This window comes from Lepeophtheirus salmonis, chromosome 6 (genome assembly GCF_016086655.4).
Source record: "Lepeophtheirus salmonis chromosome 6, UVic_Lsal_1.4, whole genome shotgun sequence".
NCBI classification, from domain to species: Eukaryota; Metazoa; Arthropoda; class Copepoda; order Siphonostomatoida; family Caligidae; genus Lepeophtheirus; species Lepeophtheirus salmonis.
Window position 1 is genome coordinate 26,020,181 of NC_052136.2, and position 144,179 is coordinate 26,164,359.

Below are 144,179 nucleotides of genomic sequence, written 5' to 3' on the forward strand. Positions count from 1 at the left end.
GATTTTATAGCATTATCTTCGAGTTAATTAGAATTAGTTACTCATTTATGAGCTTCAAGTAAACCCAGTTGAAAAATAAAATAAAAACTGAATGGATGACGCTTCTCTTTACTCCTGCTTCTTGTATTTAAATTTCATTTATATGGTATTTTGATTAGTTATGCAATCGATCAGGGCCAATCCAAATCAATCAAAATATTAGCCAATAATATGTATCTTCAATATTACACTGTTACACAAAGCAGAATATATTAATTGGCTTAGACATTTATTATATTCTGAGAAAATATAAATACCTCTAATAATACAATAAATAATAAAAGACATGCCTTGAGGCTCATTTTTATGTATTACAAAACAAAAAGGTCCAAATATATTAATTAGTATTTTTATAGGTTGGACTTTTCATACTAGATAAATATTAAATGAATAAATAAAAATTCAAAAATGAAAAATTGAACCGAAAAATGAAGGGGGAACGGAAAGTTTTTACAAAATAAACGATTCAACTGCAAACAGAATGTTTTTACATAATGAACAGAAAAAGGATGAACAGGTACAAGCCTGCTTACTAGAGTGAGGCTTGAAGAATTCAAGATGTATCATTGTCCATATTTTCAGTACAGCACGAATTCAAACTTATAAATGGAATTGATATTTGTGATAGAGACTACTTTGTAGTGATTCATGCGTTATAGGCATTAAGGACACTGAAGGCCTCTTATTAAAAAAAAAGAGCTAACTGAAAGTAGGAGTTGACTTTAGGAGAATTGAACACAAGTGTTTCATTGAAAGATTTTTGGATGTAGAATGATAAATTTATTTGTTCCTCACAGTATTTTCCATTAATTTTTCTTTGTGTAACTCTTCAGTGTAATAACATAAGTGTAGGATGATTTGATACAATATACAATATATATTCATATACAATAGTAGAATAGAATATGATTTGCAGACAGAACTGTCAAAAAAAGAGAGGCACATTATCTTTAAGAGTCTAGAATCATCTTCCACTCGTTTTCTAATCACAAAAAGAGACTCATAAGTATAAAAGAAATCATTAATCAGGGAGAGGCTTAAAGTGTCGAGGCTATGTAATTATACATATAGAACCATACCTTATACTCCACCTTATAAATTGAATGGATATCAATGTGATGGAGATGAGTTATTTCTGCTTTATATACATCAAGAACACTTACCAATGAAATAATTTTCTTACTGTAGTGGGAGACGAAGCAAAGTTCACTTAAGGGAGAAAAGACTCAAGAACTTCAATGAAGGAGCGGTGAATGAGGACTCTCTCTGTTCCTCACTCGATCTTTCAATCGATTATTCTGTCGTTTTATGGAACCTGATAGTTCATAAATGTAGAAGTATACGGTGATACATTTAAAGATCTGGAGGAATGTATACATTCTTGAAAGTAGAAACAATTATTCACGAGGTCAGAAACAAGATATATTATTTATGAATAAAAAAATATTATATTGCTTAAACGGACTGGAACACAAAATTGAGTGGTGTTCCATGAACGGAACATAATTTTTTTTTTGAAGGAAGAACGCTAAAATTGAGATTTTAGTGTTCCATTCCAATAGGTCATAGTAATGAATACCATAGACACTTTAGACAAAAAAAGCTTTGCCGTCCCAGACATACATGGAAGCATTCTCGTATTTCTACATTCGATCTAATTTAGCAATCTCGTTTGGAGTATTCCAAGGTTATTAGAAAGCACATAAAGTTAGACCATAATATAATCGGGATTTCTAGAATTTTCAATTTGATGCATCGTGCCGACTGCAGGGCAAAATAGGTAGATTTTGACAAAACACGCAATCACTCATAGTCTATGACGTCAGTATTGCTATAATTTTCAATTTATGTAACGTACCGACTTCTGGGGAAGGAAAACAGATTTTGGGAAAAGAAGCAACCACTAATAATACACATAATTATAGTCTATAACGTCCATATTAAAAAGCATGGGGAAAGTCAAACATCAGTCGTACTCGCTTTATGGTATAACCTTGTATTTCTATTAACCTTGGAGTATCCGACTTTTTTTATGGCTCAAAAACTATACAACTTCATTTAACGAGCTCGCTAGTGTTATGTATGTTATGTGAAATAACTAGTAGTTACTTTGTGGACGCCATCTTTATTGAGTTTTGTAATTCCAATCATGTCCACTAAGTATTGTGCTCCAGGGTGTGGAACGGGCTATGACAACGAGCCACAACAGTCTGGTGCTACGATCCATCTGTGGGAGAGAAACTCTGGACTTGATACCGCCTGGTTAAGAGCCATTCCAAGAGAAACAGATCTGAAGAAGATAGATTAGCCACCATCTAAGAGTGCAAAGCTGTGTTCCCTGCATTTCAACGACTCTGATTTCATCTGTGAGTGTAAAAAGAAGTCAGACCCTTGGCAAGGCTCTAAAGAAGAGGTAAGACAGCTGCTCACTTTTGATGTGTATGCTAATAACTGTCCTTCTTTTACAGGTACCTCAAACCAGATGTAGTACCATCCCTATGGCCAAACTGTCCCAACTACCTCTCAACTCCTAAAGCGTCATCAAGCCCAACTCAAGCTGGGACCATGTCACGTAGGGCTCAAAAGTTCAATGAACTACAATAGCATACTGTGTTTCACGAATCATCAATTGGAGCACTTAAGTAATACTCCAAAAAAGACAACAGAACGGAGTTTAAAGTCGAATTTTCAGAGTTTGTCAGAACTATGCGGAATATCCTAAGCGTCAAGACACCTGGAGTTGGCTACGAAAAGAGAGATGAGCTTCGGGAACCAATATCTGAGAAGAACAAACGTGGCCTCTCTTTCTTGATATATTTAGTTGACTTTATCATCGAGTGGCAAAACAGTAAAGCACCTGACCTCACAGCAGAAACCTTCCTAGCAACAAAGCAGACGTGCCTTGGCGCAGCAGATCTGGCAGAGTATCTTCTCCTATGTACTCCTCGGCATGTTCCAGTCTGATCCCATCGAAAGAAGGTTCGCCTGGTACAGACAACTACGTGGGGATATCTACTACATCAGCGTGAGATAGATCCTGGAAGCAGAGAAAAAGATTCGTATGCGGAGTCTTGTCAAATTCTCAGGTAAATAAGATATTTGTTATAGTAAGCTTCTTTATTTAGGTATTACTTATTTTTACAATAGAATAATATCATTACGATATTTGACTTTTTTTAAATTTTCAGGTATGACTACTTCAGAAATTAAAGCTCTACTGGACGAAGACCTGGTAAAAGCTAAGCTCATTTTGACTAACTGGCAACCAGATGACCTCCAGGAACTAGCTTCCAAGGGAAAGAATAATGCTCTCTACTTTGTTGCCGGGTATATTGGTTTTTCTTTGAAGAAGAATATTAGCTGTACCTTATGCCAAGATTTAGTGGTCATCAGAGACGCACCTCCATACTCAATAACCTTCGATAGCCCAACCAATCCTGAAAGAGTTAATCGACATAATGAGCAGAGGGGGGTTTTCGACTCCATCCGACCTTCTCTACCTCTCCTGTCTTTATACTTACTCTATGTTCTCTTACATCACAGCTACTCCTGAAGAGAAAGACAGTTTACTTGGCACCCCAAATCATAGAGCTTCATTTGTTGCCACATTCATTGACAGGGCGCAGGACAGTTTAAACTATGAAATTATCATCGTTGTGTGAGTATAATGCATGGAAGGACACTCCTAGTTAGCTTTTCTTCAAAGAATTTCATTCGCTTTGTTTAATGTCATGGGTAAAAATTTATGTGCTAAACTGATTGCTGACATCCGAATTATAACAAAAAAGAAAATGGCAGCTAAGAATTCAGAAGCTAATAGAAAAAAAGTTAAATTTCAAACAAAATCTTCTGACTTGTAGACTTGGACCAACTTTGTACTTTTTGAGAGTCCCTTTTGTTTTTTATATGTTTTTAATGTTAATTTTGATTAAAGTACTAATAAAATACCACTTCTATTTGAAATATATAGCCTCATTTTTATAATTTTGATGATTTCCCCTAGCAAAATACTTTTAAAAACTCTTTATTTTGTAGCAAAACACTTTAAGAGAGACATTCGATATATTATATAGAATAAGCAAAGACCCATATTGGAAACGCGAGTGCAGTGCCCTGTCCTGCTTACAGGAGTTCTTGCTTATGTTTATGTATACTGTACAAGCCTAGTACTACCCAAGGTAACTGGTCCTACTTTATGATTGGAACGCGGAACGGAACGAAAATAATGGCTGAAAGTAGAACGCTGAACGATTTTTTTAACAGAACGCTTACAATATTAACTAATATCTATAATAATAACTATGATAAACTATGAATTATTATAATATATGGATGATGACAGTCTATCTGAAGCTCACCTTTTCAGTTAGTTATTAAAAGAATATTGTTTATTACCGTTGTGATACTTAGGACTTTTAATAATATCATTAATTACATGTGGGTGACTCCTAAAAAGTAAAGGAATCAGTTCCGGAACAGCAACAAGTCTTGGAGAGTCCTTATTTCTTCCTCTAATCACGAGGCGGATAAGTATTTACTTCATTGTCGTCATATAGGATTCTAGATGTCAAATTTGTAATCCAAGTCAGCAATTGTGTTTAATTGAGAGGAAGATGAAAAACACCAATCTGATCCCTCATTAGTTTGATTTGGCCTTTTTGACCTTAAAATTCATCAAAGAAGGATATAATAGCCTATGTTGCTGGATACATTTCAGGATCATTAGTGCACAAGTTTTCCTAATTTACATACTACAACGTCAACATATAGGATTATATCTACGATATCTTTATAAATGATCAAACACGTTGAGGTTTTTAAGGAAGAGTTATCAGCATAAGTGTATGTAGATAAATCATATTTTTTATTCATAAATATCCTTTATTAAGTTATAAGGATTTCCGAGTGGGCCAACGGGATGGTTTCCCTGACCACAAATGAAATAAGGCTGTCAATGACTCCTCCTGAGTTATTTTTCTTACCCCTTTAAGTCCAAATCTTACTTTCATCCTTTGGCAATGACTCCATAACCTTTCAAAACGCAATATTCGTTTCGTCATTTCCTCTACTCTTGATCCCATCATTGACTCGGTATAAGTCTCATATCGATATATTTTATGAGCCGATTCTAATGATATAAATTTGATATTTCAACTTTTTCAAATAGTATAGAATTAAATTTTAAGGAAAAATGAAAAATCCAATGCTGAAGGTTATCAGACTCTGGTATTTGTGAGCTCCTTAATTTGAAATATTAAGGAGCTTAATTACATTTCAGATTAATTGTTTCTGAAATCTTCATTTAAAATAATGGACACTCTGAACTGTCAATTTAATTGCTTGCTCGAACTTAGTTATAAAGAAACTTACAATGACTTTGCTTCCTCAATATTTCAAGAAAGTTAGAAGTCAATTCAGAATCCAACTACTTTGAAATCTGGATTACTATAAAAAACGATTGGAACAACGGGATAGAGTCCAATTAAACTAAGTGTTAAAAAAATGTTAATATTATATTAATTTAACTATAAACTTGCTATTTAGATATTCTGTTTTAAATAGTTTCTAATTATTTGATTTTAAACTGCAAAACCTAACTATAAAAGGAAATTTGTTTTTTAATATAGTAATGAGTATTTTTTATAGTTTTATAATACAATTTTTAAAAGCTGAAATATATAGTTGAAATTTCTTGTTGGTTGAGTTTGATAGTTATTGTATAATAAGGATTTTTTTTAAATTGAATTTTTAATATTATTATGAAAAATAATACATAAATTACGACTTACATTATGTTAATTAAATTTTATTAGTCATGCATAGTTTTTAGTTATGAATAAAAATTGAGCTTTATTTTCCAGCCAAATAACTTGAATTCCTTTTGGAATGCAATTCAAATGTAATATTCCCTTCAATTTAGATACAGATGAAACATTATCATCGTCCGAAAAAATTCAGACATTCCATCAAGTTTATTAATTGTTTTCTTCCCTTGTGCTTCAGCTCATGGTGTTCTGCTTATTCATAAAAGTATTCTGAAGATTTAATTACGGAACTACATCTTTTTCAGCAAACGGCGTTTGCTGAATACCACAAATTGTCCGAGTATATATACTCTGTGGGAAAATATTTGTCTTTGAAATGAAGGGAACAAATAAGTTTCTTTTTAATATCAACTAATTTTCCATGTAAAAATATTACAAAAAAATTATGGATGAGGTATTTGAAGATGTATTCAAAAATATTAGTAAAATATAATTTTTAAATCATTTTCCAAAAGAAAATATGTTGTTTTCAAAGTCAAATACAAATTCATTACAGTTATTATGTCTCTTAAATTTTTAATGTAGTTATTTCAAGTAAATTTAGTTTTTTAAGCACAATTCGATTCTATATTTAAGTGTAATTCTATTTATTAGAAAATTAAAAGAAGTATCAAAATAGAATTAATAAGCATCTAAATGAGATATGACAGATTTTATATTTTGCTAGAAAATTGATGAAAAGAAGCTTCTTTACGCTCTTTAACATCTTTTCTATCAATTTTTCCAATTTAAAAAAATAAAACTACTCATTTATATTTTTTTAATAAAAAATATTGTTTTAAAATTTATTATAAAGTGAATTTAGATGACTTATACGAATACTTATAGTCAGGCATATCAATTTTCTTTATTATTCAATATATTTGTGAAGGATTACTAAAGGGTTTACATAATATTTGTCCTCCGTTATTATTTATAGAAAAAGTTGAGCTTCTGAGGTTTCATTGGCTTTTAAAATTTGCACTCATCCATATATTTAATAATTCATGGATAAACCATAAATTACTATACGAATACACACGAGACTGGGGTAGATATGTTTAATACATATAATCAGTTGTTGACCAGGATTTGAGCTGTTTAACGCACCAATAAAGAAGACTGCCATTTCATCAGAACTGTAAACAGCAAATTTGACAATACAAAAATTTCAGCTTGAAAATATCCGTGGTATGATCAAAAATTAATATATTGTCATTGTCAAAAAAGAAAAAAAATATTTACAAATAGATTTTGTATTGGAAACATTTTCACTTAATAAATATTATATTAATACCAAAATGAAGCCAACGTGAAATGAAATACGTGGTTCAGTATTTTTTAATCACGAACCTGCGGCTCTATAACTACCTATTTATACTGCATGATATTACTGGATAATTTTTTTTTATTCAGCTAATTTTTGTTCCTAATTCAAACAAGATTAATAATTTTCTTGGATTATAAATTTATTTAATTAAAGAAATTATCTACATAGTTTTTTGTACTAATGTTTCGATTGAAAATAATATATAATATTTATACTCCAAAAAATGCTGAAAATTACATACATGGGTTATTTACTTAGCTTAAAAACGTAACTCAAGTAAATATTGATCAATTTCTGAATTGAAAAAATTGTATTAGAAAAAGCGTGTCTCTAATAATTAGTTTAGCTAATTAGCTCATATAAAAAGTTCTACAATGAACAATTATAAAATGCTACTGAAATTTAATTCTGCTCTAATTTAAGATAAATTAACAACGACGCTGTGACGGCTACAATTTAAAAATATTTTTTTTTGTCAAAAATTTCCGTCAAAATTAAAAAAGTAAATTTCATATTTTGATTGCAATACATTGTAGAAATTGAATCAATAATGGGCCTGAGGGATTTGATTATACATGTACAAAGTATAATATTAAATTATATTATCATAGATATTATATCAATTTACAAATGATAGTGTGCTTATAAAATAAACAGCAAAGGTAAACACTCTGTATGGCGGGAGAAGAGATGACTCTATCACTCTGAGCAACTGAAGATAAAGAGAAGGACTTTTGAAGGAAGAGAAGGGAGTGCAGTTGGTAATGCTGTTTCTTTTTAATTTTTTTTCATGGGAATCCATCTGAGACTGAGAAGTGAGAAGAGGGAAGTGAGACAAAACAAGTGTTGGTGGAATCATTGATTAGAACGGTTAGAAGTCGCAGGCGGGACCAATGTCTTCTCTTTCCTCATCGATGTTGCTATCGGCTGCAATTCGGAGTCAGGACGACGGAAAAGGTATCATAATCTCAAGCAACGTCGAGAGGTCAATCAAGGAGGCGGATATTTTGCTGAAGAATGGGAATTTGGATGATGGTTTGAAAGATTTGAATGGTCGTGAAGAAGGTGTGAAGTGGATAGTGCTCCATGTGTTCCACAGTGATTATGAAGTGCGGGAACAAGTGATCAAGATTTTGGGTAGAACCAAGTTAGATTATGAGCTGCAAGGGATACTTTGGAACGAGTTTAAGGGGAACTTGAGCGGCTCATCAGCCTCTTTTGTACTTCGGCTCATTGAAGGACTTCAACTCAAGGATGGAGCCCAATCTCTACGGATTCTGAGTCTTTTTATTGAGATTTTAGGCTTACATCTACGAAACTCTCAGGGACTCGCTGTAATTAATGCTCTCCTAGCAGTGATCGAAAAAGGATTTCGAGGAACAGAGTCTCAACGCATCGCTTCTTTTCATGCATGGAAAGTTCTCATTGACAATTTCTCCCTTGCACCTTCCATTCTTTCAAGCTCTAAAAGAACTAGGCTTATTGTACGCCCTTTGGCCTCATTAATCAATGCAAAGACTGAGGATGCTCTCAAAGTCAAAATGGAGGTTTGGTGGTATTTTATTCAAAAACTTGGAAATGACATATCATCTCACATCGAAACGGTGTTTGTGCCCTTTATTGGATTTCTTTTTGGTGTAAAAAAGGAAGGGCATTTGAATTCAAAGCCTGTTGATTCTCCTATCAAGAAATTCGCTAATATCGACATTATGTCTTTGGATGCCTTCTATCGCTTGATTGTACTTTCCTCTAAGAATGAGGATTGTACATTACCTCCTTGTCATTCCATTCAAAAGCCTGGACTCCTTAACAAAAAAAATCTCACTGAGCATTATAAGACTTTTTTTCTAGCTTTGGAAAAAAGTTCAGAGTTGATTAAATTTGGAAATAATCGTAGTCTTGTAAAGTTTAAGCTCATTTTTGACGCAATTTCAGATGTACTTCACATTTTGATTACAGACAATGGGGAGCTCGAGAAAATAAAGGAAATTGCTTATAATTTTTGCAGATGTGTTCAAGTCATCATTTTTGAAAATAAGAGAAAACCTCATACCAATAAACTTTTGTTTGCCATTTTGGAAAAAACTGTTTCAATTATGCCTCATCGCTTCATATTCTATAAAAACAACAACTCAATATCTATTCTGCAAATATTTTTAGACATTGTTTTTCATACTGATTTTCTGCAGCAGGCCAAGGAATCCAAAAGCTCCTACATGGATATATTTTCCTTGATTCTTGATAAGGGCTCAGTTAAAACTTTTATTCTTGTACAAAAAGTAACTCAAAAGGCGTTTGATGCCTCAGAAGAAAAAAAGACGAAAGACCTCATCGAAATATGGCAAAACATTTGGAGGACAGTCGTTGCTCGTATGAAGTACCATGTGGAGCAAACTCGAGAAATCAATGAGGCTAACGATAATATCAGTTACAAATTAAATACAGTCAAGTCAATTTTACTATTCCCTATACAACATCTGATGGGCATTACAAGTAAAGAGTTTTGGAAGTCATGGGGTGAATTTTATTCTATTTGCATACAGTCTGCCGAGGTGATACTCTCATATGAAACCCTGGAATTGGAATCCTTTATTTGTCTACGAGCTAATGAATTGTTAAAGAAAGACTGTGAACAGTTTTCATCTCATCAAGTATTCATTTTCAATAACTACTGTCGGATCACAACATTTATAACTAGCAATATGTCATTGAGTGAAAAGTGTTCTTTTAATTCAATTCGACCAAATATCGATTTTATGTCGGAATTAGTCGCCCTTGCATCAAAAAGTTTATTAAAAGTTGGAGGAGCATCTGTTGGTGTAAGTTATCTCTGTACTTCACTCATAAATCTCCTATCTGTATTGCCCTCTGGGTTAATCAAGCCTGTCGTTGAGTCTACGAGCATTATGATCACTACCATGTTGGGATCAAGCTTCATGTCAGCATTTGGTTCTGGATTTGAAACTCATGTTGAACATTTAGTGGATAAAATTGTCAATCTTATTCAAGCTAGATATACTGGTGAATACTACGAAGACTTTCTTAATACTATTAAGACACTTGTGCTATGTCTTCTTACTCATCCAAAAAAGCCAATTAAGTCATCTGGACATCGACTCTGGCAATTAACCTTTGCTCATACTTTAGATGAGAATAAAATCCCCAGTGATATTCTTTCCGTCTTGAGAAAAAATTTGATCTTATCTTCAGAATCTTCTATGAGTATATCATCTCTTGATAGTTTTATAGCGCCAAATCTTCATACTGATATATTGACTAAGACCCATTTAAAAGAATCTCCGACCAAAATAACCACATTCAACGATAGCCAGCTAAGTAAAGAATCTGGTGGAAATAAATCTCCAGCTAATCTTAATACATCTCCAGCTAATCTTAATAAATCTCCATTTTCTGCACTAAAAAGAAAACGAAATAATTCATTAAACATAAATGAAGAGGACACGCAAGATTTTGTACCCATTATTTCTCAAACAAATCCTAAAAAGTTAATTTTGACTGAACATCAAAAAGAGGTTCTAGAAACAAGAAAGGATGATATACCAGCACTTTACTCAGAGTTATCAAGGGATGATTCCTCTCAATCTCAAATTTTAAGTAGTTTAACTGAGAAAGGGATTGTAGGATCTGCGGAAGAAAATAGAGACGAATTAAATCCTGATGAGAATTCATCCACTAGTCAGTCTCTACTTCAAAATAAGAATGAAGAAGTTTGTGAAAAACCATTGGCCAAGCGTAGGTCCTCTAGAGTGAGTAAAGCTGCAAAGGAAGATGGAAAAACTGGTACACCTCCATCTAAAATATTAAAGGAAAATCTTAAAGAAACGATATCCTCAAATAGTAGTTCCAATGATTCCACTGAGACTAAAGAATGTGCCACACAAGAAGATGTTGTTGAAAGCAGCCAATCTAAGCCTACTACAATAATCAGTTCAACAAAATCAAGAAAACGAAAAGGAACTTCTACGGTTACAAATCCAGAAAGAAAGCGAGCAAGGATAGAAACAGATAAAAGTATTGGGAAGGAAAATAAAAAACTCCGGGCTAAAAAGTTGAATAAATTTGGAGAATCTCCTCTTCAAATTGCTATAAAAAAGGGGGACCTTTCAAAAGTTACAGAATTATTGAAAAGTAATGCTGAAATAAACCATCGATGCTACGCCAATTGGACGCCTCTACATGATTCTATTAAAGATGGAGATAATACAATAGCTATAATTAAGATTCTTTTAGAATATGGGGCAGACATCAATGCCACTGGTGGTGAAGATGCTAATACACCCCTTCATGAGTCTGTACTCTACTGTTCACCTGAGGTCATAAAATTTTTAATTCATAAGGGAGCCGATACAAATACACTTAATAAACATGCATTAAAACCCATTGATCTAGCGTCCGATGAAGTATTTAATATATTACGACCAGTAACTGATTTGGGTATATCTAAGATGAAACAAAAGGCTTCATCTAGTAATCCAGAGCCAGAAAAACTGACAACGAGAAGAACCAAACGTTGTATTAAATCTAAAAAAACAAAATTGGAACACAATCAGAATAGCATTCAAAAGAATCCAAGTCAAGATAACGATGAATTGAAAAAAAATGAAGAGTCACAATCCGAGTTGACAAAGGATAATCGTGAATTGAATGACTCTAGTGGAAAAAGTGCTTCTTGTGTTGAAAGTGAAATCAAAGTAAAGATAGAAGCCATTGATAGTATTTCTACGGATGAAGAAAAAATAATTGAAAATGAAGTTGCCATTAATATGTGCTGGGATACTCTACAAGAAAACGAAGGATCTTATGTTGAAACAATTAATGCAACTTCAAAGGATTCGGTTAACCCTGAAAACAAAATAGAAGATGAATGTACTGAAATACCTGAAAGTATGGAAACTAATTCTTCTGAAGATCTTACTTCAGAACATGATGTCCAAATTGGCAAGCTCATATCCCTCCCCAAGCCTATCATTGAAAGTGGAGAAGTAATAGATAGTACTAAAAGTAATACCGATTCTGCAAAAACATCTGTATCTATTATAACCAAGGCTCCAGAGTCACCATTACGTTCTCTTCATAAAAGTCGTGCTGCGAAATTAATTGAAATGTCCAAAGCAGCTTTGGTAAAAAAATCTGATTCTGCTCCTACAATTAAAATCTCTTCTCCTATTGTTTCAACTCCATCATCAAAACCTTGGCAAAAATTTGCCCCTTCGCCTAATGCCTCACCCACTGCTAGTATTTTAAAAAGACGATATAGTGACTTCTCTCCTTCTAACAGGAGTCGCAAAGTACAGTTTCTGGACCCACCTGTATCTGAAAGAGTAGAAATTCCGCGCAAAAATAGGTTCTATAACAAGTCCAATTCTGAGAGCGAAGTTTCCTACAACTATCTTCCTTCTCCTCCCGTTGAAGATGCCATTGTTTATTCTCCCTTAAGTGCATGTCAGGAGCCCATTTCATGTATCTTAAGAGATCTTACTAATAAGACATGGCTTAAAACGGCAGAAAAGGATCTGAAAGAAAAAAATATTTCAACTATTGGGGATTTGTCCAAATTAAAAAAATCAGAGGCGAGTCAACTTAAAGGTCTCAAACCACCTATATTAGTGACCCTTAGAGATACACTTAAAACTTTTGAAAAATCTTATAAGTGGCCTAAAAAAACAGATAATTTGGAAGAAAAAGAAGATTCAAGAAAGTTCAACAAAGTGTCTGAAGCTTTAGCACCTTTTGTTGAAGTTCAAACTCCAGAAGAAGAGGAAAAGAATATTCAGGAAATTTATGAACGCCCCTCTCCATCTCCAACAGAAGACGCTGAAGCTTGCACAAAAGGAGTACAAGTTTCCTTGATTGCTTCAGTGTCTTCCGCAGATAAGTCTACTCAACCGGATATTGAAATTCAATCACCAGCATCGATCATCAGGGAAAGCTCATCTCAAACCCCTTCGAAAGACTATGAATCACAGGGAACACAATCATCTTCAACGGTATCTCGTATCGACAAGTCGCTAGGCACTGATACCATAAGCCTAGAATCCAAAATTAATGAGCTACTCTCATTGGACAAAAGTAAACGATGGGAAATAGCTAATAAGATATTAGCTTCCTTACAAAATGACTGAGATATATATATTTAAAAAGGTATCTCGTCGTCCATGCACTGATAATTCTGCATGATTCTTATTTTTACGAAGTATTATTTGGTCGTTGTAAAATGTATCATTGATTACTTTCCTGCTTTTTTATATAATGAGTTAAGCGTAAAAGATGTCATTTGTTATTTCTATTCTTATTTATGGATTGTACGGATTTTTTAATAAGTTTTTGTATTTCCTCGGCAAATCTTAAACAGACATGAATACAAGTTAAAAAAGCATTTCTATAAAATTTTTCCGTTGATGCTCCTTAGCCTCGTTTTAGATAATTTATCAAAAAACAAGAGTCCTGATGCCCTTTCAACAGAATCTGGGGGGACATAGAAGTGTGATAAGGGTATTGAGTCATCAATTCTCTCGTTAGGAAGAACAAATGATTCTAAATCAAGGGGCGAGTCTTTTTCAGATTCGGTGACTACGATTTTGAAGAAATGGGTAGGGACAGCCACATTATTTTTACCAATGACTTGATACCTGTAAAGAGTTATTGTTAAAACACAGAATGTTAATGACTTAACCTCCTTACTTGACATAGTTTTTTCCATCTGCCTCCAATCTAGGGAGGTAGAGAGGCCCTGTACATATATACACGTTTCTTGACCTTTTGGCTAATTTTCTCACGTACCATTCCAAGTTTTCCCATTTGTCCCTATTGAAACCAGTTCCTACTTGGGGTGACATATTTGACAAATAAAAGGTTTCATCACAATGCTCTTGAGACTGACGATGATTTCCAGCGGCAGCTAAGTGTCCACGATCAAATCCACTATACTGAAAGAATGATAGAGAAAGGATTGGTTATGTTGGCTGTAAACTGGGGGAGAGTGGAAAGAAGTATGTGAATGCTATAGATGTAGTACCTTGTAGTCTTTATTTTGAGACCTAAAGAAGGGATGGATGGAAGGGTCTTCCTTGAATTCACATAGATTTCTGTCCACTGACTCATTTCTTCTGCAAGACTCGGGAGTTAAATGCTCAAATACCCAGTTGGGTGTCCTGTTCCGTCGGTCGTAGGATATGACATAGTCCCTGGAAAGGCATGGTCAAGTGGCAGAACCCAGAAGTAGGAGTAGTCAGTAGAGTAGTGCCTCTACTCTCTTGTCTTTTACTTTACCTTCGAGAACGAACCGTATCCAATGATGGGAACCCATATTTCATTATTTCAGAGACGCGATTTATACCTTCCTTTACCTCTGGGATAAGTCGCTCAACTTTCTCAAGGGAATTCGTGGGATTGGACTCTACGTACGGCTCTGCTGCAGAGACGGAAGCTAATGAAGGGAGTCCTGGAATAGGAGTCTTTTCTCGAGAGTCCATAAGGTAGAACCGATCTATGATCACCCCTCCCAGCAGGCCTCCTCCCCCTCCAAGGAGAGACTTCCATCCTTTCATCACTCTCATTTCAATAGGCAGCAATTACTAATTAGTTACTGTCGCAAAAAATATAGCTTTTAAGGGAATAACAATTCTAAGGTTATTTGATATAGCGTATTCTCCTGATTTCAGTGATGCCAGCCAGTATTTCATATATTTATTTGACAGCGACGGTGTCATTTGAATTTTCCTTTTCTCTGGCTGCAGTACTATAATTCTATAGACTATAGAGTAATATAATATTTCCGCTTGAAACATTTCAGTATGTTGGAAAATGTCGCAAAATAAGAAACATTACAAAATGATGGGCTATAATTTTATCGTAGTTGTAATTTTATCTCAACATCACGTTGTATTTTTATTATTTTAAGCAACTGTTTCATTTTGGGACAATATTTGAAATCCCAAAAAAAATTTCACTGTCAGTAATCAGTTGCTAATTATTTATAAGTAATAAGTAGAGTATTACTAATATTAACACTATAGAGCGAAGGTAAGTCCATCTTGGGGGCTCAAAGTTGATATTTTTGTTAAATAAAATTGAAAAATTTACAATAAACACCATCAAATGACTTGTGCTTAATGCTTAAATATATCATTTAAGGAAATCGTTGTCTAGTGCGACTATTAATTCAAACCATAATTAAATTTTAAAAAATTATACAATGTTATGTAATAATGTGTGAATTATTTCTTCGGTATCATGAAAGTTCAGTAGTTTGAACTAAATATATAAAATTTAAAAATAAATTTTTATCCAAGAATCAAGTTCTTTATATTCTTTTATGTAGTTAAGGACGTCATTAAGTACTTATAATAATAATTAATTAGTAACAAATACATTAACTTAAAAAGCAAAAATTATTTATTTATAAATTTATTGAGAAACCTATCAATTTAAATGATCACTGATGACTTGAGTTATCTTCTATAATATTGAAGCAAAATTTGTCTGTTAATCAACACCTAATAATTTTTGGCAATCCCGGGTTTTGACGCTAGTTAATATATTAATATTTATATAGTTACTTATATTTATTGATTAGCTTCTAAACTGGGGTAATTTCAGTTGGTGAGCATGAGTTTTGTTTGGATTTCTTACTTCTTCTATTTTTAAAATGAACTCAGCTGTTGATAATAATTAATATTTAGGTAATGTTTATGTACGCGGGCGACATAGAAATGGCCGGAGATCTAAAAAAGAGAGAGAGCGCATCGATATTATGTTTTAAAAAATGAAATACCTAATTTAGATGATGAATATTTGAGAAAGCGTGCGCCTAGAGCGCAAGAGCTTCAATCAGCTGCGAATTCAAGATCGACCATGTTGCCTCTTCTAGCTACTATTAGCAAACATTAAGTTACTACTAGTTATATTTTTTTCACTTGTGAGAAGTGTCTGTGTGTGAAGTGGTTGCCGAGGACTTGAGATGGGACAAAACGTTTCAGCGGAATCCTTGACTAGTCCAAGTCCCCCTTCGGAATGTCCTATGCATGGAAAGGGAGATGTAGGAGGGTCTGGATGCACACTGAAAGACGATATCGATCCCACCAACATGATGCCCCCTCCAAATCAGCGTCCCGCCCCCGATCAGCCTTTTTCCCTAGATACAGTTCGGGAGAGGTCCAATATTCCGAAGGCAGGGACTGAGAAGGGAGAGACGTGGACGTATCCCTCTGCTCAGATGTTTTGGAATGCAATGCTTCGCAAGGGATGGCGATGGAAGGAAGAGGAAGGGATGAACCCAGAGACCATGAATCACATCATTCGCATGCATAACGTCAACAATGAGGCTGCATGGAGAGAGGTTCTTAAATGGGAAGCTCTACACGCCTTCGAGTGTGGAAATCCCTCTCTCAAGTCATTTGGAGGAAAGGCCACTCAATTCTCTCCCAGAGCTCGATTTAGGTCTCTCCTAGGCTATGAGCTACCCTTTGATCGCCACGACTGGATTGTGGATCGATGCGGGAGGAATGTTCGATACATTATTGACTACTATGATTCCGGAGAAATTGATGCTAAGAGTCATAAGTTTGCCATTCTTGATGTTAGACCTGCATTAGACTCTCCTACTGCAGCCTGGGATAGAATGAAAGTGGCTTGGTGGCGATGGCGCTATGCTCCCGTTGAGGAAACTATTGAAATGCCACATAAGGTCCATTCTTGAATGATCAAACTTTTTATTTTATTTCCAAAGAAACAATTCATACTATATAATATTAAACTGCTTACCTTCCAATTCACTTCTTGAAGAACCATTCTCCCTTATTATATAAACAATAATAGTATTCCTCTCTCCGTCTCTTTCTGACCTTCTTACATATTTCTTATATTTCTGTTATATTACGTATTATTATTTTTTTTAATAATGATCAATAGTAGTCACCCTTATTAGTTAACCTTTGTTCTATTTCGAATAAATCCAAATGTAAATTCAAAATGAACCTTTTTGTCTCATTAATTATTATTGGATACAATTGAATTAAGTAAATCTCCCAAGATTTCTTTCATCTTGTCTCAAAAATATGAGTATAATTCATATAATATCTACGTTATAAAAAAAGTTGTATTATGTAACCATTTTAAATTTCAACTTTCTGAATTCCCGTATGGAGTGAGACCATATCTTTTGGAGTAGTGGATTACCCTATCCACTCTCTAGTCCCAATTAAGACTGACTAGTATACATTATATACCTAATTACACTATTTAATATTAATTACCTATACATTTAAATGTTTTAGCTTTGATTTCAAAATAAAGTTCCTTCGGCTAATATATAATTTAATCAAGTTATTAGTATTAATATTACACAATATATGGAACGGATTATGGATATCTGATTCAACTTTCTATAGTAACACCTCAATATTGAAATACGTCACAACTCAAAGTTTTATTTTGTTCTCGAGTCTTCTAAATCTAAGCATGGGATCTTCTTTTACTAAAGAGGGACAATTGCATGATAATCTGACTCGCATTGTTTCTTCAAGTAGATAATCCATATGAGCCTGTCTTGATTCATTCGTGGGATGCGTGGAGAATAAAGGTTCCTTTTGTATATTTCTATCTAAGACCTTTTCCCGAAGAGCCATTCTTCCCCAAAAAACGGGACCTTCTCTTGTATCATAACAAGATTTTGCAGCCATCAGCATACCAATTTCATCGGCCTCTTTCTCCATTTCTCGGCTAAAAGGCAGCTCCATAATGATGGACGAACATTTATCTAAAAACCAATTGGCTACAATTGCAAATCCGTCGTTTGGCATGAGGGCCCAAATCATTGCCAAAGGAGTAAGCAACAATATACTCACTAAACTTGAATAGCTTAGTTTAGCATCCTATACAAAGAACAAAGATTTGTTTAATTTATTTTATTTATCCCTTAACTTACTACATGGTAGAGCAAGACATGTGCAATTTCATGACTCAGAACTATTGCCAACTGATCATCGTTTTGACAGGCTTTGAGCATCCCAGTAAATACGAATATATTACCATTCTATGAAATAGAATAAAAAAATGTAATTGTCTAATTCAGATACCAAACGTCAGTTAAAGACTTTTTTAAATTGTAATAGTTTAAAACAATTAATTGAAAAAAGTGGCAACATTGAATGAAAATGGATCCTCAATTCATTATAGGTTCGACAAAATTTAAAACATAAATTTGAGTTATTAAAAAACACGTGGCGATCACAGACGGTGATTCAAATTATATTAAATTTTGAAATAAATTCTCCATAGCAACTGACACTAATATGTATCTCGTTCAACCTTATTGTGAACACGATAACTACTATGAGTATGTACATCTAGCTATATTTTATACTCATTTTTCGAATTTTGAAACTTCAATTGAGTTCCAATTCGATCGAATAAATTTTAGCCTAAATAGCCAGATTTAAATTAGCCATTAAGAATGACTGTACTATAGAGAATTTTCTTTATGGACTGTACAATGACTAATGAGTACTAATACTATCTGGAGGAGTTTAAGTTCTCATCACGCGACCTGTTGTAAAAACATAATTTTTGTGATAATTTCTCTTGGTGAATTCAAATGAACTTTGCACAATTATAAGCCTATAATATTTATCGTAGTTGTAGTTTTATGACAACGTCACGTGGTATTTTAAGCAACTCTTCCATTTTTGGATAATATTTCACTACAAGAAGTTACGTGATTTGTAATTGTGCTCCTCCAGATGGGGATTAGATTTCATTGGACTGTACGTACTTCCAAACTATAAATTAAGAATAATTTATTTTAGATGTGTATAGTTTTAATGAGATTGATAATGTTTTTTTATTATTTTAAGGATTGATATTTAAAATTAATATCTAGAGTATGATTCTTATAGTTTCTTAAGGTTGGATTTATAATATTTAGAGATCCTGGCTCCGAATCTGCAGCTTTTAAAATTTGAAACTCTCAGATAAATATGCGCATTAATTATTATCTGTGATCCAAACCGACTCCATGAGTAAATACATGTGAATGCTGACTCCCGGCTCACTCATTATCAATAATTTTTACTTGATAGGAATTAGATGTACCTAGTCACTAAAAACTACATTATTTTCATCCTTTTAAGCTCATAAATGGGGATATAGAAAATCGATACAGTCTAATACGCCACCAGATATAACAATCTTGTTCATGCAAATGAGTTAATTACGTTAGTAATGGGGGAATATTTCATTTTATTTAAATAAAACTTATTTTAATTCTAAATCAATTCAACTCTGTGCGTAAATACATGTGGTTTTTACTAACTTCTAATCTCATGAATTGTGGATATGAATAATCGATAGTTTTTTTAAATAACAGTTTTCTATCCTTTTCTGTTCGGCAACTGACATAAATGCATAATCATTTTTATGAATTAATTACATTATTATTCAAAGATCAATGGAGGATATAATTAATGAGTTCTACTAATATCTTAACTGGACCAAGGGTCAATCAATTAACCTCAAAATGCAAAAAAATGGCAAAATGTAATTGATTTTGTACAATATTACACCACTTTTATTTCCTCAGCATCTGAGAATCAATGTGAAGTCACTTGCTACCAATAATATTTCTTCCATCAAGACAACATTTTTGAACTGAAATAAAATATTAAAAAAAAATCTTGTAATTAATGATGAATATCTTAGAATATTAATCCTCTTCAACCCTTCGATCCTCTCTTTCTTAATTTTCTTTTAGAAGTTTACGTTATATTATATATTGTACATCCATTGCCAAAAAGATGACTCCTAATTTTAACGGATAAAATATTCGATCTAAGCTTTACTTTTGGTAATTTTTAGTAATTAAATTGTAATAAAAGATTTTTTTTTTAGGTGTAACTCCATTTTGGCAATTCCAGGGTTCATTTCTACTGGATCATTTGATAATAAATTTCTTATGACGACATGGTTTTGTGATCAAATAGGGTTTTAATTTGACTTCACCACTTCCAGAAGACGCTTTGTTTCTCTCAATTTGCGTTTAATGTCAAAATATAAAGAGACAACGGATTTACTTTCGATATGTTTTAAGAGCTTACACATTAATGGCTATAATTGATGGAAGCCAATCCAAAGAGGCATAATTTTAAGTACATCATCTCTGAAAACATTGCAGCATAAGTTTCTTTCGATTTGTAAATTTGATTTCTTGTTGTGTACCCGCTTTACTCAATAATGTATTGAGAATTTGTTCTCCTCTGTGTAGCAAAAGATTATACAACAAATGTATAGGAGTTTAAACATTGTCTGAAACTAGTGACTTTGTCAAAGTACATCCTTGAGAAGGATACTGTGAGCTATCAATTTGATGATTCAGTGCTCCTCACTGATCTAGAGGATATATCTCAGCAGCTTCTTAGAAAAGTGGTTACAGGAGTATTTGGGGGAGGGAGTGCTATGATGACCCTTCGTGTATTACCTTTCTTAAACAGATTGATAGTGTGATTACATAATATCAAGAGTTAATTTGACATAATATGTGTAATTAATAAGTAATAAGTATAAATAGTGTAAGTAATATATACAATATAGTTTATTCCCCCTCCATCGTTATGATCATAATAAAGGTATATATTTTATATAACTTAACCATAACAAGAGAATTACTAATTATCAGGGTCTTTCTCGACAACAATCAAACATTAATATTGAAATGATAACTTAATAGTTATTAGTATTTATATGTATTATATAGAAGTACTTTGTGAATATTTTTTCTATTTTTTTACTATTGTCTTCTCCCTCCTTTCCCGCTATCAACACAAAGTAAAGCTCTTTAGATGGTGCGTATGATGATCAAACTTTCACTGAATAAAGCTAGCTAGTGGATAAAAAACTAGAAGCCGGGTGGAGATTGAACTGTTTCACAGCGACCTCTGTGAACACTCAAACAAAGCATTAGAAGCGGGAAGTGTTTAGTAATTTGTGAAGTAGTATAACTACTAACTAGTAGTAGTTTCTACTGACCGAGTAATAATAATTAATAAATATTATTATTTTTAAATTAATAAATATTGTGAATACTAGTCTTTCGACGTGCCATTGCGTTGAAAATGGTGAAACACAAGCATTCGAAGAAAACTACGGCAGGGAATACTAAAAATGTCCAAAATCAAAATGACACTGCGTCCAATAATTCCAGTGAATTCCTGGTTGCCCGTAGCTCTCAAAGAAGCGACAATAGTTCTGAACTCTCATTTATGTATCCCACAGACTTAAACAAGAAGAAGTCAATCTCTACTCCCCAAGGAAAAAATATATCCAAGGGAATAGCAACGCCAACACCCAAGAAGCGACGCTTCCGCCCAGGAACAAAGGCACTTCGTGAAATTCGGCATTTTCAAAAGAAGACTGACTTACTCATTCCTCACCTTCCTTTCTCAAGACTCGTCAAGGAGATATCCATAAAGGCTTCCTCTAAAACGGATATTCGATTCCAATCTTCGGCTCTACAAGCATTGCAGGAGGCTGCAGAAACGTATCTTGTGCATTTGTTTGAGGATGTGGTTCTTTTAGCTATTCATGCTAAACGTGTTACTATTATGCCCAAAGATATTATACTGTCTCGTAGAATACGAGGAGAAACTTAATTCATTTTATTTATTAAACAAAAGCTCATTTGCGGCCATTTATCGTTTTTTCATCCTTTTCTCAAAAAATCTTAATTTGTATGTACACTTTTTTCCAGAATGATATCAGACTTGAAATATACCCATAGAGAAGGTAACTGCATTATTAAATATGCACCTTCTAGTGGCAAAATATACACTGGAGGAGCTGATGGTGAAGTGCGAGAATTTAAAAATATGGACGATGATGAGAGTAAATCACATCTCATCGGAGACGAAACATTAGCTCTTGCTGTTGGAAAAACCCATTTTTATACCTCTGCAACTAATACCAATAGAGTCATGTCCTACAAAATCGAGGATGGATCTGAGGATTGTATAGTTATTAGATTTACTGCAGATGTCACAACTTTAGACATAGTAGAAAAAGAAGGAAAAAGACTTATTGCGGCAGGATCTGATGACATGATAGTCAAAGTAATGAATTTAAATTCTCACAAGGAATTTATTTTTAAGGGTCATGAAGCCTCCATTTTAAGTGTTTGTCTCGATCCTAAAAATTTAGATAAAGTCGTTTCAACCTCTTGCGACGGATCCATTATTCTTTGGAATATTGCTGATGAAAAAATTAAAAAGATACATAATAGTGTTTTGCCCAGATTTAGTGACTTTCAATCTTCCAAGACTCTTTCCCAAGTGGTCTGGAACCCTGCAGATGGTTCGACATTTGCTGTTGCTCATCAAAATGGCGTTTACTTTTATAATTCTACGAATGGGACAGAAGTTAAAAACTTTCAAATGAATAATAGTGATGATAAAAATGAGTATTTGAGTGTACTAGACTGGTTCATTAATGGAGAATACATAGTTGGGGGGACTTCGAGTGGTAAAATCATTATTTGGGCCTATAAAGATGGGTCCATACATTACAATAACACACCAGGCAGATCCAATGGAATCCGAAGTATAGCTTGGTCTCCCTCAAAAATTGAGGAAATATCGTTTTTAAATAAAGAGGCATATTGGGGTATTCTGACGGTTGATCTTCAGGAAGAGAATGAAGATAGGTTGGAGGGCGCTAATGAGATGTTGAATGAAAATGAAATGATGCGAGTCTTTGAGGAAAACGACGGCGACGATGATGATGAAAATGCATTTTCAATAAAAAAAATCAAAGCCTCAGCTGGATTTCAAGAAGATCAAGAAGGTTTAGATGTTTTTGATCCCAACATATCTAGTAGGGGGATCGATGAAAAAGTTGGTGAAATTCTAATGGAGAAAAATATTTCCAAGGCTGAAAGTCCTGCTCCCCTTTCATCATTCGATATGAAATTACAAGATACATTTCAACCTGCATCCACTCCGGTTCATCTCTCTTCAAGATTTATGGTTTGGAATTCAATTGGGATAGTCAAAGCCCAAAATTTGGATGATGAAAGTGCAATTGATATTGAATTTCATGATACATCAATACATCATGCGTTTCATTTGCCAAATCCTCATGGATATACAATGGCATGTCTATCTAACTTGGCAGTAGTCTTCGCAGCAGAGGCGGATGGGGAAGAAGAGGATGAAGACCACATTGCTAGTAAATTGAACGTTCACTATTTTGCTTCTTCTGATTATAACAAGGAATGGAGCATTGATATGCCTAAGGGGGAGGAAATTCTTTGTATATGCATAGGTTCGTCTTGGATTGCAGCGGGAACGGATAAAAGAAATTTAAGGATATTTACTTTAGCTGGAATGCAAAAAAATGTGTTTTCATTAAATGGTCCTCTTGTCACTCTGTCTGGGCATGGAGATTATATTTTTATTGTGACTCACTTTGGAGCACCTCTAGTTCACAATCAGAGCCTTTATGTCGCCGTGCTTGATATTTCAAATTATAAAAGACACCTCATATCTCATTTTACTCCTTTGCCCCTGACCCCCTCTTCTTCCTTGACATGGGCTGGATTTAGCGATGAAGGAACTCCGACTTTTTCTGATAGTGTTGGTGTGGTTAGAATATTTGATTATTCATCCCATCAATGGACTGAGGTATGCAATATATCCAGTTATTGTAAAGGAAAAAGTGATAGTCATTTTATGCTCGGCCTATCAGAGAAAGAAGAAATTGTAAGAGCTATAAAATGTAAGGGCACCAAATACCCTGTTACAGTGCCAAAACCAACAGTAACAGTTTTGCCAATGCAACTACCTCTTTGTGATCAAGGGTCTGAAAAAACTACTCTCGAGGAAAAATATTTGAAAGGAGAAATTCTCAACAAGAACGAAGATGACATTGCAGCAACTAATGAAACAATCATTAAACTTTTTGCTTTAGCAATAAAATCTGACCAAGAAAGAAGAGCATTAGAGATTTGTAAATTAATGAACATGGATACACTGAAAATTGCAGTTAAATATGCATCGAAGTTGAGAAAATTACAATTAGCAAATAAAGTAAACGAACTTGCTAGACAAATTTCGGAAAAAGAGGAGGAAAGGAGAGATAAATTAAGGTTAAGTACTTTGTGCAGTCAGAATGATATGTTTGAAACCCAAGAAGAGGAGGAGCAAGAAGAAAACGGTCATCAGGATTCGGCCCTTCAAGACAATCCTTTGCTAAATGCAAAGATTAAAAAGAAGAATAATGTTCCATTGAAATGTATTAGTGACACACAGAGCCAGGGAGATACTCGTAATCCTTTCAAAAAAACATTGCTTAAGAATACTCCACAAGCGTAGGTTCAATATACATCTGTTGTTTATTTTTATAAATACATATTTATGAACTTGAATTTTATTTAAGGGGATCTATACGAACGGGATTAGTCTTCGACTCCATTTCACAATCGTCTCAAAACTCTCAAATAAAGTCTTCTCAAGACAATTTGCCCAACAAAAATATTGTTAAGAAGAGTGAAAAACAAAGACTCATTACTCATTCATCATCAGTCAGACAAGGAAATAATGATATTAATAAAGGTACATACTATCTTTATCAACACTCAAGTTAGGTTTAATCATCTATTTGTATATTTATTATATCCTTTCAGAAACTCAGTCGTCATACAAACAATTAAAAGGATTTTTATTATGGCTAGCTGAGAACCCTCAAGATTCCAATAACATCGTAAAGAATAAAGAGTTGGGCTTGAAGGTTTTTTTTCAACTTAGTAGCTATATATGTATTTTTTTAATAATGAAACTCTCTAGATATGGAAAGAACTACCGAAAGTAGAAAAAGATAAATACAAAGTCCCTAGAACACCTCTCTCCATTGTGAGTACAAATAGGAAAAGAAGTTTAGAAGATCATATTGTTAGAAATACAGATTCTCAAAAAAAGGCTAAGCCCTCGACAGACTTATCTGCTTTTGCTGCACCGGAGTGAAACTAGATAAATATACTCAGAATCTTTTTTTGTTGCACTTCAGAAACAACCTTCTTACCTGCAAAACGAATGCGTTGATTTCGTCATCACTCACAACGGATACCGTCCAATTTAGTTTAAGTACATCCGTCAAGTCCCGATTTCCATCCAGCAATTTTGTCACAACTCTAACAACTCGTTCATATGCCGGATTAGGTGCTCCAAGAATATGACCTTCGTGATTCTCTATGATCTATTTTTTATGTTTAGAATAAAATTGATTTATATTTTAAGACCACAGACCTTATTAAATTCCCTATGACTGATTTTGCGCATTTGATCATGATTCAAGATCATGAAATATCTTTTTTTAGAGATAGGATTCACCTCAAGATGAGAGCAATAAGCCGTTAACCCAGCTAAACTAATTAGTCCACTCAATACTGTGAATGAAGAGTAAATTGCAATTCTCGTACTCTAGTGTATAATATATTTTAATTCGAATTACCTCCAACTTTGATATTGTTCTGCGCTACGAATTCCTTATATTTCTCTTTTTTCTCTTTCGGAAGATTTCTCCAAAGTCTTTTAAAAGTCTTTCCAATGACGAAAGCTCCAATTCGAGATAGGGGTTTTATAAATAGAACCACATGAGGTGGAAGTGCCTGCGATCTTGGAGAGGTATGAAAGCTGCTGGACAGTGAAATTCGTGATAGTAGCAGTCGAATCATCTTATAAGAAATAAAAATCCAGAGTTTAGAAAAATTGAAAATAGTGTTCTTATCATATAAATATGAGTAAGTATGATTGTAATATTAACTGAAGTGTCATTTAATTCCAAAAAAATTCAAGCAACTTAAATAAATTGGCTTACAGTTGCCGAGTATAGTATACATTTTCTAAACATTATAAATTGAGTTATTATCATAATCCAAAAGAAACGAAGGGACATACACGGTAAAATAGATGTAGTAGCATAATCGTAATAATAAGGTATATTACAAGAGAAATGATGTGCAAAAAAACTATTCCAAATTAATTAATTAATAATGATAATGTGGAAGGAGGAAGAGAGAGAGAGAGGAGGGAGGGATTTAGAGAAAAAAATAGTGTATCTTTTTCAGCAACAAGAAAGTAATAGTTATGAATGTCGCCTGAATACATAACTTATAATTAATCTTGGGAGAGGAAAAAAAAGATGAACTCTGAATGAATATAATTGAAGGGCATAAGTAACTAAACAGAATCAATAAATGAAAAAAAAAAACCCACACAAACACAAAGAAATAGTTATGATTTATTCTTTAGCATAGTATGATTTTTTTATAGATCCCTTTCAAAAAAAAAAAAAAAAAATAAAAAAATGGAAATCTCAGCTATTTCAGCCATAAGGGGAACAATCAATACTATATAGTATAATATTATCATCTAGTTGTATCCAAAGTAGTAGAAAGAATTTATATATTATTAGTAATTGTTGAATATATGCGTGTAAAAAAGAGCCAGTTTACATAAAAAAAAAATTAAAAAAAGGTGTGCTGTCTTAAACATTGTGAAGGAAATCACAGTCTTGAACCCCCAAGATAAGCCGTTTAAAGTGAGGCTAGAGAGTGATGATACATAGATCCTCTCATCATTAAACTCGAAAGAAATAAGCATTTTTATTATTACTGGACTATTTGAATTATTATATAAAATATGGAACTATGATTGCTACATTCATCCATCCATTTGATTAATATGTATATATATATCATCAATAATAATAATAATATCATAGAGGTAAAATAGTTAACCCCAATTTCATTCCTTCTGAAATAGACAGAGACGAAAAGGAAAAAAAAAGTCAATATTCTCTTAGGAACATTTTGCCCAATTAAAAAAGTCAATAAACTTATTCACAGGGATATCAGTTATATGTGCCTTGAGTTTAAGATTACGATCATCAGTCAATAAAACCACGTCTCGATATACAATCCTCATATTCCCTTTAGTTTCCTCCTTATTTGAAGATAAATTGAGACAAATATCCAGTATCAAATCATCGTTTTTCTTTTCATAATTTGGATCCTCTTCCGAAGTTATACCAAAATAGTTAATAACAACCCCTCTTGAAGTAACACATTTGGTATTGCGTGGTCTATTCCGAAGGAAGTTTAAGGCTCGTCTAGCATTATCTGAAACCATATTTGCGTGCTCCTGGCTGGAATATTTGGAGGGACGAGCTCCTTTTGATAGACCATCTAATTCGTTTAAAACAACAAGGGGGACGCGTAGATGATATTGAGAAGAAGCAACTAGGGCTTTAATGCCATCTAAGTGATCAACAAAGCAATTGGTATCCGCTACTAAATACTGTGGTCGAATTTCCAAAGTGACAGAAACATGATCTGCAAGAATTTTTTTCTGCATGTTCACCATTTCTCTTTCTTCTGCCATTCTTTGTCTCTCCAAAATCTCTTTTCGATGTTTTAAAGCACGAATTTCTTCATTAGGAATAGAGATGTCACAATCAAGAACATCCTTTGCATCACTTTCATCCTCACTATAACTCTCCTCCAGAATATCTTGCTGACACGCGAGCATATTGGACAATTTAGCATTAACTTTATCTACAGCTGATGAAAGTTCATTATTTTCTACCAAAGATATATGCGCATTATCTGGTAGCGACCACTTCAGAATAGGAGATTCCAGTCCCTCCAAAAATTCGACACAAAAATTAATTGCATCATATCTGCGTACTTCGTGAGCTAATTTAGAAGAATAAGAAGCATCTTTGGGGTAATATCTTCTGTAAGAAGCCCAATCCATTCCCCTAAACCATGGAGTTAGGCCACATAAAATAGCATCCTCCTCTAATTTGATTAAATTATAAGCCTGCACATTTTCTTTCGATGTATCTTCACAAACAAAAGAAGACAGGACGGGTCGCATTAAGGGTTTTAGTTTTTCAAGATGCGTAGCAAGAATCGCGAGTTGATTGAAAGGATCTTCTGACACAACAGGATACCAAGTATCATTGTTACCAAGCATCCAATCACACCATACTTTGACAGGTGGTAATAAAATACTTAAATCTTCGTCCTCAAGTAAAGATCTCTCACCAGATTGGAACTCAGGAATGATTTTTTGAAAAATTTGATTACATCTTTCGATTAAGATTCCAAACATTTCAAAAGAGAGTTGAAGGGCAGCGTTTTGCATTGATGAACGATAGTTGTGAGTGTCCCCATTCTTCATTTTTGTATGTTCTATAATAAACATGTTCATAGCCATGATCTGAACCAAACTTTTGACATCAATGGGTAAAGGTGACCGAGAAATCAGTACTCGGAACTCTTTCTGAAGAATTTCTAAAGCTAACGGAAAAGAATCCATATCAATATAAGTAAATAATTTCCCCAATAGATAGATAAACGTAGTTATAAATCTTTTACACAAATCCATGGAGTTCATTTCCATTAGTTCTATATCTTCCACGTCTATCGTCTCAGATTCACGAGCAGAAGTAGTCCTATGAAGTCTACGCCCTCCTTCACTTTTAATCCATATTTCGTTCCTCAATCTTGTTCCTTTGATTAAATTATGAGATCCTTCTTTTTCTCTCTCAGAGTTTCTGAGCTTCCTTTCCTTATCAATAATTTTCTTTCGTTCATTAGCCTCCCAATTTTTCTTAAATTCTTCAAATATAACCGTTAAGCTCTGTTGATCCGTTCGAAATGCATTTTTGCATTGAAGACATCGCATGTGGTAGTAAATAGCATCAAGTTTCCTCTTGGCCATATTTGAGAGAACAGCCATCATGTGGAAAGGTTTAGCGTTTCGTGTCTCTATCGAAGTTGCTTTTATGTAATAATGCCGAGTTTTACCAAAGTTGCAGGACTCATTCACCTGCTCTTTGTATCTAGCTAAATCACCAAGACAAATTAGACAATTTTGTGCTGTTACAAGAACACATCGCTGGAACTTATCACTAGGTCTAGGTTTTAAGATATCATAATAAGACTCCAAGTCTATTTCATAAGTTTCATCTAATAATTTTAAAGCACGTTCATAAAATTCAATACCTTCATCAATTAGTTGAGATATGCGACTTTTGATTATACTACGAAGTTCTTGTGATTCTTCTTTAGCGAGGAGAATTTTAAGAACTTCAGTAAGATTCCAAAAAGCAATTTTCCAGATATGAAATTCAACATTATGTTTCAAACAAAAAACCAAGTCAGACTTTAAAAGTTCTTCAAAGGCTTTTAAAATATTTTGACGACACTCCGCAACTTCAGTATCCCATAACTGAGACAACAGTTCCCAACTTCCATGCATAGTTATCTCATAAATTCTCAAATCACACCGCACAATTAAAGATATATTATTTATGTCATGTTTATCATTTCCATAAATTCTTGAATTGAAAACATCATACCACTCAGGACCGTTAGGACGTAAAGACAATCCATAAGGTATGGGGTGTTGATAATTAAGTGGGGCATGTGGATGAGGCAATCTTGAAACATCAATGCTATGAGGAGGGACCATTGATGAGACCCCGTTATAAGAAGGAGGAAAAAAGTCTTGGGATGGAATGTGATCCCGTGACATACTGGGATGTCCTGAGTTATTACGGACAGGAATGTGCTTATTGGGATTTTTTGGATCATACAAAACTCGAGATTGACGACGATAAGGATCATTTTCTTCTTTCGCCGGAGAAGAATTGATTTTTTCATCTCTTAATCGCCAATTATTGCTTTCAACCCCACCTGAAGGAATCCGAATGATTCCACCAGCATTTTTATTACTAGGAGGAGATATACGAATTTGTTTTGGCGGCACATGGCGTGCATTATTATTATGAGATTCGCGAGGCCTTAAACGTTCGGATTCCTTTTCACGCTTCTTTTTTTCATCTTCCATTTCAACTTCTAAACTCCAGTCATTAACCCTTTCAGATAAAGATTCTTCAACTCTAAATAAGGGAGACTGTTTCGAGGAATCTGTTGGAGAAGATAAACTTGTTTTTCGACTCGACAATTCATGATGATACTCAATAACTTCTTCATGATGTTTTTCTACTTCTTTAGAGCGAGGTACTTGAGATTTATCATGGTGTCCACTCTTGGAAGAACGAGATCCATTCCAATTTCGGCGATCTCTAGGTGGATGATTATCTCCTGAAGCATCTTTGCGATTATTTCTATTTGACTTTCGTAGAGTAGGGGAATCTGGATGGCCATTGATAGGTTTAGAACGCGGAGGAGTAGCTCTCTTTTTTGTCTGTTCCGTGGGGACTGAATCGCCTTCATGTCCGTTCTTAATCCCACCAGAAGTCTCTGTTTTTTTTGGAGGTTTCTCCTTACGATGATTTCTTTTCTTGGATGCTTTGGATTTGAAGGGAGCTCCATTATTGGGCGCACCTCCTCCTTGCACATCGTTTTTCTCTTTTGGCTCCCCATTACCATACTTTAGGAGCCCATTGGAGCTTGGGTCTGCATTGGCGTTGCTGTTAGTAGCACAGGGAGTGGGATTCACGCTCCCGTTCTTCTTCTCACACCCTCCTTTCTTCGCCCCCGGAGGCTTGTAATGCTCCACCTCAGGCCTCTTCCTCCGACCTTCATCTTCCTTCACTCTCCTCGAAGGCCGTCCCTTCCCATTACTCTTATTATTGGATCCACTGCGAGTAGAACCACAACTAGGAGGGGATCCCGTCCGAGCTCCTGACATACTGAAATAAAGACATCCAGTACATCCACTAAATACGGATTCATCCCACACTCACCCTTGCTTTCACCCAGGATCAGATCCAATTCCCTCAGCTCTTCGTATGATTGTCTATCCTCTTCCTTCCTTCCTTCCTTCCTTTCTTCTTCTACTAGACACAATTATCTTGAGCAATCCGAGTGAGAATCTTCCTGGAGCTTCCTTCTTTCCTTCCTTCTCATTCAATCTCTTTCACAAGAAATAAAATCATCAGAAAAAAAAGAAAAAACAAGAAACAGAAAAAAGGAGAAAAAGGGAGAAAAAGGAGAAAAAAGAAGAAATTGAATATAATAACTTATAAGATAATAAAGCTGCGCGCTGTTAGGAGAGACAAAAAGAAAAAGAGAATTCTCTGCAGGCAAGCAAGGATATCCGAAAAAGATCAATAATTGCCCTGGCCAAGACACCTCACGCCCAGTCCTTGTAGTTGAGGGTCTGCATATCAACACAACCTCTTTTCTGACGTCATTGTCAGCTGTAGCTCATCCAGTTTCTTACTAGTTACTCATAGCCATATAAGATTTGTGGATAAGAAACTTGCCATGCAGTCTGGTTGACGTTAGCTGACAACTTTTTCCATGACGTCACAGAGGAGCCAAGTTCAGTGTTACTCACTACTGATAACAGATAAAACTGTGTTAATTAATAGATATATACAAGGATTACTATTAACCTTGATATATATAAGAAGCCGAAGGAAAATAAAAAAGTTGTGAACTACGTGGAAATACATTTAAGACATAATGATTTGGATGGATCTTTCGTACGAAGGATTTCAATATATTTATCTGCATCCACCCATTATTTTCCTCCCTACGAATTCATATTTGCATTTTGGAAATACCAAATGTGGTTCATATAAAGGTCTATGATAGTGATTTCTAGCCTCTATGCTCAAGAATACATAAATTACTCCAGATCTTTTACGAGATCATCATTGTATATTTATAAATATAAGAACATTGGAGTTATATAAAACGACTGAAAGATCCAGTGAGCAACAGAGATAATTCTCATCCTCCATCCATTGCTCCTTAATTGAAGTTCTTGAGTCTTTTTTCTCCTTAAGTCAACTCTGCTTCGTTTCCGAAGAAAATTATTCCATTGATAAGTGTCCTTAATGCATATAACGCAGAAACTTATGGTCTATATGGATAATTATTAATTATATAGCCTAGACACTTAAGCTTCATCCCTGATTAGTGATATCTTTATTACTTGTGTGTCCCTTTTGTGATTAGAAAACAAGCGGAAGATGATTCTAGACTTTAATCATAATGTGATGTTCTTGATAGTTTTGTCTGCTATTGCATATGAATAGTTATTAGGAACGATTAAGTGTTAAGAGATAAAAGTGACTTCTTAGCTTCTGTAGATTTTATTTGAATGCTGTTGCAATTTCCATACTGATTTACTCAGAAACCCTCTTCTAAATAGCTAAATTGCTGATTAGTATATTGGAATATTATTCTCTCGAAAATATTTACAATAATAAAATACTAAATGTTTGCCATACGAGGTAATTATAAGTTGTTTGATTGAAGACAATTTAAAATGTATCAAGATTATATTCAGATTGTTTGAATATTAATTGAACGAATAAATATAATTAGAGCATCAATGATATTCTTCTAAATTTAAATTCCCTATAAATGAGTTTGATATTATTATTTATTTTTTTATCGTTTTGATTTATTCGGTTTTATTTTAGACATGTAGAGGCTATTTTGTTTTGAAATTTTTGTTTGGCGAGTAGATACATCAAAATAATTCCTATTATTAGTTAAAGAACAATAACAAACAATTTCAAGCTATATAAAAGTGGGGATACTTTAAAAAAAATGATTTCCCTAGTATTATTCAAACATATATTTCTAGAGAGAATAGCCAAAATCACAAGGCAAAAAAGGATTATTCAAGGCATCATATTCGGTTACGTTAGCAAGATAATACATTGAACTCCATATTTATTATATTCAGATAAAAATGACAAATAAAATTTTTATTGTTTTCTTATATTTTTCAAATGAACATTTCATATTTAGCGCATAATCCCCACTTATTCTAAATATATTATTGATTTCTTCGCTTATTTATTTGAAAATGTATCTTCTGAACTAGTATTTTTTATTATTCAAAACAATTTTTAATCCATTTTTTTAATTAATTTTAGTACTGTAATCGTCGTAGCGTAAAAATTTACACCAATAGAATTGTCAGATAAGAAAAGAAAAGGATGTAATTATATAATTAGTTTTATAAATTTGAATTTCCTCCTCAATTGGCTCCTTTGTGACGTCATCAAAATAGCCAGTATAATTGTAAACAAAAGGCAAAGAAATCTCTTATCGACACACTTTATATATAGTCACCTTGCTAATACCCTGTGTTCTATTTGTGCTGTTTGTCATAATAGACATTCTCATTATTACATAATGTATAATGCATATTATCAGAATGGTGCTCCGTCGAGCCATAAATTAATTTCTGGAGTTGTCATCAGTATGGGCATACATTCCAAATATTTCTTTAATGTAGACTCACAAATGATTTTGTGGTATTTGATGTGTACAAATTATTAATCATGACGCACGTACTATGCAGAAATGTTAGAATGAAGTCATCTGTGATGTGTGACGTCATAGGGAATAGTTCCCATCTTGGATAAGACTGAAAAATCTCTGTACAGACTACATCCAATTAAAATAAGTCAATAAATACTAAATACAACTAACTAATAATACAGTGGAGAATGCTGGGATTGACTCAGAGGGGGCTCCAGTCCATTGGAAAGCGATTTATATCGGGATCCAATGTTCTGAGCCATGATGCCATTTTTGTCCATAGAGATAGCCCTGAAAACAACGAAAATATTCCCTTCGAATTCAACGCTGATAATAAGAAACGGGCTGGAGCCATCATGAGCATCTACCCCGAGGGCCATAAGAAGGCAGCAACTCTTCCCCTTCTTGATCTTGCTCAAGTAAGTCAATTTGTTATACCTTAGTCATTAATATTGACGACTGAGTAATTACTCATAACATTACATTTGACTCGAGAGAATTAATCATTCTAGTTAGTAATTACTAATGAGTAATCTCCAGTTGTTTTTTTTATAGTAAATATTCTTAATTTCCATAGCGTCAGAACGGGGGTTGGTTGCCCATTTCTGCAATGAACTACGTTGCGGATTTCATTGACATGCCTCGTATGCGAGTGTACGAGGTAGCAACCTTTTATACCATGTTCATAAGGAATCCTGTAGGAAAATATCACGTCCAAGTCTGTACAACAACCCCTTGTTGGCTCCGTGGCTCTGACGAAATCCTTAAAGCATGCAAGGATAACTTAGGGGTTCCTGTCGGGAAAATGACTCAAGATAAGTTATTTACCATTTCTGAGGTGGAATGCCTTGGTGCTTGTGTGAATGCTCCTATGGTCCAGGTAAACGCTTTGCTTTTCATTCACACTCTCTCATATTACATCCTAACCTATGTAATTCCCTTTACTTTTCTATTCTAGATCAACGATGACTACTATGAAGACTTGACTGTCAAGGACATGGACGAAATTCTAAATGAGCTTAAAGTTGGTACAAAGCCAGCTAGAGGTCCTAGAAGCTCTAGATATGCTGCTGAACCCTTTGGTGGGCCAACATCTTTGACTGAGCCTCCCCCAGGACCTGGCTTTGGTGTTAGATCAGATTTATAAGAGATTAAGTGTTTCATGTACATTCAGATTGTTAGTTAGCTATCTACTTTTATTCTTCATTGTATAATATATGCGACTTTCAAAAAAAGTTTGTTCCAAAATTTTAATACTATAGTTATTATAATACGTTAATTATTGTCTTATGTCAACGGACTACAAAGCAAAATATCTATTATTAATATAGGGCTATAATCTATATGAAGTTCTGTAATGCATTCTAATTTATGTCGTATTGGTTTATTTAAATTTTATGGTCAACGTTGTTGTAATTATAACTGTCATTAAGCAATCTTCGAACATTCCGAGGCATTTATTCGCTATTCCACTTTAAAAACTAGGTTTTTTTAAATATAATACCCAGAATATGTGAATTAAGGATGTCAATAGGATTGATAAACATTTGAAAGAATACAATTGTATACCTTCGTTTACTCATGAAGTATTACTCACCCACATAAAGTAGTGAAAGTATTATATTACCTATAATATATAGTATATATAATATAAACTGGAGAAAATAAGTTTTTGATCCATTCCCGATTTTGTATGCATGCCCACTATAAGAACGATTTATAATTTAATGAGGTTTATTTTTACAGTGAGAGACAGAATATTAAAAAAATCCAGATAATCACATCATGTAAAAGTTATAAATTGATTTGTATTTTATTGTGGGAAATAAGTATTTGGAGCGCTAAATATATGGAGAGTGCATTTCTTTTCAGAAAATACATAGGTTGACTAAAAAATCATCTTGATCTTATCTTCGTATTTTATCCAATCAACTTCCACAAAAGAAGTGCACTCTCCATGTATTTAGTACTCGCTGTACTAGCTCACTATATATAGTCATCTTGGTACTCTAACCCCCACAGACTGGTTATATAAGTACTCTTGTTTTAGAAGAGTACTCTGAATCTCAACCCACTACGCGTATACAGACACCTGTCCACCGACTCAGAGTTTGTCAATTAGATTATAGGCTCTCCACAATGTGCATGACTTAGTTACTAGAGCTATCAAATGACGTCAGGAACAAATTGTAGACTTCCTCAAGACTAGGATGGTTTAAAAGACCATCGGCAAGCTATGTGAGAACAGACAACTATTTTAATTATTCAAAAATGGAAGAAATACAAAATGGCCATCAATCGCCCTCGATCTTGGGCTCTATACTAGATGTCGTCTTGTGGGGTATCTAGGATCATGAGAAAGGCAAAGGATCAATCCAAAACTAGACGGGAGAAATTTCTTTAAGATTTGTAGATAGCTGGTATCAAAATCAGTTATCACCAAGAAAACTGTTGGTAATACTAAGTAGTAATAGATTTAAATCTTGCAGCGCCTGCAAAGTCCATCTGAACTTTCTGTTACTTAAAACATAATGTTCATCAGCTAGTTTACTTTCAATACCCAAGTGAATACCGAAAATTCAGTATATTGGAATGAACAGTTTGGTTGCAATCCGTTTTTAAGATGCCTTGGGCCTAATTTTATCCTCCTGCGCTTTGTATTGTCTTAGTCTTCATGTAGATTCTTGGTCTAAACCCACACTTTCTGCGATATTCATGGTTGGAATATAACTTTTTTCAAGCGTTTGACTTGGGAAAGACCAAGAAGCTCATAGGAAAGGTAAAGCTCATTATCTTCTGGCGAAAAATGCCGTCCACAAATCCGATCCATATTTGCATTGATCCTAAGTCTTCCTTTTTCTTCGGAAAGAGTTCATAGATGCGTTTCAACTGACTCTCATCCTCATTTAAATGTTAAAGTGAAATAAATTCAGTCTTCGGAATCTGTCTCTCTTGTGACTAAGGAGTGGCTCACAAAGATAATGAAGTGATCACATCGTTTTGGATCAGGATTTTTCAAAAGAATATCATGAATTAATCCTTGACATATAGTAACGGATGATTAACTTAAATAGAGTTCTTTGTATGACAGTCATTTCGAGGAGGTTTGAAGAAGGTGACAAAGATTTCTTCTCATGAAAGTCACGATAATTTTGATAAGGGAATGATTACCTTTTAGCTCCTAAATAAAAGCAACGACAATAGACGAACATCTATCAAGACTTTATCTTCATAAAGTTTATAGAAATCTAAATACTATGTTCATCGGATCCCTCTGATCCCTTGTGGAATGGAAGAAAATGTCGGTGTTTTAATAAGCATTTTTGAGTTCCTTCATATTGTATATTCCTAAAAATCGTTAACTCTCCATCCTACATAGTATTAAAATCATTTATGTTTGTGTGATGTACATCCCGCTTAGAATAACAATGATAAAAACAAATTTATTTAAAAAAAACAGACAAATACAGACTTTAAACATAAAATAACAGTTGTTTATAATTTTGAGTTACGTACATCAAGCTATGTTTAATTCTGATCACAACAGATTCATGGGCTCTAGAGGGGCAGTTTGATTTTTTGCTAATAAGTTGATTTTTTTCATAAGACAAGATCGATTCCCCGCGTCAAAAGTTTTTTTAAGGTATGGGTTGTCGATTCGAAAATGCACCAAAAAAGGAATTATTGTACTAACGGAAAAAGGACAAACATATATTAAATACGAATTAAAAAAGGAATCAGGAAAAGGATTAGCGAGTTAATCGTAGTATGTATTTTTATTATTGTTGAAGAAGGAACATGGCAAGTTAGCAATGACAATGGCAATAAATAAATCACAGGGTCAAACATTTGAAAAAATTGTTTTTTAAGAGTGTCAAAAGGTTTTATTATATTTAGATCAAAATGGTTTTACAACATAAATTTACCTATTATATAATTTTAGTTTATATAAGATTGTTTTAGTTTGGAATTTTAACATAAACAAGGTAAATAAAATCTTTTTAATTTTTAATTGTCTATCTTTAAGATAGCGTGTTCGTGCTAGTATATTTATATAATAATTTATAGTTAGTGATGAAAATTTTGTGTACAATTGGCATGTTAGAAAAAACCGAAAATCAAGTTGACGATACCATCCGAATCTCCTTTCAATGGGGTCGTAATTTATTTTTATGAGTAAAATAAACTTAACGCATTTTAAATGTAGGAAGTAAGTCTTTGGTCGATCCTTTAACTGAGTGAATTCCAGTTTGAGATGCTTTATTGGATGAAATGTTGCGCTCACCAGATATTGTTTTCCATTTTAATAACTATTCTCCGAATGAAATTAGATTTTTGAATTGTTGTATTCTTCGATCATTAGAAATAGGTTTTCTACTGCCATCCCTTAATTTTATATGAAAATGTTTCGATGTAACTTTGCAATTCTCTGTTATTTTTACCATAATGATTTAAAGCCTCTATAGTTGATTCATAAAATTTTTAGTTATAAGTTAACTTATTTTTCTATAGGATATGGATAAATTACTTAATTAGATAATTTATGCACGTATTTAATGTCCATGCTTATTTCCTTTTCAAAGATAGGTTTAATGCCGTATAATTTTGCAGGTAAAGTATTTTTATTTTTTTTGAAAACATGGGAAGTCAAAATTTCGACGGCATAAAAAATTCTTATAGAAATTAGTGAAAATATGCACTGGGTCAAATGTGAATATTCCCCCATCATTTTAAAAAGGATTTTTAATATTAGGAGCCTTAATTGATAATTTATCCAAGTATAATAAGTAGAATATATATGTATAAATAATTTATATACTGTACAGTATAATATTATCTCCTTCTATTCAATATTTTTTGTATGACAACCTGTAAAATATTAAAAAGAGTGCATACTCCTTCTCTAAAGCGTTCCCTAGATTTTCGGTTTCTTTTTTTTAAATGCCCATTGTTCACAGGATTTTCATCACTAACTATATGCTTGAGTGTTTACTATTTTTCAAAGTTAAAACTCACGAAGTAACTATCGACGTATACAAACATAGATAAGTAATTATGGATTTTTTATTTATTCCTCAATTTATATAATTAAATTTTTTCAAGAACAAGATACAAATGGGGATAAATATACATGGTTTTTAAATTTTTGAATGATCAATAAATTAATTCATGAATTCAGACTTTTGAAAGTTTTTATTCAATTTTGATCTTGAATGACTTGTAACAATAAATTTTTTGTGTCTTTTATCTTAATCATACGTTTATATGATGATATTTGAGTTAATTATAGGCTTATTATTCAAATTAGTAGGATGAACCAAGATACTCAACAGTTTTAACAATAGTTTAAAACCTCTATTTGATTTAAGATACTTATATTGCCCCGATAAGGCCTCTTTCAAATAAAATCTATTAATATTCAATTATTTTATTGTGACAATTCATTTTAGGTATTTTATTTTACGATTTGCTGCGCCTAAAAAGGGTTAATAAGAATTATTTGTTGATAGAAATTGACGATAATTTGACAAAAAATACAAATAGAATTGATAAAAATCATTCCAGCTTCCTTTTGGGTTGATGGGACACATATCATAAACATAATATGTGTATTTGGCTATTGGAATAATCTGGCTATGAATCAACTATAGCTAGCTAGAATTATCTTTTTCTAATTTTAGCTAGACCCCTATAAGAAGTCACGAGATTTCAGTGGCCCTTGTGACAGATATCAAATGTCCCAAAAAGAACTTATTACAATAAATGAATGCAAAAAAAATCATTTTATTGAGCTTAATTATTATGAAAAATTGAATAAAGCCTCAATTTTTGCAAATTGATCCAAACAGTACGAAGTCGCAATAGATTAATTGGACAACATATAGTTACTCAAAGAATCTTAACTGAATTGAATTATCGAGGGTTTTATTAGACCAATTTTGGAATGTGAAGACTTGCAACTTAAAAATTTTATATGGTTTGAATTAAATACCGAAGAGAGGCGCATTTCTAAAGACTTAAACTTTGATTCTGCGTCCCAAATTTTGACATCTTTCTCCTTCAACTTCTTATTTAACTCCTTTATAGACTCCCAAATTGGATTTATATGTTGATGTTTTACCTCAGGAGAAATATCTGTAATACAACATACAATTATAATTTTCTAATAAGTAACTAATACAAAAAAATATAATTATACGAAGTTTCATCTTCTATTGTTGATGAAATTAGATTCATGTCCACTAAGTCTATTTCTCTATTTTCGGAAGTAGGAGGTTCCAAATAAGGAGTAAAGTATGTATGATCCTGAAATTATGTAGATCTTTTTTACCTAAAATTCGAAATAAAAAAGTTCCTTGAGATTTCCTTAATTATTAAATTTTCTTAGGATCAGCATTGTTCTCCCGAATGAAAATGGGTTTGTTTGAGTTTTTTTGTGAGGTTTGGAATTATAGGTTTTAGATGTTTAAGCAATGTTGGAATGACTTTAGAGTTGGAATGATTTATTTCTTCAAAATGTTTAGAGCACAATCGAAAATTATATTATGGTTTCCAAAGATTTCCTTTCATTTTTAGGACCCATTGCCTTCCAAGGAATTTGTCACATGGAAATGTAAAAAGTGTCATCCCCTCAGCTCAAGAACGATTCTTGTAATCCACGGCGCACGACAAGAGGGCATACTTGGGGTATTTTAACAAAATATATCGTCTTTGTTGGGTTCTTCACCTAAAATATATTATTAAATTTTGAATGGTTTGGGCTGTAACACAAACACATGAGAAAGTCAGCTATCGTCAAAACAGATAGCTCCGTGACGCAACTCTAGTCATAGGCTATGACTCATAGCCTATAGGGCTCTGCTTCTAGCTAGATAGAAGAAGAATTTCGGCTAAAAAGGGAGAATGAAAATAAACAAATAATATAATTAAGACTGGCCGGTTCTGGAGGTAGTGGTGTGAGTTGTGTACATTGCTTTATTCAAATCAAATAACTTAATCATGGTTAAGCTGACGCCGGACTTGATCGAAGGTTCCGCACAATATATTAATCCGGTTCGAGATCGTGAACTGGATCTACGCGGCTATAAAATCCCAGTAATTGAAAATTTAGGAGCCACGTTGGATCAATTTGATTGCATTGATTTTTCGGACAACGAAATTCGTCAATTGGATAACTTCCCATTCCTTCCAAGACTCAAAACCCTTTTCTTCAACAACAATCGCATCATGTAATTAATATTAATAATGACGGTCATTTGTATTATGTTAATGTTAATTGTTTATCCCATCAGCCGCATTGGAGATAACATCAATGAGAGTCTTCCCAATCTCAATTCCCTTATTCTCACGAATAATTCTCTTCAAGAGCTGGCGGATCTTGAAAGACTTGCAAAAATCAAAAGTTTGACTAATTTATCCCTCATGTCCAATCCCGTCATATCCAAGCCTGATTATCGCCTTTACCTCATCCACAAGCTTCCTAATCTTAGAATGCTTGACTTTAGAAAAGTCAAACTAAAAGAAAGGGAAGAGGCTAAGGCCAAATTTAAGTCCGAAGAAGGCAAAAAAGTGCTTAAAGAGATCAAGAAAAGAGCCGCCAAGACCTTTACTCCGGGAGCTCCCCTTGCAGATGAATCTAAAAAGGAGAATCAACCACATGGGCTCAATCCAGATCAAATTCGTAACATTAAAGCTGCTATTGCTAGAGCAACGACGTTAGAAGAAATTGAACGCCTTAACCAAATGCTAAGAACGGGACAAATTCCCGGCACCTATAGTAATGGATCAGCAACGCATGGAAAAGGTAATAAGTTTTGATATTCTATATATTCGTATTTATTCCCTGATACTTACAGCCACGAAGCTTTTCTACCTCTGAAGGCTTAACGAATTCGTATTGCATTCTTTATATAAGAAATAATAAAGTCTTATAGGTTCCTTGAATTAGCCATTCAAGCATAAATCAAATTATATCTTCATGGCAGTCTGAGGTTGATGAAAATCTCTCTGACGGATATTCAATATTATATTGTTTTCTGGAAGAAATGAAAAATCGGTTTTTCATATTTAAATAGTATCACAATCCACTTTACATTAAAGACATATATATTTTTTTTTTTGAAAAGTTATAACTTCATGATTAATTTCTTATTGATAAAATATTCAATTTTCTTTGCTTTGAGGTATTCACCAAGTTCTTTTCTCTTTTCCATGTTGGGTAATGAGTCATAATATAGATATATTCAGAGTACTTATGTAGGATAGTTGTGAGATTAATTTACTAGAATTTTCATTAACCCTTATCTGTCCTGTTGAGTGACCAAATTTGATGTCTTATCTGATTTAGGCATCTTTGAGTTGAAAAGGAAAATAAATATGTTACATTGGAGGCTTGGTCCATTTTTGATTTGTGGGCCGAGACGTGTTATATTATGTTACGCTGGCCAGAAACATTTAAGAATTATAAATGTATCCATTTCTGCCGATTTCTGCGTGACAAATACGTAGCGCAAGAAAATAAGTGATTCTAATTAATTCATGGTATTACATATGTATAATTATTAATTGATATTGAATTATGTACATATATTGAATTTTAATGTTAGGTCAAAGTAGTTTTTAATTATAATGAATAATGATTAGATGATAAACCAATTAATTCTTACAACTGGTCATGATATTTTTATTGAAATCATATGACTAAATTCTAACGGATAGAAAACGTTTAATACGTTTTGTACACAATTTGTAATTACATGTTGCAAAAGTACTCTTTAAAAGATGCATAAATATCAACTAGTTAATTAGATAAGAAGGAAAAATAACCCAATAATTTGCCTACTAAATACACCGCTTTGGGAAGATAGGAATGGTTAGAATAAGGATCCTGTTTATATCCATCAGTACTTTTCAAATGCGGATAAGAGCATTTCTGAATATGATCCTATTTTTAGCGATGCGAAAATGGTCGAAATCACTATTGTCTTATTCTTTTGTAATTGTTCATTATCATAACAAGAGCTAATTCAATCAATCAACGTTCAAAATACATATATAGGAAAATAAGTAGTTAAATTGACAGCTACCAAAAATACATAATACGTTTTTATGTAAGTAAGATAACGCCGTTGGTACTATTGACTTAATAAATAATACCCTTGTTAACATAAGCATCATGCTATATAACTTTGAATGGATTGATGTGAATATTGGCTAAATTGGAGCGACAATAAATTTAAAAAACAAATATTATGGTATGAGCAAGAAATGAACATGGACCTATGGAGTATGGTATATATAGTATAAAGGTCATTCAGAAAAAATAAATTTTAAAATAAGTCCTCAAGGAATATCTTTTCTAAATTTCTTTCTTTTTTAAATGCCTCCCCCCCAAAAAAAAAAAAAAAAAAAAAAAAAATCATATGTTTGATTGATATAATAGTACATATTGTTGGAACATTTATATAAAACATTATCTGAAAATCGATGCATTAAAATAAAGGGTTTGTTAATGCATCTTTAGGTGTAGTAAAAAAGTCGAAGAAACACAGCTTACAAATTTATGAAGGAAAAACGGCTTGTACCATTGTTCTTTTGGTTCATTCTTTAAAACATCGTGATGGTGTTAACATCTTGCTCTGGATAATGAATTCCTGCCTTCTTTTGTTGTTATTTTTCAAAAATACTTAATAAAATAATAATTTATTCGTATCTATATAATGTTTTCCCTACTCTAAAACTAGTTTAAATGTTGAAGGTTTTCCTCTCTATATCAGTAATACGTTTTCCTTCTTGAATATCATTTCAATTGCATTTTTTTATGTTTGCTTGATTAGTAGCATAATTCTCGCCCGCCTTCTCCTTGTGCTCTACAAAATGAACATCCCTATTTATCCCTAGTATTAAAATCTTTTTTGTTTAATTGCAGATGAAGAAATGGATGAAGAATAATACTACTACATCATCCCATATGCCTAATAATTAATTATTATCATAGCCAAACCAACAACTTTTTCTCTTGATGTACTTACTTAAACATTATAAGCTTCAAATATTAAAAATTTATTGTTCACATCCATAAAAATATAAACATACATTTATTGATATAATAATATATATTGTTTAACAAAATATATAAAACATTGACTAGAAATCCATTCCTTAAAATAAAGGGTTAGTTAATGCATTTTTAAGTACATAATATTCTTATATAGTAATGATTGATTACATTGTCTTTAATTATTTTTCTACAATGTATGGTGTAAAAAAAAAGAGCACATGATATAATATTATGAATATTCTTTGTCTGGATTATCACCAATGATTTTGAAATATATAAAATATTTTTTGTTGATATAATTTATAAATTGATAATAATAATAAGGGCAAAAAGGAGGATTCAACAAACAACATACATAATATGTATTTGGCAGTTACGAAATCGAAATAGTCTCTCGATGTATTATCGATGCATTTTATTCTCCAAGGCAATAAATTTAAAAAAATCATCTTGAATCTTGGTTCTTCAAAAAAATATGTATTTATGTACATAGTAGGTATAAAGGCAGTAGAATGTACATCAGACACTTTTTACTACTATTATTCAGCTAACTTTTGAAGGATTGAATAATGGATTCTGTACTGTTGTGGTAGCTTGCTTAAAAATAGGATTTGAATGAGCAGGTAACTTGACTTGTGCTCTATCAGCTTCAAATTTTGCATATTCTCTTCTATCACTAATTGTAGTAAAAGTCTTCCATAAAAGTAATGTGAAGATACCTATGAGAACAATAGCTCCAATAATCCCAAGTATGAGTCCCCAAATATTCGGCTCTGGTGGACACTTTAGCTTAGGAGTATCTGTTTTTTCCCGGTATTTGGGATCTGTAAAATGAAATAGCACATGGAAATAGGAACGATGTAGCTGAAAAGGCTGATCTTTTTTAGAAGGTGGAGCACGAATGCTCTCCTTTTTCTCCGTGTATGAAAATGAATATTCACAGTCCTTGAATGTAAATGTACAATTTTCATAGGAGTTCAAAATGTCTTCTATAAATTTTTCCTCGTACTCAACAGCATAGAGTGCCTTCTCGGCATCGATATCACTTTGACAAACGGGGGAACAATCTCTCTCGTGGCTCTCGGTGAAAAAAGCCATACATTCTGAAATAGAAAAGAGAGAATAAAACATTTTTGCAAATTTAAGGGATGTTAATTAATCATATTCTCTCTTACCGACACAGCTTCTTAACGTGGAACATGTACTTTGACAAGTATCACAATATTGGCAGTATTCCCCGTAATGACCATCTGTTGTACAAATGCATTTATCACACGGGCACACTCCATGTCCAGAGCAGATCTCTTCTCCTGGGGCATGCAAACATTTATTAGGATCCCCTTTATAACAACCACAATTTTCCTCGGTCCAATTATCATCGCAAAAACATTCACCACAGGTGCATTCACCATGGCCAGAACAGAGTCGCCCATTATTGTCGGTTTCGCAAGCAGTATTATCGCAAACCTTATATGAATACGAAAATAATCTATATATTAAAAAAAGTAAATTCAACGTATGATCATTCTACAACTTACGACTTCACAATAACTTCCACTAAAGACAACTCCAGGTCTAGACACTTTACATTCGCATGTACCACAAACACAATCACCTCTTCCAGTGCATGGAGGGACTAGAATAGATGTATTAAAGGGCCGGCAACTCATACTTTTCATATCTAACGTTCCTTCACATTCACAACGTAATCCAAAATAGCCTGGGCAGCAGGAACATTCCCCACAAATTAAACGACCTCGTCCGCTACAGAGATCAGATGACCCACAGCTCATAACAGGAGAATAAGTAGCAGCTGCAGCTGCAGCACATGAACACTCACAAAGTGGCTCAACTTCAACTATCAGCCGATCATCTAATCCGACAGGAGATACATCAAATGTCTCTGGAACACACCCCACGGGCTTCACAGACATTCGAAACTTGACAGATGTACCCAATTCCATTCCCAAACATTCTTCTCTTCCGTTTCCAAGTTCACATCGATTTCGAAACTTGGTTTTAATGTTATCAGATGAGGTTTCGTGTATTTTAAAAGAAGTAGTGATGGACTCATAGGCCTCTCGAATTAGCTCCACTATGTTGGATGAATCTTTAGAGAGGGTACCAATTCTTGAGCCAATGATATGTTCAGTTAGAGTTTGGTACAAGTGATACTGATCCTCAGTTACAGCCCATATAATGTTCACAGAATGCTCTTTGGCTAAATTGGCAATGTGTCCGATGCTAGGATAATCCAAAATTTTGGAATGGGTGTAAAAACCAGAGTTGTTCAAGTGACAGATACCGTCATTTGGAGTCACAATACCTCCCAGTTTTCCATCCATTGCAATATGAAAATTGGTATCTGTTGTAAAAATAACAACTCTTCGAGATTTAGCTCTCCAACCAATTTGATCATCACAAACCATGACCTTAAAGGAGAGACATAAATAATAATTGAAATATTAATAATTTTAACCACAGTCATACATATTTTATTTTTTTTAAAGAGATGAATATATATCAAAAAATACAATTTAATTTCAAATTATAGTCTATAATATGAGATTCATTTGAATTAATTTTGAGGCAATAAAGGCGTAAGTACAAACTTAAGTATCGGTACGTATATTAATTAATTTTGATTACTAAGGATTGTACAAAAACCACTTAATTTAAGCTCCTCATGTACTTAAAAACACCTTGCAATAGATACTACAAAAATAGGGTTTGCTATTTGTTAAAGTTAACCAAATCCAAAATGATTGTAGATCACTAGTTTTGGTTTTATATTTGTAAGAATATCTTAAGATATATTTATCCTGTGCCATCAAAAACCATAGCCCTCTGTTGGGTTAAAGTTACGGATATATTTGTTATATTTGACTGGAAAAACTAGTTATACGAGCTTATTCCGTAATTTAAGTAGTAATTAAATTGAAAAGGACTTTTATGTCGTTTGGTAAGACATCTGAGTTACCATGGAATATCAAGGAATATAACAGGATGAGTGAAAATGTTGTCAGTGACTACATTGAGGATTTATCTAAAATATTTGATATTGTTGGATGTTTTTAATTCAAAAATATACCTCGGCATGTTTTTTAAAAGCAGCAATTGTACTTTTGAACCCTAAAAAAATCCAAAAAATGAATTTATATTTTATACAGGCTTGTAAGCATTTTTCTTTTTTAGCCTACCGTTTAGTGTTCAATTAATAAAGTAAAAATAAATAGAATGGGTTTACAAGCTATATGTAAGGCTGAATTGGTAGGTTATTTTATAAAAGGTTAGTGAAATAAAATTATACAGCTGATAACAGGTTTTTATTTCAGGAATAGTCATAGTTTGGAAAAAATTTGGAACTATCCAAACAAATCTACGTTAGAAGAATTTCATTCAATAAACTAATAAATTAGCTTTGATTCATTTGGTTCAAATAGGGTGTTAGGAATTACAGATCAGGCTTCTAGTTTTAAGGTTGATTGATAATAAAGATTTTAAGATAAGATAATTTCATACATATGTTATAATTTTTATGGATTTGATCTTAGCCAAACTCCAACAAATAAAATTTTCCACACCACTTCAGAGTATTCAACTATCATTAGCGTTCAACTACTAAATGGACCAGATATGGTTCCAATATTAAAGATGTGAAATCGGAAAATATTGTAACGACTCAAAATAGGATTTTGAAAATTTTAATAACTCCATTCAAATGACTTAATAATTTATTTATGACTCAATATTGAAAATTATTATATGCCTACTCCATACCTGTTAAATCAAATTGTATCAGATAATCAATATTTATGGACTAGTTCGTTGAGACATATCCATATATGTACCTATTAGTAATACAGAGTTTAGTATTTTTGACAACCCGCCCCACTACTATAACAAGTTTAAAATACTTCCCAAGTTGTGGTCAAATGTGTTTTTTTTTAAAAGATTTTGATTGATACAATAAGACTCCACCCGACAATTTTTTTGGATTATAAAAATATGATTTTGGTCATATGTATCCCTGATTGCACACAAAACAAGTTCAAAAGGCTTGAAATGTAAAAAAAAAAGTATGTAAGAATGACTACTTCTATTGTGTCAATTTTTCGACATATTTATCAAGAATTTGTGGTGTCGAAGATATAATATATATACATGAATTGATTTAGCAACATCCACAAACGTTTTATATTAACAGTAGTTCAAATACTAAACGAAACGTATTCAAAACATCTTAAAGCATACATGTTTGAAACCTTTTTAAACCTGTATGTAATATAAAGTACAAAACGGCTGCGACATCCACTCTCTACGCTAGAATCAAATAACTAAATGAAATAATTTGTAAAAAATAAAGTAGTAATTGTTCTTTATTAGGATATTATATAGGAAAATCCCAAGATTTAATGAATTTTCTAAACTAAAATCCAAGAACCCAAGATGATATTGTAAAACTCAATATCTGGGTGACTCCCAAGCACTGACATCCTTGATACATGTACGAAATATGTGATAACCCACAGTTATTTTCTAATGCTAGTGCAGAAGTACTCTTGCTTTTAGTCGGATTTGGAATTAATGGAATTTCCAGACAGAGGAAAATGAGCATAGCTTCTTTTCCAATAGCTCAAAATTGACAAAGTAAACGTGATAAAATTCATAAATTAAGGACTACAAAATACTTATCCGCTTTAAGTATCGATACACAAGGTTGACTTTTAACCTGCAGTATTGTGTTGGGCTCATAATTTTCAAAACTCTTACTGGTCGGATTCAAAATTTCAATATTACTTTTTTAACATGTACATAATAACTTTTTTCATAAAACTAACTGACATACATTTTTTTGGTTGCAAATTTCGCGATTTCAGTGCTAGTTTTCAAAAGTAAACTTAATTATATTTATGGAAGGAATATAATATTCGGCGCCACTATGAAAGTCACCACGGCGTGAAATATGACACATTAAAAGGAAAAATGAGAACAGATAAGATCAATGAGTTTCTTGAGGGTTTGAGGAAACAGCAGTAAACCTTTGGCCGGATTTTGAAAGTAAGTGAAGCTTCAGTAAAGGGCAGCTATCTAATTGTCAATGAAATAGTATTAGCATCAAAGCCATACTCTGACGGTAATTTTGTTAAAAGATGCATGATGAGGCATGATGAACTCGTATGTCCCGAGAAACGACAAGCCTTTGGCAATATCAACCTGACGAAGAACACGATAGCAGAGAGGATTTCGAAACTATCGGAAGATTGGATTAGTCAATTGAAGCAAAGAGTTGGGTGTTTCATTGGATTTTCCGTTGCAATTGACGAGAGCCCTGACATCATGGATGTGGCTCAATTGTCGATATTTATTCGTGGTGTTCATAATATATTGACAGTTACTGAAGAATTTGTTGAGTTGGCGCCCATGATGGAGACAACAACAGCTGAAGACATTTTTTTGTCTGTCGTAGCTGTATTGGACAGAGTGAGAGTGGGCTGGTCGCGCGCTGTTAGCATTTCTACAGACGGCGCACCATCTATGATCGGGAAAAAGGTAGGGGTCGTGACAAAGTTCAAAGCGAAAGTGCAAGTACACAATGGAGGAGATCGCTTCTAGGCATTCCATTGTATTTGGCACCAGGAGGCATTATGTTGTAAGTCCTTGAAAATGGACTTACGTTACGGAGGTGGTTGTTCGAACTGTAAATTTATCCGAGTTAGAGGGCTAAACCATCGTCAGTTTGAGACCTTTCTTCGTGACAGGAACATTACACACAGCCTGCAATATCACAGTGAAGTGAGATGGTTAAGCCAACCCGCTGTGTTGATGCATTTCTATGATCTACTAGAGGAGATCATTTCATGCAAAGAAACATAATTGATCTTTCAGAATCTAGTGAATTACTTTTGAAATACGGTTTGTCACACAAAGCCAACATAAAATAAATCTTCTTAGAGCGTATAGAAGGAGTATTCGTGTCCGACTCGATTTATACTGATCCTTTCACTCCAATATTAGAAAAACAATACAATTGTTATTGTTGAGTCTGGTAGTGTCAATTCACTCAAAGCCATGATAAGTGCTGCTGTTTCTGTCAACACTGGTTATTAAGCTGGAGTAATAAGACAAATTGAAAAAAATAAATGCAAATATCAAAAAAATATGTTTACTCCATATGAATGAATTGTCATGCAGAATAATTTTCGAATTTTATTATGAGTTTTTAAACCTAAATAAATAAATAATTCTTATATTTGGTTAACTTGAGCAGAATTCCTATATATAGCATGACTTAACCTTTGATATGACAGATGACTAGCTATTAAATCTATACAAGTTCAAGATTAAAGGTTATTTTCAAATATAAAATTTTTAAAAGGCTTCAAAATTGAATCTGAACATTCAGAAAATTTGAAAACAAATTATAAAAAAGTTTTTAGCTAGACTATATTAAAAAAATATGAAGGTCAAATTGAGAGAATAAAATCAAGTATTTCATTTTATTCCGGAATCATAGGCTGGATGTGAACAAATGTGAATTATGAATGCACGGAAATACTTTTTCAATAACTTTTTCAGTCAAATATTATTTTTTGATTAAATATGTATAGTGTACCTATATAAATACAAAACCGATTGTTAAATAAATTCGAAATTTTTACTCATCAATTTATAAAATCTGTTGCCCATAATAATAATAATAATTCCTTCTCCACTCAATTTGATCATTCTATGAAGTTTCATACCCAAACTTGGACCACAAAAAAGATATTGGTTTTTGATGTTAAGAAACAAATTTATATTAAAATATTAGTATCAATTCAAAATCACAATCCATGATAATTTTGAATTATGTTAACTTAATCAAATAGCAAGCTCTTTACTAAACAAGTATGAACCTAGAATTACTAAACAAATGTAAAGTAATCCATCTATGAACCTAATTAGTAATTCCATTTTTTTATTATTATATGAAATACTAACTTTTGAACATGTAGATACTTATGAGTCATTTCACCTAAAAGCTTTCAAACTTGTGAAAATTTTCAATTTACATATCTCATAATTAGTTGTTCTTTCACAGAATGTAAAAAATAATAAGATGTGAATATCTTGAAAATATGAAATTTACAAATATTGAGCATAATTGAATTATTATTAAAATTAAAGTGAAAGTGCATGTAGCTTAATTTTGTCATCTTGAGACGATCCAAATTTTTAGAATTATACTTTATTACTCCACTATCGGTAAACAAACTATTTAGTTTTGAAATGTATCCTGAGAACCCTTTTTTTGGGAAAAAAATCCTTCAATACAGGTTTTGAACGACCCTTTTCTCCCCATAAAACATTGTACGGGTTAGGTATTATTTGCAATCCATTTGTGATTTATTGAAGCACTTCATACTTGATAATAATTAATATTCATCATCACTGTCAACTCAGCAATATGCTTAATAGATAATGTTAGAAATGATGTGAAGTTATGAGCATTAAAAAACCCCTATCAAAAAATATAAAAATATTGCCACAAAAAACAAAAGCCATAATTTTATTTCTCCAATTTGAATAATTTGTCCAGGTGATGTTTTGTTCTTGAAAACGCGACCCAGGTGTTAAAGAATCGAGGCAAAGACTGATTTTGAGAACCTCATCACTTGCTCTTAATGCAGACAACAAAATATTCAACATTAGAGAATGTTGAACAAAGTATTTACAATGTACATACATTCATCTTCCTATTACGCTGACTCGACTTCTATTAAACTTTTAACATGATTGAATAGTATATGTATTTATATTTTATACTATAATTATTATGGTACTATGATAACATCATGTTAAATTCAAACTCATTCATTGATTTAAATATAGGCAAATATATGTTATATAAGTAGGCACAGTTTATCTCTCGGGATCCCAGGATTTCTAAGTATTTTATATTTATTTTCCCGGGAAATCAAAAAATTACTTATTAGTTATTTTATAATTAAGTTTAAGTAACATTTCAGGGTTCTCAGATTTTATAAAAAAAAGAGTGATATGGATTGTAGTGATGCACAAGCTGAATTTTAGTCCAAGGGTCGGATTTTGTATTTTTCTAATTCTACAACCCCAGCTCCGCCAAAAATTTATTTTTTCACCACGTACCATATAACTTTTTTTCTTGCCAGTCCGACCAGATAAAAGAATTCAAAAAAGTGGGAATTGCACGCTCTAAAAAACTAAACTGTGAACTATTCGCGATAATGATACATACTCTGAACATGATAATTCAGAGTGGGTACACAAAAATGGCAGTATCAAAAATTACGAAAAACGCGATTTCTATTGAATCATGAAAAATCGACTGAAAACCAATTTAAGATATGTTTAAATACTATATGCAACAATATTTTTTAATCAATTCCTTTTTTGTTCAATTATTCATTTTATAAAAAAATTCTGTTCACAATTCATTCGTTCATTTTTTCCCCGTTTATTTGTTCATTTTTCCGTATAATCGTTCATTTTTGAATTATTTATTTAATATAAAAAGCCCAACCTACAAATACTCATTAATTAATACCCTTTTTGTTTTCCCAAAATGATAGTTGGGCAAAGTTGGAAATACCGCTGCGACCTGGTCGGGTATTAATTGTTTATTGTCAAGCCCAGTCGGGTTTTATTTTTTTACTTTCGTGCAGAATTTTTTTGGAGAGACCTCTGATTGGTTTATAATAGCTTTGCTGATTTTTTCAAAACCCCATAAATTCCTCTTGTGAGCTCATCTCTTATGTACCCACAGTGATCTTAGTTTGTATATAATGTTAACCTCTCCAGAAAAGTGGCTTCTTTTTTTATTTTTTTATTGTTAGAAACATTTATACAAGACTTTGGTGTATGTGTGTTGGGGGGACTTGATCAGTTAAGAACTGCATTTCTTAGTGTGAAAATAATAAGCGTATATCAACGTTATATTTACGCGTGCAGTTGTAATATTTATAATTGATTTTTTAACCCTTGGGTACAGTTTTGGTTTGTACATATTTCACCTTTATCTTTCACATGGACTATTGATGTATTGAAGGAGGATCCCACTAAGTGGATCAATCGTCTCCCCAACTACTACCAACTACCTTTTGACAGAGGGAATTAAAGCCAGGAGGCTCAAGAGGTGCAAAAAAATTGTCAATGGGTCAATTGTGAAATTTTTTCTCAGACAAGAAGATTTTCACAGTTGATCAATTCCACAGCAGCCAGAACGATCACTGGCTTTCAGCAACAAAAGAAGAAGTCCAAGGGTTGTACCACACCAAATATCCGGCCCAATCAATGGTCCATTACGTTGTAATGAAGATACCTCAGTTATTTTTCAAAGTTGTACAGAAAATCGGCCAGGAGGCCTGCTATAAGGTGCTTAGGTACACCATCTTGGCGTGGCTGCAGGCCAACTACTTTGAGGGTAACTACGCATGGACTCAGGACGCAACCCCTCTAACACGTCCGTCAAGTCCCAAAAGTTCTGCGCAGATAACATGGTTTGATTCTGGTCCAAAGAGATATGACCCCCTTCCTTACCAGATTTGACCCCATTGGATTTTTCTATATGGAGCACCTTGGAGAGGGAAACGTTTAGGACCTCACGCCCAAATGTGGACTCACTGAAGTCTTCAATAGTGGATGTATGGACAACTTGTCAGAGGAGTTTGTCATCAACTACTGCATGGCATTCAGGCGACGTGTAAAGACTGTGATTGATAATAAAGGTGGCCATATTGAGTTTAAATTTTGTCTACATGTTTTGTTAACATTATTTTTTTTACCTAATACTGAAAATACGAAACTTTTGATGTATTTGTTCAGAGACTCCTAGAAAAAAAAGAACTAGCGATAAAAAAAAATCAACAGACAGGTGCAGTCAATGTTACTTCCCATTTCCATGTTTTATTCTTGTGAAGTTAAATTTTACTGATCGAATTGTGTATGATTTTTGGACCTTGGAAACTTGTACATTATTGTTCTTAACCTAAAATGCTGGAGAAGATTACACGTACGAAGACTGGGAAGCTTAGCCGATTCCTCTGTCTTAATTTCACCTTGAAATGAGGAGGGGATTCTTCTTCAGAGTCCACATACAAAGGAAAGATTCAAAAAGTAAAGTTTAACTCCCAAGTCCCAGGCATGATACACAATTAATTTTATTGGTAGAGGATCCCATTCAAGAGGGAGGCTACTCTTATCTTCATACAGTGGGATTCTAGGCAAGATTTCCATTGTATCAAATATATCCCTCATTTAGTCATTTATTTTGTAGAGACATTGACAGGATTCGGGGTCCCCATTCAAGTTTTCATACGACTTGATTAACAACCAAAGTGAATTTGCACAACCTGTATCGAGCAAGTTTAATAGAAATACAAGGTTAGACCATCATGTAATCGGGCTTGCTAGAATTTTCAATCTAATGTTTTGTAGCGAGGTCTCCTGTAAGCAGGACCGGGCACGTGCAAACATGAATTCAAATACGCGTACAACATGGGTTTATTGAAGAAAATGCAACGTGTTTGGTAAGATAATAAGTAATAACTAATAACTATTAGTTACTTTCTGGACACCAAAATTATTGTGTTTTGTAATTTTGATCATGCCCACTACGTGTTGTCCTCCAGGGTATAGAACAGGCTATGCCAACGAACCACAACAGTCTGGGGTTACAATCCATCTGCGGCCCAACAAAGAGAGAATCTCCGGACTTAATACCGCCTGGTAGAGAGCCATTCCAAGAGAAAAAGATCTGAAGAAGACGGATTAGGCACCATCCAAAAGATCAAAGCTGTGTTCCCTGCATTTCAACGACTCTGATTTCATCTGTGAGTCTAAAAGAAGTCAGACTCATGGCAAGGCTCTAAAGAAGAGGTAAGACAGCTGCTCACTTTTGATGCGTTCTGTACCGATTGCCGTTTTCGCGATTGATAATTTGTAAAAAATGTTGGAAAGATAGTATACTTATAACTGTACCTCGAACCAGATGTAGTACCGTCCCTATGGCCAAATTTTCAGACAAAATTTTGCCCACCTCAGGGAGATTCACTTCAAGGAGTCTCACTTCAAAGTCAAACAGGCCCACAAATAGACTCTCATAGCATTGAACCCTACAAACCTGGAGAAGACTGATGTGAAATTGGCTGATACTGTGTTTCAGGAATCATCAATTGGAGCACTTAAGTACTACTCCAAAGAAGGCAACGGAATGGAGTTTAAAGACACAGGCGAATTTTCTGAATTTATCAGAACTATGCGGAATATCCTAAGCGTCAAGACACCTGGAGTTGGCTACGAAAAGAGAAATGAGCTTCAGGAACCAATCTCTGAGAAGAAGAAGCTTGGCCTCTCTTTTTTTGAGAGATTTTGTCGACTTTCTCATCGAGTGGCAAGACAGTAAAGCACCTGACCTCACAGCAAAAACCTTCCTAGCAACAAAGCAGACGTGCCTTGTCACAGCAGATCTGGCAGAGTATCTTCTCCTAGATGAAGACTTCTCCTATGTACTCCTCGTCAGTTCCAGTCTGATCCCATCGAAAGAAGGTTCGGGTGGTACAGACAACTATGTGGGGGTATCTACTGCATCAGCGTGAGACAGATCCTGGAAGCAGAGAAAAAGATTCCGAGTCTTGTCAAATTGTCAGGTAAATAAGATATTTGTTAATAGTATGCTTCTTTATTTAGGTATTACTTATTTTTACAATAGAATAATATCATTACAATATTTTACTTTTTTAAATTTTCAGGTATGCCTACTTCAGAAATTAAAGCCCTGTTGGATGAAGACCTGGTAAAAGCTGAGCTCATTTTGACTTACTGGCAACCAGATGACCTCCAGGAACTAGCTTTCAAGGGAAAGAATAATGCTCTCTACTTTGTTGCCGGGTAGATTGGTTTTTCTTTGAAGAAGAAGATTAGCTGTACCTTATGCCAAGAATTAATGGTCATCAGAGACACACCTCCAGATTCAATAACCTTCGATAGCCCAACCAATCAGGATGTAGACCTGAAAGAATTCATCGACATATTGAGCAGATATTGTCGACTCCATCCGACCTTCTGTACCTCTCCTGTCTTTATGTTCACTCCATATTCTCTTACATCACAGCTACTCCTGAAGAGAAAGACAGTTTACTTGGCACCCCAAATCATAGAGCTTCATTTGTTGCTACATTCATTGACAGGGCGCAGGACAGGACAGTTTAAACTATGAAATTATCATCGTTGTGTGAGTATAATGCAAGGAAGGACACTCCTAGTTAGCTTTTCTTCAAAGAATTTCATTCGCTTTGTTTAATGTCATGGGTAAAAATTTATGTGGTAAACTGAATGATGACATCCGATTTTTAACAAAAAAGAAAATGGCAGCTAAGAATTCAGAAGCTAATAGAAAAAAAGTTAAATTTCAAACAAAATCTTCAGACTTGTAGACTTGGACCAACTTTGTACTTTTTGATAGTACCTTTTGTTTTTTATATGTTTTAATGTTTATTTTGATTAAAGTACTAATAAAATACCACTTCTATTGCTATAATATATAGCCTCATTTTTATAATTTTGATGATTTCCCCCTAGCAAAAGAATAAACAAATACCCATATTGGAAACGTGTGAGCGCAGTGTCATGTCCTGCTTACAGGAGTCCTTGATTGTACCGACTGCTAGGCAAGACAGGTAGATTTTGACAAAAGACGCAAACACTTATAGTCTATGACGTCATTATTGCTAGAATTTTCAACTGAATGTATCGTACCGACTGCTGGGCAAGAAAAACAGATTTTGACAAAACACGCAACCACTCATCTACTATGACGTCAATTTTAAAAGCGTGGTGGAATTCAAACATCAGTCATACACGCGTTAGGGTATAACCTTGTATTTATATTAACCTTGGTATCGAGTTATTTTTGACCAATATCTACACTATTATAGTCGGAATTATACTGTCGAAGAGGAATAGCTCTCAGCCTGTAACCACAACATTAAAAAATACCCTGTTTAGAAGGACTCGGTTCCTACTCCAATGCACATCGGGAGCTCATATCCATGAATTAATCCCTTAATATGCGCCTTAGTTTCTGTTTAGTTAGCATACTCATTCTAGATTATGTAAGATTGTCACTTACTATTCCTCAACTTCTCTCCTCCCTTAGGAAAATCTACCTTCCCAGATATTAAAAAATGGTTTCAGCTTTTCAACAATATAATATTTAAATTAAAAATGAAATAATTAATTAACAAAGAAAAAAATTTTTTTTTTTAAATTTTTTGATTTAATCCTACTATGAAATTTAGCAAAACTACTTACTGACAAACGGGAGGAGGAAATAATTACCTAATTGTCCCCCAGTTTGTAGAGGTGAGAAGATTATTAGATTAAAATCATTGGAAACGTTCTCAGAAATGAATTTTAGGACATAAACGAATGTTTTGGACGACATACCCATTTGCCTTGATCTATGTGAGGATTTTCTTGCATCTTGCACGTTTTAATAAAGACAAAGGAAAACTTTGTAAACTGTTTGGTAGTCCTACATAAAAATGTTGACAAATGAAATAATTTTTATACACGAGAGTGAGCCTAGAATCTGAACTTGGAATACCTTAGATGTGTGATGGCATATTAGAAGGGTTCTATCCTGGCATGTTTCTTCATGATTCAATAGTTATATTGTCTGAATATAATATATGTTGCAATGAAATCGCACACGATGATATTGTCTTGCAATGAAATTACTCACAATCATATTGCTTACAATGATATTACCACAACGTTTTTGTCACTCAATGATAATGTACACAATGATATTACCCCAACGTTTTTGACCTCAACCTTTTTACCCCAAAATAATTTGGAAAAAAAACTCGATCATCATGAGCGTCCCTAGTAAGAGCAAAAGTTCTGCTAATCCCATATTTTTTGTGGCCATTTTAGTTAATAAATATGAGCGTCTTCCAATCGTAATGAATTCATATGTCTTTCCATAATGTCTGCAAATGATCTCTTCAGTCAAATGCAAGCCTCTCTGTCCAACTTGGACAATAACAATGATCCTTCTATGACGACTGGTCAATAAACTAAAAATTGCGTGGTTAGAGATATCATAGGAAGTAAGCAATGAAAAAAGTAATTGAAAGTTGTATACACAAAATAAGATCTATAATTTTTGAATATAGATATAAAACTATACTTGAGCTACCATCAAAGATAATAATTATAACTATACTCATAATCAAGAAAAAAAAGATGCATTCATCTTCCAAAAAATAGTTAAAAAGCGACTCCTTATAGACAATAAGAAAATGAACGCCGTTCATATTTTTTTCCAGTTCGTCGTTAAAAAAATGAACGGAAAGCGTGAACGCCGTTCGTTTTTCCCTTTAATGTCCAAGCATGAATAGAATTAACAATATTTATTATTTCCTAATGGGATCCCAACATAGAATTATAGAGATCCTGGGATCCCACTCACCGAACTTTCCCGGGAAATGAGAAATCCTAAAACAGACTTTATAAATATAAGTTTTAGCGTTTATTGTATCGACTAAATATTATAACACCTAACTGCTTTTCGAAGGAATGTTTATAGCTTGAGTAGTAGTGTAACATATTTTCAGTTTTGGGACATTTAACATATTATTATACGATATATCTAATATTAAATAAACATTTGAGTGTGATAATGAGAGTATGTTCAGGAATATATACATAAGTACATTATAATAATAATATCCTTGTTTACATACTATATACGTATAATAGTTCAATCTTAAATCATTTCGTTCCTCAACTTTAACTATACGTATTATGTTCTGTACAAGTTCTACAGTCTTAAATACGATTCAGATAATCATCCAATACAGGCTCCGTGCACTGTTTTTGAACTGTATTTTTTTTTCTGCTAATACATGTTGGGAGACAAAATCTCATCTTTTGCGAGAACATGTTCTCTTTTTATAAATTCATTAAATGTACAATTCTTTATGTGTTCAGTCGACTTTATAGATGTAAAAAGAGGATATGTTTATGCAAAAAGGACTCTTCGTCTCCCTAATTTAATACACAATAGGGATTTTCTGAGTAATAAAAAAAACATAAAATAAAAGTCAATTTAAATATAGCAAAGCCAATTGCTTTCATTAAAAAATCTATTGTAAAATAGTAAACAAGAATCAAAATTTAATCTTAAATTTTACTAATTTTAAATGATTTACCCTCACCCCAATGTCTTTTTGGAAATCAAAATATAGACAAAAAATGGGATGACTATGCCTCTATCCCGTTGCGCGGCCCCTACAATAATTTAACACATATTCCTCGCATTGTATGTACAGTAAATATCCTATAAAATCAAAATTAGTTTATCAAAAATGTATACCCCATTTTTTTATCTGATCTCAGCTACACACAAAAAAATCTCTATGACAACTATAACAGGTGCCAATGAGAGCTTAAAGGTATTTCGATAACTAGATGGTAGGGTAGACTCGGAAATTTGCATTCAAATAAAGACTACACAAAAATTACTTATCATAAATGTATTTTAACTCATTTCACTATTAGTAAATAGATGTATGTATGTCTGTTGTGTAAGACTTTGGTTTGTCTAATTTGAAGTATCTCCAAGTAATTCTGTGAAACATGTTTCAATTATCGAATATTTTAGATTCTAAGCCTTTGATTGATGTACATGTTGTATACAAAAATTCTATATATGCAACGATGGAGGCTAGAAGAGCCGTCATAGGCAATTTAATCTGAGTTGGAAGAACCACGTCGGATATCATGAAGGTCTTAAACGTCAGCAGAGCCACAGTTTGTCGGATCAAAAATCGTTTGGCTGATGCGGACAACCTTAACGACAAACCCAAGATTTGAAGACACACTAAAGTGAAGCATGAAGACAACATGGAGTCCTTTAAGATCAACTCAACGATGAAGATGTCAGAGTACGCCAACTACGCAAGGCCATCCAAAAGACTGGAAGAAGGTCGCTTAGAAGAATTGAGACGCCGTTTTCAGCTATGTCAACAACTCTTGAATAATCTGAAGTACAACAGCAACCGGGTAATTTTTTTCTGATGAAAATAAATTTACCGTTGCCCCGTCTACAACAAGTAAAATGATGGGGGTATACGCATTGGCAAGGCTGACAACAGCAGCAGACAGTCACAAAGACCAAGCCTATGTGATGATTTTGGGCGTTGTATCATCAACTGGAGAAAAAAATCCTCCAATTTGGTTCCTGTTGAATATCGGTTACCCGCGGCAGACTATTTGATGGCGTTGAAAGAAAATGGAGTCCCATAGATCATCAAAACCATAAAGAAGTTCAACAAGGCCACGTACGTATTTCAGAAGGACAGGGCTCCGACTTATATTGCTAAGATTGCAAAAGGGTGGATGGATTCCAACATTAACTTTTGGTCCAGATCTTAATCTACTGGATTACTCCATTTGGTGGCAAATTGAGAAGAAGGCCTTCAATGTCTGCTTTCTAAATATTGATGCCCTGAAGACTGCCGTAAACTAGTAGTGAATGAGCATGAAAAAGACTACGTGGCCAATGTGTGCGAGGGGTTCCGGAGGCGGTCGGAGGCTGATGGTTTTCCAGATTCATAATTAATGTGCATTGTTCTATTAAAAAATAAAATTTTCTATGTATAATATCATCCAGATCAATAATGAGTATTTTAATGACTACTGAGAGGCAGGTCTCAATACTTTTAATACAAATTTCTGTAAATTATCTCTATATTTCATTAACACATTTAAGTAAGTCTGATATGGAATTATGTTCAAATTTCTGGGATAAGTTGAGAAACCTTCTAAGGTTTTTTTTTTTTTTTTTTAACTTTCTTCTATTACAACCAGGAATTTTTGTGAGCTCTCAGTGCGATTTTTACCACTCCTGAAGGATTTATCATAATAAATCAGGACTGTGAACAGAACGCAAAATTTATCAGCGTTCAGCAAAATGTACGTCCAATGAATGGAAGACTGAACAGAACGCAAATTTCTTTAAACTTTGAATGTTGACAAAAAAAAAAAAAAAAAAGAATCGGGATTTTAGCTTTCCATTCAAATGATTCTCGCGGCATATACTTTTAAAAATGAAATACCTTGCACAATAAGTGTTTAACCTTCAAAAATTAGTGTTTTTCGATGATACATTCATAATTTCTTTTGATTTTTTTTCTAAAATTAATGTTGCCAAGAATCCAACACTAATAATCCAGACTTCTTATTTATTTACATTTATATTTTTTTTCAACATGTTTTTTTGTGATCGGGGAAAAAACAAGATTTTGTTGACTTACGGACAAAATTATATTTCTCTATCCCAATTTTTTTTTTCAAAATGCAATTGGCTATTTCTAATTTAAAAATTGAACACTGAACGTTACGTTGAACGGAACACTAAACGTATCACGAAAAAAATAAATTGAACTGAACCCCATTTTTTAAAGAAAAAATCGTATAAGCTTGTTGTTTGTCGGAACACATATATAAATGTATATGTTGTGTACAAGTTGCAACTTGTATAATCAAATTGTGTTATATACAATTTATATGTCACATAACGCCTTACTTCAATTATACAACTTTGATCATTTGAATAGGGGATGAGCAAACCAAAAAAAATATATCCGCAAGGTGGTGTGACAGTCTGTAGTACACCCCTGCAATATTTCATAAAGTACTTATAGGTGATGAACAATTTAGTTTTTTGGTGGATTTTATTTAATTAAACGAAACTTATATTATGAAATAATTTAATGTAGGTGTAAAATTCCAAAAAATCCTATTAAAAATGGGATCCCGAGGGGGAACCCCTAGGAAATACTAATTGATAAATATCCAGAGTCATTCCTACAAAACCGACACATTGTATATTGCTTTTCTAAGTAGTTCGTGATTATTCTGATGTTTCGACTTATGAGACAAGAAAATAATCAACTTCTTACAATTTAGATTCCTTGTCTGCAATTAATTTATTACTAGTGGGAGTACCCGGCATTACTCGGAATTATTTAGTCTCAATGAAATTCGATTAAATAATATAGAAAGTACTCCCCTTATTTTTTCTTTTTAATATGATGCGCTGGGCTTTAGCTATACATGCTCGTTGCTACATTGTTATTTCTTAGATAACCCAGTTCTAAAATATTATTAAGGGTACTCTCAAAAATGAGTTCTCCATATTCAGACAGACAAACTTGGCTTTACTAATATAGATGTGATCCAAGTATTTCCTGGAATCAGATAAACTCTCTCAAGTTTCAATATTTACTTTATAGAGTCCACAAAACCTCCCATCTACATAATTAATGAACAATTATTTTATTTCACTTTCCTTGATTATAATTATGATGAATACATAATATTCATTGTCCCACAAACACATTTTCCTGTATGGCACAGACTGCACAGCACAGTTTCAAAATACCAAAACTATATTGTACATACATTCTCATATTGTTTGATAATAGAAAAATGTTTTATAAGATATCAATTAAGGTTTTAATTTTTCCATTATTACTTTTATAACTAAGAAATAAAAGTACACAAGCCAATCAATTATTATTATTAAAAAATAATTATTATTTTGCAAAAAAAGTTATTACGAGTATATTTTGTTTGAAAAAATTATCAAATCCATTAGAAGATCTTTCATAATTACAGACCATAACGTGTGTAGAAATTTATGACCAGGCGGCAATACTCAATAAAATGAAAAAACGAGTATTAAAAAAAGTATTCAATCCTAAAATATTCTTAAGGTATCATAAAACATCTGGAGGGCAATATATGATATAGTATAAATATCATTTGATTCTTATTGACCATTACATATTATGTAAACCTATGGGCAATGTCACCAAAAAAATAACTGGATTATTTTCCCAGTCTACTTTTTCGTTTTCCAATAATTTTTTTCTGAAACTTTGAAAGAGGAAAAGATCAAATTTTAATCCTTTTACAAATATCCAAATATATAGAAAATTATTAGGTTTCAATAAGTAAAAAATTTATAACATTACAAATCATACACATTTGATTTATGGCATGGCTTCTCATGCCAAAAAATAATGCATTTCAACTTGAAATATTAATTACAATAATTCATCCTCCTTTATATGTACCCATAATGAAGTATATATCAAATATACGGCTTGTATACATGGAATGACAAGACATAAGCAGTGTAATTAATTAATATTTGTGAAGATTGTATCAAAATTTAAAGTTTATATTTATAAGACTGTATCGTACCGTTAGATGGCTGTTTGCTCTGGCTAAGGTAAAATATCTTGATTTTGTCATCAATTTGAATGTTGAGCATTTTTGTACATATTTATCAAGCATTTCATACAGAGACAATTTGCTGGAAGGGCATTTTGTAGATAAATACTAATAAGTAAATGTTGTATATATGTAGTATGTGCAAGTATTGTCGCAGTACCAATATTTTCGTACCAGTTCTAATGTCAAAATTAGTATTGGTATTTTAATACTTGTTAAGGACATGCACTTACGGAACAATCCGGATGATTTTTTGGTGGAGAGGGTGATAGGCTAACTCAGAAATTTTATAACGTCGATTTCCATTTTTTGGCTAGCTTTGAAATTTGATGAGTTACGTGAACATCGGATCAATATTTTTATGAGGTTCCGTTAGTATCTAGAGGGTGAAGATTTTAAATGTGGAACAATTTTATACTTTAATATCTTGGCTACCCTGAGATCTATGTTTATAAAACTGTGCTCATGAGATTCAGTCTACAAAACTGTATGAGAAAAAATACAAAATTCTTGAGATATCCTCAGACAACGATCGCCGAGCCACCATTATTATATACCTCCGTACCGGATGCAGGCTTAAGGAGATTATTGAGTTTGCAATGCTGCACAAATCAACTATTTACGATGTTGCGAAGGCTTTAAAGGAGTCTGATGGATCGAGAATACGTGTAAGGAAGACAAAAAAAGCAAAACACGCTCTCCAGACTTCCGGAGGTCCTCAGGACATCAATGTAGCCTCCTACATACCCGGATAAGAACCCCTTGGTCTACTATGTGTGGGGTGTATTGGAGAGAGAGTCAAATAAACATGCACATAACACTGTTGACTCCTTGCAAGCTTCCATTCTCGAGGTCACAAGAGGGACAATTACTTATAGAAAATTGTCCTCCATGGATCTGTCTATTTCTTCTAAAGTATTTGACCATGTTTTGATTTCTAAAAACTAGGAAGCCTTGTCTGATCCACGCCGGTTTTAGGAGTTAAGGGAAGATTCTTGTGTTGATACTTTTACATTAATAAAATTGATAATTTTTGACCTTTGAAAAAAAGGTTTTCTATATTATTAATTTGACTTTTATTTTTAGTTGCACGAAAATCAAGTAGACATAAAACTCTGACTCTGAACAGACATGATCACCCTAGTCTGAAGTGAAAATGTCTGAACGGAGTTTTAAATTATAATTATATAATTAATCATTGATTTGTTATATATTTCAAAAACTTAATATAAAGGAATGATTAAAAATGTCTGATATAACATATGCACATCATAATATCAGCATATTTTGAACTAGGGGGAGTAATTTATACATACGTTTCTATATATTTCGTACATCATTGAAAAATGCTGATTGATTGATATTTTTATATGAAAATGAATTGATCAAGATGAGTCAGTAAATAATTAATGAATGGGTCAAGGATTGAACATTGTAGTGACATTTTTAAAGGAAGGGTCCTTTTTTTTTTGCAACAAATTTGTTAACATGATATCTGTATCACTCAGCCTTTCTTCCAAAAAGGAAATAAAAACCTAATTCATTTATGTTTATGCGGATGAAGTCTCCTTACTTCACTTTTGGACATACAATGGCAATAACGGGATTATTCTAAGATTAGCGAGAAACAATTTGAGTTTAACAAATCATACAAAGAGATTTCCATTGTATCTTTCAAGCTATCCTTCAAACAGAGAAGGTTAACTGATACATCACTTTGCCCAACTATCGGACTATTTGTTATTTAGTAGCATAGACATAATGGAACTCAGACATTAAGGAGGTCATAGCCTGTTTTATATGCCGGTTAATTAAAAAAAAACAAGTTTTTAATCAACCGGTGTATGTGTTCAAATTACAAAAAGAAAAACTTTGTTAGCAGGGGCGTCCCCAGGATTATATTTGGAGCGGGGGGAATTAAAAAAAAAAGATCGATAAATTAAAATTTATAAATCTACATCTAGTCACAAAAAAATAAATTTTTTGAAAACAAATTCGAAAAATCCACAGGTATTTATAGAAAATTAAATTTTTTGGTTTCTAAAATTATATCTATTGACAAAAATGATTTTTTTTGCAAAAAAATATTATAAAAAGCAAAAATTCCTTAATATTTTTTTATTTTTTTTTTTTTTTGGGGGGGGGGTTACAACTCCTGTAGCTTCTGCGGATGCCCTTGGTTAAATATGAATAAGTTTTATTGTTGATAAAATCAAAAACAAAAATTATTTTTACTTTCTTCCCTCTTTTTTTCCTTTTTGTAAATGAGACCAACGCCAGGGACGTCACAGGAGGTCCTTGACGTCACTTCCGGACCTTCAATGTTTAGCAGTATAGACAAGATTAAATTCGAGCACAAAAAATCAACCTTCAGAACATTAATTAGAGGCAAAGAGGCTAAACATCTATAGGGCGTTGTTACCTTTTTGCATCTCGTAGCCTTTTCTCCGAAAATAAACAGATAAAAAGGCCCATAATCTGTTCATAATTAGCTGATCCTTCCCAATTGGTAATTATTATTCAATAATTGTTGGGAATTATTCCCACTTTAACAAAAGATAAATCCATCAATCAACGCACATAACACTGATTAGGAGAAAAGAAGCAGAAACATCGACAGCTAACGACAAAATGCACTGTAAATACATTTTATCTCTCAACCTTTCTTTCAAAGAGGAAAGAAATGACTCCAAATTAATTAGTGGTAAGACAATTAATTACCTCATTTATCTCAACTGTTAAACTATTTTTTATTTAGCTGTGAATAAAAATATGCACTGCTTAATTACATAAATATAATTCAATTTAAACCCATCACATAATAAGAGGTCAGAGTAGAAGAAAACAAAGACAGCTTACAAAAGCATGTTTTGTAAATTTTCATGTTTTCTTGATGGGCAAACAAAAATGCATAGTAATTTTTACCCTACAAATATACTCAACCCCTTTTAACAGATGATAAAATTGAGAATATACATACACATATATACAATATATTATATAGACAGTTAATTATGCATGAACTGTTTTTTTAAAAGTCCTTATAAACCTATGGAATTAGACTTAGTAGTATTTAGTATTTGTAGAGAATATGAACATATATACTATAAAGAAAGAAACTTAAACTATGTTAATTTTGCATAAAAAAAACGAAAAACAAAATGAAACTCTAGATCCTAAGTCATTCTTGTGTATACGTATATTATGCCTACCTAGTTATGTATGTATATACTCGTATACACACATATTTGGTGAATTATAAAATAAATTATTAAAAAAAAGTAAGGATAAGACGTAATTCAATCTTGTATTATATATTATATTTATCTATATAGTTACATTGAAGATACATTTGAGAAAAATCAGACAATATATATTGCACAAAACCTAATTAGTAAATATAAAATGGCTTTATTCTAATCAATGATCATGTACTAGCTCTTTTTCAGTGAATATCAAATTCGAAACATATTTTTTAAGCTCTTTATGGATACTGTTTTTGCTTGCTTATTAAACTTTATGCTCCAGGTCGTATGGACAAATAGGAAACTCAAATACGCGCTAAATATAAAGTACATACATACAAGTCACACCATAGCGGAAACAAGGGAGGGGCATATACTCTGAGTGCCATAACTACTGGGGGCAATAGGGACCCGTGTTGCAATAAAACAATGTCTCAAAAATTGAATTATATACATTATTTAGATTACAAAAACTGTAGAATTTATAAACACAAATAATCGATTATTCTACTTAAAAATAGTTTATTTTTTAATGTGCCTCCCTCCAGATTTTTTAGTGCTGAGGGGTGCAATAATAACATAAATGCTAAATAAATTGTATTTTATATTTATGAAATTAAAAATTCATGATAGAAAATGTAATCTCAATCTATTCAACCCCAAAAAAGAAAAACACTACTCACAGCTCTGTCACCTCCCTAGAATTTGGAGTGCCCTTTCTTGGACATAGGTCCAATTACAGGACTGTGATTTCTCTTAGAATAATTTAACACACAATGAATATGTTATTTCTAGGACTCCTACTCATTGTCTTTTAACCTTCGAGCCATCTACCCCCTTTATTGAAAAAAATAGCCACCATATAACCTAACATTTAATCTTTTACAGCCATATAAACGTAAATATTAATTTAACTTATTGACGAAGGTATTTGTGATGTATCTGATTTCTTTTGCCATCAACACTTGTCAACACAATTTATTTAAACTATATTATTGTTTCATCTGGGATCTGTAAAACTTCCCATCCAATTCATGCTACGAGCAATATTTATTTTTTCAGAAATCAGTTTTTCTTCCCAATATTACTTCATTTTTTTTTACTTGAATGATACTTTGTTCGTAAAATTATTTTGAAGGAAAAACAAAAGCCGAACATCTAAATGTTTGGCTTTGAGCATAGCAAAGCTCGTCTTTGTAGAGGCAACTATAACAGTCAGAGTGCATGCATTCCTGAGAGCTACCCAAATATTTGGTAAAACTCACATATTATCTAATTTTTTATATATAAGCGTTAAAGAGTTAGTGAAGATATAATTAGTCACCTAAACCTCGGCCGTTGATGATTTAATTAAGTAGAAATGCCCACTATGTGTTTTTGCATACACCCGAATAGAAAAGTGATCTTCCAAGGCTAAAAAATACAAGTATTAAAATATATTTTGCATGGGTATCTCTAGCGAAAGCTCAGGCCTGGAGTTGAGTGATTCCGACTTTCAGTGAAAAAAAAGTATTGATCATTTTTGCGTCTCCTAATTAGTAATTACTTTTTGCTGATAACTCAAAAGTAGCATTGCCCAACAATAATAACATTCGACTTTGTCCCTCTATCATTTACTAGCTATACTTCTTACTAACAATGATAAAAAAGGATGGAAATGAATGGGTCGGGGTTTGAAATCCTAAGGGGTAAAGTGCTAAGAGATAGTTGTCTAGGGGGTGGGTGTCCTGTTTCTGAATAGAATACAAATCATCAGTCCATTTGATCTATTAAAAAATGCATTTACAAGGAATAAGACTTTGAGCATTTGAACTTTAGAATGAGCTAAAAAATACTCATCACTGAGTAATTTTCAATAAAAATAGTTAAAAATTACATAATTAAATTTATTGACCATCCAACGAATATTCAATTATTGCATTATCCTCATCACAAGTACTTAAATTTTTCATCTCATTTTATGTTCCAACTTGTACAATTTGCGTATACAAGTTACAGCTTGTATAAAATTGCAACATCTACACAATATATATATATATACATACGTATTTTTAGAACTGCACCGGTCTTAAGGCATTAAAACAAAGTAACTAAATGTACCTGTTAGTTTGAGAAGATTCCTGTTCATACTGATATCTTTTTTTCACGTAAGATGTCGCCTTTCATGGTACCAGTACAAATGATTTCCCTTTATCATTTTCTCTTATCCCGTATGCAACTTTTTCTTCCCTTCGCAGAATTTACCTTGTTAATTCAGTTGAATTGATGAATTCATGTAGCTACATAGTTTAGGGGCGTCTGCTGAGGGGGAGGGGGGGATAGAGGGGATGTAGCATCCTCCATATGAATGAATTTTGTCTTAATGAAGGAAAAATTTATCGCTTTGCAAAAAAAATTAAATATTTGGAAAACAGAGGTAAAAATCTTAATTTTTGATTTTTTTTCAAAAAAACTCTGATAATATAATCCTGTGGACCCCCCTTGTAGTTTGTTATGGAGTAATATTTAATGCCTCAAGTGGAAAAAAAAAGTGACATTACTACCACTACTTTGCACACGAATATTGATCGAGTAGTTCTCGTTTTGCTACTTTGTTTGAAAGCTTAAGCTTTAAAATATCAAAACGAGACGCTTATATAAGTAGTATGAATGGCGAAATAATGATAATGCCTCATTATAATCCAGTGTTTTTTTTGTAATGGACCATATATCAGTATTAGACATGCTTATAGTAGTATAAAATATGACCAAATACGCGTACAACACTTTTTATAGTTGCAGCAGTACAGTTTATTTTCTAAAGCTTCAGGGTTACCATGTCTTTTCCCAGGTTATTTTATGTCTATATACTGGCCGGTCATATTTTATACAGCTCTATTGCAACCTCTCTCCCCAATTAATCTACGACTGTATTTAGAGTTGCATAAAATAGGATTTGCAGGTACTTAAAAATATGAGAAACCGAAAATTAACGTGTTAATCCCGAGAATTAAGAAGAATATTCGAGCGGAAAGCAGCTTAGCTCTACTGACGTTTTATTTGATTAGATGCTAGCACCTATGATAGGAAGGAAATAAACACAAATCTCTCTCCTTATATCTAGATATTATATGCTGAAATTACTCCGACATCGATTCTCAATTTTACTCCAATTCCAACAAGGAAAAACTCCCGGGGAAACTTTGAGTCTTATTCTCAGTTATTTATGAGCACACGTACTAGTTATTACTTTATTCTGAGATGTTCTTTCTTCAAAAATTAAAAAAATAACTATAATAGCCTTAGATACAGTTTTGTACGCATAAACCAACGTAATCTGTATGTATTATTTAAAGAAGTGGCACTCAAACTGTGACACGAAAGGTCCTTCTAATAGTACGTAGAAGAACGTTATAGGTTAAGCTTCTGCTATTATATATTCAGTTTGTTTATGATGGTAGTATTTTGAGATATGTATTTTTTTCAGGTGGTACTGAATGTAAAAAGTTTGAGAATTACTACTTTACAGGAAATCCCCCTTTTGACCTACTCCCTAGTTATTCATGGAAATATTATATTTATTTGGATGAATATTGAATTATGATAATAAATCAACTACATGATCATAAATTAAGTAATTTATTGACACCCTACTTAGCCTCCCCCCCCCTTCCTATCACTTAAAATATGTATTTAAAAAAACAAACAAAAAACACCAGAAGTCTGCAATTAGGGATTTGAGGATAAATCACTTTCATATACCTCCATATTTACTATAAGTTAAATTGAAAATACAAAAATGAGAATGAAAAATGAATAGAAATCTGTCATTAAAACATCACACATTTTCCTTCCCTGGAGGTCATATTTTATTTACATATTCGGTCCACACTCAACTCAAAAGCAAGCTAGAATTATTTTTCTCAAAATTGAGTGTGGATTCTTTGACAAATTATCGTCAATTTCTATCAACAATTTATTCTTATTAAGCCATTTGAGTCACTACAATCTGCACTTAGAGTAGCCAAAATTGATCATCACAATAAAAGAATGATAAATTCATAGATTTTGTTTGAAAGAGGCCAATGTGGGGACCAAATTAAGTCTCTTAAATTGAATAAAGTTTCGAAACTATTGCTTAAATTCTTGGGTATCTTGAATCATCCCACAAATTTGAATAAAATGTCTATTGACTGAAATGTTGGGCTGAGTGTATTTATGAAGTAAAAATTAATTCAGATTTTTTTGCTTTTCTTAATTTTTATTCAAGATGGTTTTTATTATGCCGTACCAACATATATCTATGTATGTAAATTATTATATGTATTTCAATCAAAATAAAAAAATAGAAAATGCAGTGCATCATAAACACAACTTTGAATAAAACTAATTATTAATTTGGACATTCATTCATTTAAGGTTTAATTAGTAAGACACGCCTATTAATAAAAAAAAACTTATAAGTTCATTAAGTTTTTTATCTTTTCTTTGTTACTATTTGCAAATATACATAATATATGTAATTGCCAATCTTTTAAAAGAAGCAAAAGAATATTCTAACAATTCAACTAGATAATATTAAATAGTTCATGTTGATATGGACTAATGATTCCATTAAATATATAATATTTAAGCCTCTAGATAATTTTCGCCTCTGTTAATTTTGCCGAGAATATTTTTGCCTATTGAAAATCCTGACGCATGACATATAAGCCGCCTTTTTATGTTGTTATATTATAGGTTCGAACTCTACCTTTCATCTTTACTGTTGAAACATTCTTTTACGGAATTTCTTACATTTTTTTAAGCCTCAACTAAGATCATGACTATGAGTAAGGTTCCACTTGTTTTGAACTTCTTTTGAAATAGACGAATGATCCTGAATTCGTGACTTCTTACTCCTTAGTCCTCATAAGCACTATTTTTCCTACTTTTGAAATATTGGTGAGATATAACAGTAAAGATGGACAATAAAAATTGAACGTATAATACAAAAATGTAATAAGGGGGTGAATGTTTGTTGTTGCAAAATCTCCAAGAAGCAAAATTACTAGAGTTGAAATGTATGCAGTAAAATTACCAATCATGGTATTTTATACGATTGGAATAAGCCGACCAGTTTGCCGAATGGCAGATTAAGTTTCTACTAAGGTTGAAGCGTTGGATGACATTGTTAAAAATAGTATGATCAGATGAATAAAAAACTCTTTAAAAATATAGAAGAAATGAGTATAAAAAATATAAACGCTATTTGTAAAAAAATCAGTAGCTTATGTTGTACGGTACTATAGATTGGACAACTTTTATTTTATGATATAATTTTCTTTCTGCTCTGTTTTCCCAAAAAGTTACATAGATAAATAATATACAATTTTATTAATCACATATTAAGGCCTAGAGATTTCATTTTAAAAAAAAGGGCATCAGCGTAGGTGGAAACAGATTGCGAAATTGCCCTTCCGTTTTTGGCAATCCAAAAACAATTAGGTTGATTCTTTTTCTCAGTTCGTAAGTTTAGTTTACAGAAAAATACTGTAAATCTACAATTTAAAAATATATAAATATATACTAAAGTGGTTTTTAGAATTTTTTTTTGTTATTGGTAAGAAAAAGGGGGAAAAAGATTATAATTTGAAAAATTAATCTATAAAACAACTCTGAAATGAAATGAATTTATTGGAAGAAAAGATGGGATTTTATAAAAAGAAATCTTTATTATAAGAAAACCGTCAAAATAAATGTAATTTATAAGAAAATAAATTTTTTGGAAGCAAAAACTTCACCTATCTCGATAAAAAAATATGGGGAGAAAATTGAAATTGGCGTTCTACAAAATTATCATTTCTTACGCTTATAATGCTCTAAATTGGAAAACCGACTTAGCTAAAATGTTAAAAAAAAAAGAAATATTTATATATATTTTCAAGTGGGACATGATTTTTTTGATTTAACAATTTTATTTATCATCAGAATGTTAGGCAAAATTCTGATTACAATAAACACACAAATATAAATTGAAAGAATTGAAAAAAATCTCTCAGATACTGGTTTAATTATGAATATCGTCTAATTTATTGGAAAAAAAAGGAAAATAATCACATCGATTTACTTTCTTATGTAGTCTTGGGGATGTGTGAACTATCATGTAATGGTTTGATCTTGTAATGTGACAATTTGGAAGGAAAAGTTCACTATTAGTAAATTTAGAATGGAGAATAATAAGGTCTCTGTTCATCTTAGTTTCATTGTAGTCAAATATACCATTTATGTTGCAATAACTATGATTATTATAAAACAAAAGAGTTTATTTTATATTTTGTGAATATGCTCAATATTTTCCCACTACAAAATCCTCATCCAAAAATCAACTAAATCTTATTTTAATAACTTTAGAGTATATTTATAGACAATATACAATCGGATATATATATATATATGGTAAGCTGAATCCGTCAGCTAAGCTCGTCAAATATTACATAAATATATATTTTTTATTAGACAAATAGTATAAGTAAAACAATTGGTTTAAAAAATAATAAAACGTATTTTAGTTTTAGTATAATTGATACTTGAATAATACTGGATAATACACATGTATATTTAAATCTTGTGGATTGTTTTTTAGATACAAAAAAAACTCTTTAACAGTCAACCTTAATTTAACCTAATTCACCATGTGAAAAACAGAAATATATTTTAAGTCCGACATAGATATATTATTATAAGTCCACAAATAGGCATATATGTATCATAAGATTGATGTCTTACAAAAAAGAATGGAAATTCACGAAATGTTTTTCAGAAAAATATAACTTTGACTAAAACATGATTTTACATACAACATACAAAATCAAAACTCTTTTTATACATACTCATACATAGGGTTGAACCCCTTTGAATAATTTACATAATATATTGTAATATCTATATATACGCATATATGTATATTATTGAGTAAGCATCATCTTGAATATAGGCCAAATAAGATTCTTGATCATTAAAACATCGTTAATATGAAGAGAATAAAATATGTGTGAGAAAGAAGAGTGAGAAGGAATTGACAGCTCTCCATTCCTAGTAGCTAGTATACGTTGTAGGATATTAATATAGGTGTGCTACCCTATATGGAGTGACAACACAAAATCAATCTTCAATGAAAATTAAGAAAATGAAAAATTCCGCATGTATGTAGTGTTTGCTTCTTAATTATAAATGGTCCATTATTGTATCTGGCCGTATTATAAGCATTGTTTGATTGCCAAGGAGATACACATTGATAGAATATTTTTTTAAATCGATTAAAAATTATGGATTTCTTTTTACTATACCTAATATGTATTCTGTATCAAAGTACATATGTAGATAATAGGATGAGAGTACGAGCACATTCGATAAAAGAAAAGTCATGTGATTATTACGTCATGACATTATTCTACTTTTAACAACATTTATGATTTCCCAAAAGATGTATTCCTTCATCGATTATGATTGTAAGACGCGTTTCTTGACAACTACATACACATATCATGTATAGGGTAGGAAGAAGATAGATTTTAAGAAGATACATCTCAGTTTTATCTATAATATATATCTACTCTTATCGAAATGATAAATGTCTCCTACTATTTCCTTTTCATTCTGCCCCTTAGCTATATTTGTACATGTTCGTACATAAAATGATATATGCTTTTGTGAATGGGTAATAAATACGATGGATGGGTTGAAGTCGTTACAAAAAAAAAAAACCCTCCCCATAGTTTTGCTTTCAAACATCATATTATTACATATAATTTTATTTCAATTTGAGCATACATATATCCTAAAACGTAAAAACAAAACAAATAACTCTTATAGTCTCTGTATTGAATACGCATAAAATATATTTGGCAAGAAAATAAAGATCAACTTCTTGTTTATTGACACTATGATTTTTATTCGCAACATTCAAAGTCAGCGGCAGTTACGATCTCTAACCTTTTCTTTCCCACTGTTTAGTAAGGATTATGAACTCTGTCTACAATGCCGGTTTTACCGTGAGTGGAACCCATGGCAAAGATAATGTGGAGGATCCCTTTCTTTTTATTTTAACTTTTTTCAGAATATAAATTTACAATCTTGCTTTTTTACTGAAAATATTTAAGCTGGGGTCCCTATTTTTCGTAAAATTTTAGAACTACTTTAAGTCCATATATATCGATAATTTACATAATATGTATGAGTGTTGAGATCTGGACCAATATTTCCGACCAACCAGAAATTTAAGTCTTGGACTGGTGGAAAAGGAATATGAAATTTCTTTTCTAAAAAACGTAATTTTTAACGGATGCATTTCATTTTAAAGAACACATTTTATTAAGAGTACCTATCTGGACCGAACGAGTTACATCACATCTTACAAAAAATATAATGTTCTTAGACCGATATAGAATGTCCAGATCAATTTCTGCTTTTCTATGGAAGTAAATCTATACCTTAAAAATTCATCATTGGAATTACTTTTTTGTAAAGGTATTTATTTAAAGGATAAAAAAAAATGCATTTAATATTTTTATGTCATGATAATTATATTATAAATATCTATAAAACGCCATCAAATAAAAATAAAAAAAATTACTGGCACGGAATTTGTATTGAATGATCTAGATATGCAGATTTACATACAAATATTGCTAAAATGCAGATAATTCGCAAATGTGCAATTAACACATGTATAATAATGTATATGTAGTAAGAATCAGTCTTAAACAGCATGGAAACAAGTCACAGCTCTGTCGTAATACATATATGTCATGATGCAAACAATACCCAAGGAATACATACTTTAAGCACTATTTATATAATATCTAATCTTGCCAAGATTTTGATATGGGTAGGAGGAAGTCAAGGAAACACTAAATATAATTGCATATTATTAACAACTTCTTTAACAAAATCTTTATAGTTTAACTCTCTCTCATTTTTGAGAGAGAATTAAACTATGTGTGCTTCACAAATTGCATGTAAGCAAAAGGTAAGAACAATAAATAAAGGCTTAAATTAATTACATCTCTACTACACTAATTATTCTTTGATATCAAAGTAGATACATACTATGATTTTCATTGTTATCTCAGTCCTTCTCCTCTCTTAATGAGTACACTTTTGCACACATCCTTGAGTTTTTTTTCGTTTTTGCAGAAGGGATTTTGTGATTGCAAGGTCTTTATACATACTTATATTTATATACAGTTATCATGATGATTCGTTTCTTCAATTTATGGAATAATGATTCAGTTATCCAATTAAGAAAGGTTTGACCGAACATTATTTTAATTAAAAAATAATAGCAATGAGTCAACATACTATTTGATTGAGTAGTTAACATTTACATATTTAATATTCATATAAATATGTACAATGTACTTAAATTATAGGTGTGATCACCTTGTTTGTCAACTGTATTAAAATTTAACTCATTTGTTGTAACTCAAATGTTGACGATCATGTGTAGAAAGATACTTGGTGTGAAAAGATACTACTAATATGTACTCGTAGATATTAGTGTTAGGTTTTGATCCGGAAATTCTAGATCTGTCTGAGATCATTATATTTTTTTGTAAGAAGTAACGTATTCAATAACAATTTGGTCAGGACGGGTTTCTTAATTAAAATTATTTTTACAAAAATAAATCCGTTTGTTAAAAAATTTACTTTTTTAAGAAAATAAATTTCATATTCCGTTTCCACCGGTCCAAGACTTAAATTTCCGCTTGGTCTGAAATATCGGTCCAGATCTCAACACTAAAACATATTATGTACCTATTCATAGATGAGTATATTCTGTAAATTATTGATACATATGTACATATATATATATATGTACATATATATATATATATATATAAGGAATTAATCATAACTCTGATTCATAAATATGTTGATAATATGTCAACCTTATTAATTGAACATACTTTCAGTAAAACAAATATTTTCATCAGTAAGAAAAAAACATGACATTAGCGTATAATTTTATATCCTACATAAGAGAAGTTGAAATTTTTCCCGTCTGTCATAGTTAACTTTCCAGCAGTTATATGCAAATATCTAAAATAGTGGTTCTCAAACTTGTTACATTGCATACTACCTGAGAAAATATCAGGGTCTCTAATTATTCCATAAATCATTTTCATGATATCAATTATTTCAAACTCTGAAAATGACATTTTTATTTAATATCAAACCATAACCATTGAATAGGATTTAAATAACTGATTTTAAAGATGATGATTCTGGCGCTAGAGGCTTAAAAAGTTGACTAAGTTCAGAGCATTAGTAAAAATTATGAATAATCAGACAAAATACATTTTATAAATAATAAAAAGTTTTTAAAAACCGCTATAATAAAAAACTAATAACCGCCATATTTTCCTAAAGCTACTTTCCGCCAAAATCACGCCTGTTATTTTTTACACCATCAGTGTTTTTGTTTTTTTTAAATACTGCACATCCTTGCCTCCAAGGTTGGGAGTTGTTCAACATCAAAATGGTTGTTTATTTTGTTGGGCTTAATCAATTCAGCTGACATAATTTCTTTGCAAATGACACCGATGGCTTTTCAATTCCTGATTCAACTTGAGTGAAGGTGGATCAACCCTACTAATTTTAGCCTTGGAATCACCATTACTTGGCAAATTTTATTAAGGGGTGACTACACTAAAAAGGTTGGGAACCGGGGATCTAGTATCCCATAACATACCGTTAAAATTACGTCATTTGAGTTGTATGTGTTGCATAAATCATATTTGTACAACTCAAAAATCAGACTAGGAAGGAAATCGGTAGTCCATAGATTGAGACAGAAAAAAAATTACAAAAAAAAACAACATTCCGAAAGTTAATAGTCTAGGATGTTTTTTTTCCTTCATATTTTAACATGTCAAGTGGTAGTCTTGGTAGGGATCAATGTAAAGAAAGACAAAATGACTTGGTTTTAATATTATTTTATAATTTTGTTACATAACTTCTATTATTTCATCTTAATATCTTTTCGTGGCATACAATTATGATAATAAATGATCAGCACTTTCCCTTGAAGTTTCAAAAAAGAAGCAAAATATATCCTTAGGGGTAATCCCATGTATACTTACAATAGTAAGTGTGTTTGTGACCACCCCGTATCGGAACCAAATATGTTGAAAATTTGAATAAATTGTTTGACAGAGCAGGTGAGTCCGCAGGGTGGGAGAGGAGGCTGTAGATCCCCCCCCCGATGAACCTTTTAGTAAGGAATAAAAATATTAATGAAAAAACAAGAGATTTTTTTTTTTTTTTGAATTTTCAAAAAATTAAAAAAAACTAAGCCTCTCCCCCAAAGAAATACAATCTTGCAGACGCCCTGCAGGGTCCTAAAAATATCCTTAATTAGAGCTGTCTCTCTTAATCAATCCCTCTACAATCTGAGATCGTGGTTTGGGCCAAAATATAGATCCTAATTGACATAGAAAAAATATCTTAAGGCCGAACGGGGAAAAAATCGGTCTTGGACTGAGTCTCAATACTAGTGAATACATATACAATATAAAATGACACAAAGTAAAAGGGATCTTTTTCTATTTGATTTACGAGTAAAGGTTTACAATCCCTCAGTTTATAGAATTCTTATGAGGGTAAATACACTACATAGTTATAATATAACTATAAACATCGTCTCTACGAGTCTTGAATTCATTAATGAGAAAAGGTCATCAACATCGCATGTCTTTTCTTATTCTTGGGTTATTTATTTCCATATCAATTTATGTACTTAGTAGATACATGGACTCATATATATATTGGCTCAAATGCACCAGCATTGTCTAAAATAACCAATGATAATATATTCTCTATTATTTACTATTGCGTAGACCTCAAAATGAAGTGTATATCTGCCTGCAAAAAAAAAAAAAGTTCTAAGCATAATCTTCGATTATAATAAATGTCAAATCTCTTTGTACCTACATTTGTCGCAAAGTGGTGTCTTTGTGGTGTTAAGTGGACTTTTATTAGAATACATATTATTTTTGCAATTTATGCATAATACGTACGTATTAGTCAACATGATTATATGCCAGTTTGGATAATATTATTACATATATAATATGGGGTAAAAAAAGGTTCAAAAAATGAAATCCATTCATTCAAAATAAAAACCCCCCGATGAGATTAAGATTGATTATACATACTTCTCTTTATAATAGTTATTATATTCATGATCAATTTGCTTTGAAAGGTGGGTAAATAGTAACTAAGCCACCGATGAAAATGAGATTTAATAATCAGGACAAAATACATATCAAGTCTCACATTGACTACAATGTGCTACACCTAAACAAGGTTTGATTGTTACTATAACCAACTCTTTTGTCAGAATGTAGATGAGAAAAAGGCCTGTGATGTACGACTATTAGGTCCATTAACATATAATGTATTATTATATTAGGCATATAGTCGTATGTAACTATACGTACAAGTTGTAATTTGTATAAGCAAATTGTACATGTTGCAACCAAAAAATGAGATGAACATAATGGAATAATTGAATATTCCATAGATGGTTAATACTTTTAATCTTTATTCAAAATTACTCAATTATAAGCATTTTTTTGGCACATTACAAAGTTATATTATTTGTAAATACATAAATTACAAATTGCTTTATTTTAATAGATTGAAATGAATTGATAACATCAATAACTGGAATGGGCACTCGATAAAGCGAAAAACATCTCCCTAAAATCAAATTGAATTATGTATCTCAATTTGTTCTAAAATTATGGTTGATTATGGATTTTTTACATTTGTGATAGCTTGACCTCTCAAAATGATAATGGTTTCTTACTGAGACCAGATACAATCTTCGTAAAAAGTTAGTAACTTTTGCTGTGTTCCTAGTGACTAACAAATAAAAAAAGTAGGAAATAATATAACTTTCCTTCAACTTCCTTGGTTGAGGTAAAAAGTTCTTAATCAGAATAACCAATGTTGTAATTGACTAAAACGTTATGAAACGTACAAATTATAACTTCTACAATCTGCTTATATGTACAAGTTCAGCAGGTACAAAACTGGAAATTGTACGCATACATATTTAATATGTATTCTACAATGACAAACTCCAAAAAGGTTAAATACATTTTCTATTATATTTGTTATAGTGGCGTATGCATTTCTTTCTCTTGTGGATGGTGGAGTGAATAATTTCAAAAGTTCATTTTTTTTAATCGCATCAAAACATGCAAAAAAAAAAAAAAAAAAAAGAAAAAAAAGAAGAATATTCATACATTATATATTTTTTTATTATAGCACGCAATTCCATTATTAATATGGGGATAATAATGGGCAGCCTTTGTGGAAATAGTGTACGTGTACAAATGTGCATTTAGTGATAATGGTGGTAAAAAAGTTTCAGGTTTAACATTTTGTTTTGTTTTGTGTGTATGTGTATTTGGTTAGTTTAGACGGATGGTTTATAATATATTCTTTGTATATGGTCATATGCCTCCTTAGACAGAGCTACAAACTAAAAGAAAAAGTTCTTTTATAAGGTTTTTCGATCGATAATAAAGCTTTATCAAAGCGTAAAATAAGTATCATAACTAAAAAAATATCAATCCAAAAATTATAACCTTCTAAGTACGTCATTGCTTATTCCTCAATGACTTCAGAAGTTGATAATGATTGAAAACTATCTAGAAAATATAATAAATTAATGACAAATGCAATGTTAGCCCATTTCTGGATATTAATAAAGAAGTCTACTCAATCAAAAACTGTTGTACATATTCGACATTTGGGTGAGGATGAGACGACTGGGGTTATATATTACATTACCTGCTCTAACCCCAACTCTGGAGCCCAATATATAGGCCAAACAGAAAGAGGATTAAAGCTCAGAGTGAGAGAACATATAGATTACATCAATAAAGGAGAAGAAGTTACTGGATTACAAGATACATTATATGAAAGTACAAATAATGGAAAAAAGTGATGCCAACTAAAGAAGTGATGAGATTGACCAAAGAGGGAGAGAGTAGATTCGGAAATTCAACACATAGACAGCAGGATTAAATAGGAAATCGTGAGGAAACTACAGTCGGATTATGTTTCTTTTATTTATAATTATTATAATCAGTTACGATTGAAAAGGCTCCCAAGAAGGAGTGAAATATATACTCCTAAGTCCAACTAGGAGAATTGTTGTCGTACTCCAAAATTAATCTTCAGTCAAAAAATTAATCTTTCATGTTATGTGAGAATTTCCCTCATAGTTCTCTAAAGCTCCCCTCAAAATCTTTTTTTTTTCCCAAGACTTTTTATTATATAACTCACTAAATTGCTTCACCGATATACGACGTATTATTATGTATCTACACTCATATGATAGCTAATCCAAGTTTGTGAGTGGGACTTTTTAATAGAATATGACGCAAATTTTCATGAAGTCTATGTCTGAAATAAGTAACCTAACATCTCCTAGGTGATGTTAGGTTGAGTCACATGATTAAAGATTAAGATGATTTAAGTACTCTTGAGTCAGTTAAACATGTATCTTTTCCTATTTATACTCATGAATGAATTAAGTTATTTGACTCGAGTCTCATGGTGCCGTTTTTTCCCCTCAATAATTGAAACTATGAGAGGATGAACTATTCAGATTCTGCATGACAATTGATGTGCTGTGATCCTTTATTGGAGTCGAAATTATTCTTTGAGGTATTCTTTAATAATATATAAGGCATTAATGTTGTACATAGTATTTTTATAAGAAGGAAATGTATCATCTTACTAACGCCGTTATTACCATAACAACCCCAACAGTGAGATTGGGGGTTGTTTTATGCCTTTTAAAGTATATTTTTGATGGATCTGATCGGATCTTGTTGGGGTCATTTATGAATTTAGTCGTAATATAAGGCTAGTAAGAAACAATTTCCTTTGTTCTCAGTACATTTTATAGTTTCAACTATTCCTTTTTTGAAAAAGTTACACAATACGAAAATAACAGTAAAAAAAAAAAGTAATGATAATATATATTGAATTTTCTCACAGTAGGAGGAAAGGCTCATAAAATGCAGATAAAGAGGAATCATTCAGCCCATTACACAAGGAAGAGGGAGCAAAAAATATGGTCAAAGGTTATAAATATGGAGACGCGCTAAGTCAAATTATTATTTAAAAACAATTTGAATGTAAAATAATGAATTCCTTAAGAGAATCTTACTAGTGTTGGATTGTGGTTTGAAAACCAATTCTAGACCGATCTGATATCGTTATAACTTTTGTAATACCGAACTAATTTGGTCCAAATGGGACTAAACCGGTCTATTATTAAAATTCAGTATACATAAAAAAAAAAAAAAAAAAACGATAAAAAAAAAAAAAAATGTTGTATTTGAATTTTTTCAGGAAAGGAATTTCCTATATTTTTTCCCCGTTCCACACTTTCGGATCGAGTCTCAACACTATTATTCACATTGTTGATATTCTATGTAGTAAAATATGATATTAACTCAATATTCCCCTATTCCTATTAGATATTTTCAGTCCTTAAAACACTTGTATGCATATACATAAAGTCCTCTCAGTGGGATTCTAGTGGTATTTTATGTAGCTCCCCAAAAGGACGTTTATTATGCCCATGTTGGTTGATTTAGAACCATCATACTAAAAATGTTTAAATGATAATACATTTTTGTAGGTATATGATAAAAAAAGCAGTGAATATTTCGTTCCGTAGAAAACACTCATGCAATAGATTAACACTTAATTTGGAATAGAATACTTTTGTTACATATGAGTATAGAGTCATCATTTCTGAAGGATGATTTTCCTCACCAAAAAACAAAACACTTTATCAATTGCTAAAGACATCCATAGAAGTCATTGCATATTATTTGACTGATAAAATAAACTTATTTGTTTCACAAATGCTTTTTTATAGCAAATATGTATGTTATTGTACAGAAATAATGGATTAATTTGGTAAAATGAAAAAACAAAAAAACGACACAATTATCAATCTTTCTAATCGATCATATTAATTGATTACTACATATTATATACACTGAAAAATTGCTGAATTGCTGAATGCACTTAATACAAAAAAATATACTGCTATGAAGATATTGAATTATGTTATAAATATTATATTTTACATTAGTGATGTCTGACTCAGTTTGTATAACTTCAAAAGAAGAGTATAACTTACTTTTTTTATTCTCTTACAGCCTAGACGTCAAAAAATTATGGAAGCTATGTAATAGTTTTAGCAAACTGAGTTAGGGAGGGCACGAAAGTATTCCATGTCAGGTACCTAATAATATTTAACATTAACAATTTCGTTGAGTTGAAGGGATAAAACATTATATTTTTGTATTCAAGCAAAAAGCTCATCAGAATCAACGACCCCAGATTCAATTGTTTGTAAAATCGTAGGGTTATTCGGTTCTCAATATGGGAAATATTATCAGATGACGGTCAAAAAGGCATCCTCAAAAAATTTAGAATGGGCCACACGGGTTGTTAAAATGTTGGTACTCCTACTGACGAGTCGAAATATATGTCCATTATATAGAAGCAACAAGGTATGTAAAGCACTGAGCCTTTAACTTCGACGAACAATCCTACTTAACTTTAGGGATATGAGTTTTGCCGGAAAGAGATAATAAAAACTGCCAAGGAGCATGATAAATTGAATAATGACTAAAGAGGATCATCAAAACATTTTGTTGTGACCTGTACCATCACTATCTATTGTAAATATATTATACTTTGATCTAGCCAACTAAAATATGCAATGCACTTATACATAATTAAACTATGACGAATTTAAAGTATATACACTTGCATAATTTGAAGGGATAAAAAAAGTTCTTGCCTGAAAATATTAGGAAGTTAGCACGGAAAGGAGAAATCGGTTTTGGTTGCATGAGAAAGTGGGCAGATTTTTGATTACTATTTATTCACATTAACTATTATGGTAGGTACTTATCTTATATGACTTGTGTGTAACTAGGCATAGTGTGGTGTGGACTTTAGAATTTATCCACTTGGTTCAATTCGACATGATAAAATTATATTTTTAGTCAAAATTGTGGATATTAAGAAATAAATGATTTACCATATGTATATTTTATTTTTCTTATAAAATTAAGAATAAGTCTTATTTGTCAAACTCAGGCGAGTAAACTTGGGATTATCAACTTTTTGATTCTCTGCTCCTCTTGGTAAAGTATTGTTCACAAAACCCTTGTGATAAATTTATAATTAATAAAAAGAATATCATTAGTTATTACACAGTAAATCAAATACATCTTTTATTTGGGGGTACTTGCCTCAAGCTCTGCACTTGGTGTAAAAATAGGGTCCATACTTAAAAATACTTTTATTAAAAAGAGAATAGTTAAATTTACTTCCTATAAATTTGTCATATTATTGTTACATCGGATGGTACTTTTTGTGGTAATATTTGAAATATTATATTATATATCATATGTTAAAAATTGGACAGATGAATAGTCCTTTGATAATTCCAATGAAAGCAGTGGGGTCAAAAACTTTGGAGGGTAAATTTAATTTCTGAGGTAATATATTATAGTAGACTAGGAGTTACCCATATTATACATTTTATTACTTACTAATACTGTTCTTTCCCTGAATTACAAATTATTTTATTATACACATACTAAAAATGCTAAGACAAACTTGCTAATCCGCGGACGGACAGACACATACTATAATATTATATTACAGTGTTTTTATTTTCTAAAGCTGCTATAATTATTCTTGGATAGAGAACATCTAAGTAATAAGTAATCACAAGTCCATGTGCTCATGGAAAACAAAGAGTAACCCTGAGGATTTCTTGAGGAGTTATAAGGGTAAGTCTTTGTTGTACTCAGAGGGAAATTGAGGGTCGACATCGTAGTAACTCCTGGTTATACCTTTGTTAGATACAGAGTGGGGCTTGTGTTTACTTCCTTCTTCTTATAGCTGATTTCACCTAATCTAATGAAACATTCTTCAAATGTTCATGGTTACCATCTTAAATTTTGATTAACATTTTTTTAGACGCCAAAAATACTTATGATTTCCAACACTAGCATTGAACATGCGTCATCACTTTTTTTCATTTCTAAATTATAGACTCGAATATAATTTGACGTCTCGACTTAACTCAAGTCAAAATAATTATAATTAGGGATTGAGGAAAAAGCCACATCTAGGTATATTTAGATGGGAATAAATTGTTTTATTGAGCTCTTCAATACATGGGTGGGTATTTTTTCGAATTTTAGATCTAAGTCATTTTTAATTACATTTTGTAGATATTTTTTATGTATCTATTTTGTAGATAAGAGGAACTTAAAGTGGTGAATATAGTAAAGGATTTAAAAAATAGAAGCAAAAAATATCAATAAATAAAATATAAACAACGAAATATGATTATCTCATAAATTATATTCAAAGCATGTTGCTTCTTGATAGGGATACGAAGATAATAATTATTATTGCTAAGATATTGTTTAAAATTAAAGGAAAATAAATGAACTATAACCAAGAGCACATATTACGTAAGGTTTCCTTCCAAAAAGGAGATAACATTGATAGAAATGATGGCATTACCACATTAATAATATTGTTATTTTTATTATCTCACCCATCAGATAAAAAAAATAATACTCCCCCCTTTCATTTCATTTCGCCCACTCATTCTCATTGTCTAATAACATCTAATATACACCTTTTGCTGTTGGTTTTTTTTTGTTCGTTACGTACTGCTGATATACATACATTCCTATTACGTGATAGGAGCCAAAATATCAGGATTTTAAATTATTCTATATTTATATGAATAATAAGAATCAAACTATAGTCAAATGAAAAGAGACAAAGTCAACTCATTCATCACAAGGAATCAACAGCATGTTGCGGAGCATCCCTCACTATCATAATCAAAATATCTGTAGATATATTATTGGATGTAGGCAGTACATTGAAGGCGAATGAAAAAATACGAAATGACGAACAACATGCCGCACATTTCTGGTATTATTTGTATTATTTGGTTGTAACTATAGTGTTGTGGCAGCCTTTATTTATTCGATACAGTCCAGATTGGAACGACATAGCTCAATGGACAACGATCTCGGGAGTAATTAATCTCTTGCAATATCAATGGCATATAGAGATCGAAATTTAACAAACTATTATGGGGGTTGACACAAGATAATAAAGTGCTCATAATAATTATCACATAAACAACAAAGTATTTTGATTAATCCTTTGGATGTGCTGTAAATTGCATTTGAAGTAGCAAAACATAATAGTCAAAATAAACGATTTATAAATTATAGATTTAGTTTGAAAGACCGTATCGAGACTAATATAAGAATCTTTAACGAAAAAAATATTCTAAACTATAGTAAATATAATTGGGTATCCAAGTTCATCGTTAAAATTCAAACCAAACTTCAGTAAGAAATTTCACTCCAATGAAAAGGTTATCGTCGACACTAAGGACTATTGTGAGGCAAGAGATAAAAGTGGCATTGAAATGTTAGAGCGGCGCTGGAATGATTGTATTACTCTAGATGGATATTGATGAATAAAGCCAATTTTGAGCGGGGGAAAAAACGTGTTTTCTTTGTTAAGGCTAGGACTTTTCAGCCCAAATGATGCATATCATCTAAAAAAATTAATAAATCCCATTTTCTCCTTTTCTTGATTGTTGTTCAAAATATGACTAAACTTCAATCACTCAGCTACAACTTTGAGAAAAAGTCTTAGATGTGTACAAAGAAACAATCTCTGATCATCCACCACCAAGGTTCATATATCAATATCATATAGAAAACTTGACTCATGGCCGAAGAGCCATTGCAAAACTTTTTTTCTTTTACAATAGGAGATTTTAGTATTAGTGGTAATTTCTTATACGGCTCATTTACTCCATGGAAACGTTCTTTACATCCAAGTACATAGATCACATACTTGGCAGACCTGATAACAAAAGTTTTTTTGTTGTATTTTTTTGCCAAGAAAAGGAGTAATGATGTCGCAAAAATATATAAATATACACATTATACATACACTAGACGGAATACATCCATAAAAAACAGATTTGTGAGAAAATAAGGCCATAAAATTATACATACAAAATAATGGCGTCGTCTTGTTTGACATATAATAACACTTATAAACAAATCAAAGATGGGCCATGTGGCTCGTCAATTCTCCCTTTTTATTTTTACTCACTTCTTCCCTTTAATGTGATGTATATGTATTAAGAAAAGAAAAAGATTCTTGTCTGGTTTCTAATGTATACATACATACAATTCACTTTGCAAAATATTTTTTTTCTGCTATCTTACTAAAAAGTTGTATCTATACATATAAACAAAGGTAGGGGTGATTTGAAAGCCACACCCGTGGTTAGTCGAGGTATTTGAGCCACTTTTGTATATAATATATTTTAACGAAGATTGAAGATGACTGAACAAATGAGAGCTAAAACAACATTTTAACGCTTCGCCTTGCTTCATATTTAGTCTAGTTATTTTTTAATTAATAGTAAGGGCCCACATAAAAATATATGTATAACATACATGTGTATGATAAAAATAGGTACATGATCTATGGGGCTTCATTTCTATGAATCTGTTGTGTAATAGGGATAAATGACTTACGTCCGACAGAAATAATCTGTAGTTTTTCGACAATCAGTTGCAAATATTATATAAATGACTTAGTGAAAAAACAAATTGCTGGAGATCTAAGAAGATTTTATGGCAAAAAGTGCGTAAAGTGTTTGCATGGTGCTACTAGAAAACTATGGAAGTTGGGCGAAAGGGATTTCAACGGTTTTCCCGATGCGGCGAATTGTACAACTTATACACTAATTTCTTCAACTATTTGAGTTTTATGTTTTTGTTAATCCAATGCCGGTTCAAAAATATACGAGGCTCGGTCTAAGAAAAATATATAGGTATTTTTATTCATGTAGTTAGGATTTTTAATCTTCTTAATTTTAAGGATGAATGGTCTTTATTTTTTTCATTTAAACACGGGACACTAGCATTATTTGTTATCAGTACAGAGGTATAATACTCACGTCTAGACTTAAGTCCTTTTTACGGACTCAAACTTGACTTGAACACGGAGCATGATGACTTGGACTTGACTCGAAACCATATAAATATACAGACAATCATTTGGGGTCAAACTTATCTTTGAGTAAATGTTATTGGACATAGAATCGAATCTCTTCTTCTACAACCATCTATACATTATATAATTTCAAGGATTTTTCTTATTCCAATTAGTAGCTATATATAAATAGTGCATATTCTACAGTATGTTAAGAAATTGATGTGCTCTTTTTTTTTAATTTACCGCTTTTCTAAAAAGAAGTTAAAAAATAAAAAGGGGATTAAATAAAAACAAAAGCACGTGGGCTTAGAGACTCTTAAAAATCTGAATCGACCCAAATTTAAGGTAAAGAAGCAACTTTTATGTATTTTTTTCTGAATTGAAATTTACACATGAATATTAAAAAATATAATGTAACAGAATGGCGAAGGGCTGTAGGACAATTTGAGGTCAAGAAAAGGCAGGTTGATGTCCCTTGGCGTTTCTGTTCGAGCCATTTGAAGGGTGTCAGAGTCAGAGTCTCGAAAACCAGGGTGGACGAGAAAGAAAGAAAAAACTTTCGAGAGATTCAAAAATAACAATCCCCAAAAGTCTCACGAAAAAAGGCAAATCCTTGAAGAAATTAGCAACCAAATTGACGTCAAATGGTCATCAAGGGTCAGACGAAACTCTCTGCAAGTTCATGAAGGAATTGCTGAAGGACTTGTCGTACAGACCTCTAATGCAGCCGAAACTAACAGAGATTCAAAAGAAAAACCGACTTATTTTTTGTCGTGAGAGGAAAAATTGGTCAACAAATGACTGGAGAAGAGTTTTTTTCTCTGACGAGTCCACTTTTGAACTGTTTCACCATCCCAATCGTCAAATTGATCGCGTTTCGGCTCGCAAGAAGGAAGATGTTGTGCTGACTCTTAAAGTGAATTTTCCCTTGAAAATTTACGTCTGGGGTCTTATGAGCTCCCAGGCTCTGAGTGAGCTTCGTTTTATAGCTCGAGTACAAACTGTTACGTCTTCATACTATGTTGAGACCATTCTCAAGAAGAGGTTTCCTATCACTACCATGCAAATGAGCCGAGAAAACAGATCGGTTTTGATGGAGGAAAATGTTACTAGACATGTCAAGAGTCATTTTCCAGCGAGATGGAGCTCCTGCTCATAGCTCTTACGCGGCTCAAACATGGCTTCAGGCTAACTTGGACTCATTTTGGGCAAATGTTACATGACTTGTCTCCGATAGAAAATCTATGAACTATTTTCCAATATAACCGCCTGCAACCAATGAAGAACTCCCGTCCAAAATGTAACATTTCCTGGTCGCAAATTTCAGATGAGACGTTGGATAATTTAATTGCTCGTATGCCCGAACGCATTAAAAAAATATATAAAACTGAAGGGGGGAAATATTAGGAAACAAAATGATGCCACAAATGCCATAAATTTACTTTCATTTATGTGTGTTTGAAAAAGGGGGGGGGACATCAAAAAAATCTTCCAAGATTGTTAAAATTGAGCACATTTGAAGGCTCAACGATACGATTCTCAATTTTTGTAGCAAATGTAACTCAGTTACAATCAAAATTAAAATTCACAGTAAAATTTACAGCTCTTCCCCTTCCTCCCTTAAAAGTGTTAATCTATTAATAACTCCTTAAAGAGTATCATCGACATGTCCACACGCACATACAAATACTTTATGCAATTACAACACTTGGTCTCACAAGTAGAAAACAGCGAGCGAAGGCTACGGCAATGTAGTTGAGTTTTGCCTATTTTCGTAGGAGTTTGTTTTACATCAAAAACCAGTCAGTGTTTGGAGGTCCACAGCAAATTTTATATGATCATAAATATAAGATTAATAATAATATGACAAGAACTAGATTTATTGCTATGAGTCAAGTAGTTCTGCTTTTAAGCAGAGCTACAATCTACATGTATAGACATAAATGATTTTATAAATTATAATCCAAGAAGACAATTGTACTAATAATGTATACTGTATGTAGAGAATAGGCATAATCAGTGGAATGAATAAAACTGTCACATCATCAAAATCAAAAGTTACTCCTTTATACTCCCTTTAAAATTGCACCACCAAATAAATATCTATTTATCTATCCATCCAACAAACAAATGCCTCTTTATATAGATCGGTACATTTATGAAAGGCCAAATATCTATACATAAATGGTACAATGCTACATGCATAGTATATTTGGAGTTCTCCTCACGATTTATTCTCTTTTGTAGAATTCTAGTAGTGTTATCAGGATACCAATATTTCCTTACCAGTTCTGGTAAGAAAATATTGGTATCGGTATTTCGATACTTTTTGTTACTTAATATTTACATACACAATAGAGTGGCCAATCTGCCTCTTGTTACATTTTGTTCGGGGACATTTGTATAAATTCATGGATAAATTGATTATCATTCGACTGAAAATAAAAGTATAATCAAAAATAAGGGAAGATCAAAGTTTAATTTTTTGTTACTAAATAAACAACGTAAAAAAAAATCAATGGAAATAAAAGTATTATGATCAACCTATAAACCCCAAAAACAATACGTAAAGTTTCAATTCTTACTCCCTAAGCTTTTTTTGGTCCTTATTTCCGGACCCGTCCATATAATCGTTTCTTTAAAAATGTTCTTAATTTTAAATCTCCTCTAAAAGGCACTATTTCCATACTTTTCCACTTAAGAAAAGTATCAACTTTAGCCTAGTAATTGAAATTTAAAACTTTAATGACAGTTGCTTGTTATATACATACAACTTCTGATAAATTTCTCCTTTAAAATAGAATTATCACAAATGGTCAAACCGTTCGCACTGTTATTTTGTTTTTAACACATAATTAGTTAATGTGATATAATTAATATATTTAAAAGTATTGTTATTTGTTACTCCAAAAATATCATCTAGTCTAATTTTCTTGATTTACATATATCTCGAAGTCGATTTTTTAACTGTTGTAATCGTCCATGGCTACAAAGATTGGCAAGTATAGTCTATAAATAACGGATAACAGACAAATCTAAATATGTTGCGTTAAATTTTGACGAGTCTAAATTTAAATATCTCGGAGTAATTGAGCCAGAAAAAAAAAGTGTTGCAACTGTTCCTGGTTTCCCCTAAAGAGATACTACGATAAGAGACGACACAATTATCGATGGTGAAAAAAATTATCACTTTAAATTCATATAGGTTTAAAATGAACTAAGTTAGGAAGGGGATTTTTGTTAGATAAAAATAACAGTTTTATTATCCGTGCGTTCTACAGAAGCCCAATCCCTAATCATTTTTTGATCAAGGGCGTATCAATAAGAGAATATAATTTAGTTACATGCTTTTTCAGGGCCTTAATTTTTTGAAAAATAATTTTAAATATTAAACTGTTTGGAAAAAAATTTCAAATTCCATAGATATTAACAGAAAATTAAATTTTTTGGAAAAAAAAGTTGAAAAGTAAATTTTTTTGGAAAAAATTAAAATATTAAACTTTTTCGAAAAAAATTTCAATAAAAGAGCAATTTTTTTTTCAGAAACCGATAGCTATTCACAAAAAATTTGAAATATTAATTTTTTTTGTTTTAAGAAAAAATATGTTTAATTTTTTTTTTTTTTTTTTTTGCACAAATGTTTTCATTCTCACAAAAATAATTTCTAGTAAAAAGAAAAAACTCCTAAATGGGGTGGGAGGTACAACCCCTCCACCTCACCCTCTACGGAAACCCCTGTTTTTGTTTAATAATTATTTCAAACTGCTTGTCTCTTCTTAACATAACAATTTAAAAAAAAAGATTCTTTAATTTGGAAGGATCGCATTCACAAGAGGACGAAATCTGTTTACTCCAAGCCAGTTAAGAATGTTAATTTATCTAATGGGAATCTTATCATCACTTATTAGAGAAATTAAAAAATTGAGTAATGATTTTATTCAGGATGCCTAATTTAAAGCAAATAATGATTCTTCAAGCCTTCCTTAGTTTCTCTGCATAATGGAATAAAAAAACCATTAACGAACAAAACAAGGAAAAAAAAAGTTGCAAAATAGATTTTTATTAGGAGTGAGCCATCCTTTTTATTAAGAGGCTTTTATTTCTTATCTTGTCTCATTTTATTTATATTATGCCTACTGGGTACATACATCTGGTCATCATTACATTGCTAGAATCTACCTAGATACATATATATATATAATTTTGATTTATTGCAAAAATACAAAGAAAAAGAGGGAAATGTTATTTCGGGAAATGGAGGGTTTTTATAGAAAAAACAAAAAAAGTTCATAAATCTTATAATATTATGTACCTACATAATATTTAACAAATTTAATTAATCGCCTACGGAAAGTGTGTTTTAATATTATATTATGGCAAAGTATGTTCATTATAGCAGTTAGATGGTTTACTATGTACAATGAACATAGTAAAACTCATATACTGTAGCATAAATCGTAAAAAACTGTGTCTTAAGTAAATCTTTAATATTATAAAATCATTTTTTCATTGAATTAATAAATTAAAGAAAATTCATATTATGAAATAATTAAATGTAAGATTTTTGTCGTGGGTGTAAGCCCATATAAATCTCCATAACAAATTAGCTCTATGACCTAAAATATTTTGTAGCTACATATTTAAAAGAAAGAATGAAGTCCATTGAATGTCAGATTGAAGTCGTATAAATATACAAATGCCATTTTTATGGATGTGTAACTAGGTATAATATACTTAAAAGTTGATAATGGATTTTTCTATTTAGAAAACTCTCAACATTAAAAAAATTGAGAACCTTTTCCTCCTCTTTTTGCATTAATATCTCCTTTACATAATATATATCTGCAAATGCATGTGTAGGCATATGAGATGGTAAATACTCGTAGGTGGTAGAATGTATAGAATATTTATTGAGACAGGTCTTACCTGAACTAATGCATCCAATCCTCCTTCTGGTTGATCAATGTTCCCAGAAATAGGCGCTCTTCGCACTTTTTCTCGGAATAGAAAGGGATCCGGGCTCAACTTCATTTGATGTTGGAAGCTATAAGGTCCAGGACAATCTGGAGTTTGACAATTTTCCTCGGGAATTAAGCTGATGAAGGGATAGACCTCCTTATCCACAAAGCTTCCAAATCCAATATGAAAGTCTTTTGTTATGGACTGGATGGCAGAGGCTATTTTATCCGCTAATTTAGCCTATAATTGGAATAAAAACCATAGGATTAGTCTCTTTAGGGATTTATGAGAAGGTTATTTTTAATTTTATAATGGTATGTCTGTCAGATTTTGGCATCTTTATTATTTGTAAAGAAAGATTTAAATAATATAACTTTTATGAATGTATGTATGTATATTGTATATATGTTCAAATACAAATGCAAGCCACTGTTTAGTTTAGTATATTATATGATATAAATAAAGATTATAAATATTAAAATAAAATAAAATTTGCTAAATCCCAGTAGAAAAGAAATAAAAGAGAATTTAATAGAGGGTCTAAATCTAAAATAAAGAATAACTAATAAGGCATGCACTTAAATTCATAAATAAATATAAATATTTTGTATCGTGAGTTTTTTGTCCAATAGGTTTGACATACCTCTAGCAGGAAGAAATGCAAATTTATGATCACTGTCAAAAAAATGCAATGCATATATTATATTCCCTAAAGACGTTGCTCTGAATTAAGAGGAAGGAAATCATTAAAGGCTTGATCGTTGATTCAACAAATAAACACGCATGTATTGTACATATTATCCTCATATATATAATATGTTACAAAATAGAATGTTCAAAAATGAATCCCTTATGAAATTAATCTACTAATAATATAAAAGCATGCACGTCATGTTAAAATGAGTTTTTCTCGTGTGTCAACATACATATATTGTTCTAACTTCTAATCATCCCTCCATTTGTAATGATGAATGATTATTAGGGTGGATTGAAGTAATAGAGTTTGTGTGTATTAATAATGGATAAGATGAGATTCGTCAACATAATTCAAGCAAGGCTGAATGGTCTCAAATCTAAAAATGAACTACTCTGTGACGTCTAAAATTGAGTTGAAAACATCAGATTGGAAAAAAAGTATCATAAATCAAAAGGAAACACTAGACCAGGGATCAGCATCCATTCGGACTGAGAGAGTCAAATCATTGGGTTATTAAATAACTACATTTTACATAAGTATAATTTCAAATGTTTTTTTTAATTCAAATCGCTTTGTCAAAACATAGGCCATTTTTTGAACGCTTAAGGCAAAAAATTAACATATTTTTGTTGACAAGTGTTGATTGAATTCTTTCATGAGTGATGTAATATTTTTCTTACTCTGAACGCATATTACCTTATATACTTATACTATATATTTTTATTTTATAAATCAGCATTCATATGATCAACATTTAAGTAAACTACATTATATTTACATATATTTAAACTTAATTGGATAGTTAGGCATTATGTTGAAGGGGCAAATGGTAACCTCTTTGACAAAAATTTTATGAGCAAACGGATTTTACTCACATTTGGTATACAGTATCATTGATGGTAGTCCTACTCATAAAGTGAATATTGGATACGTAACTCAATTTAACTTTGAGTGCTGAGGTCTCAATGATGAGAAAAATAGATTGTTGATGAATTTTTGATATACTGTAAACCAAAGCAATGACAGGCAAATATAATACACCATAAAAAATATATATTATTTTGAAGCCAAAAAAAAAAGTGAAGAAGAGGGGGGGGGTGCATTTTAAATAATACGAACATATTATATTGTTAATTAGTTATAAATATAAATTATTATATTATGTAACGGAATAATTTAAAAAAGGAAAAACATCCTCATTGACGTCACAAGAGATCAATGTTACCTTCTGTAAGGACCAACAAATTGGACTGGACGGCGTTCATTTGTCCTAAATAAGGACCGATACAACACTAGTAAATAGTACATAATATGTAAATTAGTTTCAATCACAAAATGTTTTCTGTCAAAGAATACACAAAGCCATTTGAAATCCTGGGTATAATTATTATTTAAATGGGTATTTTTTCCTTTTTTTTTTTTTTGAAATGAGGTATCAATTATGGGTTTGTATACCCATATATATATATATATAGCATTACAAATTGTATGCAAACTTTTTTATTGCCTGCGTACTTAATTTCACCTAAATTACATCTTTTTATTTTAGATCTAAAATTATATATTAGTTCAAATAGCTATAAACTCAAAATATACTCGTACATACATATTTAAATATATATTATGTATGTATACTCGTTGACGAACAGTTTTTTTAAAGAACCTCTTGCATCTTATCTTCACGTGTAACTAATTATAATGTTTGTACATAGAACGAATAACAAATATCCTTATATGTACATAATAGGAGTAGTCTCTTTATGCTCATTATAAATTAAACCATTTTTGGGTAAGGCATGACTATTCCATAACCCTCCCCCTCCCCCTTCTAAAAAAAACTAATAAACAGAAGTCAATTTTAGGAGGAGTACGGAAATAAAATGATAGACAAATAGGGCATATCTTTTAACCAGTGTTTCACAACTCACTTTTTAATAACTCAGAGTACTTTGTGACATTAAAATTTTCCTCAACTCCTTTCACGTAAGAACCTTTATTCGTATCTAACAACATTTCCTCCAAAAATAAATAGAACAAGACACAAAATCAGTTATTAGTTTGCCAATTCTTCTCAGCTATACAATTATAATTAACTAGTAGGAAGGGGTCATGGATAAACCAGAGCTAATTTGAATTCAACCAATTAACGTTCAAAACATGATAAAGGGGGCAGGGAAGTAGAAAACACATGCTGTATAAATTCATATGTAAGTGAAGTAACGCTGTTATTTCCTTTATCTTAGAAGGGGGGAGGGGAAACTGATCCAGATCTGCAACACATGTTTATCGCGAAGAATAGTACATCAGTATTCAGGAGCTATTGGTTAAACAGATTATCAGCATACACTTTGCACAGAGGTATAAGCAAATTTGTATAATTCAAAATTTCCAGATTGTACCCGTTCACACAATCTTTTTACAAAATGTCGTTCAGACGATCACCATGTGATCCATATCTGCTCAAAATTTAGTTGGCTACAAAAAAAAAACAAAAAAAAATCCTCCCAAGATGTCACTTTATCTTTTTCCCTCATGACGTCTGTAATTTTTTCCTCTCTTCGCAGAATTCACAGAATGGAGGATGTGTGGTCACCTGTAATGTATACTTAACTACACTTTATAGCCTAAAAAGTATTGTTACAGGTAACTATATTTACACAAAAATTGATCTCGTGGCTGTCGTTTCGCCACTTGTTTTACCTTTGATACAGGAATAAAAGATGTCTTTGGATAATTATAAAAAAGGGGCAAAGAAATGAACGGCTCAATTAAGCCCGTTCAAAGATTTTTTCATTATTTGTTCAATTTCACCCACTCAGGTACTCAAAAATGAACGAAAATCATGCACGGTGCTCATTTTCCATTCAATCTATAAGTCTGAAAATCAATAGTCAAAGGCTACTTTGAATTCACCCATTCCCCGATTGTTCATTGACTCCTGAGAACCCATGTTCAAACTAATAAAAAATAATATAGCAATAGTCATACCCCAACTAAGAATTTCATTTTGAACGGAAGTGGTTTGTTGACCAGTAAATAAATACCAAACAAGTGAGAATAAAAATAAAACAGTCTTTAGAAGGGAAAAGTGTCAAAACTTGTTTATTTTTTATGTATTATATGTGTAAAACCATTTATATAGACATTTTTCTATTCGAATGGTAAACCATGTGTGTAAAAAATATACTATTTGGTTTATCTCTCCTCTTCATCAAAAAGGTTTTATGTGACTTAGAGATAAGTCATATTGTGGCATTTAAGAGCTCAAAATATTGCATGAAAATATATTATATATTTTTAAATAATTCACAATACCATTAAATATTTTGTTAACATGTGTAAAAAAAATTATGGTTTTTTTTCTACACAACACACAACATTATATACATAAAATGCAATTATAGATCATATTGGTATTAAAAGCCTAATTTTGTCATGTGATACGAATAATATTAGTTACTTTGATGACGTAACAATAAGGGCCTTTTTGAAGGACGCATGCTCAATTCCTTAAAAAAATAATTCTCGCAATTCTTATATGGTTCTTTTTAAGGAGAATTTGAAGGGTCCTAAATAAATTTTAATCTAATTTTTTTATACCAGAAAACGTCACGTGGATGATTTGAAAAAATAAATATAATATTTTAAATTGTTTATTTCCACAGGAAAAGTAATAAAACTTGCATATATTTAGATGAAAAAAAGGTTTCCGTCATGATCATACTTGGACGCATAATATGAGTGACACTTTTGAGACATATTTACACTTCTTTCAATCCTTCAAAAAGGTCCTTCTAAAAGTTTTTAATGACAGGTTTGCCTTAATATTCTTTAATTTAATATACCTTTTACCCAACTACATATTAACTTAGCCCAAGACTCAATCGTTTAGGTCTGAGATCAATTATAATAATTACAATTAGACGATGACTTAAAGTGTTACTAGCTGGTTTTGATGTAATTTTTCTCTCTCCTCTTAAATTATTTATTCTAGACGGATTTAGTTCAAATTTCTATATGTTTAAATTGATATTTTGGGAAAGAATAATTAATTAGTCTTAGAAGTTTTAGATGAGAGCTTGCACACAATGAGATTTTTATTATATCTCTCCTCCGAAATTAAAGTGGGAAAAAGAATCTTGAGATTAATTTGTTGTTAGTCAAAGTTTTCAAACACTGCAACTATTGGTCAATACTTTTTTAAATAGAAGGGATATTCGGTGTTTAAATCGTTCGCTGCATAAGTTTTTTAATGCAGTATTTATTTAGTAGTTAATGACACCATGGACAACGAAGCATTTTCCTCATTCTTAAGGGTTCGCCAATTGGGTTTTTAATAATATAATTTGTCTTGCATGCTGACAGATATATTCGTCATCCGTCTAATGTAACTATTTGGGCTCTTTTTATACGGAAGACGAATATGTTCATCAATTCAATTCGTTTTCTGTATTCTTTAGATGTAAGCTTGGCAAATATATACGTCATCCCTAGAGAACAAGATTTATTTGAATTCAACAAATCAACCTTCATAACTCTAATAAATAAGAAACAAGAGTAGACAAATCCAAAACTGACAAGAATACATCAAAGCTGTTGATTTGTTATGATTACCGCTCATTTTTCTCAGGGTTGGCCCAAGAATTAACTATAATGCTCTGGAATCGCTCCAGAATTAATGGAACAAATCAAAGAACCTGTATTTGTTATTATACATATTTGAATAGACACATAGGCAATGATAAAAAATATTTAGTGAAGTAGTATTCAAGAAAAGGAATTGATGACTGTATAGTTGAGTGTACATAATATAATCTTTTTGAGTTCTAAGCTTGTAATATATATAAATGATTTGATAAAGTATGTCGACATGATAATTATTTGAAGAAGAAGTTGCCTTTTTCTTCTTTTATTATATTTTTCCTTCAAACTATTCTTTGCAATGAGGAGGTAAAGAAGAATCAGACTTTAATACACCGTTTTCCACCTTTGTTATGTAATGTCTATATGAATAACTTAAACATATACTGTATGTAGATATTGTAGGTATGTACATAAATAAATTTATCTATAATCACGTTTATTTACTCACAATAATCATGAATAGAGAAGCAATGATTTCAAGGGCTACTCATAGAAACAAGAGGAAATGATGGATCCATGATGGAAAAAAAATAGAAGCACTAGTTACATCTTTCTTCCTCTCGAAATAAAGCCTCTGTTTCAACTTTCAAGACCTACATATTTTCCTCAAAAATCTCCTCTCCCTTCCAAACTCCGAGAATCATGAATAACTTAATGATAACACAGGATTTGTCAGCTGTTATGTAGGTAGATCGTTGTCATTTCTTGGGACCAAACTCATTCAGTCCTTTAAGGAGTTCGGGTTAGATCGGTTCCGAAGAAAAATTCGGTCGAGATTGGTTTAATTTTAAATATAATCTAGACACCTCAATACTATAAAAATACACAGAGTACTTTGATGTTGGATGTCAATTTTTCTTCTTCTTCTTCTTCTCCTCTTCCAATCTGTGTTCTGAACGTTGATTGGTTTAATTTTAATTAGCTCTTGTTAAGTTGTCTACAATTCCCAACCATTATTGAATCATAGTTAGGAAGAATTGACCAACTGATGATGTTATGTATGTTTCAAAATTGTAGACGTCTGCAAATAATTGTCGTATGAAGTTTAATATGTTGCATAAATCATATTTGTTCATAAATCGGGATAGTGGAGAAAATTGGTCTATTGATTATGACTGAAAACAATCAGTCCACGTTTTGAAAATGATTAAATTTTGTTCTTCAGTCGTTGTCTGAATCAAAATATCGGTCCAAATTGGTCTAGAAAAATAACTTAAAACTGAACCAAAAAAATTAACCTGTCTCAGGGCGAGTCTCAACACTAGTACATAAAATTGACCCTCGAAATGTAAATAATCTTGAAAAAATATTTACATAACGTTTGTAACAGGATTTTTTTCTTGGCATCACATTTTCTGGGGATTTCACGGGTTTTTACACCTAATAGAAATTCTGGATAAATCTTGCATTTAATTATTTCAAACTATGAATTTCCTTTATTTAACTCGTTCAATAAAAAGTTGACTACATAATATTGAAGATTCACTTGAGATACATTTTTTAACGATTTATGCTGCAGTACTAGTTATGAATTTTGACAAAAAATAATGACCAAGTACGTAGCATTTATGACAAACCAACAAATAAATATCCAACTATAACTTTACCACCTTCTAATGTAGGAATTAATTTGTAATCGCTTATGACTGACTTAAAATTTAACTTTTCTTTTTAAAATATGAAATAAAGAATTTAAATTTTACAATATCTATTATTTATTATCTCATCCTGGAATTTCTCAGATCTACAAATAAAAAAATACGTTCCCCATGATCTTTTTTAACGATGATTTTCTGAGAAACGAGAAACCGTAATATGTAATTTTAAAAAAAACTGGTTATTTTTTTGAAATTTTGGAGTAAATAATTAATCAAGCAAAATTTTAAGGGTGGCTATTTTTCCTCATCTCCCAAGATTTTGATCTTATAATTTATCTTTAAAAATTTTAAATTGTGGTTTCAGCTTTATTTAATTCATGACACATAGGATGTTATGAAAGTTTTTAGTTCATTCGTGAGTTAAGTAGATGATCACATAGAAGATAATTTTTTCAAGATTTTTTAAGAGGTAAAAATAAAAAAACTAAAGAAACAAGACATGACTGCTGGGCTTTAAGTAAAGTAATTGGTCGCTTGGGCGAGTAATGTTCATCCATTAGTTAACTAACTAATCACTTCCATGCATAAAATTAGAGAACTAAATGTATTTTATGTCCAAATCATCGATAAATATAGATTGATTCAGGGTGCTGTTATCGCATGATTTCATGAAGGTCTTGCAAAAGGAACTTTTTGATATAATTATACATACAGGGTCCACGGAAAGTTCTGTTAAAGGTTTATTATAGTACTAATGTTATAAATAATTACATAATTTGCATATAATTATTAACACAAGTTCCAAAACCATGTGACATAACTTTCATTCGAAATGGCACCTTTAGCCTTGATCATAGCCCGAAGTCTCTCCGTAAAGGACTTGCATGCTGCACGCACCATGTCCACGGGGATAAATTCCTAGGCATCTTGGTGAGGTGCCTCCTGGGATTCCTTGCAATCGTTTCCTTGACGACTCCGGGCGTCGTTTTCGACCTTGGTCTGCCTGATCGGGGTATGTCCTTGATAGATTGATTCTCTTCGTACCTCTCAATGGTTCTCCTGATGAAAATGAGTTTGACTTCGAGACTCTTTAGGTTCCTCAAGATGGCTGCCCGAGATTTGCCCTTCAGGTACTCCTTGATTTTAGCCTCTCTCTTGGCTTCCATTGTTGTTAAAAAAACTGTTATTTTTATTCAAAACTGTTGGTTTTGATCTAGTTTCAACGCAGCTAGAGTTTAAACATACTATCTTTTACCCTTACATATAATATTTATTATCTAATCTTAATTTAACAGGACTTTCAGTGGACCCTGTATATATAAATTTGAAAATCCTACAGCATTACAAAAAGCAAAAAAAAAAAAAAAAATGAAATACAAGAAATTCCCCCAGGAACAGTGAAATGAAATCATGTGATAAATACGCCCTCAAGTAAAACGTATCGCTCAATATATGGTTCATATACTAATTACTGGATTAGTTCTTATATCGTCGTTTTATGCAGAACTTTTTCATCCTTACGACGTTAGCCAAAAATAATAACACTCCTTAATATTCCGATTTTAAATCGACACTGAATGGATATTTATCATTTTCAGTTTAAGGATCTATTAAAATTAAAACCACTTATTTGCTTGTATATTAAGAGCCATTTAGTGAATAAAAATTCTTCGTACCTCGAAGGATAACTCTACATAATATCTAATGAATTATTAAGAGTAGATAAACATACGCAAATATCCCTACTTGACTCACACAAGTATGTATGTAGCTATGTTGTTAACTCCTCTTAAAGCTATCACGTTACTCATACATACCTATATACACACATACATGGAAATATCCTATTTAAATGTTCATTTTCCCATTAATAAGCTTAATGATTCTCTGGTCTCCTTGTAACTAATCTCACCTATATTCAAATCCCTTTCATTTCTTCATTATGTTATTATGTATATATTTTTATCCATATAGGGTGCGCCATATGTCTTAGAACGTAAAGCAGCATATATAAATCTTGAAGTATACATATAGTATGTATCTAATGATTCCAGAAAAATATATTTAAGGGACATTCACAAACCACGTAGTTACTTAGGGGGCGGGTCAGCTTAAAACCATGTTAACCTGAATAACATGCAAAGATGGCATAAATGAAGTCATAGGGAACAGGGCACCCAAATTTGAAAAAATAGAAAAAAGAGTGATCTTTTTCTTTTTTGAAAATCTGCAATTTCTACTTATGTCCTTCTTAGCAGTATTTTGATGGTTGATTTTTGAATTCGAATGAATTCTTGCTCAGCTGTCAATTATTGGCTAACTACCAACTGACTTTGTGCCTTGGGGCTTATGAGGAAGGTTGTGAAATACAACAAAGTACAGCTATCTCGCAGTTTTGTGTAATTTACAAACACTAAATTGAGAATATGATAAGCTTTTGACCTCTTATAGAACTTAAACAGCGAATTTTGAATTTTTATTATTATTTTTGTCTCTCTGTATCCTTTTAAGCTGCTTTTTATGAATTCTTAAGGAACTTTTGCAATTTGCACACTACACCAGAGATCCTTATGATGGCTTCAATGTTTCTCAAACTTATGACTTTGTTCTTGATACTTGGTGATCAGAAAAAGGAACAACAAAAATACATTTAGTTTTAGTAGGTTAGTCGAGTGATCCAAAAATTATCCAATATTCAAGTTAAAAAATATCACGTATGGGAGCAAACGTTCTTAAACATATGGTGCACCCTGTATGTATGTAGAAGTTTCTCCCTGCCTCTCTAAAGTAGAGCTACTTGGGGTGGTGAGTAGATTCGAGAACTTAAACCTATTTAATCCTTTCCTATAAAAAGGGGTATTGAAATAATAATAAGAAATACACTCTCACCAAAAATAGGTGCTTAGAAAGAAGCACCTCAAATAAATTTGGACATTAATAAAATAAGTTAAGTTATACACCCCTATAAATAGAATGCCTTAGGGGCACCCCTATTCATTCCAGTACAATAGGGGCATAGTTGACCATTGGGACATTTCCAACCCATCAGCTTTTAGGTAACTCAAATTCGTTATTGCCTCATATTTACTACATTTATGTAAGAGTTGCTTTTAGAGATGTTTTTTTTTAACATACATTTTTATTTAAAAAATTTTAATAATAGATAAATACAAAATTAAAAATAAATTATAAAATTTTACTTCAAAAAACCACATACGGTATAACCGGCTCTGGTCCTGTTTAAAAATCCTATGTGTGAACTTTGGTATCATTCCCATTACGTCAACATTCTCCATGTATTTTTTGTGAGCTATTAATAGATTTGTATATTAATGACCTTCTGTCTATTAGTGTTTATAAATTTGAACAACTGAATTCGATTTATTTCTAGTTTAAACTGCCAACATCTCGATCACTGTACTGTACAAGTTGGAAGTCAAAAGTGAAATCAAGGATTTACAATATAATTGTGATAAGTACATATATTAAATTAAATGATTCAAATTCTGTAAGATCAATGGTTTTTAATCTATTTACTTACATTGCACAATTTTAGAATCTCAATAACGACATTCCCATACACAGATTTAGGACATATAATATATTTATTGACGTATAAGACAATTTTAGGTTATTATTTTATTCGAGTATAAAAATTAATTTCTTTCGTAATAAACATTTTTAAGCAATACAAAAATTCCCCCTCCCTTCAGAGCATACAAAATTACATGTGCTTGAGAACCACTGCATTAGATGATCAATAGTTTAATGATAGAATTGTTGACTTGGATAATTTCTATTAACACTATATGTTAATGGATTATATAATTTCCTTTCGATCTATTAAAATTATGCACTCATTTACGAATGATCAAACTATGGGCATTTGAACTATTTAATGAGCGTACAACTGTGTAAACTTATTAATAAGAATGGTTAAAATTGCAATTAAAGAATACGTTACAAGTTACACCATATACAACAATTTCAACGACATCTTCTCCATTTAATACATAATACTAGACTATTTAGTAATCTACATACATATTTTATTAATCTTTTATAGAAAAGGTTTAGAGAAGCTATGATGATCTCAATAATATGTAATATATTATATTTAGAATGACAATATGAGTACATATTGGTTATTGTGCTGAGTAACATACAAATATTAATTATTAAGCAGCTAGCTCGTAGTAGTCGTAGTATATATTCATATATACTAGAAAAAGGATGGTTCACATTTAATTTGAAGGGTTGAAATCTATAATAGATAGTGATGCAATGAGTAGATATTTAGTATTTATGCAAATATAATTTTGATAATTACTATCTAATATGAGTAAGTTAGGCACTTTCAATGCATAAAGGCACGTCTCATAATTTACAAATTATTAAATGAGTCAAGGAGTAGTCTCACTTTTGTTCTGACTATCTCATGCAAATATTAAATATCAAATCATCATTATATCATAAAATTATCTACTATTTAATAAAAAGGGATGAAGCCCAGAGGTGAAGGTTTAGTGATACCACTCACTGTGTGTATAGATACATCGTAGGTACATGCAACAAAAAAAATGTTGGGCGAGTCATTATGTACATATATTATTCTATATATGGGCAGTAACTTAATTAAACGAAACACTCATGTAGACTCTAGAGATGGTCATGAGCCATTTGTCAAACTTTTGTATGTTCAAAAAATATATATAATATACCTTGGTGCGCACAACTAAGAATGAAGCAAAGTCTACATAGCGACTTGTGTGCTACAATCCTAAGTATTAATTAACAATGTGGAGATGAGATAAGTAAAAATATGTGTAACGGTTTTTTAGCCAAGTTTTTTTTTATAAAATAAAAATTAGTCCAAGTAGGCTTACATTAGTGTTGTCACGATACCAATATATTTTCCTGATTCTGCAACCAAAAATAAGACGAATTCACATGTATTTACAGATGCAACTAGCAAAGAAATTTGATGTTTTTTTCTTAGTTATAATGGACAATTTTCATTTTCATTCTATAAAAGATTTTTTTAGTTGCAGTTTTTACATAGGCTCATCGAGTGCACAGTTGTCCCACGTATTTCATATATCTCAAAAAAAAAAAAAAAAAAAAAAGCTTATAAATGTATAAAAAGAGTGGATTATAATCAATGTTAGGAGTTTCTTTTGAGCTTTGAGAAGTTTTATAATTAATTTTGTGTATAAATTTAGATGTTTTTTTATACTAATATAATATTGTTGTTGATGTTAAATGCAATATCATCACCAGGAACAGCTGATTGAAAACAGCTTTTATACCTTATTTCATATAATTTGAGCTATCACATAACTTGTTTATTATTTCAATTGGAATATTAAGGCTATTTTTAGGATATAACTAGCAAAAGGGGCTTGTTTCTAATGGTTATCACAATAATCCTATTAAATGTCTGGTTTCATTGGTGATTGGTAGTTCCCTTAGTGTAATTATGAATGATCATCAAATGTGCCATCCTTTGATCGACGGCTTTGATGGTTTGAAAGATCAGTAATTAATCATAGTGATTTTTCAAGGAGTAAGACTGCATATGTACATATAAAGATAATTGTTGAGGATGAAACAAAATAACATTTTTTGAAAAACTTCCTAAACTCTGTCATTTGTAGTTACTTTACAAACAGCTGCAGTTGGTGGCACGTACATATGTAATGCAGAAGCTAGTGAAGAAACAAATTTCCCGAGTCCACTACTATAAAGGGTCCCATTTTTTGTCTATTATATATCCCCTCATATAAAAGGGAGACCATCACATACCTTTGCCCCCCCCCCCATCATATGACCTTTGCTCCGCCACTGCATAATGTAAGTAATATAATTATTAATGCTGGTATTAATAATTGCAAATATTAATTTTACTGATACATGCATAAAAAATGAGAATTGCAATTAAAAAAATTCAAACCTAGCGGCCTAATTGTATTTTGGTACCTATTGCGGGAGTAGTAACAAGAAAATCACTTACCAGCATTTCCCTATCATCCGACATGGAGTTGGAAAGATCCATTAAATAGTATAGATCCACGGGGTATTCTTTGGCCTGTGAGACTTGGAAATCAAACTTGACTTCCTTCCCCACTCGTGTCCGTATACGAACTCTCTGTGGGTGTATTTGAACATAATTCTGATGAGAGGATCCGCTGAGGGGACGATCCTCTAGGATTTCAACACTTCCTTCAGGATTTTCGATGTAAGAGCAGTCTTTTTGATTAGCTATAAGATTGCAGCGACTCCCTTTCCAATTGGGATCTTTACACCAGGCACATCGTGGGCGTAGGAGACAGGAGTCGCAGTCTTCTTCAAAGATGCAAGGGTTTTTACGTTTTGGCGTCACACTTCCCAGGGAATGAAGAAGAAGAAAGAGAAGAAGTAGGAGATGAAGAGTGGATTTATAGGAAGAAAAGAGCATCATGGTCTGATCCCAGTGATTTAGGTATGTTGTCTGTCTATTTTCGTTGAGAATGAGTGTTAATTCGACTTCAATTGAAATCAAAATCCAATACTAGGTACTTTTTCCTCTTCATTATCTCCGTGACAATTACGAATCGAAGAAGATGGAGGATGATTATGACAATTTGCAGGAGGCATATTGGTGTTGGCTTTGGCAGAAGGGACTTGCATACTGCAGGGAGACCATACTATGTAGGATTGAAAATTGAGTTCTAAGGTACATCGTCTTGTATATAATTATGTTAATAGGCCCATAAATATTATACAAAAAAATAATAGAAGTAAGCGAAAATGTTGAATAATATGATCAAATAATAAGCCTTCATCATTATTCAATCAATAGTAAAGTTATCTTGACTTGATTATTTGGATATCATATACTTACAGAAAGATATATTATGAATTTATGAATATTTATATATTAAATATGTAGATTTGAAACTTTATATCATGAGCATATTTGAATTGTAAACTTTTACATATTGCTTATCCCTCCTTCCATTTTCATAGAATTATCAAGGCAATTTAGCCTGTATTTCTAATTTCTAAAGGGGAATACAAGTATGAGGAATTAGTGTCAATGAACCTATAATGGCAGTAATAAATAAACAAATAAAAACACTAATGAATTAAACAATATTTATTTTATTAAATAACAATTAATAAAAGAAGAAGAAAAAGGAATCGATTTCACAGAAATGTTTTCAGATTTCTCGTGCTTAATTCTTTCAGTATTTTTAAGAGTTTGTATTACTAAATATCATATCACTTACAAATACTCCTCAATCGTCATAGTAAAGGGACCATATTTCGATTTAAAAAAAAAAGAGGATTTTGATCACGATTTTAGGTTTTAGGATCTAAAAATTAATCCATTTTGATTTCTTTTGAGAATAGATATTTGGAGTCCTGTTTAATTTTATAATTTTTTTAGGATCTTCATGAAACTGAACATTTCATGGATTTTTTATTAAATCCATGGACAGGATTTAAAAAGAGGAGACATGTCTGAGGAAAAGAGAACCACCATACCTCAGGAGCTCTTAAAATTTTTATTACTGCACTTTTTAATAGGCCTGCTCAGCATAAAACCTGCTCAACCAATTGTTTTATCTATTATTTATGTAATCTCTCGCTATGTCCTTGACAATACACTGCGGACCCCTAGGGCGCCAGTTTGGAGCACTTACCATACCTTATAGTAATGATAGAGGGTTTTCAAGTGATGCCATTATTATTTGATAGTGTTGTGTTGGTCCTTATTTAGGACTAAAGACTACAGTTCCGTCCATTTTAGTCTCGGTTGAGTCCATTTTAGTCTTAAAACTTATAAAGTTTGCTCCTTAATTACTTCAATCAACGTTATTTTTTTATTTTTGAATCATTTTTAATACTGATGGTCTTAAAGACAGGTCCCTAGGACTGATACTAAGATTAAATTAGACCGAAGAAATAAGGACTGACACAACACTAATTATGGATGTCATTCATCAAGGAAAAAAGTGTTTTTATTAACTTTAAAAACACTTTGCTCGGTTCTAATGAAGAGAAATGGAAATTACTCCAAAAAGGTTTGTTGTAGAAATTTGTTTCTTCTGTTTAGTAACTATACAAAGAACTACAATGCCTCCAAATATTGGCCTCACTTTCTGTATATTATACAATCTGTGACGTCATTGAACATGCTCAATAGATGGAAAAGGGGCGTATTTGTATAACATACTTATAAGTATCTATGTAAGTACATATCTATATAGTAAGTATTGGAGGAGAAAGGTAGGTAGGTCCGTTATTAATCATTATTTCTATCCAACTCATTTACGCTCATTTTGTTTTGTTTTATAGGAACGAACTCCTCTCTTTCTCTCTCTTCTATAAACCCTAATAATAATACATACTTCAAAATAAATTAATAAGTAACTCTAAGCATAAATCACATCATAAAGCAAGAAAACAATGAAGGTTACTAGATATTCATTATTTATAAATATAAAAAAAAGCAAATATGCGTTGGAAAACTCCCACTTTTTAACAGAAAAAAAATTATAAATAATTCCTAGGGATAGCCCCAAGGGTGGTTTCATTCCTAATTACAACTCATATACCTCTCTATAGGGATGTTACTAAATAATCCAGTTGAGAGATGATATTGCTGTCAATTTATGACATTAATTATTTATGAATAATGGGAAGCAATATCTACATCAAATAGTATTTCTATTTGGTTCCATGAATATGAAGGACTCTCTTTGCACACAGGATTAGTAGCGAAATTGATTGAATCTGGACTGTTCAGAGCATTTTCCTTCTCATAAATTTTAAAGGAGCTGAATAAGGGAACAAGAGTTCATTTACATATAATCATTCCTACAATACCATAGGCGTAGGATAGGGCAGGGATATTAATGTTCGGGAAATTAATGAACTATATTCGGCCTTATATATTGTAGTTGCCCCTCTAAAAAATGTTCATCTCCTATGTCTATGAGAATATTGTGAGCAGTAAGGTTCTGACTCATTTTACAAGAGAAAAATGTGTAAAATATTACCGCCTCAGGACTACAAATTTACAAAAAAAAATGATGTTTTTAATCATCTTGACACTTTCAGAAAATATAAATTTAGACATTGCTCTATTTTTTCCCAATTTGCCGTCACAATTGGTGATTCAAACCACCTCTGATTTCCGATAATTGTTTCCAAGCCTAAATCAGTCTCTTTGAAACAAAAACCAAGGTCTTTGCCACAAATAAATATTTTATTATTTGCAGATTCAATTTATTAAAAGTCTCATGTAATGAAAAATAATAATTTGGTGAAGTCCAGACAGCAACACCGGGTATTACTATTTATGTACTTATAAATACCATATTTACTAGATTATTCATAATGGATGTACAATATGTATTTATTTATTATATGATATAAGTATGAATATTTGTTTATGATATCTTGCAAAATAAGGAAGACTCAAATAAAATAAAAAAAAGATAGGAGAGATGAAATTGCATATAAACAAATAGATTTAAATGTTAATAACTTTTAAAAAAAGAGAAGAAACATTTATTGGTGATCCATTAAAGGCAGTAATTGTAAGAAAAAGAAAAATCATTTCTGACAATAACATAAACAAATGTATAAATGTTCTTTATAGTTTTTTAAGTGTTGTGAAAAATAGGGCATTTCGGCAGATCACATGTTTTATTTCTTCATCTTTAATTGAAAGATAGAAAAAAACTTTTTTAAGTAAATATTGAAAAAAAAATCAAATAAAATCAAGCTTACACTTCCCGACACAAATGTTTGATGCTTGTATAGATAGGTAAGTTTGATTTTGATTTGAAGTGTTTTTGCGAGAATGATTGTTTCAAAAGTCAAGGGTAAACTGGGGAAAAGGAGCAAATTAGTACCGTAGCTAAATATATGTAATGTAAATAATATGTAGTCCTAAGTGAATTTATTTAAAAATATATTCTGCGAATGAAAGAACAAAAAAAAAAAAAAAGAACAGAAAATATATGTTTATAAATATTTTTTGTGAAACACAAAACTGGTTTGGTTTTTTCCTCTCTTACAATATCTATAGCTATATATGTTTGTTAAAAAACGTTTTTAAGGAGAGAAATTCAACATTTTCTTCTACTTCTGCTTATATTAATAATTATTGTTCTATAAGAATAGTGCATCGTCCGTTACCTAATTATGTTTGACCATGGTGTCCAATCTACTCCACCACAACTCACAATATTTATAAATAACAAACAATGTCACGTTACTACAAAAAATAACAACACTCTTTAGCTTAACTTTTATATTTTGCAGATTTTATTTTAAAATAAATATATATCTACTTTTTCTTCCTTTTCTTTTAAACTGATTCGCACGAATTCGAGTTATGTGTGTTATTTTTTCTTTCAAAAAGGAAGAAAGAAAAAACGCAAGCCCGTGAACGCGAGTGTACGCGTCAAAATACAAACTTTATTTTTATTTTATCGACGTCTACAGCACATTCTCCATATAAAGGATTCCTGTTTTTTTTTTTAAATACATAGAATTCAAATGGTTTACAATTGTTGCAATTTATTCAATGCTATTTCAGCAATGGATTTTTGTCCGGGAACGGTATAAAAAATGATTAATCCACTCACTTGTACATCCTTTTTTTCTTAGCTTGTTTAACTATCTACATATGTATTACATCACATAAAACATGTAGACTGTAAATACTTTATTGTAGAGAGAAGAATAAAATAGAAAATAAATTTGTCAAATAAAAGACATTTTTTAATATAAAATTATCTTTATTATATGATATTATATTAATAGTGATATATGTACTACTATGTGAGATCAAAAGCCTTTGATGTCAATCTAACCCTGAGTTTTTCTGAAAAAAAAAAAAAAAAAAAGATGTCCCAAATCATAGTCCTTGGACGACTACATCTAAGCAATTGCTTGAAATCAAAGTAATTTGTCATCACCATGATTTATTGACTGATTGATGTAACTTGATTTAGATTAGATAATATATTAATTGATGTAACATTAGACATAAACAATAATTATAATCATACATATGACAAATTCTCCACATCTCACCATTATGTCAGGGACTGAGTGATTAGATTCAAATCTGCTATAATACATGATCAGGTGTACATTAAACTTGGAATTTTGTAAAAGTTGTTGTTACTTACACAAGTTGCAGTTTGAACATCTCATAACATCTTATTTCATTACACAATGTAACGGATTTTTATGGATATTGTAGATATATTTGCTAATTTGAAATGCAGGCAAATTGAGGTTTTTTTACTAAAAAGTTTGCTTTTGTGGTCGAAAGATGGATTTTTGAGTGAATATTAAAGGTTTTTTCAACATGAAGAATTAACGTAAATTATTCAGGAAATAAATTATGAAAATTATAAATTTCTGGTATATGTATTATTAAAAATCTATGTATTTTGTTCTTGAGCTTATTCATAAATTGAACATTGGATGATAGTATCCCATCAAACTAAAAAATTTAAATTGAAAAATCAATAAACAAACAATTTCAAGTCAAAAAATGGCATCTTAAAATAAAAAATTTAATAAAATATACCATTTTTCACATACGAAAATATATTGCAAGAAAAGTTCAGGTATAATTTGTTAAACAGAAAGAACAAATTGAGTACCAATTAAAATACCAACATGAAACTTAATGTAAGTGCCATCTAAACATGTTAACTTCCATGTTCTAATATTATTCCTTCACTCAATTTTACTTATTAATCTTCATATAGAATTAAAAATTGCTCAAAACAAAGTAGTTTATTTTTCATTTATAAGACTTTTGAAAGATTGTTTATCCTCTCTAAAATAGTTATTAATTACACTAGTCAGCAAATTTTTGCCCTTGGATTGAATTAATTCTTTTTACTTAATCAGACATAAAAACAATTTTTATACCTTTTGAATTCTACAAAGAGCAACATTTTAAATTCTATCAATAATCCTTTATAGCTTAATGATTAATTGGACTAAAATATGTTTTCAAGCAGAAGATCTTAAACTTTAATTAGATGGTTTTTCTTTATTATTATTATGGAGTTGTATGCCTCCACTTGACACAAACTATGGTTAGTAGCATTGTGATCAAAAATGAAGGATTTATTAGATTTTCAAAGATAAGGAGAACTTTTGTACTTACAAAGCAATATATACTTTTTTTTTAAATTTAGAATCATTTACCTACACACTATGTTTTTTGCTTTTTTTCTATTATTTAAAATAACACTTAAATATGCACCTTGGGTTATAAAATATCATTTCAATTGAAAAGGGCACTTAATAAAACTGAAATTAGTTGAGTATTGTTATATTGTTGTATTTCACTCATCTTGACTATTTTTAGATAAGAAAGCAATTGTGAAATTTATAAACTTTTAGGGCAATAACACATTGATGTATATCTTTCAAACTTTATATTTCTACATTTTTTATTAAAAGGAACATTTTGAACTATGTTCCTCTCCCAACATAAAAAAAAAAAGATAATCTAAGAACCATTCTGTATATTATTATTAAAGGCGGTTTGATGAATCCGGAAATTGAGAATTGTGTGGGTTTTTTTCTGGAATCTGAATCGGCATCGGAAAAATGATGTTTAATTTGTGATTCCGATTCTTATTTATTACTTTTCTAGATTATGAAAAAAAATCCCCCTCCAAAGTAAAATAATTTTTGCTTTTTACAAGAAAATGTAATACTTGATTTTTTTTATTTTTAAAATATAACATTGGAAATTTAATTAAATTTTTCAACTCTCATTGAAAAACTATATATTTTTTTAATTTTTCGGATAAAATATTTTTTTTTCAAAAACTTAATATTATTTTTTTTTCAAAAATTGTTTATTTTAATTTTTTTTTTCTAAAAAATTTATATTATAAATTTAATTTTTGAAAATTCTTGTTGGAGAGAAGCTGTAGATTTTGAATTTTTTTTTTTAAAAAGTTTTTTTTTTGTCAACAGTTGCTGATTTAGAAAATGTTTTAAGAATAAACATGGGTTTTTACTTTTATATTTAACTTCTTGTGAATAGCTGTTGATTTTTGAAAAAAAAGGGTATTTTAAATTGTATATTTGAAATTTAATTTTTCAAAATTCCAAAAACCAAGCTTCCTTCCTCTAAAATATAATCCTCTGAATCCCTGACCGCAAAATTGTACTTTTTAACTATTATTTAAAATATTAGAGAATTGGAATTCGCATCCGATTTTTTTTAATCGTCCCATCACTAATTATTATATCTAATATATATGGAAGTCATAATTTGAAATCGTGAAATGACTCTTCCTAACTTTTTAAAATAGGAGATGATAGATTATTTTTATTTTATATGTTTTACGATTCATTCAATGCACTGTCGTTCTGCCTTGGATTTATGCAAATTCATCCACAAAAATCAGTTTAACTTGCTAGTTTGATTGTTTTTGCATTCCAATCACCAAAAGTATAGCTTCAAATTCCTAAACATTAATATTAATATTAGTCCTTTTTCAAACCACAAAAAAAAAAGTTACGAGATATGCACCAATAATATGCCTTTTAAAGTGATTATAGATATGCACATAGATTGACTGGGCTCTAAGAAATTGAATATGTATGTACATATATTTATTACTGATGTGTGAGGCTCAATATATGAGTATATTTTTCAACATTGATGAAAAATGTGCCTATTTTATAAAACACACCGTGATCCAAGCCAATGATAAATAATTTATGGATATTGTATTTAAAGAATGCTTCTTCTTATAATATCTTTTTTAACACATATGTAATTGTAAAGGTACAGAACTATTATTTCAACCTACGAAAAATCATTTGAAACGTATAGATTTTTAGAGCAATAAAAAATATTTATTTTTGACATAAATTTACCTATTTACCTATTTGTATAATATATTAGTAATAAATTGAATCCTCGCATTAATAGATTATTTGTAATACGTTCACAATATTCACATCTGTGAAGTTACAGAAAGTAATTATTATTTTCAGTAGAAAATGTGAGTAATTTTTTTTCCTATCTCATTCTAAATTAATTAAAACAAGGTTAGGGTCTGTAAGAGTTTCCATACCGTACGTTTCTAATAATTTCGATTCAGGTATCCGAGAGGTTTTGATGAATATAGGATGTGGGTTAAAAAACCACTCGTTGCTATTGGGTGTTGCATGGAAATTAAGATAATTTTCAATCATAATTACAATAACATACATGTCTATAACAAATAAGTAAAGCTACGTATAGCTTTATTTGTTCAATGTTCTTCACGCACTCCTTAAGAGCAACTAATTCTCAATTTAGTTGGCCCTTGATGGTTAGAATGGCCTTCAAGTGGTGTGTAAAGGTTGCACACCCGTTTTTAATTGTCTCATTGCTCATGCCCTCCCTGTGATCCTTTACAGATACCTTCAGGGTAACAATGTTCAGGTCGCAGATAGAGCGGGCCCTATACTTCACGTGCAGTCAGAATGTATTTTCAAGCAGGTTCAAGTGCCTGTAGGGAAGTCACATCTACTTGGGACAAAAGTATTTTTTTGGTTTTGTGCATAAAAAGCTATCCCTTAATGCTCTCTCCCGGCAAGCCACTGCTTGACAAAGTAGACTTTGTTCCTATACTACTTGACCTAGTCAGAAATCTATATGAAAGTTATTCATGGGCGGAGAAGTGAGATATCTTGATCCGAACGTTTCTTTCTTAGCTCATTTTTACAGGTGAGAGTGACGTTCGATGCGAAACCCAAATATGAATTCAGCAAATTTGACGAAATTTTAATCTATGAAATTGTTTCACACAACATTGAGTTATAGGAGTTAACAGGAGTGTTCTTATTTTCATTTTAAATTTTCTTTATATGGTGGGCTAAATATCAATTTATCACATATTTCCCACCTAATATTTATTTCGGCTTTAAGTTAATAATTTTTCCGAACCAATTATTTTGGTTTTACATGTTCAACACATACATTTTTTCCCTTACTTAATTTTCCATAAATCATTTTGAAATCATATTTCTCCTTTTGTTTAGTGTTAACTTACATTTTAAACCCCTTTTTACTCAAAATTAATTTCCCCATTGGACTAACTTATTCAGTTGCAGAAATTTATTGACCTGTTTTTATAGTTGTTCTATGATAAAGCAGTATTTTTGATAAACTTCAACTCAAATTTAGTTTCATGAAAGAAGATAAGATCCAAAATAAAATGCTCTAAAAAATACATGATTTAATTGGAGTCGAAATATGTTTTTAGAAGAATGAAGATCTGAAATCTCCTAAAAGCATCTTGAGTATAGATACCTTCAAATATATTTTAAAGTGCCACCATAATTGAGATAATTAGGACTTATAGATAATTTTAGGTTCAGGGAAGAACATATGAAATTATTAAGCAAAAACCCTCGGCTAATCCTGAAATCATACAACAAGTGATATATAGAATGTTTACAACAGCTGATAAGTATCCTCATTTAAAGAATATTTGCATCCACATTCCCAAATTTCTAAATTTGATATCACATAGCAAGAATTATGAGATATTTGATACATTACAAATATATTATACAAAGTGAAAATATATATGCAATTATTTTGTGCAGAGATTGAAACCTCCCCCTTATGGGTAAAACCCACCACAGATTAGTTCAATAATAAAACAACCTTTTTTTAATCATTGGAGTGAATATGAATCCCAAAACTGTATAACTACCATATAATTACCATTATATGCAATATATCGAGGATGGAGTACAGATAACTAAGTACAGAGGGATTTCCACTCTTTGAAATTTTTTATTGAATGGCATAAAATCTTTATTTACTTCTGTATATTATATTATCGATCTTCATACATACCTATATTCAATGAATGAACTTTGAACTATCAATTTCTAACTTTTTCATTATGCTATTAATTTTTCTATTTTAAGTGCAATTTTATAGCACCTCGAAAGGATCCATAAAAATATTCGGTCTTTGGAAATTTTCGATACTTTTTTGAAGAATACCTGATCATTTTATATAAAAATCATTCTATCTTGCTTGTGTGTTGACAGACCACACAGTATAAAAAGTTATTCTATCACAAAACGTAAAATCTAGTCTATTTGAAGTAAGAAACTAGTTTTAAAAGTTTTGGGGCATCAAATCAAACCTAAACCATCCTTAATTTTTTACAACCGTGATATATAATTTAATATCTACTTGTTTAAAGTGCAAATTATCAGTCAATGAAATCTTGAAATGCCTTTTTCTCATGATATTTTTTTCGATTAAGAATATTTGAGTAATGAATAATGCATTTTTACATAAATATAATGTGTTTATTTATGTAATGGAGCACCTGGAAATGTGTTTCTAATTGTAACGCTGCAATTTTCTTCTACTTATAGAAATATTCTATTTCTTTTCTCTGGATTGGACATAAACAAAGAAAATGATCAAGGAAATAAGTTATATTCAAAGTACTTTTCAATTTTTTTTTTTTCATTTGCAAAAGCTATCTCTAACTTACAAGAAAGTATTCTTAGTTGAAACCCCTTCCACCCGACGTTTCAAACTATAGCTATTGAGTGGCCATATATAATTACCTAAAGGATTTTTAGAAAAAATAGTACAATTAAAGAGTTGGGACATATTTATTGATTCTAAAATTTATTAACATATGTGTAGAAAAATTGTGTTTATGTCGGACAAGTTGAATGCAAGCCTATTTTTTCGAGAAGTGTTGTGTCATATTAGCTATTTGTTTGGTCACTCTGATCATCAATCGAAACCATCACTAGTCATAAGAGTTAAATTAATATTAATAAAAAAGAATTAGAAAATGTTCGAGAATCTTCATTTCATGCGTTGCAGATTTGTAATGAAATCAGTATCAGTGGCGTAACTAACAATCCAGGATCTGTACGTAAGATTAAACAATGGACTCTCAAGAAAAAAAAAATGCAACTTTTAATATGAGACATATCGCATAGGTGACGTTGTCTTACAATACTAAGTTAAATGCAAATATGATGCTAAATACTCTTAAATCAATCAGATAGCGAACCTTTAACGAAAAAAAAGTAAAAATTTATTGACTTGTTTTACCCATTTTGTAGGTTTTAATGGTTTTAATTTATGTATGTACATAGATGATTTGATCATTACCTGTTCCGTTTGTCTTCCTTTTTACCTTTAAAGGTAATATTTATTAACAGTGGCGTAGCCAATTTAATTGATCAGTAGGGGCATTTAAATACATTTCCTACCTGATTTTGACCATTTTTTCTGGGTTGATAGTTTCATGTTTATAAATGAGCTAACTTCTTCTTTTATTTGGGGGAGGGGGGGGGGATGGAAATCTCCTCCCTCCCCCAAATTCTGGCTACACTACTCCATTTGAGAATAAACTTTATACAATATTTAATGAATAATTATAATCAAATATAGGGAAAGTAAATAAAGATGATAAGATCCTCCAGGTCAATTGAAATTCATTGACCTCTTTAATTGAAATCCAATAGGGGAACATGATCAATATACTGCCTTCTTAGTATCCAGTAGGCCTTCTCATTTTACGGAAAATTGTATTTGAGCAGGATCCCGGGGAAAAAAATATAAATAATAAATACTCTCAAATTTAAGTTTTTTTAAATAATTTTTGAAGAAATATAACATTCTAAGACTAGACATATACATTATTAATTATCATGTACTTCATTTTTATCACTATCATTGATACTGCGCGAGTTAATTTTTAGAAACATGCGGGGTGTTTTTTTAGTCTTCCTTTAATTGGTCAGATGGGTTTACAATGATTATGTATACGTAAACATTATAGTATTACAATTACTCCATCTGACCTGGGAATCTTCTTTGAAGTCCATATACATAATGTAAATTTCCTTCTCTAGGAACAACCGGGCACAAATCTACGCACATTGAATTTCTTAACCTGATTCAATCCCCCCAAAAAAAAAAAAAAAATACCAAGTATTAATTAGTATTTTTTATTTTATTACATATAATAAAATGAAACTTGTATTATGAAGTAATAATAAGCTATAAAACCCCGAGAAATACCGGGAAAACGGGATCCTGAGAGAGAAACCCTACCTAGTACCCACAAAATAACACACTCTTCTATGTTTTTGTGTGTTTATCATGTAGATATATGATGAAATTTCACTATTTTTGTGGTTGTGTTTCTATTAGTTATTCTATCCCCATTCTACATTAATATTACTTATAGGTAGGTGGCTACATTTGATTTACATACCTTCATCCTATTATTTGCCTTTGTGAAAATGTGTTGTTTTTTCACATTGTTGTTTGATGTTCAATGTTCATACATTGTTTGTATGTACTTGGTATTGTATATAATATATATATTAATTACACATATTATGTACAATACAATATGTGCAAGCTCAAAAGAAAAAAAAAAGAACGAAATTGAGCACCGGAAGTGAGTGTAGTCCTACACCTCCTTACACATACATTTAAAAAATATATATGTCCGGTCAGTACATAAATTATGCAGATAAGGTTTTTTTTTCATACATTGGGTGTCAAAATTATGCCTACATATTAGTGATGTTATCAAATCCGTATCTAAAGATGCAGTTATTATACCTTGAAATTTGGAAATGCAAGTCCGGAGGTGGATCACGTCGTTACTATTATTATATTTAACAACCTATGTGTAAAATATATAAGAAATGAAGGCCTGTTCAGGAGCTCAGGCATTCAAAAATGAACAAAAAACATTTTCCATTCAATCTCTAAGATTATCGAATGCTGTTAATTGGAAACGAAGCAGAAAAATCAACAGTTATCAATCAAATCTTTATGTTAGTGAGGTAATGCTGGGGGATTTGAATATATATTTCTAAAACCTGAATGATGTCTCAAATTTTACAATTATACAAATAAAGAAAATAGGAGCTATACATATGTGGATAATGTTGATAAATTGCAGATGCAAATACAAGGTTTCGATACATCCCTAATACGTAAATAGTACATACATAACTATATTCAAAGAGTCTCACCAAATCCAGAATATGTGTCCTTCAAACCAGTTTTTTAGCTATATGTAAGACCTTAAGGAAAATAGCTTTGTGTTATCAGTAAATAAACTTATCATTAACCAAAATAAAAAAAGGTAAAATGTAATTTTTATTGTCGTAGAAGATCTATGTATTTAAAGGAATAAGATTTACGGCAAAGTTAATAATAATATTTAGAGAAATTTATATATAAAAATATACGTATATAGTACGTCTTACCTTTAAAAAAATTCATTTTAAATATGTTAATAATTAAGGTCAAAGGTTAAAGGCATGTGAGGAAAGTTGCAGATTATTAAGCCATTTTTACAAATAACAATGAAACCACAATCTTTTTGTTATATCTTCTAACTACAAAATATGATCATTTGTTACTACAGAGGTCATAATAATATGTAGAGCCTTTCCTATCGCAATCCTATCCCTACTTTGCCAATAATTTTTAATTTGTTTTCAGCTATTATCTGTTAATATGTTGTTGACTCGTGTTTTTTTTTATTTATTCATGTCCTGGAAATTAATTCGTTCAACTCGAATTACTGAGCTGTTAATATGCCTAAATATATATTTTTTGTATTTCTCAAATCTCAACCTTTTCATTTGAAAGATAAAGAATAAGGCCCATAGTCAGTTGGTAGTTGCCCTATTCTTTTGCACTATTTGACTTATTAATAAGAAATTGTTCACAGTTTAACAAGAGTTAGGTTGAGTTACATCAATCAAAGTTCAGAGCATGGATAAGAGCAAAAAATAAATGAAAAATTGTAAAATCGACAGTCGTGAAAAAATAAATTGAAAATTTCTATGTGAGCGAGATAGCGCCGTGATGCCAAAATAATATAGTATTTTTATCTTTCTCGAAAGCTATGTGATAGAAATCCCTTTCCCAAAAACTCAACTAAATCTGGCCCCCTATAGATGTATAGATAGTTGATATAACTTACGTATATAAGAGGAACATGGACTATTGGACCAATGCATACCTACCTACATATGTAAATAAAATTAGAGCCCCGACAGAGATAAAAACTAAAAAAATCCTTCCTCCAATCCAATGATATTTTACAAAATTTCTCATAATTCTCTTGTTTCTTCATAATTCTCACACGTTTACTTATTTTATTTGTTTTTATGCAATCAAATTATGTCTATGTTTATTTTTTTCTCATCGACTTTGTTACTCCCATGACCATATTATAATCAAACTTCTTAGTACTTGAACCACTATCTTGTATGTATGTAGGTACATAAATTCATCTAACTACTAGTAAAACGTTCACAATTCATATCATGGATAATTAAATATGAAATAATCATAAAAGGTTTTTTGAACTCACATCATTCCATTTTTTACGATTCTAATAAAAAAAGACATTTTTTAGAAAATAAATTGCCGATCCCAAAAAAATTTCGTGTGGCCTTTCTTCGAAATATTTTTTAGTAATATTCTCGAATGACATTTTTTTATTAGAAAAAATACTGTTTTTAATTTTTAAAGTCTTCTTTAATAAAGCCTATCTAAATTTCATTTGATGACGCAATTTTTTTTCCAAGTAATATTATTTATATTAATAAGATGGCTTTATTTTTTGGTAGAGGCAACATGAATAGGGTTTTTATTTTCCAAAGCTGCTATCATTATTCTTGAAGAGAGGGAATATAACTGAAACGTAATCACAAGTGCGTGACTAGACTAACTATGAAGTTTGTTGCGGATTAATAAGTGTAAGTCCTTGTTGGACTTGGATTAGAATTGAGGATCAACATCGTTATAATTCCTGCCTATGTCCTTGATAAATAAAGAGTAGTATTTTGTTAATTTTTTCCTATTGTAGATGCTCGCAGTTAATCTAATCACACGTATTGACATCTAAGTTACTCTCCTCCAAACCATTCTTCAAATTGTCAGAGTGGCCACTTTTATTTCCGGTTTATTTTTATTGAAAATACCAGAAAGTCATGTTATTTAAATCGTGTCCGCATAGGGATCTAAAAATTATCTCAATCCTAGTGAGAGTAGATCAAAGAGAAAAGTATATGTTGGTGACTTCTCATGGTGTCTTACTCTCTCTAATTTTGTTTGAATTTTCAAAATAGGGAGAAATAATTAATAAGACATTAATAACTTGCAGGTCCCCAAACTTTTTTAATATCTGTTTACGAGAATTTCAACAATTTTAACATCCCTGATATAATAATAGGTTGGGAGAAAAATATTTTATTTTATTTTTCAATTTATTACGATGCTTTAAAAGAAGTGTTACAATCATCCGATTTAAGCCAAGTATGCCCTGTTCTATTTGATAATTTGTTACGAACGAGAATCTAACTTTATAATCCCCTTCTTGTAGAAACCCTTATCCCTATTAGCAAAAAAACTAGGACAAACAATTTTCACAGGCCTCTATTGAAGCCAAACTTGTAACCCCAAGCTCGTTGGTAGTCCCTTGGTGCAATGTCCGGAATGTAGGTTGGATGCATAAGAACTTCCCATTTGAGTTGGAAGAGCTTATACCACGTCATCAAAGATGTGCGCGGCCTGGTGTTATCTTGCCTAAACACGATTCATCTCCTATTCACCAATGCTGGCCGCTTTTGTTCGATCGCCAGCTTAAAATGGTCGAGTTGCTCACAGTAGAGGGCAGAATTGTTGTGATTTTTTTTTTTAATTATGAAAAAATACGCAACCACTGTTGTGTAGCACGAACAGAAAGAGTACTGGGCCCGTATACCTACATCTTGGTCACTTTAGATGCGTTTTTACCTTTCAGATAGTAAAAATGTAAAATATTTCTTCTCTATAGAGCACGATAACTCACGACTGAACCGGCCAAGCACAAGCGTTTGTAGAAAACATTTACACCTTTACAACGATTTATCGTATGATCCGATGTGACCAATAATGAACAAGATAAACTTAGTTAAAAAGGGGAAGGAAATGCAAAATTACTTTTTCCCCCAACATAATACATGCTTGATATGGGGGTTATCAATCTTTAACGTGTGTAGGCTCAGCACATCTCATTAAAAAAAAGAATAAGGGAATACATATATTTAGGGTTGTAAACATAAAGAGTTTTTTTTTTTTTTTCGCAATCTATTATATTATTCTCTCATTCTTTGAATAATTTGAACGCGTCCTTAATATTTAGTAGGGGAGAGGACTTCAAAACCTTCTTACCGATACATCCCTAGCACCAAAATAACATGATTCTCATTTTTTTTTGCATTATATATTATCATATTTTGCTCTTGAAACATGGTGAATGGTGATATGATCATTTAACAACTGATGATATGATCTTAAACACCGTATTCAATGATGACTCGACAGGATTTTATAGGCCGTAACATACGCTCACTATACATATTAATACACATTTACTCAGAAAGAAAGTATATACTTTTATAGATTTGTTAGTTCAGGGTTTGTTACGTAGGTCCTTCTTATTGTCAACTTTAATATTATTATAGGTAGGGCATATGATGTTCTATGGGTATTGAAAATTTCCCACGGTATACTGACTAAATGAATTAGTTATTCATTTACATTCAGCCGATTGCAAAACAATATAATCTTTGTTATTGATGTATTCTAACAACATACTAAGGTTTTTTTTACAAATGGCGAAAAACATATTATTTATGATGAATTCAATTAGAATTTTTGGTGAAAAGGCCCTGAAGCAATAACAGATATTATTGTGTTTTCAATTACGGGTTACAAGTATATTATAAGTTTATCTGTACTATGTATTCCCAATCATATATTGTAAGCATGCCTCTAAGGAAAAAGAAGAGATATAGACTCATAGGAATATAATTGATATATTTAAGCACTTTGATTGATTGCGCCGTCAGGAAAGATTTAAAAGAAAAAAAAATTATGTTAATGGGTATACTATGAAGTCATGTATTGTTGTAGTATGTTGTAGGTATCTATTAATAAACTCATCAATAAAGCAATAAAAATATTTTGATTCTTTGAATAAAAATTTATTTTGACAATTTATTTTATATGAATTTGTACTTTGGCTGCAAAAGATACTTCTTGCTCATTTCCATCCATAAGGGGAATGGAGTTCGTAGGCGTTTGAACTCAAAATGATTATTCCTTCTCTTTTTCCTCATTTAGATAACTCAATTTATCAGATGGAATTCGAAGAAGTTCATTGCAGACAAGTCTTGGCTCAAGTGGAACTGAAACGTTTCGTTTGACATCCCTACATTCCCTTACAGGAACATCCCTACACCTTTCCTTCACCACGTACTCGCACTTTCCAGGTCTACAAACCTCTCTCTTCTTCTTTCTCTCAATGTCACAAACCTCCGTTTCATAGGGCTCCTCCTCACATTTCTTACATCCCATTTTGGGTCGGCTGTAGCAAATTAGTTTCTGGAAGTTGAAGAAATGTGCATTTTTACACTTTTGCTCCACGGTATCACAAGGATAATCCTTGCAAACTTTTGAGACTTGTAGCACAGTTCGACAAATGCGTTGAGAAGGGCCGATCTCTACTTTTTCGCAGACTTCTGGAGAGCAGATTTGTTCATTGAACTTGTCGCATTTCTTACTCGTTGTTTCCGAACAAACTCTCTCTGTGACGGCCAGAGATTCATTGTTAGGAAAGGACTCGTAGTGGCAAAGAGGAACTTCTACAGAGGAGCTTGGATCATCTTCCTGGAAAGGTAAATGCATATTACTTTTTGTACATAAGTGCATTATAAATTATGATCAAACTGCAATTCATCAGATATTGTTTTTATACATAATATGTATAATTTTACTATTTGATGAAATTTCTTAGGAAAACTATGAAATAAATATTTTTTATTTTGGCAAAAAATGGAAGTATGTGCCCACATATATAAATTATATTAATCATGTATGTCCAAGAGGTACATTTCAATGCCAACTCTCATATTTAACTCATAAATGCACTCAAAGTCAGATCTTGTTTTATTTTTTAAATTGATACAAAACATGACTGCAAAAAAACAAAAAGGGAAAATACTCATGACATCAAGGAAATTGCATCAATAACAAAAACTTAATAAAAAAACAATAAGTAGATAAACAAATAATGAGGAATATATCGTGCACATTAGGGAATAAAATCATGAGATTATAAGTAAGTTACAATTTATGCGATATTTTCATGCATTTAATACTTGTTCATACATACTGAAGCCATTATGTTTGAAACGACCTTACGCAAAGTCGTACATGGATAATATCGAGTATTTCAACGCTGCTAGACAATAAACAATTATCAATATGAATTACTTTGTATATAAATAGGCACATCAGAGTGATTTTCATTAAATCTCTCAACCTTTCCTACTTTGAAAAGAGACAGAAAAAATTAACTTTTATGCCTTGTTAGAATTTCTTATTTCAAACAAAATTAAAACCTTTGTCTATTTCTAAGGCATTATTCTTTAAATCTGCCAAGAGTTAAATTTTCAGGTTAAAAAAGTAACTGGCTGACTATTCTTGCTGATTTTTATATTACAAAACAAAATGAATATCTCCGTCTAAAAAAGTCTTTTAAATTAGATTTGTGATTTAAAAAAAACAACAACACTTGATTTCAACCCTTTTTTGATAAGACAATACGTTTGCAGCATTGCAAGGTCAAAATTAAGAAATTTGTATTTTTTGTTTTGCCTATTGACTCATTGATTATACATTTTTTAAGTTATATCAGCATTTTGATGTCGGCCGTCTTAGAAACATCATATATTTTTCTTCAATTATCCTACTTTTGTCATCCTTAATCGATCCAAAACAAAATTAATTACAAAATAGTGTTATTTGTTACAAATTAATTTGATTTTAATCAAATATCACGGTTTCCTTTTGCATAAAATAGTATTCAATAAGTACACGTGTTTTTTGTTTTTTTAAAGCCATTTGATAAAGCTTCTTCAAGATTTTTTGTAAATTTGTCTATTTTATATAATAAATATACCAACATGGAATTGCTTAAGGGTTGTAAAGCAACTTAGGACTCCTTCAGAATGATCCATTCTTTATTTGTCATAACGTTATTGGACAATATTGATTGAAATTTATAATATAATCATTTGTCAATCATCGATTTAAGTTTAAACTACAAATCTTACACCTTATTCAATTTTTTTTTTTTTTTTTTGTATTGATTGAGGGGGGATTCAAAGTACTTCTAGTTGATCTAGGAACAAGTCTCTACCATAAAATTTAGAATAATAGTAACTAATTTTGGGACTTTTTTCTTTCTCTTTTTTGGAGTCAAAGAGCTATTGTTCTACCAATCAGTATTTAACTTGTCAGGATTACCATATCGATTTTGGGTTGTTTTTTTATTTAGATTACTGTCAGGTTATATTTTCTACAACTCAAGAAATGATAGTCTTAATAGCAGAGATATTCACATTTTAATAAAATTTAATTTGAGTACAATAAATCAAGGTTCAAAACACTAAAAAGAGCAGGAGAAGAGCCGTCCTTAAATACATATGAATTGTGGGGACTATGAGCAGGTATAATTATATTGAACCTAATTTTTCTTTACTCAAAACAATTACTTGTTTACACTGAATAGCCCAACTATTGAATAAAATATAGTTGGAAAAACTTCAAATCAATTTCAAACCACTTATTTGTATATTTTTGGAGGAAAGGTTGTGATATACAGAGGCGGGCAGCAAGACGTAGATTCGACAGATATATTCAAAAATACATCAGTAATTTTATATATTCACTAATAGGGCAAAAAATTATGTTAACAAAACAATGAGACAAAGTTTTTTCAAAACTTTTTCTTCCAATATGTCCACCTTTATTATCAATCACAGCCTTTACACGCCCCCTAAAGGCAATGCAGGAGTTGTTGACAAACTCCTCTGACAAGTTGTCCCATGAAGCCACTATGGATGACTTCGGTGAGTCCACATTTGTGTGTGAGGTCCTCTTGGTTTCCTTCTCCAAAGTTGCCCATATAAATAAGTCCAGTTGGTTCAAATCTAGTGAAGAAGGGGCCCTATCTCGTTGTACCAGAATCGAGCCATGTTATCTGTGCAGAACTTTCGGCGCTTGGCGGACGTGTGAGAGGGGCGCCTTTTTGATTCCAAATGTAGTTACCCTCCGGTTAGTTCGTGTTAAACCATGGCAAGATGGTGTTCCTAAGCACGTTATGACAGGGCTCCAGTCCGATTTTCTGTCCAGCCTTGATTAAGAATAGAGGCATCTTCTTTCCATCAGAGCACCGAGGAACATTGTTTGGGCTGGATATTTGTTGTGGTAAGCCCCTTGGACCTCTTCTTTTGTTGCCATAAGCCAACGGTTGTTCTGGTTGAATTGATCAACTGTGAAAATTGTCTTTTCCGAGAAGATTTTCAAAATTAACCAATTGGCCTAGATCCATTCAAGGATTTTCTTACACCCCTCGATCCTCCTAGCTTTCATGCTCTCTCAGAAGGTGGCATGGGGTCCTTATGAAGGAAACTAATACCAAGTTGTGCTTTATAGCCCTCCTGATGGTCCTAGAAGCCATAGAGAAGTCGTTGGCGAGGCGATTCATCGACTTAATGGGATCCTCCTTTATATTCTTCTCCAACCCCTCTTTAAATTATTCCCTTCACTTCCTGACATCCAGGAAAGGTATTTTCAATTTTTTTTTTTTTTCATCTTGGCCAATTTAAAAAACAGGCTCCTAAAACACTTATAATAGTCCGTAATCTTCCTCACATTAACTAAAGCATACCGGAAATCTGAGATGCGCTACTTTTTTGCTTGTTACTCACTCATGATGATGAAACGACTCAATGATTAATATAGTTTGTTTACGTAAAAAGGACAGCAGAAACTGAATATAAAAAAATAATCAAATCTTTTCATGGCAATGACATAATAAACATTAATTTACAGTCCACGTTTAGCTGCCCTACCCTGTATGTCATAAAAATTACATTGTGACGTAATAAGGTTATGATTAGATAAACCAATAACTAAAAAAATATAAATAAAGTAAATTTTCAGATTGGTGATGGGTTGTGATAGATTTGAGTATTACAATAAGCCGACAATTTTCTGTAAATTACTCGAACTCGCCCAAAATATTCTTTGTGGAAAAGACTTTAACTCGAAATATCTGAGTAATTATTAGTCAAATGTCAGAAATCACTCAAAAGACATTAAAAAACTACAACACGCTCTTTTCTGATTAATAGCAGAGTGGATGATATTTAAAAAAGTAGAAATCACACTACATGTTACAAGGAAACTTGGGTATATTCTCTTAATACGAAATTGACTAGACGCAGAACTCAAATGACAAGAATTTCACCGAACTCAATTTGTTTTTATTCGAATCCAACACTAGTGATGGAATATTCTTGTAACCTATTTTGAATATAAAAAAAAGTTATGTGACTAAATTTATTGGGCCTTAAAAATTACCCAACATGACTTTATTTAATATCAAAAATCGTTTAAGAAATCTTGAAATTATTTACAAAAGCTTTGAAGTTCTGCAAAAAGATTTATATGAAATGCAAACATAAAATAGTATTTTATGTTTTTTTAGCAATTTATGATTCTTTATTTTCCTTACTTTTCGATAGGAATCTACATTTGAGTGTATGATATCGGTTGACTTGACAGGGATTTCTGAAGAAGGAGTTTTTCGTCACAGTGTTTTCGTTTATTTATACGGATGAACACAAATGTATGTACATATATACATGTAAGTCCATTAAGAAACCTTCTATTTCTAAGTGATTAATGATACATTTATAAACTATAAATTACAAGGAGAAAAAAAATGATTTTAAATAGATTTTTGTGTATGGTACTTTGGTACATCAATAAATCTTTTTATTTCTTATTATTTTTAAGAAAAAATAAGATGATATTTATTTATTATTTTATGGCAGGGATCCACCATAGAAAAATGAATACATAGAGGGGATAAGAGTTGCGAATGATTGAGCAAGGGTATTAGCTGGCAAAGGGGGGGGGGATGATATGATGCCACATTTCTTGGTATTTCTATCATTAACAATTAATCGCAATTCCAATTAGATAAATTATATTCAACTCTGTTTAATTCATTCTTGGATCAGAATTCGTAAACAAAAGCAATGCACATGAAAAAAATAACATTAAAAACAATAATCTTGAAGTGGCTCTGGTGTTCCTCCACCAGCTCGTATCTTAATAAAAATTCGTATGATGCAGCACTTGTATCTAAAGAGATTACTGAATCTTTGTTACTGCCCCTTGTCACAGTAAATGTTCATTTCTACAGATTGAATATTTTAATCTACCACACCCTTACTATACAAAACTGTCAATCTAATCTATTAGTCGTCTCCATGTATTTCTTTCTCTAAGGGCTACACTTACACATGTCTTGGACACCCCACAAAAAGTGTTTTTCGAATTTGCCTTTCCTCTTTCAAAATCCAACTAGAGCTCAACGAATAAATAAATAAGCTTATGCACAATTGAAAAAAAAAAATCACAACAAAGATAAGTCTGTAACTCGATTCTCCTCTTTTTCAATGAAGAAATGATCGCAAAAGAGATTTAGTTTCATGGTTTGTCAGAATAATTTAAGGGGTCATTAAAAGTTTATCATTTGAATGGTCTTCAAAGCATGTATTTTTATTTTAATGTAGCAGAAAATGGGACCTTAATCAATGGGAGACTCATGAATAAAGTTCATTTACTTAATCAAGAACTTTGAGCATTTTTTATTTTATTTATTATGTGTAATAAATAATGATGTATCAAATATTTCAGAATAGAGATACGAATATTAACTTTTCAAATTTTGTAAATTAAGAAATATATGACCCGTCAACACAAAAGCAAGCTAGAATGATGTTTCTTAAAATTGAGTGTGGATTACAATAGCATTCTCATACCAAAAAAAATGATTGTCACAATAAGTGAATGAGAAAATATTATTGGATCTTATTTGAAAGGTTATATCGGAGCCAATAAAAATCTCTTAAATCAAATAAAGATTTTAAACTATAGCTAAAATTCTTGAGTATCTTAAATCATCCCTCAAATTTCAATAAAAAATCTATAATTTCCTCAAATAGGTTTATGAGATATTAGGATGTATGTATATGTTTCAGTAAAATTATGAAATCAAGCATTTCATGAAATCCCTAAAATTTTAGTCATCTCCTGATATGTATGCTGTGATGTATTAAATATAATTATCACACATTTATTGAATATGTAATTAAGAGAGTTGGTAATTTGTTTTTTTTTACTAGTCATCATACACCTATCTATATTAATAAAGCAAAGTTTGTTTGTATGAATATATGAAAACCGGTCACAATATAAGAGATAATAATCGTAGTTATAGTTATATTAACGAAATATTGCGGGCGTGTGCATATAGAATCGAACGTGTATACAAGGTGCACTGTATATATAGTGTTCCCAGATGTAAATCATTTAAATAATTTTGACATAAGAAATAATTATATAGTCGTATTTATGAAATATTGCAGGAATGTGTAAGGAAAAACGGGGTTTCGTTTTGTTTTTTGTTATTTCTCTCGGATGTACCTCATGATTCATGTAGGTATATTTTAAGATTTAAATTAAATATAAAGCTGGTATGTAAAAATGATTTTTCTTTTTTTTTAAATTATTGTGTGCTCTTAAGACTAAAGCACTCATCAGTCACCCCAACATATTAAATTGATTATTTTCAAACTCATTGATTGTTATTCGTTCATTCTTGAGAAGAGAATACATATCATTTCATATAAGTATTGAGTAGTTACGTGTGAGTATAATCATGAAAAAAGGAAAGTAACACTCAGGATTTATTAGGAAGAATCTTCTATATTATTACAGAAAAAAATGTCACGACGATACTTTCATTCTCAAGATGTTAGAATAATAGTGTTGAACGGTGTAAGTAGTGACCATTAACTATGAATATAGAACAATATAATCTGAAACAGATCATTTACAATGCTCCAAGGCCAATAGAACTTAAAAGTAACTACCTCTTTAGTATGATCTTCACGTAACTCCCCATATAGAATGTTTTACTCATACAATGTTATAGATTTATACTCTCAAAAATACAAGGTTAACAAATTTCAATATGCGTACATTCTAATATTTCTCGATATATATGCGTTAGTTAGTTTAAAATTCAAAATTTATTGCTACTTCTAAGCAAAAGTAATAAGTTTCCACTTAATAACAATGATGAAATTTCAGATTTGATTACCCATAAAGACTATGGAAAGTTTGTATCAACACCTAAAATTCATGTAAATTACACAAAATTTTAGTCAATTGATCAATATTTAGAGATTGAGCAGGGTACTTCAAGTTGTAAATTTCATAATTTTATTAAAATAATAGAATTATTATGTGAAACAAGTCAATATATGTTAAAATAAAGCCATTTATGATAAATGACTATTGTAGATGAATCAACAGTCTTTCAAAAATTATAATATAATTTCCCCTTAAAATTATATGTAAAAAATTATAAATAAACCATTTTTTTTGACCTTAATGTAGTTTTCAAATATTTTTTTGTTGAAAAGTGTATTTCAAAGTAAAAAATTATATATATTTATTAAATATAACCTTTATTACATCCACTTAGGATCGTTTATAGCTCCTAGAGGGTTTAATTGTAGGGTAGAAAAGGGTACGTTTGTACATTCTTTGGATCATAGAACATTTATTTATGGGAAAAAATTATTCAAAATAGTCATATACATATTGAAGAAGAGGTATTTGGCTATATTTAGCTAAAAAATATATTTTTTTGTACCATCATTGGTTTTCAATCACTTACTTTTTCAATATTTAACCCATTTTAATGTACATGTATATAATTTGTGGACCGATTTGGATGAATTTTTTAAAATGTTAGCAGGCATTTCAAGAAATCCCTGGAATTTTTTTGTCCTCTCCTAAAATGACTGTTTAATTTAGGCATTTCAGAAAATGACTAAAATTATACTAGTAAAAAACCTTTTTTAGAAAGATTGTGAAATAGTAAAATATTAGTTACACACCTGATTTGAACCATGATATATACGTTATGATGTATTAAATATAATGATCACATATGAGGTTTTTAAGACAATAATATTATAATTTTTATTTGATCGACCCATTTTAGGGCTTAAAATAGCTTGTGTATGAAATTATCCACCAACGCATATATTTAAATTATATATTGTAACTAAAAAAATATTCAATAATTTTTTTCTTTAAAAAAGCCGGTTATAATATTAGAGTTTAATAGTATTACACAAGGAATAGTAAAAAATAAACGTCTAGACCCTTGAAACAACTGTTTAAAATTTATAACAAGGCGGGATGAAAACTACAATTTCTCCTATTCATCGCATGAGCATCCCGCACAAAAATCATTAATGACAAAAGAATTAACGTGACTATATGTAGACAAGTTTGAATCTCATCAAACAAATTTAATTCGGATAGTTTTTGAATAAATTGACTGTTCATTGTTAACCGTAATTCGAATTAACTCGTTTGTTTCCTATTTCTCGTTATCGAGTTCCATCTAAGAAAATCTGAGATAATGCCTGCTAAAAAATCCTATAATCACTTTTAATCTTTCATGTCTTGATGCCATCTATAATTGTAATATGTGCTACTCCCAGACTGATAAATTTTACAAAGAATATAACTTTTTCACTTTGAAGAACGTTTTTCAAAAAAGTTTAGATCTAATGTGAGATCTTTGTTAAGGACTTTAATACTTTATTGATTATTTTTTTAATAATAAATAATCATTTTAGTAAAAAATTTATTTGAACTTTTAAGAAACTGTTTATTCATCTATACAAATAATAATTAAATTTTGGAAACACGACAGTTACTACTGTAGTATTTGATCTCCTTCAAACAAGGAACGCTTTAAATCACATAACCTTTTCATTTTGAGAAGAAGAATGGTTAAAGATTATAAAATGCAAAGTTCTAAGAAATATAATGGTGTCAAGTGTAGAAGTAGATATATCCATAAAAAAATCACCTTTATGGAGGAATAATCTCACATTTGAAAAAAAAATTTGACAAACTAGTAACAATCGAAATATTTTGAGCTTTTTTTTTTTTTTTTCCTTTCTGAAAGAAATTTTGAGATGTATAATTGAAAAGCGTCATGCCACTTCATGATGTATAGAATATCTAAAATTAATGTTGTGCAGAACTTCTCAAATTTATGAACGTGAGTATTCGATACATCACTAGTATGAACTAATAATAAAGAAATAACTCCAAAGCTTGGAGGATAAATTTTTTGCCGATAGGTGGAAATCAAACTACCTATTACTACTATACGTGATCAATATATATATATTTATAGAGTTACAACGCTTTTGTACTCATTATAAATAGATTGGTTATATTCTATGGATAAAAAAGGATTTGTATTCATTGCAGACTCTGAGATCCCCACTTTGCACATATCTACATATGTGTGAAGTAAATAAATGCAGGGAGCGATACACTGTCAAACTTGTATTGCAGAGAGAGTTTTATTTAAGAAAAAAATAATTTAAAACCCAATTATTCCATGTAGTACATCTCATAAATTTAATTTTTTTTTAAATCGTTGGAGATACTTGTTACTAGATTGAAAACCCTTTTAGCAAGAGCAGTAATCATTTTCAATATTTTAATATAATTCAAGTGAATAAAAACAGAGATCTTAAAATATAAATCTTTATAAACAACAGGAAAAACTCGATATGAGTAGTAATCCTGTACCCAATATCAGATAATTTTCTCCTCATCCCCCACCAAAAATACATCTATATCAGCCAGAAAACTTGGTTAGAAATAGTCAAATGGTATATTTTAGATAATGTGTTGGAAATAATTTAGAACTCAATCAAACCACGTTCAGCCTGAATAATGCCCCACAAACAATGTTAGGGCTCATCCATCTCTTCCCTCACTGTATTTTCGAAATCTCTCAGAGCATTAGTATTGGTATGGCAACTGCGTCATGCCTTAGTCTAAACATCTACCCAGAAATTGTGGTACTGGGATATCATGTTTTTTGTTTTTTTTTCCTTTCTTTTTTAACATGCTCAAGATGCTAACGATTTTCATGATTGATTACAAATGTAAGACCTTGTTCAACTCGGAGTAGAATTGAGGATCACCATCGGAGTAATTTCAACATTTATTTCCCTGCTATATACCGAGTGAGATTTGTATTTACTTCCTTCCTTTCACAGCTGCTTGCAGCTGATCTAATAAAACGTCATTACAGCTAAGTAATAAAATAAATGAGTTTAATAAAAATCTGTCTTTTTGTTAAATTTATATTTGCGTAAGAAATCTATTAAAATAAGTAATTATAATATAGTTATCACTCCTGGTGACCTTACAAGGTGCAGTTTATATTTTCATACATATGAAACTGTTTTCATTTAAAACTATTCTTGTATAAAAAATTATAGATTTATATATTTGTAAAAATGTATTATACACTTCAATAGAACAGGTTAGTATAAAGATTGAGTGAATTTGAAACTGTTGTCTTGTATCCATGAGTATAGATTAACAACACTTAATCTGAATTCAACAAGTCAACGTTCAAAACACTTACATACATATCAGGGAGATGAGTATCTGTACAAATCAATAGTTGATAAGAAATATTATTTTACGACTATACATGACTTGGATGTCTCATTGAATCAAATCCTCATTAACTCGAACTCAATTCCTTTAATTGGCTCAGGGCCTACAATTCTCGAATAAAGGGAGAAAAAATAATGCAGAAACTTGTTTGATAATCTCAATATACGACGAATATAATGGAAAAGCAATGAATGAAAATACATTTACAAATGACTAACAAACCATTGGTTGGGGGAATCATTAAGTCTTTGATTTAAAAAGAAGAAAAAAATGAGTGGGTAAAGATTCATTTTGAAGGAAAGTCTTTTAATTTTGCAAAAGTTCAAACAATATCATCATCTCCTACGCATTCAAAGTAATTTGTTAATTGACTTATTGCCCGAATTGAAAAAAATAATTAGATTTTTAGTTTCTATGAATGGTTATGTGTAAAGTGACTTTTGTTTTTATAATAAATATTTAATGTTGAGGTAATTAATATAATACCTGAAAAATAGTCGATGAGTTGAAAATGGGCTACAACAGCTATCAAAGAATGATATTCTGTTTAATCCATCTCAATAGAAAGGTATAAAAACAAAAATGGTTTTAAACGACTACTCAAAAAATACATTAATAACTATTTACAGAACTTAATTATATTCCTATTCTTAGCTAATCTTAATCCTAACAAACTTAAGAGATGGGGAACAGATTGTATATATGTACACCTCTTACACAATTGTTTTCATTCATTGCATTACTTATTTTACTCTCAAAAATCGCCCTTAGTTGGTCAAAAAAATTAAGAGAAAATTAGAGTGCTTATTCACTGTATAAAGTATTCATTGGTCTATGGCGTGTGTTCTTGAAAGAAGTGAGTTTATCTTGTAAAATATTTTAGTATTTTGTAAATTTTATTACTTTACAAAGCACAAAAGTTTTTGTACTTAATACTTAAACATTTTTTCTTAAAGAGAGAGGAGTCCAGGGGGGATATAAGTATAAATATACATAAATTTCTACAACCCATGCAAATAAATGGCAAAATTAAACTTGCAAATGTTATTTTGACCTGTTATTTCATGCTTAACCATTCAAAATTAAAATAGATATCATCATTTTCTCATGGGCAAAATTCAATGTCTTTCATTATAATATATGTATGTGCATATTACGTCACAAACAAGTTCACAATTTGACTGAGGATTTTTTTAAATGAAAGGTAAAACTGTCAAAATTTATTATTTGTAGTAGTAAAAATGAAGTAGAATGTTTATAATGGATAAGTTATAGACATAATTATTCAAATGAACACAACGAATTCCTTCAGGCATTTTCAAATTGAATGAACATTTTTTTTTTTTTTTTTTTTTTTTTTGCAATAGAATATTCCTCAATCAATCATAGGCTTCATAGATTTACTCCGTCCTCTTGATTTAATAAATAAAAATATTAAAATATCAATACATAAAATTGGTATTCCCAAAACATTAACAACTCTAATATATTTTTGTCAGCTGTCGATTTTCTACTTCTCTTCCACTAACACCTCGATAGTTTTATTGTATCCCGCAACATTTCCTCCAAAATAAATTTTAAAAAAGCCCAAAATCAGTTGGTAGTTTGCAAATTCTGGGCTAATTCTTCCGATCTATGAAAATATTACTCAATAATTATTGGGAATTGTTCAGTAATTAACAAACACTAATTCTAACTCAACCAATCAATCAGAAAGTATAAACATTGACAGCTGACAATAAAATACATTGTAGTTTTTTTTAGGGAAGTGTGGGTTATTTTTCTCAAATTAACTTTTGTTAAGAGTTGTAAACAGTTCCTCCCTATCAAGCCCTCCTCCCCTAGACAAATTGAAAATTTTTCCAACAAAAATTTAGACGAAAATTTTACTTATATATTTAAAAAAGAACACAAATTCATCATGTATAAAAGAAAACAAAATTAATTAAAAAAAGAAGAATATTCTATAGAAGCAATATTTACCAATGGGGTCCCCTGTGAAAGCCGACCCAGAATGCCACTAGAAATAATTGGCTCATTTTTTTTAGAGAAAAGGTTAAGAGATGCAATAAAAATTGGCTTCGTGGGAATATATCCATTGGATACACTAACAAGGGATAGAAGACAGAAAAAATAAACAAGAAAATTAGTTTTCATAACCAAATAATCATAATTTTTGTTCTAAATTTTGATATTTGAAAACTTTTCCTGAAAATATTGCCGAGAATGATTTTGAAATCCCTGAAAATAATAGGGAACACAACATTAATAGAAAAGAATTAGACATCATTTTTATATACAACTAAGAATTATTTACAATATACCATTTAATTTTGAAATTTTTCTTTGATAAAAAGTACAATATTTCTTATCAAAGTTTTTTCGCTTATTATCCATTAGTATGCTGATTTTCTGTAAAAAAATTCTCATGAATACATAGAATATTTTCTAAGTGGTTTCATTACGGAAACTATGATCAAATTTGCATTTTTATTTGATACTATTTATTAAGTCTTCCACCTCCATTTCCTGAGTAGTGGCAGGAACAAATAAAGATTGTTGGCTTTCCCAATAAATTATTAATTTTCGGAGGATATGTTTTACCAAATTTATTCATAGAAATTGTTTACAATGTAACTACTATATAAAACATTTCTGATTATATGGAGAGGCCATTTTTGTTTCAAATTTTAAGGAATTCAGCATTATCGGCCGTAACTTTTTCAATGATCTATATCATTTAATCTCTCTTTTGAGATATTTGAGAACTTAAGTGAATATAATATATTCTCCGCTTGTTCATAACCGGAATGACCTGTTTTACACCCAGAGGTAAAAAACGATCTGGTATTCTAATAATAATTCAAAATGAAAATCTAATAAATTTTAAGATTGAAGCAACTCTTAAAAATAAAATATGAACTTATCCATTCATAGTAGATTAAAAGGAATATGCACATTAATTATTAAATTATAGAAAAGAAGAAGGATGATATGTTGGCTAATGTAATAAAAATTAAATTATCTTGTTCCTTTTCTTTTTGTGTGTAATCCAGGCATATAAGCAATAATAGCATATCATAATTGCCATATTTTGTCCATTTTATTCCTAATCCAAAGGAGCTTGAAACGTTACGTTACAATTATGATTGTGATTCACGAAATGATCGATGATGGAAGTAAGGTACTCACAGTCAAATACAACTTCTACTTAGACTGATCGAGTGCACTGGTGTTGCAATTATTTCACATATTAAATACAAACAGCTGCTGGACGTATGAAAAGAGCGGCTATAATCATATTTAATTGAAAAAGTTTGGAGTTTCCTTTGATTTGAGAAGTTGTATAATTAATTTTGTATCCAATTGTTTACTATCTACAAATAAAAAAATAAATCCTGTTGTAAAAATGTGATACCACCAGCAAGAGATAACTCGAGAGTGCATTTTTACACTTGTTTTATCACGACTTGAGCACTCTAACCGTTATCTATTAAATAATATATACAATAAAAATAAATGAAGGTTGTTCTAAATCCTCAAAATTGAGTGATATACTTTTCAGCTAATCCACTTAAATATTTGTTAAATGCCTCTTTTGATAAAACTCATATTGAATTCGAATCATGATTAGGGTTTAAGATCATGAAAATACCCAAATTAATAATAAATAAATTTATTAATTAGTTATCAAAATTTAAAGCCAAAGTGCGTTCTATGGAATGTATCAAAATAGTAAGTAAAGGATACAAAATAAATTATAGAATTATACTTATCATATATATAGAGTTTTTTTTAATTTTTAAATTCTATCTAATACAGTTGAACTTTGTCGTTCAATATACATTTATGAAGTCAAAAAAGGGAGACTTATTAAAGTCCATTTTTCTTTTTTTTAGTTTTGAATTGTGTTTAAGTTTGTTCCTCACATATTTAAAGTGATGATTTACATGGAATTAAAGTAATATACAATAACCATTAAAGAGTCTGATTTATGGCTGAAAAAGAATTGCACATTAAAATATAAGTCGTTCGGTTAATGCTCTTTGTAACTGAGGCATAATTATTCATGATTCATTGCCATCAAAATATTTTGATGTTGTTACTTATTCAGACAACAAAATCTAGGCTTTATGATGTTCACAAAATTACTAAAAAGGCATAGAATTAATGTAATAGCACGATCTTTTGAGAGTATTGAGATTAATCATTGAATCTTTCAACTTTTTCTTCCAAAAAGATAAAAAATAATCTGTGACAGTTAGCTAATTCTAACAATTTTGGGCCATTTTTTAATCTTTCCATTCGTATGATAGGTTGCAAGATTTAATAAAGGTAACTATGTGGGAAAGATTTAAGAATCAAACCTTTAATCAAATCGTAGTAATATAATTGTATTTAATCACTTTAAATAATTTGAATTATTCTTTTTAACTCTAACGCTTGGGGGGGGGATATATATTGATTCTATATATATTATATTATATCGGACACACACAACAAGATTTGGTAGGGTGCCTTTTAAGATCTGTTAAAAAAAAGGGTGGGAAGCCCTTATGAAGCCAAAGAAGCCAATTTTGACGCCATACATGAAAAAGGGTAATTTCCGACGTTGAACAATCCTACTAAATAACCTCAATTCATCATCTGGAAGGAAAGTTATTTTTTCTGATGAAAATACCTGGACAGTCGACCTAGTGAGGAACAGAAGGAATGATAGGTACTTGACTATAAATAGGAGTATTGATGAGTCAGTACGAACTCTCAAAACTATCAAAAGCTAAGCAATGCCTCTAATCTGGTTCCTCGGTGTTATTATCTAAATAGTGAGGATTATAATGACAAATTAAGATCAAAATTATAAGCAGGGGTTAATCAGGTAGTCTGATATCTGAACTACATCCTTCAAAAGAACGAGTCCCGCCTAAGTGTTCTAAATTTGTCCAGTAGTGGCTTGAGGAAAATATAACTTTTAAACAAAAAAAAATTGTCCATACCTGAACTCACTAAATTATGTTTTTTGGCTGCAAATCCAGTCAAAAACTTGCAAACGAATATCAACACAATGCAGTGGGCATTTAACTGTCAACGGTGACCATGGGCAGTGAGTACATCATTAGTGTCTGTAGGGCCTTCGACGCCAATTAAAGTTAGTTATTGAGGCCGAATTAGGATATTTTGAATAAAAAAAACTACCTATTTCTAAACTTTCATTTAAAAAGAAATACATTAAATAGTTATAACCCGCTATAAAATTAAGTTGTTGATGTATTCTTTTTTCGCACCACTCCGTAGGGATCACTTTGTATTTTTATACTAGTCATTAATTATGTGCTTCATAACTAACTGTACATAAATTACTAATCATAAATAAACATAGAAAAAACAAAAATATCAAGAGTTGATTGTAAAATTGAACAGAAATCTTTCAGAATCACACTTGATTGGGGGCTTTTGATTAAATCGCTATGACTTATAAACTAGGCTAAAGAGTATATAGACTAAATCTTTTGCATCTTGGTTTTTTTGTACTTCGGCGTTTTTTATCTTGGAGGGTTTTTCTAGAATAAAAATTTACGAAGCAATTCTTGCCCCTTATTAGTCTTCTGAACATGGATTGGCAGAACACAAATTAGCACTTGTGAAGCTCATACTATTAAATCAATGGTAATTTTTGAAAGTAACATAATAGGCTAAGTACGAACTAATACTAGGCCTTTTTTTTTTCCTCCTCATTTGCATAGATATTACCAATCTCTTACATATAGATATGTTTTTATTCGTCTCATTTTATGTTTTGACTTTGACACATTATTATGTATTACAATTTCTGTTCATCGATTTAAAAGATTTGCTCAAATTAACCACTACTACCTTGAATTTTAGTAAGGAATAAAAGTATTTGAATATATATATATATATTTTTTTTTTTGGCAAGTCATTCTTGCTCAATTCATCTACATACATAAAGAGTCAATACAAGAATTATATATTATTTCATTGAGGAGATGCAACAACCTTTTTCAATTGAGAAAGTATGGATGTAGATATGGTCGGCTCCATTTAACTCACAATTGAAAAGTGATGTTGAGAAACTCAAGGAGAGGAGTATCTACGATCAAAAAATATACCAACATAATTAGTATAATTGTCTATAAATGGAATCCTTTTTGAATTCGTCAGCCATTGCAAAAGTCCTTTAAAATGGTAATCAATGGAGGTAAGTATAAATTAGTGATGTATCCAATATAGAAAAATGTAGTAATGTGGATTAAGTGCAAATGTGGATATCAACTATAGAAAATTTATTCTCAAAAAAACATTCAATTTTCTTCTAAAAAGTAGAAATTTCTTAATTGGGGGTGGGATACAGCCCCTCTACCCCACTCCCTGTGGACGCCCCTGAAATGTATCATAAGATTAATGAGTTCATGATAACTGAGCTGTAGTAGAACCGTTTATTCATTCATAATAACAATTCTCTCTTGAATTCTTGTTGAAATTAAGCGTACATAAAGACTATTTTTAATGTTCATTGTTCATGAATGAATATTATTTATATTTATCATTCTAATGGCCATGTATAACTTGGATAGATGGTTTAGTTTTTACTCAAAATGAAGATAGGTGTGTATTAATGTAAGCATGTACGTACTCCTATGTATTTTTGAGTTAAGGAGTAAATTCTTCCCATTACAAACATATTATATCTTTTGATTCGATTATGAAGTGGTTTTTTTTAACATAAGTCATCACTACTCTTTGAATTAATGTTCGTACATCGTTTCTTCAACAGTAAAAATATCTACAACCACGTTTACTACATATAAGATTATAAAACATACAAATTATTATCTCGTAAAATTATACCCAAATAAATTACATTATGAGGGTAAAGATGGGACAAATCCCATTTTCTCAGATCTAGGTTGGTTCAGTTCTATAGCACGGTGCTCTTCCACCTTGTATTTGTATTCTGAACGTTGATTTGATTGAACTCAAATTACCACTTGTTAAAATGTAAAGGATTTTTAAAGACCATATACAGAAATAATGAACTACAAATTTTATCATTATTTTACACGAACCGGGATAAAGTTTATATTTTTTTTGTCTATGCAGAACAGCCCCACAGTTTGGAAAAATTAGTGATTTATCAGTAGTTAACTTGGGGGTTCTATCTCTTTTCCGAAGAACGATTACAAAATACAATATAGATCATGTCGTGGGCAAAGTTCCATTTTCTCCTTAAATACTAGTGTAGTATTGATGATAGATATGGCATTAAAATTGGTCCCGACCTGTCCATTTCCTGCTATTGGTCCTTGAAAAACGTGTCAAATTTTAGTATACTCTCTATCTTTCTTACGTAAAAATCGTTTGCCATTATTCTTAAATTAATACAAATTTAAGTATTTGTTATTATTATAAAAATTAGTGAAGATTGCTTGATGATGACGTCATTTATCAAAGATAGTTTCATGGGATGGATTTTGTGTCCGATTCTGACGCTTCCGTAATATTTAAAACGGACCGAACGAGACATTATAATCATGGGACTGCTACTTTCCTGATATTTATATAACAATATTAATATCAAAGTTTACGTTTTATTGATTATATCAATAACTAATTATTTAGTGTAATGTTTTTGTAAACAAATGCTTTAGATTGAGAAAAAAAAATACAACTATTTGCTACTTTAATTATTTAATTTGACGAAGTATCGCTAGAAATTGGGGGAACTCAATATTAAAGTCGTTAAATGTCCTAAATAGTATTATTACGTAATTAAAAGTGATATGTTGAACATTATAAAACTGCTAAATCCAAACATAAAATCAATTATGGTTTGAATAACATTGTTATTGGGTGGTAAGCAAGATATTTTGAAAACTTGGGACCATCTTTATACTCATTCAAATTAAAAAAAATATCAAAAATTAAAGCTCAAAAAAAATAATTTTAAAGGCAACAATTTATTTCTTATTGACTATGTACAATAAGAATGTTACTAAAGTTATGGCGTGTATGTTCGTAACAAATAATTTGTCCTTTGTGCAACTTTGAAATCCGTCAATAATAGGTTTCATCCTTTTTCTCATATTTCTGAACATTGTACTCACATATAAAGTTCCATTTGAGAAGGATTAAATTTCGAATGTATATTATATATAATGTACAAATGAGGCCCATCAACACAAAAGTGAGCTAGAATTATTTTTATCGAAATTGAGTCTAAATTACATTTATATTTTAAAATCCATCTCAGAAACAAATTAAGTCTCATAAATCAAATGAAGGCTTATAAGTAAATTTAATACTCTTAGATATCTCAAGTTATCCCGGAGATTTGAATGCAATGTCTATAATTGACATAAATATGTCTGTAAAGTATTAATATGTAGAATATATTTGATGTAAAAAAAGTAATTGGACAATTATCTTGATAATCTCTTTCTTTATTATTATTTTGTTTCCAAGATGATTTTTGTGTTAACTCACCATATATTTATAAATAAATAAATACCTATTCATATGAAACAAATATATTTTTAATTAATTAATTTTTATTTAGATAAAAATACAATTCAATAATTGAACACTTACCGCTCTAGTGATGGAATTCTTAATTTGATCATTGATTTTCCTTGCGAATCCCAAGGAATGGAAATTCAACAGCATCATAAAGATGAGAGACACATACATTCTTCCACTGATGGCTAACCTCAAACTGATTTTAAAATAATGATGGATTCTTCATTTTCTCATAATAATTTAACAAGGAGATTTAAAAAAGTTTTTATCTCACGTGACTTTTTTTTTTTTTTTTTTTTTTGATAAATCCTCCAGATATTAAATGAAACGAACACAACAGACACCTATCAACAGCATTTATATTTTTTAAGGGGGAGTCTTAATTGAAATTACCTTGTTCAAACATTTTTCAAAAGCCTTGAATTGTTTATCACTTAGGCCCAGTTTCACCAACTACAACTTAATTTAGTAACGTCATAATTTCATAGTTTAAATATAAATGTAGGTGCAACTGTGTCTAAAAACTTGATATATTTATTAAGTACTAAGAAAGGGAGGCAGATATTTTTGAAAACACAATGGTATTGTTTAATTTTTATTTTAATAGACTTTACAAAGTGCATAAAGGTCCTTGGGGTCAATCACTTTAGTGCTTCAACTACTAATATATATTGCTATAAAATTATCTATAAAAAGGATATTTATGATTTGAAATGGATAAAAAGTGAAATAAATAAATAATAATTTGAAATTGATACAACATTAATAATTAATTATATTATTAAGATACGCCATAGAAGATTTTCTATTATCTAAAAAGTAATCTGATATCCGGGGGAGGGGGAAGTTTCAAAAATCATTTGAGTTCATGGGAAGTCACTCTTGATTATCCACATCAGCTGACAATGTCAAACGTTGATGAAAATGATAAAGAGGAATTATAATGTATAACTAACATATACACTCATTGGAATGGGTACACTTTATCAATTTCTAATAATCTTTTCATTAAAAGAAAAAGAACCCAAGATTTTATTATTATTATTAAAGCGAAGATTGTGAGGGGTGTTTTTATGCTATACACATAACAATATATGTGACGGGGAACCCACAAGCAATTAAAAATTGATTCGAGTTGTGGGAGGGGAGGTGTCAGGAACTTGATATTATTATTTATGTATCTTGATATGATCTTTTTGAATAAATTTAATGTAATCTCAATTTAGAGTGAGTGACTCTTCATCTTTTTGAATGCTCCACATAAAACAAAGAAATTAAAATGGTACTTACTTCCATTTACGAGCATAATTCGATACAATAAGTTGCTTGTAAATCGATTAGGTCAAATAGACTCATAACTTGAGACATGGCTTGCACTTGATATCATGTTTTGAAGACTTACAACTCCAATTAATTACACAATCAAAGACTCTCTACTTGATTTAGACTCGATTGCACAGACTCACGACTCGTCTTGGACTCGAAAGCTACTTTATACTTAAATAAATAAAAAATACCTTAACAGTATGGATCCTATATTATAATTTTAAACTTGCAATGAACTTAAAAGAATTAAGAAGACTTGAACTGGCCTCTATAACAATATTGAAGGACTTTAACAAGTAAACAAACACTTGATTTTCTATAAGTGGACTTTTTCCCTACCTTTGGTCAATTTTAAGCCCTGCACGTATGTTAAAAGAAGAGATCAAAAAATGGCATGGTAACCATGATAGTTCGAAGAATGTTCAAGAGAAGAGAAGATTAGCTCTCATGACGTTTCCCTAAATTAGCTATAAGAGAAAGGAACACAAATCCTTCTCCGTATCTCCTATATCTATCCTCAATTATACTCTGAGTCCGGACTTACACTTGTAAATTACGAATCCCCAAAAAATCCTCGGTGTAACTCTACATCTTTATTAACACATTCACACGTATTTACGTTATACTTAGATATTATCTGTTCGATAATTATAGAATAATAATAACAGCTTTAGAAAATAAAATAAAAAACTTGCACTCGAGTCGCATTTAAATGTGATGTCAAATTTGACTTGGACTCCAAGTTTTAAGATATGGGTTGAATAGGATTTGAGTCTTGGACTCGCAACTAAATTATTATTAATATAGTTTTAGAATCATTTATGCTTTTATATGATTTTTTTTTTTTTAATCAATGACTCAAACTCCTCAATTTCTCAGAACACAGTGGGAAACCCCTCCCATTACGTTCTAGACTTTCATAATATAATCATCTATATTGTCTTTTTTACTTCTTTTTTTTAAATACCAATAAATAGGTACTAAGATTTTTTTCAAAGAAGATGATATAGAAATGTGAAAAAGGCAATACAAGACGTAGTCTTCATTGTATCACGCAACCTCTATTTCCATGTGATGGTATGCGAGTATTGGTCGTAAGCCAATTTCCTCGCAATTATAAAACTATTCTTCATACAAAAATATGGAATTGTTCATAGGACATGTCTTGTTTTTTCATATTTCTTCCACTACATTTATGCGAAAGGGAAAAACATATTTTTCTTTATTTTACAAACACACTTATATTCTCTTAAGCAGAGTTTCAAATTATATTAAATGGCTATATGCTTTAAAAAAACTGAAAATTAACGTGTCACCCGTGAAATTTGATGAATATCATGGTTAATAAAA

At 31.2% G+C, this 144,179-nt stretch overlaps 10 protein-coding genes across 16 annotated transcripts; 5 read left to right on the forward strand and 5 right to left on the reverse strand.

The window, feature by feature from the left end:
- Window positions 1-13,462: 13,462 nt before the first annotated feature.
- On the reverse strand, window positions 13,463-14,854 carry EndoG (Endonuclease G). The gene is made up of 4 exons (XM_040715711.2): window positions 14,464-14,854; window positions 14,210-14,378; window positions 13,876-14,120; window positions 13,463-13,823 (listed from the first exon to the last, which is right to left on the reverse strand). The coding sequence occupies exons 1-4, from the start codon at window positions 14,748-14,750 to the stop codon at window positions 13,574-13,576; spliced, it is 951 nt and encodes a 316-aa protein (XP_040571645.1). The 5' UTR covers window positions 14,751-14,854; the 3' UTR covers window positions 13,463-13,573.
- A 1,126-nt stretch (window positions 14,855-15,980) lies between these two features.
- Cchl (Cytochrome c heme lyase) lies at window positions 15,981-17,512 on the forward strand. The gene has a single exon (XM_040715712.2). It carries the CDS (start codon window positions 16,154-16,156, stop codon window positions 16,889-16,891), a length of 738 nt encoding a protein of 245 aa, XP_040571646.1. The 5' UTR covers window positions 15,981-16,153; the 3' UTR covers window positions 16,892-17,512.
- LOC121120829 (metalloendopeptidase OMA1, mitochondrial) lies at window positions 17,492-25,909 on the reverse strand. 2 transcript variants are annotated; one of them, XM_040715710.2, is made up of 5 exons: window positions 25,687-25,909; window positions 25,482-25,621; window positions 25,258-25,431; window positions 18,122-18,226; window positions 17,492-18,065 (listed from the first exon to the last, which is right to left on the reverse strand). In XM_040715710.2, the coding sequence occupies exons 1-5, from the start codon at window positions 25,907-25,909 to the stop codon at window positions 17,613-17,615; spliced, it is 1,095 nt and encodes a 364-aa protein (XP_040571644.1). In that variant the 3' UTR covers window positions 17,492-17,612. The 2 variants fall into 2 exon arrangements, with proteins under 2 accessions (XP_040571644.1, XP_040571643.1); XM_040715709.2 differs by having other exon boundaries at window positions 18,119-18,226.
- On the forward strand, window positions 21,300-21,936 carry LOC121120832 (uncharacterized). Its single transcript, XM_040715713.2, has one exon. It carries the CDS (start codon window positions 21,300-21,302, stop codon window positions 21,834-21,836), a length of 537 nt encoding a protein of 178 aa, XP_040571647.1. The 3' UTR covers window positions 21,837-21,936.
- Ctf4 (Chromosome transmission fidelity 4) lies at window positions 21,936-25,471 on the forward strand. Of its 2 annotated transcripts, none has more exons than XR_011780520.1 (4): window positions 21,936-24,551; window positions 24,616-24,791; window positions 24,863-24,966; window positions 25,023-25,471. XR_011780520.1 is itself a non-coding variant. In XM_040715706.1 (4 exons), exons 1-4 carry the CDS (start codon window positions 21,936-21,938, stop codon window positions 25,197-25,199), a joined length of 3,069 nt encoding a protein of 1,022 aa, XP_040571640.1. In that variant the 3' UTR covers window positions 25,200-25,471. The 2 variants fall into 2 exon arrangements, 1 of the variants encoding a protein (XP_040571640.1); XM_040715706.1 differs by having other exon boundaries at window positions 21,936-24,547.
- Window positions 25,910-25,993: 84 nt separating the features above from the next.
- Window positions 25,994-31,359, reverse strand: LOC121120827 (telomerase-binding protein EST1A). 2 transcript variants are annotated; one of them, XR_011780519.1, is made up of 3 exons: window positions 30,958-31,359; window positions 26,975-30,903; window positions 25,994-26,606 (listed from the first exon to the last, which is right to left on the reverse strand). XR_011780519.1 is itself a non-coding variant. In XM_040715705.2 (2 exons), the coding sequence occupies exon 2, from the start codon at window positions 30,900-30,902 to the stop codon at window positions 27,036-27,038; it is 3,867 nt and encodes a 1,288-aa protein (XP_040571639.1). In that variant the 5' UTR covers window position 30,903; window positions 30,958-31,359; the 3' UTR covers window positions 25,994-27,035. The 2 variants fall into 2 exon arrangements, 1 of the variants encoding a protein (XP_040571639.1); XM_040715705.2 differs by having other exon boundaries at window positions 25,994-30,903.
- On the forward strand, window positions 31,279-34,845 carry ND-24 (NADH dehydrogenase ubiquinone). The gene is made up of 3 exons (XM_040715048.2): window positions 31,279-33,921; window positions 34,080-34,382; window positions 34,461-34,845. The coding sequence occupies exons 1-3, from the start codon at window positions 33,691-33,693 to the stop codon at window positions 34,647-34,649; spliced, it is 723 nt and encodes a 240-aa protein (XP_040570982.1). The 5' UTR covers window positions 31,279-33,690; the 3' UTR covers window positions 34,650-34,845.
- Window positions 34,846-40,394: 5,549 nt separating this feature from the next.
- On the forward strand, window positions 40,395-43,856 carry U2A (small nuclear ribonucleoprotein polypeptide A'-like U2A). Its single transcript, XM_040713990.2, has 3 exons — window positions 40,395-40,731; window positions 40,795-41,306; window positions 43,431-43,856. The coding sequence occupies exons 1-3, from the start codon at window positions 40,502-40,504 to the stop codon at window positions 43,451-43,453; spliced, it is 765 nt and encodes a 254-aa protein (XP_040569924.1). The 5' UTR covers window positions 40,395-40,501; the 3' UTR covers window positions 43,454-43,856.
- LOC121119344 (integrin beta-3) lies at window positions 43,544-109,586 on the reverse strand. Of its 4 annotated transcripts, XM_071889043.1 has the most exons (7): window positions 109,379-109,557; window positions 105,198-105,870; window positions 102,385-102,494; window positions 92,213-92,485; window positions 45,101-45,994; window positions 44,738-45,029; window positions 43,544-44,665 (listed from the first exon to the last, which is right to left on the reverse strand). In XM_071889043.1, the coding sequence occupies exons 3-7, from the start codon at window positions 102,478-102,480 to the stop codon at window positions 44,106-44,108; spliced, it is 2,115 nt and encodes a 704-aa protein (XP_071745144.1). In that variant the 5' UTR covers window positions 102,481-102,494; window positions 105,198-105,870; window positions 109,379-109,557; the 3' UTR covers window positions 43,544-44,105. The 4 variants fall into 4 exon arrangements, with proteins under 4 accessions (XP_071745144.1, XP_040569922.1, XP_040569923.1 ...); XM_040713988.2 differs by lacking the exon at window positions 102,385-102,494 and having other exon boundaries at window positions 109,379-109,586; XM_040713989.2 differs by lacking the exon at window positions 102,385-102,494 and having other exon boundaries at window positions 105,198-105,854.
- A 12,679-nt stretch (window positions 109,587-122,265) lies between these two features.
- On the reverse strand, window positions 122,266-141,729 carry LOC121120167 (uncharacterized). The gene is made up of 2 exons (XM_040715013.2): window positions 141,576-141,729; window positions 122,266-122,972 (listed from the first exon to the last, which is right to left on the reverse strand). The coding sequence occupies exons 1-2, from the start codon at window positions 141,672-141,674 to the stop codon at window positions 122,400-122,402; spliced, it is 672 nt and encodes a 223-aa protein (XP_040570947.1). The 5' UTR covers window positions 141,675-141,729; the 3' UTR covers window positions 122,266-122,399.
- Between the last annotated feature and the right edge of the window lie 2,450 nt (window positions 141,730-144,179).

Bases quoted from the DNA above. Each gene is read 5' to 3' on its own strand.
- ND-24 (XM_040715048.2), top strand. From the start codon at position 33,691: ATGCTGGGATTGACTCAGAGGGGGCTCCAGTCCATTGGAAAGCGATTT. The intron at 33,922-34,079 runs GTAAGTCAATTT...TAATTTCCATAG, and splicing joins CCCTTCTTGATCTTGCTCAA to CGTCAGAACGGGGGTTGGTT. The intron at 34,383-34,460 runs GTAAACGCTTTG...TTTCTATTCTAG, and splicing joins TGAATGCTCCTATGGTCCAG to ATCAACGATGACTACTATGA.
- Ctf4 (XM_040715706.1), top strand. From the start codon at position 21,936: ATGATATCAGACTTGAAATATACCCATAGAGAAGGTAACTGCATTATT. The intron at 24,548-24,615 runs GTAGGTTCAATA...ATTTTATTTAAG, and splicing joins CTTAAGAATACTCCACAAGC to GGGATCTATACGAACGGGAT. The intron at 24,967-25,022 runs GTTTTTTTTCAA...GAAACTCTCTAG, and splicing joins ATAAAGAGTTGGGCTTGAAG to ATATGGAAAGAACTACCGAA.
- Cchl (XM_040715712.2), top strand. From the start codon at position 16,154: ATGGGACAAAACGTTTCAGCGGAATCCTTGACTAGTCCAAGTCCCCCT.
- U2A (XM_040713990.2), top strand. From the start codon at position 40,502: ATGGTTAAGCTGACGCCGGACTTGATCGAAGGTTCCGCACAATATATT. The intron at 40,732-40,794 runs GTAATTAATATT...TTATCCCATCAG, and splicing joins TTCAACAACAATCGCATCAT to CCGCATTGGAGATAACATCA. The intron at 41,307-43,430 runs GTAATAAGTTTT...GTTTAATTGCAG, and splicing joins ATCAGCAACGCATGGAAAAG to ATGAAGAAATGGATGAAGAA.
- LOC121120832 (XM_040715713.2), top strand. From the start codon at position 21,300: ATGGTGAAACACAAGCATTCGAAGAAAACTACGGCAGGGAATACTAAA.
- EndoG (XM_040715711.2), bottom strand. From the start codon at position 14,750: ATGAGAGTGATGAAAGGATGGAAGTCTCTCCTTGGAGGGGGAGGAGGC. The intron at 14,379-14,463 runs GTAAAGTAAAAG...ATGCCTTTCCAG, and splicing joins GATACGGTTCGTTCTCGAAG to GGACTATGTCATATCCTACG. The intron at 13,824-13,875 runs GTAAGGAGGTTA...AACTCTTTACAG, and splicing joins GATGGAAAAAACTATGTCAA to GTATCAAGTCATTGGTAAAA.
- LOC121120827 (XM_040715705.2), bottom strand. From the start codon at position 30,902: ATGTCAGGAGCTCGGACGGGATCCCCTCCTAGTTGTGGTTCTACTCGC.
- LOC121120167 (XM_040715013.2), bottom strand. From the start codon at position 141,674: ATGTATGTGTCTCTCATCTTTATGATGCTGTTGAATTTCCATTCCTTG. The intron at 122,973-141,575 runs GTAAGTGTTCAA...TTACCTTTCCAG, and splicing joins AGAATTCCATCACTAGAGCG to GAAGATGATCCAAGCTCCTC.
- LOC121120829 (XM_040715709.2), bottom strand. From the start codon at position 25,909: ATGATTCGACTGCTACTATCACGAATTTCACTGTCCAGCAGCTTTCAT. The intron at 25,622-25,686 runs GTAATTCGAATT...CTTCATTCACAG, and splicing joins GAACAATATCAAAGTTGGAG to TATTGAGTGGACTAATTAGT. The intron at 18,066-18,118 runs GTAAGTTAAGGG...TTCTTTGTATAG, and splicing joins ATGTCTTGCTCTACCATGTA to GATGCTAAACTAAGCTATTC.
- LOC121119344 (XM_040713988.2), bottom strand. From the start codon at position 105,644: ATGATGCTCTTTTCTTCCTATAAATCCACTCTTCATCTCCTACTTCTT. The intron at 92,486-105,197 runs GTAAGTGATTTT...TTCCAATTATAG, and splicing joins CGGATGATAGGGAAATGCTG to GCTAAATTAGCGGATAAAAT. The intron at 45,030-45,100 runs GTAAGTTGTAGA...TATTCATATAAG, and splicing joins GTGGAAGTTATTGTGAAGTC to GTTTGCGATAATACTGCTTG.